Consider the following 144179-nt stretch of genomic DNA (forward strand, 5'->3'; position numbering starts at 1 on the left):
GACCAGCGCTGGCGGAGAAATTGCCGGTGAAGGGCACCGAACGACCCAACAAAACGAAAACGGTGACCTTGGGGACATGGGAGCGTCAGCCTCAACCAAAGCTTTCGACTGACACGCTTGGGGTCACTTGCATACGAAACACTGCACGGCGACTTCATCCGCGTCCATGTTTCCGTCCGTCCTAAGTCCTGTAGTTTTTCGAGTTTTTCGTTCAAGCGTAATTTTCAAGTAGACTTCTACAACGCAAGCCATTTTACCGCACTGCAAAATCAACCAAAAATGTAAATAGTTTTGTGGACTTGCATCTAGAACAGGGTGTTTCGTTGGTATGGTGGTCATCTGTTATCCATTTCCCCTTCTGGTCCTATCCGTTATGGAAGTGACGTCGCTAGAAAAAATTACGCCCACCTCCCCTCGCGGAAACCCTGGTGTGATGCGACGCTGAGGGGGGTTCAAGGGCAAGCGGAGAGCGACCGTCGACCGAAAGGCCGGCGGAGCGCAGCGCGCCCGAAGGAGAGGAGACCGCGGGGAAAGAGAGTACATGCACAGCACCGCCCGCAGCACCACCCACCGGCGGAGTGAGAGCGAGCTGGGCCACATACCCGCAGATGTTGAGAGAGAGTGTTCGCTCTCACCTGGGCACGCGCCGGCGCCAGTGCGTCTGCCGCGGCTATGACACAAAACAATCCAAAACAATCCACTTTAATCCAATATAATCCGAATCCAAGCCAAGCCGAGTCAAGCCAAGCCAAGCCAAGCCAAGCCAATCCAATCCAATCCCATCCAATGCCCCTCGCGAGAGAGTGTTCGCTATCGGAGAGGAGAGGGGGTGAGCGGAGGAGAGTGCGGACGACGACGCCGACGACGACGACGGACGCACGCAGGAAGGGCAGGGCCGCCGACAAGAGATGCTCTCATCTCAGCTTCGCATCTAAAAGTGCCATTGACGCGGCGGCGCCCCGTTTTGAGCCCATGACCTCTCGCCGCAACGGGAGGTACGTGGCGCTCTACCGACCATAGAGTTCTAACGACTGCGCTAGGAGCAGCGACGTGACCAGCTCTACGAACGCGCCTTCTGTCCTTTCCTATGACTCATTCAGATGGTGCTGCCGTCGTACAGGCGAAGCGAAGGAGCTCATCACGAGGCTAATGAGCGCCGACAGTTGGCGTCTCGATGCCAGCGCCTTCGTGTACGGGGGACGCGCGTGAATTGAGGCAAGGCTCCGCTGTGGCGTTCTCTCCATGACCGTTGTGTTTCAAGGTGCTGTTTCTGTGCATGTCATTTTTGGTTTTGGTGTCCTGGAATAAACCGGTTATTTTTTTTTTCTTGCGTGTCGGCGTCACTTCGTCTGGCGGGGTCAGGCCCGGGAACCCTTCGCACTAGGAGGTTTCTTTAACATTCGATTGCTCCTGTGAAGTCACCTTTCACTTTTGTGTTTTACCGATTGCTATGAAAGAGGGATCAACCACAATTATTTCTTTCGTCTTTCTTTTTGCCTTTCCCTTGTCTGTGTTCACACGTCGTATACTTCGGCGTTATGTAATGCCCTAGGGCCTTTTAAGTGGAAGTAAATAAAATTAAATGAAATAAAATTGCCTCAAATGTAACTTAAACACTTGTTCTGTTTGCGTTTGCTTCATATCCTCAAGGCCTAGCGGGTGAGAAGCGAGTTCCAGCTATATTAAGAAAGCTAGTTCAGCATCACCACTGTAGTCTAGCCAAGCACGGTGAGCAGGAGTTCAAAGCCACGTAGGTATTGTGTATCCTGCTGAGAATTTCAGGGGGTTTACCACAACATGTTTTGGTGGCGGTTTAGCACAGCATGTTTTCTTTGGAAGCTCTGGGTCCCAGGTCACATCCATATTAGACGAACGGAAGGGGGCCTACCACGGACCTGTGAAATGCTCAACCTTGTCCGATAACACGACTCCGGCGCACCAAACCTCCGCTACCTCATGCGGAACGCTTTCCTTTAGTTTGATCATGGTCAGGGGTTTTGTGTTGATGAACAAGTGTAGTCAACGGACTTATAAAAGTTACGATCATTCGACAAACATTGGCGAAATCGTGGATTATTGGTGGAAACAGCGATGTCATCACAGTGGCCTCTAGGGTTGGCTTCTCTTTTTCACTCACCTGTTCCGAGATAGCAGCCGCCCACATCTGTGCAGGAGTGTGGCATGCGTTTGGTACCCTCTGTTTTTTATCGAGGGTACGATGTGTGTGTGTGTGTGTGTGTGTGTGTGTGTGTGTGTGTGTGTGTGTGTGTGTGTGTGTGTGTGTGTGTGTGTGTGTGTGTGTGTGTGTGTGTGTGTGTGTGTGTGTGTGTGTGTGTGTGTTTGTCAGGAAAAAAAACAGAGGAGACAATGAACAATGAAACCTCAGTTTTAAGAACATTTCTGAACAAAGATACCACTGTTCGTCGCAGAATAGAAGAAACAGCTAGTAATGCTCTTTGGACTGTAATTTAAAGCCCAAAAATCTTCATCCTTTCGCGTTCCTTTAACTACACTGAATGTTTTTGCCAATTTGGCCCCAGTTAAGTTTGATCCGTAATTTCAGAAGGTACTTAAATGTGTCAAGTGTGTCAATCAGGGTCTAAGATTACCTTTATCAATTTGCCTCGGGCCTTATAAGAACTCGCCTACCACCAGAAGGCATGAAAGGATATCTCTGTATAGTGAGTTGAAGTCACTAAAACTGTGTTGGAGAGAAAGGTTTCATGGGGTCAGTCGTTCCGTTTTCAGTGAAAGCGAAATACGAGCGAACTATCTATAGCCTATACCTGTTTATGAGCAGTTAGAAATCCAGAAGTATATAACGGTCATCCAGATTATTCTTAACTAAATCATTTATATGCATGTATGTATGTATGTATGTATGTATGTATGTATGTATGTATGTATGTATGATTGTATGTATGTATGTACGTACGTACGTACGTACGTACGTACGTATGTATGTATGTATGTATGTATGTATGTATGTATGTATGTATGTATGTATGTATGTATGTATGTATGTATGTATGTGCGTGTGTGTATACACGTTTTTTTTAACGTATGTGTGCGTGTACGTGTTTCCGGCCATTAAAAGAATGACGAGAAAGCAAACGCCCGCCACTGTATTGCTTCTTGCGGCAGATATAGCCATTGTCTTCTGACCGTTGGCACAAAAGATGAAACAGTCTTACGTTTTTTTATCTCACAACTGCCATCATGGGGTGAACTAAATGTGAGTGCTGGAGATGGTCATGTCAGAGGAAAAAAGCGCCGCATTTTCCGCTCGTTCTTAAGGGAGTCTGACAATCCAGAAGCACCATGCAGGCAGGCAGTATTTATGACCCCCGAATGAGTCCTTCAGGCAGACATAATTTGCCACGCGTGCGTGGACACTGTCGTTTCTGTAGGCGGCGCTGTTCTTGGCAGACGACATGGGCAGACGCCACTGTTGCTGATGGAAAATATTGTTTCACGTCACAGTTAACGGTAGACAACACTGTAGGCGCCTTTGGATGTTTACTTGGACAATCACGAACTCCAACAATAGCATTTTCGGCGTGTTTTTCCTCGCTCATTGCAATGTGAACTTGCAGTTCTGCACGGCAGATTCGACTTGCCCCACGTTCCCCAGTAGCCATCATTATCTTGGTTATCTTGGAGGGCATTTACGGTGAACCTGATGCTGCTTTCTTCAGCTCATCTTTCACTGCATGCTCCTTTCGCTTCCTCAGAGCAAGCCTAATTGCCCAAGTGACGGCGAGCACACCGTTCATGACCGCCAACATGTGGAGAAGGCCGTTGTAAGATCCGTGATGATCCCTAAAGTAACCTGAAAAAAAAATAGCGATGAGTGCGCAGAAAACTTGCAGCTGTGCTGAATCACAGCGCGCCTGCTAGAAGCTTGACACGTTAAGAGAACTTGTCATCATTCAAGTCTGCGGGGATAATTAAACGCCCTATAATAGAGCGCAAGTAGCGCGAAATTAGCGTTATAAGACGTTAATGTTCTTAGGTTTGGTTCTCTCCCTTCCGGACTGGAAGGACGTAAGGTTCACCGTGTTTCGCACAATATTTTAATCCGTGGCATTCTTTGCCGAGTACCGCCACAGCCAAGACCGTGTAACGCCCTACATATCCACAAAAATGCAGATATCACGAAATTTTTACCTGTAATCGCTATAACAGCGTAAATATAGAGAATTTGTGGAACTAAATTTTGAAAAACTACAAAAAATTAGAAGAACGTAAAATAATTAAGGAAGATGGCAAAAAGTGTAACGGCCTTCATTTCCCCAATAATGCAGATTTCGCAAATGTTCCAAGTGTAATAATAACGTAAGGGGAGATATCTGTTCAGACGAAATTTTGAAAAACGAGAAAAGTAACAAGAATACTAAAAATTCTGAAAGTGCTATAACGTATATTGCATGGCATTTCCACAATAATGCAAATTTCCCGAAGTTTTACCTGTAATCGTTATAACACCGTAAATGGAGCTAATTGGCAGAATGAAATTTCGAAAAACTATAAAGTAAGAAAAATATAAAATATTTACGATAAATGGCCAACCGTGTGACGCCCTGCATTTCCACAAAAGGGCAGATTTCGGAACAGTTTTACCTGTAGTCCTTATATTATCGTAAAATGCATGGAGAAAATTTGTCGAACGAAATTTGAAAAAATGATACATAACAAAGTATAAAAAAATACGGAAAATAGCAAATCGTATAACCACCTGCCCTTCCACAATAGTCCAGATGTTGCGGAAGTTCCATCTATAAACGTTATATTACCGTAAATGAGAGAATTATTAGAGAGATTTTGAAAAACTAAAAAATAGGAAAAATATAAAAAAGCTACGGAAAATGGCGAACCATGTACGGCCCTGCATTTCCACAATAATGCAGATTTCGGGAAACTTCCTAATGTATTCGTTATAACCGCGTAAACGAAGATCATTGGTCTAAATAAATTTTGAAAAAGTTAAAAAAGGAGAACATTAGGCAATTACAGAAAATGGCAAAGAGTATGACGCCCTGCATTTCCACAATAGCGCAAATTCCGCGAATGTTTCACTTCTAATCGTTATAATAGCGTAAATGCAGATCATTGGTCGGACAGGATTGAGAAAAACCGAAAACTTTGGCTGTAAAAACTTACACTCAAAACTAACAAGACAAGAATGCTACGCATTAATAGATCATACTCTGAATTTCGGAAGCATTTTTGCTATTTTTTGTGTGCTTTAATGATAGCAATCGAAACTGATATGCTGGTTATCGGGTGCCTCCAATGTTGACCATACACCTCATTACATGTGTTGCGATGTGGTGTACCGTTCACAGAGCAAGAAAAATTCATTTATAAATTGCATTGCAACTTTTACCGTGGCTGTATTGCCCTTTCAATTTCGAAAGTTACACTGCGAGAGACATTCGTGGTTAGTACGCTTTAGTAAATACAAATCAAAGTTACCGCAGATAACTTTTGATTATGTCAAGGAGTAGCACCTTGTAAATAAAATATTAAATATTAGACAACATCCCTGCCAATTAGAAACTCCTTCCGAGGAAACTGATCGGCAGGAACGGTTTAAAGTAATGGAGTTAATCGTACAGCAACTGAGTAATTAACTACGCTTGCATGTCACACAATCAAGACTTGTGTATTCATCTATCGAATGTGCAACGTCAATTTGCAATATTATAGACACACCTCCTGTGTAACTCTCTGGGGGTTGTACTGGCGTTATCTCGTTGCTACAAACAGATTGACATGTGAACTTTTTGTAAGTGATGAATCATAACGATCTTCTCAATGTCGTGTCTCAAGCCAGCAGTAGGACTAGAGGCCTAATCAGAATACTGAGGTTGAGGATGTTTTGTAGCAAAGTAACAAAAGCCGCTGCCAGTCGCAATGACCAAAAAAAAAGTTCATTAGTTCTGCTAAAATTTTCTTTGATTAGTGCAAAATAGCACTTATTAACGGGAAATCAAGAAGCACATCACCATGCTACGTTTCGTAGAAAACAGTAGACGACGCGGGGAAAAACAAATATTTGCAAAATGTGTCATGTTCATTACACTCACTACCAAACTCAAGATACAGGAGGTCAAAGGCAGCTTTAGTCGTTAAGTTTTTTTTTAAATGAAACCCCTTAATTGTTCATCGAAATAAAAAATTAAGGAATTCTTTTGATAGTGGTAAGCTATTATTCTTTCTCCATTTCCGGACATCCATATTTCAGGCTCGCTTAACACCGGCGGAATGGTAGTTGACTCTGTCCTCCGGTGTAGGAATCTTTGTAGTCCAACGCACTAGCGATGTGTACTTATGCTCATTTGAGGATGCGGAAAAGGGTTTGAACTCTTTCCTCATAAGAAGAAATACTTGGAATCGTAGTTGCGGAATTATCATTAGGACTTCGGCACTTTTTGCGAAACTGCTTGGGGTAGTAAAAGCGATAACGCCGTGAAGCGAAATCCCTCATTTCATAATCTTTTAGGCTTATATCGCAAGACAGGCACCACTTTTACCCTTAAAGTCTACCTGAAACTACACAGTAGATATCTTTAATGCACAAAATTCTAAATATAACACCTACCCACTAAAAGCGGTCTTGTGAAACCCACGAGGCCAATAAAGAAGGTCGTCCCGCCCATCATGAGAGGCAGCGATTCGATGCCGAAAGCTCGTGCAAGTATCGGCGCCTGAAGGTATATTCTTGATCCGTTGCTGACACCTATAAGCGCCGAGCTGACCAGCATCAAGGAAAGGCTGCTTGACCACACAAAAAGCTCGAATGCAAGTCCTTGTATAAAGTACCCGACAAGCATCACACTTTCCATTGTAAGGATTCCGGAGTCGATGACGAGGCCGCTGAGCGGTCTGAGCACGATGTCACTTGCTGCAAAAGCGTTCAAAAGGAACACCGCACGAGTAGGCGTGACGCCTCGGTCTGTAGCAACGTCGACCGACACCATGAGAAACGTTGTTAATCCTAGTACTATCATTGAAAACGATATCGCATTAACGATGAACTCAACTGTCAAAAGCTGCTTCGCCACGGACGTTGTGTTACGTTGAATCGTTACTTTTTCATTGGTTTGCTTTAAGGGTGAACTCCGCATCCGGGAAGGCAGCATATTTTGTGGACAGCATTTAAAGATGTGTGTGCGGACAGTGCCTTTCTTGCAAGAATTTCGCGAAGGTATTTCGGTTTCTTCAGAAGTTATGTGAGTTTCCGGGCTGTTCATCGGCAGGCCAGGTTTTCGTACAGTCGCCTCGGTATTCGCACAGAGTTCAAGGTTTTCCTTGTCTGAAGAAGTGGGTGGTGGCCGCTGCATCCACACGGGACTCTTGATGATGATGACAGCGGGGCAGGCGTTGAGGATGATCCCCCCGAGCAGGAGGAATGTTCCGCGTACGCCGTATGTTGCCCGAAAGTACTCGGCAAGGGGAGGAATAAACAGGGTTCCCAGTGCAACGATAGTGAAGATCATGCTGCACGCCGTTGTCCGTCGCTTTTCGAAATGCTGCGCCGCCACGACGTTGACAACGACGAACGCTCCCGACACTGCTAGCCCTGCAATGACGGATGAGAAAGCACAAAACAGGTCCGTCATGGCCAATACATCATGTGCAATTTATCATACAATCTCTCTTTCCAATAAACAAATGTGTTCTTGTTCCTATAGGCATTCGTTCGTTCGTTTGTTTGTTTGTTTGTTTGTTTGTTTGTTTCCAAAAATGTACACACGTTACGGCTGAAAACAGAGTAAAAACTGCACTCAGCAACTTGACCAAGGCCTACGTACTCCGCAGAGTCAAAACAACAGCGGGGTGGAAGAAAAAAAAAACGCAATACATAGACACAGCTTGTGGGTGTCAAAGAAAACTCATAGCACGAAAATACAATATATTCAAGAGTACAATAGATAGCGCATCAACCAGTGCCGATAACGACTTGAGGCAATAGTCATTAAAAAGAAAATATATGCAGCAAACCATACAAAAGCAGCAAGGAACTAATCCAAAACATCATATTCTTCCCGAAAAAACAAGTTATGCAACGTAGATGTAGTACACGAGTTAATATCAAAACCAATAAATATATATATGTATCAAAACCAATTTATATATATATATACAGAAAGATAGGTCGGCAGTCTACAATGCCAAAGGAGGCATAGGGGTGTGGTTAGGCTCTTTTCTTTTTCGCTACGGTTAATTAAGTAAACATTCTTTTTAATTTTAAATTATTTAAAAGAAAAAAGTTTACTTAATTAACCGTAGCGAAAAAGAAAAGAGCCTAACCACACCCCTATGCCTCCTTTGGCATTGTAGACTGCCGACCTATCTGTCTGTATTTCCTCAACGAGCCCCTCATTTCCTTACCATATATATATATATATATATATATATAAATATATATATATATATATATATATATATATATATATATATATATATATATATATATATATATATATATATATATATATATATATATGTGTGTGTGTGTGTGTGTGTGTGTGTGTGCGTGTGTGTGTGTATACCTTCTTGAAGGCTTTACGAAATCAAAGTTTGCAAGAACTAAATAAATGTCACACAATGTGTGTATCGAAGACAACATGACCAGTTCATCTTAACTAGGAACTGAGGGATCAGAAACCGCGAAATTCGAGTGCAAGAACACTTCAGCATTGAAATTAGAAATACAGATTGGTTGAGGGGAGGTTGATAGCTCACAACGGAAACAATTCAGTTGTACATGGTGGCGTTCCCTTTTTAAAGCGAAAGCTTTCTTATTGGGACCAATGGCGTCTCGTCAAAAAACTAATTCATTTCCTCATAGAACAGTTGGTCAAGCGAAAAGCTCTGATAACATCTCGACACACGGCGCGTACGTGAAATTAGGCTTTCCTCGTGTCAAAACGATTACTTAACAATCGAGAAAAGGAATGGTTCTAGTTAATTCAATACACGCAGCGATCAGGAAGGAATAAAATAGTACCCCTTTGTCTCATCGGTGTGCATTTAGATCTTTTGTAGGTGCGTTCCCGTAGTGCGCGGAAAATCGTCGCACGGGTTCGTTCTTCGTTTCCGATTTAGGTCCCTGAAGTGTTGTCGATCGATTGGACGCGCTTTTTGCTAAGGTTGGCCGCACTTTTATCTTTCGCAGTCCTAGACTATCTTTAGGAAGCGATGGTAGGTTTTTCCGCCATTTCTGGCGGCACTTTCAATGTAGAGGCGGTGACCCCCCAGGCACTGTCCGAACTTAATCCGCAGTGGCCGAATGTTCCCCATTGCCGGACTTCCTGCGACATTTCTCACAAGAGACGCATATGCTGCGCGCTGGCGCCGTTAACCACCATTTCCAGTCTCGTCCTGACAATCCCGCGCAAATTATATGACGTCACACGATTCCAATTTCTCAGCGTGTTATCTCAGCTGCGTCCCTGAACGGCTCTGACGCGTATCTTACGACATCTGGTGGTGAGTATTAAAACTAACAATTCAGCAGCTTTACCGGTGCACGACAGTGCATTGTAGTGTATTTTCAGCTCCACATTGATTTCTTTGCATGGTAGGCCGCCAGCGTGGTCACCGCTAGCGTGCTCTGTGATTGGTTTTAGTTTTGCCCCGAATGCAATAAGAAAAGATCTCTTGTGTGCCATTTGATTATAGTGGAACCTATGTAAATCTAAGACCTTTATTATTGAGCGTAACGTGCCGGCGGCGTCCGTAAATTTATAAAATCCCCAACTCCCAAAAAAGCCAAAAAGTACCCAAGTCGCCACATTGAAATTTTTGTTGACACAATCTCCTTAAAACAGCCAGTTTGGCGAGATATCACCAAACCTGCAACCTTCCTGGCAATACTTCTCGGGTCTAGAAAAAGCAGAATGCCAATTAGTCGATGGAGGGCTAACATAAGCAATTTAGGAGGCAAAGACTGGACTTGAGCGGCGCAGGACAGGAGCGGTTGGAGGTCGATGGAAGAGGTCTTCGTCCTGCAGCGGACGTGGTAAGCTTTTGATAATGAGGATGATGGTGAAGCCTAGCCACAAGAATTTGAATGCCCTTTGATGGCCTCCCTGCAGTTGATGAAAGTCGTTCCTTTTGTTATCTGTGGAGCTTTACTTGTATCACAAGGATTCCTAAATGTTGAACTTGCGCCCTTCACAAACGTTGATGGGCATGATTCATGAATATTTTGTCAACGTCGCTGTCCCGGACGGTAGGAAGCTTATGGGAAGGGGGGGGGGGGGGGGTGATGTGGGAATTGCGAAACCTTTTTACTTTTACGCGGACGCAAGACGCTGCTCAACCTTGCAGCACCCTCGTGACTCGAATGCTCGTCCTATAGGCCATACCGAGCGCTACACTACAGGACAAATACTTCCTTCTATAACGTTTTGCCACCAGGGTTCATAATTTTGACTTCCGCTGAATGATCTTTGAGTGGTAGCGTAAATGCAGCTTCTGCTCACCGTGGATAACGCCGTACATGATGGTCAGGAAAAGGACACTATTGGCAAACCAACACAGGCTGGCCGAAGTGCCCATTAAAATTGAGGCGGCGATCAACACAGGCTGACAGGAGAATCGCCGACACAAATATCCCATGGCAGGACCTGCAAACGTAGAAAAAAGGCAATATGTATTTAGTTGACGCGATGAGGCTGTGTATTTATTTTCATCCTTAAAGGAGCACCACAAATGAACTCTTTTTTACTGAGAACGAGCTTTTTTTTTTATAAACTGAAAGATCACAATTTTCACTAGCTCACTGTGCTTTGGTCCCCAGAAAAGGAAAATTTTTTTGCATGGAAATAAATGACTGGACCCCGATTTCTATCTCCCTTTTCCCTCTAAATTTTTTTACATAAAAATATTACCCAACTTCTCTGACACAACGTCGCGAACGCTGATGTTAACAGCGTAGCTGCCTGGCGTTCCCTAAACGCAAGGCTAGGCTTCATAAAGTTTTTCGTTGAACGAACTAGACAGATCTCAAGAGATCGCAGACAGAGCAACTGTGTCACAATATCTACTCTTTCGCATTGTGGCGTTCATGTATTTATTTTTCTAGGGTTGGTGTTGTTACTCATTTTTTCCCGCCGTTTACTCTTCATTTTGCTTCAGCGTTTCCATTCACGATTTCCTTTTCAATTGTATTTTTATGTCCGGACTCTGCTGGCAGCATTCTCTTGTTTTTCTTGTCCTTTTTTTTAAAGTTTCCTGTTTGTCTTCTTCCTGCTGTGCATAATGTCTGATATTCACCACTCACCAACGTAGTCACCCCCCATCTGGTGTAGTAAGCCTTGTCCCTAGCAGGGCTGACCTCACCAGTTCACATTAAAGAGCATTCTCTCTCTCTAGGCTTCATAGAACCTCCAGAATACGCGTATTCTGGAGGTCGTGGGTTCCGATCCCACCAGGCGGGTATGTTTTTCTCCACTTCTTTTCGTTCAAAAAAATGTATCTGTTTCAATCGCACTAATTGACCTACTACATTTTCCGTTTTGCTTTCTTTGGCATTCTTGGCTGCCAACCCTTATTTCTCTCTCTCTCTCTCTCTCTCTCTCTCTGTATATATATATATATATATATATATATATATATATATATATATATATATATATATATATATATATATATATAGAAATAAGGGTTGCCAGTCAAGAAAACCTCGGAAATCCTCCTCCCCTTTGCTTTCCGAGGTTTTCTTGACTGCCAACCCTTATTTCTGTCTTATTACAACGAGCCCCTCATTTCCTATTCTGATTCGCTACATCCATAGCGAGGGCCTCTGTTATGGCAGTCTTGGTGCCATACGGAGCTAAAGAGCGTTCAACGCTGGTCGACCACTCGGACATGTCGTAGACACTCTAGTCACGGCCCGGGGGTTAAAAAAGAAGGCCCCCTTCACCTCAAGAAGTCGTAGTGGCGCTGGCTACCACCCCCAAGCACAGGAAAAAATTACATTGACATAAATACCCCACAAAGTGGAGGGGAATATCGCCCCGCCGGTAGCGTAGTGGTTATCGCACCAGACCGGTATTCTGGTAGGCATGGGTTTGGATCCCACCTGGCGGGGATTTTTTTTTTCTCCACGTTCACACTTTCTTTCTTTCCAAATTCTTCATCTGTTTCAATGACCTACCACTTCCTCCCCTTTGCTTTCCGAGGTTTTCTTGACTGCCAACCCTTATTTCTGTCTTATTACATCGAGCCCCTCATTTCCTAGTCTGATTCGCTACACACACACACACACACACACACATATATATATATATATATACATATATATATATATATATATATATATATATATATATATATATATATATATATATATATATATATATATATATATATATATATATATATATATATATATATATATATATATATATATATATATGGAGAGAGAGATGTACAGAACGAGGGACTCCGTTCCGGAAGGACACATATAAAAGTTGCATTCCTCGTGCCTAGAACTATTTGGCATTTTGACAGCGCTTTTGTAGGGCCGAATAAGGTGTGATAGCTATTTTGTGATACAGGTATAAATAAGTGAAAATGCAAGTGTAAAAAAGTTCGCCGTTTTTTACGGAAGCGGGAATCGAATTCACAACCTCCGGCTAACGTGTGCGGTGCGGTACCAATTGTGCCATTCCGCGACGGCTGCCCTCTCGACTTTAGAACGGGGGTTTATATATAGGACTGATCAGAGGCCGGTCATTTTGCGACGCCCCTTGACCACCGCTGGAGACGCAGACCGTGCTTTTCAAGCAGCCGCCACGGAAGACGTGGTCGGTAGTCGTTGTTCCGCTTCCGGAAAAACCGCAGATTTTTTCTCGGCTTGTGAAGAGGACACATAGATTATGCAGTCAAGAGAACACATGAATTACCACTTCAACACGATCATCTGATGGACCTCCCCATATGGAAGCTCCCCTGTCAAAGCAGCTCGCACCGCATGTGCGGCAGCGGCCTATCCTTTCCCGTCCCTGCTGTTTCCTGCAGTTACTGTGCGTATATACAGTAACTCTACTGTTTCCCTTCCGGGGCGCGCGCTCTGTCGCTTGTTGTCAGAACTCTGACCCTGGTGCTTCCCTTCACGGCCGCGCGCTCATTGACTCGCGCTTCTATTTTTTGTACCTCACGATTTTCTGTATCTCACAAGGCACGAGGTTGCAACAGAGAAATATGAAGCTTTAACCTTAAAGGGGTCCTGAAATACCTTCCGCCGATGCATGGATGTACGTGTAACCAAATAAAGCAATGTATTAGCAATCTCCTCCCGCAAGAATTTTGTTAAAGCGATGAGTATTAGCTGAGAAATCGTAAATCAAAAACCGCGCATTATCGTCGCGCCGCGTTTCCTCCTCCTTTTGACTTACTCTCCGCTGTTGACGGCGCGCGAGCCTTGCCTCCCATGATGCTGCGCTCCTCAGCGGTAACGTACTTCCGCTACTACGGTCCTCCGACTGCCGTCTGCTACGGGCAAGCTTTGTTGACACCATGAATCCCGCACTCCGCTCAAGGCTGGAAAAGCGAACGAAAAATCTGGTCGCATGTGTGCGGCGGCCTGGCCTTGCCCTTTCGCGGTGTACGTTGGTGCAGTTGCTATCGGCGGCGAACTCGCAGTCGCACGGGGAGGATCGTGCGCTCGTTCTCTTTGAGGCACCGACACTGTTATTCAAAAAGCGCCGTATCAGATGTGGCCCCGCTGGTGCAAGGTCTTATTTAGCGGCGGTGGTAATTCCTGCCGGCGGCATGTGAAAATGTCATTTTATACCGATACAGAACGCGTGCACAAAACGCTTCAATCATGTGACCAGTTCAGCTTGGGGCGACGCGTGGTGGAGAGGGGCAACGTTGGCAAAACATGCTCTTTCACACCTTTTCCATTCCACCCCTAACCTCCTCCCAAGTCTTTTATCCCCTCTTCCCTCCCCACCGCACTGGGTTGTATGCAGGTGAGCTCACTACTGAGCTCAATAATATCCCCAGTGCACTTTCCTTTCCTTTCTTCCACCAAATCACTTCTCTCTCTCTCTCTCTCTCTCTCTCTCTCTCTCTCTCTCTCTCTCTCTCTCTCTCTCTCTCTCTCTCTCTCTCTCTCTCTCTCACTCTCTCTCTCTCTGCTCCGCCGCGGATCTGAGCTTTCTAGCGCTGGAGCGAGCGCCATTTCTTTGACAATCTCAAACATCGGTTGCCTTAGCAACAAGGCAGAAACCCCTCTAGAAGTCAGTTACGGTTGCGTGATCCCGGTTCAGCTCGGGGCCCCACCTCGCGACATGTGCGCACTGCAGGCGTACCACTCACTCCCATTGGGAAGTGCGAGATGCGTTTGACATTACAGGAGGCGATGGTGTGTGTGTTGTGGACGCCTTTGTTTCGCGATGCAATGCGACGTTGTGCTTCTGCGGGTGGATAGTGCTTCCCATGGTCTGGATTATCTTTCTCGAGCGACGTACGACTCAACCTCGCATGGGGTATGTGCAGTGTGCGTGGCTAAAAGCCATCTCGGCTTGTGTGCCAGAGTTAAGTCACTTGCTGTTCGTCCCCGCAAACCACGCGCGAGGTGAGTGCCGAATTTACGACGGGCAGGAGGAGGCAACCCATCGTCTGTCAATCGCGGTTCAGACTTTCAACTCATGTTGTGACGTTGTGTTCATTCGAAACGCATCTCTGGATTGTTTTGAAGTTTAATAAAATGTATGCGTCAAACCCGGGAATTCGCCTCAGGGCGTTCTCTGCGATTGCACGAAAGAAATGCCACGGGGCTTCAACGCTTTTTTTATGGAACGTACTCAGGTAAGAGAATATCCATGTCGTGTTATGGCCGTGTTGCATTCAATACAAACGGTTAAGCGTTTGTTTACATTTGTTTCGTTTGTCATAAAATGTCGAAGCACACCGGCACTCCACTGGCAGATCAGCCGGCGAGCCGAAGCTGAGCAGACGACTCATCTCTTTGCCGGAAGTGCGTGAAAAGCCGCCCAATAGCAGGATTTCTAGCTCATGACGAACATCTGGGAATCGATGACGTAGACATGTGAAGATGGCGGAGTCGAAAAACACGAAGGGAAGGGTGAGAAAAAAGTGTCAAACTTTGCAACAAAAGTGGGAGCTTTCCGTTGCGCGTAAAAGAGCAATACTTGGCACAGATGACGTTGACGACCCAATCTAACGATTGCGCTAGTTCATTTAGTGTGCTCAAAACGCCTTTCAGGGCCCCTTTAAAGAAGAATCGAGTGAACAGGCCTGAAATCGGCAAGAGAACAAGTAACGGTGCTCAAAATAACAGCAATGCTCACTCGGTGAAACGTAAGTTTCCCAATTCTAGCCCAACAATCCTCCGAGAGATATAATTGTTCGATACAAGCACGTTGCCTCTAGCATGTGATAAGCGGTAAAGTGTACACGTGGTTTAACCAGCGACAGACCGACATTCGGTTCCTCCTGGACCGGGCCTTTTGGCATAAGGTGGAAATATTTATTTCCCTTTTTATTGATATTTTTGAGAATGCGATAATATGATGGAGAAAGCAGGTGATTTTAAATTTGCCTTCATTATGCTAACTTTAAATCGATAAAATTCTCATTTCCAGCAGATCCACAGTATTAAGTGACATGAGTCTCCAAACATTCCATGAAAGCGAAGTTGTGAGTTTTTATTGGGTGCCATGAAAGCTCGTGTTGCCACCATTTTGGAGATTTCATATCGTTAGAGCATCACATTTCCGCCTTGTCATCCGAGGCTTCTGTAAGTACGCCATCACATAGTACATGAAAAGGATAATTTCAAGTCTGTCCTTCTAGAGCAAATTTTCTCGCAATGACAGTAATGTTGCACGCATACCTAGACTCTTGCGGGACGTGAACTGCCCGACCCTCGCGGCTTGTTCTCATGTTCAATTTAAAGCTCGAGTTACCGCACTTTCACGAATATTTTTATATGTGAAGCACAACATAGAGCTCGATATACATTTTGATGCACGCATATGCCTCTCCACGTTCTACTAGGTATGTTCTTCTGTCCCTGCCCTGAACCCACTCCAACTTCTATTTCTCACATCAATTGAGGAGCTAGAGAAGCGAGATCTTTGTTCCTGCTCCACAGTTCATTCCTCACGCTATCTCAGTTGTATGGAAGCTACTTATTGTCATGAAGAGTGCCACTGCAGTTCGATAAACTATTAGGTAGTACCGCTCCTGTTCATCATCCTGCTGTTTACGTGCGTGAGGAGCGACAAAATGTCACAGTCCATTGCGAAGGGTGAATCATTCTTTGTTATGTGCCTCCCCTCAGAGAAAGAGCTGGAAGAAACACCTCCACTTCTGACCCAAAAAGGCATGCTTTTTATTTATCGCTTTTGAATCACGGTTAGCTATGTTGGCCGGAGACCTGCAAAGAGACCTTACAATTTAAAAGAAAATATGATTTCACCGGCCAGGCTGACGACACTTCCGCTGATAACGATCGGCCACGCAGCTTCTTGCCTTGTGACGCCAAAGGTGTCCACAATGCCATAGAAGAGGACGCCCATGGCCTGCTGGCAGATCATAGCCAGTAAGAGCACCCAGCTGAGGAAGGCCGCCGTCACCCAGCTCCAAGTCGAGTCCAGCCCGAATTTCGGATCGGCCCGGAATGAATCCACGCTTCGTGCCATGGCTTCAATGAACAGCCCCACGGGGCTTGAGTGCTCGTGCCTGCAGGCAGCGATCCTTTAGTTACACTCTGCATTGCTTTAACTGTGAATCTCACGACTGTGAAACACTTCCTGCAACGATACAGGTACTACTGGGATACCTGATTCATTTATTTTGGTTACCTGAAGAGCCCCGCTGGGAAGGGTCATCACCTAAGCGGTGGCTGGAGCAGATATCAAGGAAAGTGTTGGTAGAGTGAAGAACTAAGAAAGAATTGCCTGACGATTATGATACTACCTAACGCGAAATTTAAGTGCAGCGCGAACTGCCGTCTTCTCGGCGACGGCGAATAGCTGCTGCTTCGGCGGCGCGCACCTCTCGATTCGGGCGTCGACGACAGAGTCCCTTTACGGGCATATTGTTGAGCTGCAGCGCCCGGCGAACCCCTTTCTTCGTCTCAGGAAGTGATCACGTCAAAGGCGAAGGCACGAAGGCGTGCGCTAATCTGGAGCTATGTGGTAGTGTGTCGCCGACACGGAGGATGTCACATGTGACACTGGTAGTCTACCGTTTCCAACCTCACATTTTCTTCGTTGTTTCCTCCACCGCTTCCCTCCTCGATTTATTTTGTGTCCCCGTCGTTCTGTCGATTGCATAGCGAGACAACGGCAAGGGACGCAGCGAAACCACAGTAGCTGCCGCTTAAAAGCTGAGCTCTAAAATTAGAAGGGTTAAGATTCATCGCACCATAAAACACATACAATTGATAGATAACAAAGCAATTAGAGTAAAATTGACGGTCCATATTGGTGTAAAATAAAGTGAGGCCATGGCATGCCGGGTTGATTTTAAAAGTTCGGGGTCGGTTATCTGCACAACGTGACCAGGAAGGTCAAAGTTTACTAAGGTGATAAAGAGCAGAATAGCGAATGGGATAACTTAAGGGTAAAGGCCGATGTACGGATTTACAAAGCAAGCGTGCGGCACCCGACAAGCTTTCTTTTGAAACGGTAATATTTTTTGATGTTCGCCCGCGGTTGTCACAGTTGGCACGACAAGGAGAAATTTCTCCTGGGTGCCATAGCTCCGTTTATGCAGCCCATTGCACCACAGGCAGTAACCAGCCACATTTCGGAGGAGGGGAGGCGGTACGGTGGCTTTGCTGCCGCGCAGGAGTTCGATGAGGGGCCTTAGATCGGCGTCTTGCAGCTGATTGTCAGCCATGTCAGTGTTGTGAAGGACTCTGAGAAACGGGATGTTCTCTTCCGATTCAGGTGAGCCAGATGGAATCGGCGCCCGCGACAAACGGTCTGCGTCGGTATGTTTTCTTCCGGGCTTGTATAGAAACGTAATGTCGTACTCTTGGAGCCGCAGGCTCCACCGAGCGAGTCGTCCACATGGGTCCTTGAGGTCAACCAGCCAGCATAAAGAGTGATGATAGCTAACCACTCTGAAAGGGTAGCCATATAGGTAGGGGCGGGAATTAATTATGGCCCGAATCACAACTAGGCATTCCTTTTCAGTTTCAGAGTAATTCGTTCCGGATCTTGAAAGTGTGCGACTGGCGTATGCGATAGCTTTTTCTGTCCCCTGCTGCCATTGCACCAGGATAGCGCCACTTCCAATATTAGTGGCATCAGTTCGGATTTCTGTAGCGTAGTGGTTATCGCACCAGACCGGTATTCTGGAGGTCGTGGGTTCGGATCCCACCCGGCGGGCATTTTTTCACCACTTTCTTTCTGACTCAAAAAATTCTTCATCTCTTTCTATGACCTAACGCATTCCCCCCTTTGCTTTTCGATGTTTTCTTGACTGCCAACCCTTATTCTATACATATATATATATATATATATATATATATATATATATATATATATATATATATATATATATATATATATATATATATATATATATATATAAATAAACCTGTTTATACAAAATGCATTTAGTACACGCCCTGGCAATACACAGACCGACAAACCAATGAAACAATTAGGAAAATGGGCCAATGCGAAAAGTCCTAAATTATCCCGTAATTGAAGAATTTAATACTCAAACTGTTATAATAGTGCAAATCGAGATAATTAACTGAACATCAACATGCAATAACTGCGTAAAATAATTTTAAGAACCAGAAATATACAATTTCAAGATTTATACTAAACACCGTCCCCAAACAGCGATGACAAAACTAAAAACCCATCACATAGCCTCAAGACGAAAAATCGTGAACAATATCAACCGTGTAGCACCCTGTATCTGCACAGAAATGATGCCTAATTGACAGGGTAATATATTGAATCGTTATAATAGTGTTAATGGAAATGGAAATAAAGAAGGATAATTTTAAAAACTAAGCAATAATAGTAAGAAACAAAAATATTAAAAACGAACTAGCAAAATCAAAGGTGTCTTTTTTTATAAACCACCATCTTGCAACAAAAACAAAATTTTATACTCCAAAAAATGAATTGAAAGAGCAAAAATGTATCAAAGCAGTAACCGCGTATCGCAGTGAATCTGCGCTAAAATGCACAACTTTCGAATTAACACACCCAATAGCTATAATAATGTCAACAAAAATAACTGTTTAAAACATTTATGTGACAAACGAAAGATGATAGAGATTAAAAAAAATTAAAATCAATGAACCATGCTTATTTTATACCCCACCATCAAAGAGGAACACAAATATACTACAACCATAAAAAGCAAACTAAAAGAATTCTGAAAAAGCGCCAACCGCACTTGAACAAAAAAGTATAATTGGCAAAGCTAATTCATTCATTCAGTATAACAGCGCAAATTGAGATTATCGGCCTGAGAAAAAAGCTCCAAATAGAAATAAGTGGCAAATAAATGCTTACCTATTAGCAGACGAATCCCCTCATTTAAAGTTTTGCCTTCCAACCTTACTGGCTGTTTCGGCGAGGTCACATGCGGCGTTGTACGGGATGCCTTTGAGCTCTGAATTTGCATTGCCTAGTACACTGTTTGACGTGTACAATCCTGCTCCCGCTATCCTTTATCTGTTGCGCGAGAATCACTTTGCTTCTAGTTTAGCGTTGGACCGCTTGAGCATCTCTGGGTAGTCTTTATCTCTTCGGAATCCGTGTTTATAGAAACCAAAAAGAGTTTTAGTTCTCTCTCAATTATTTACAGAAGTCACGACCGAGGGCTTCTTGATTTTCCTAGAATTCAACTCTAATTTCACGCTCAATACCCTGAAAACTGCCTTTTACCTATGTTTTCACAACAAATACGAATAGAAAAGTAGTTGCAGCGTCAAGAAAAGCAACAACAGCATCAACAAGAGCATCAACAACAGCATCAGCAAAAGCAGCATTAAAAATCGAGAAAAACGCCGGAATCCATCACAAACCTGCGTAAAAGGTGCGGAGTTGTTGTTTGTCCAGTAAACCACTCTGCTGCCGCTGTTGCCAAGTAAAGGACGGAGGAGTTGTACATTAAGTTGTGCATTAAATGCGTGATGGGATGAACCAATGCAAGGCGATGGTCGAGGCAACGTCACAGTCCCGCGAGGGCTGACGTATAATGACCTTTGTCGATGCAAACGAAGGATCTTTGACCGATATAAGACCACCAAAACAACCACGGTAAGCCGCATAGGAAAGAAAATTCCAGCAGCCCTGCGTATAAAAATGTGTAGCGTTTGCGATTCATGGGAACTTGACTGTTGCCGCTATGGCGAAGTGGAGGACGGCGACGTTGTTTTTAAAGTTGTATCTTCTGGTCGGGGTGATGGACCGGTGCAAGGTGATGGTCTAGGTAGCGTCGCGATCACACCGGGGCTGTTGTATAATGTACTTTCTGGATGCAAGCGAAGATCCCCTGACGGATAAAAGCTGGAGCAGGAGAAAAAATGTACACCAGTTTTAGAATCGTCTCAGTTCTAAAAGCGTTCTTGAGCCGCTTTTTTTCGGTGTGGATTTTAAATTCACACTGCTTTCTATGTAGACTCAACGAGGAAGCCAGCTCGCCCATTTGTAGTGATTACTGTGTCAAATTTTCGCCAGAAGTCAATGAAATTTCAGTTCGTTATCTCTTTGTCTTCCCTTTCTACAGCATAGTTTACCGGAACGATCTTATCGCTGCCTACGTATATATATACCCACCGACGCGCCCGCCGGGTGAGCGCGGGAACGCTGGGTAATAGCGCCCTCTCGCCGTGCCATCTACACTGTGTTCCGTGAGTGAAAAGCGCCCTCTCCGTCCCCAGCCGCGTTGGGAGTTTTCCGCTCGCCACGAAAGAACCGTTGGCTGGTAGAGGGAGAAAGCTTTGCTTTAAAAAGCGCAAGAGGTACTCATAGTCCTCATTTTCTTTTTTTGCGCAGCATGCTTGGCCGCCTTCAAGATCTTTAATCTGCAGTTTAAGGGCTGAATTCGTATGTTAAAAAAGGTAGCGATTGGTCCACCTACACTAGTCTGTTCTGATGAAGTTACTATGGACGCATTACACTTGAGGGCGTTTGTGACCTGGTTTTTGATAACTGCCTCTCACTGTCTAGGGCAGGGTGCTGATGCTCCAGTTGTTTGAATTCGACGAAAGACGGTGGTGACAGTGACTTGATGTAATACCCAGATGATGATGCCTTAAGCCACCATGATGTATGCATTGGCGCTGCTGCTCCCAAGTTAAGCTTTAGCTCACTAAGCATATAAGTCGCCACTGCCGGGTAAGAGCATCACTCGCTGCCGCGCCATCTGAAGAAGGCTTTGAAATTTATGAGGTGCGAACAAGGAAGCATGGCTTAGGAGCGGCGTATTCCGGAAGTCATGATGATTCTGTAACGTGAACAGTTCATGGGGATTTGGCTTAATCGACGAGCATTTTAAACGAGTCTGCATTATTAGGCTGATTTTTCGATTTCCTCGTGGCTGCTAGACGTCCAGTTTCAGCCGTACTGACGAAGCGTCCACAGAAATATGTGATCGCTTCAACTGGAAGCTAGGACTGAGGCAGTTGAATGCGAGGGCTCTCCTGTATGTGGAAAGCGGCGCACCCGCAACTGAACTTCGGAAATAAGGACAATGATACTACGATGTAGACGTAAGAAAGGACACGCATATGCATGCGCAGTGCCTGAGCAGTGAAGTTCTTTCTACGCCCAGTCAGTGCTAGTGTGCTCAGCAGACAGGGTCACCAGCCCTGCCCGCAACTGGCGCCATCACACCAAACACCATCTCCACTGAAAGATAAAAAAATAAATTTTAGGTAATTCACGTGCCCTGCAGCCAGCTCGAAGAACACGAAGCCCTGACTCTCCGGGCGAAGACTGCAGCCACACCCCGCGGCCTACCGGAATTGGATGGCCACCCAGTGCTCCACTTTTTAACCCAATACCCTTGTCCTCTTTTCTTAATAAACGTTTTCAACAACAACAACAATTCACGTGCCGAAGCCACACATGGGCTATGAGGAGCGCCGTAGTGGAGGGTTCCGGGAAAATTTTGACCACCTTGGGATCATTAACACGCGCCAAAATCTCGACACACGCGCGTTTCTGTTTTCTTTTTCCATGACAAAAACAGCTGCCAGGGCCGGAAATAGTACCCACGTCATTCGAATCGCCAGCGCAATGCCTTACCCACTCAGCCACTGCGGCGTGTTTTACACCGGAATTGGCGCCGGCACCAACGCTGGGTCACCTAATTAAAACAGTAAGCAAAGAATTAACTCCAGTCTCAAAAATCAAGGAAGGCAGGATTTATGAGCAGGAACTACCTAAAGTAAAACCCAGTATACACTGTTTATGCAGTGTATAAGCACTGTATTCTGTGTTTTCAATCTTTACAAACCAGTATACAGTGTTTTAAACTACTGCTCGATACTTCAGCGCTTTCCTCTCCGCTGGAAGCTTTGGAAAACTGCGGATAACCCCACGCCGCCAAGTTATCAATCACCCTAAAAAGAGGCATGGACATTCTGCAAGAGAACATTCCCGTGAGTAATGTAGTCGTGGTACTAGAGTCAACCGGCTCAGCGGGTGTCACAATCGCCAAAAAAGATGAAATCACTAACCAATTAGCGGCATTATAAAACGCCTAAGCAAGAGAAGAGCAGGAAACAAAGAAAAAGAAAAGAAAAAAACTCATTCAGCCACTGATCATCAGCTCGATATGGCCCAGCGTACCGTACCTCAGACTTACGCGCACCGAAGAATTTAAACTAAACACCATCATCAGGACAGCATTAAGGACCGCCATAAAACTCGCAACTTCAACGTGTGTTCGAGCTGACAACCGGTGAATCACCAGGGGAAAACGAAGGACTCCCAGATGTTCGTCTAACAAAGGAAAGGTCATTAACTCGGTGGGGAAGACGAAATACGGAAATTCGGAGGCGAAGGATAGACTCGTGCACCGTCCGGCAGGAGTAGCGGAAGGTCCATCGGAGAGGCGTTCGTCCGGCACTGGACCTAAAGTAGGCTCTTGAGGATGATGATGAGGATGATGGATAGGTGCTTTTTTTAATGAGCGTTTATTTTGCCACAGGGCATATGCCACAGGGCATATATGGAGGTATGATTATGACGAAAGCTGATTAGATGAATATCAGAATGTTGGCTTCGCGGATGAAGTCTACGAGTGAAGGATGACTTCACCCATGTATCCATCCGGCGTACGAGGAAGCGTCGGCTACGCAGAGGCCCGTCGCCTCAAGATGCCGTAGTCTTGTCGGACGCAAGGCGAGACAGGACCTCAGCAAGTGGTGGGAGTCGGTGATCGCGTTGCTGCGGTGGCAAACTGGGCAACCAGGGTTTGTAAAAGAATCTCATAAGTGAGGCAATTGGCGGTCACAACGAGAGTTAAGGCCGCCCCCACCGGCATCATCCGAAGCGCAACCCCCTCGGCACGGGTAAGACCCGGGTGGAGGGTGGCAGCACACAGTGGAATGAGAGCACGTGTGCGGCGCCGAAGGTGTACTTTTTTCGTCACCAGGATAGTGGCACCATCCAGTTCTAACGGGGAAGTCGGAAATGGAACGCAGGCTGCTAGCCGGGCTGATACCTCTGCCTTGCAGTGGTCGGTGGGGAGGTCACGTGGAACTTATTCTATAAGAATCTTGTGAGCAATTCCTGCCTAAAGTTGGTGAATACTCTGAGCCAGCACAGGCCTACGACTAACTAACTGTAGTAAACGGACTTCTTCAAAAGCATCGGTGCGAACTATGATGCGCAACCTGGCTGCAAAATGATTCCGGTTACAGCAGGCAGATCTGCTTGCGGCAACTTGTAACCATTAGATAGGCTCGAGCCTCTCTAATGACTAGAAGTTATAACGCACAGAACAATGATGGAGGTTCCGGGACCTTAAATACGGACACCTTGCTGAGGGCTGGATGGCTAGTGTAATACATGGCAGTGGCAATCACAGTACCTTGAATACTGGCGTCGGTATATGCTATGATGGAGCCTGGTGGAAGGGGGCTACCCATTTCGGCAATGCGTGGTTTGAGGGCAAACGCCGAAAAGTAGGATTCTGGGTGACGAAGGTCAGCTGGCTTGTTGCCACTCAATTGCACTAACTTCCACGGGGGAAGTACTCGCTGCGGTAGGGCTGGTAGTGTATGAGAGACTGCATGAGCTCTTAATGCTCGAGAAGAATCACGCAGTGCAGCCTTCAATTTCGGAGCTTCGCGACGATGATGACCAAGTTCATCCAACATGTTCAGTTGGGCTTGTTCCTTGAAAGCAACTATACGGGTGATGCGTGGGAGCTCAGTGTAATTGCTCTCATAGCCTCTCTGTTAATAACTTCCAGTATATCCCGCTGTGTTGCCGTCAAATGCAGGAACTGGCCAGAGTACACCAAGCGCGTTTGTAAAACTGCTCTCACTATTTGTGGTGCCACGTATGAGCTTGGTCCACCAGCTTTGGAAGCAACACGGCCTACTCGTGATAGCGTTTTAGCAGCTTAGTGTTCAGCCTGAGCTAGCCAAGCTTTCGTCGTTCCTGACTGGAGTCATCAACCGCGGTTCTTTGATTTTTGGGCTCTCTTGCAGTGGTTCCCCAGCCAATTGAAGGTGGATAGGCCAAGTTGCAAGCTTTCGGCTACCCAAGCGGTAGGCAAATATTGCATATGTTGTTTTACTCGCTGAAACCTGGAGGCCTACGAAAGAGGCAAAGCTGGGCTGACATCCAAGGCTGATTGCACGGATTGCAGAGTTTCCAGGTCATGGTGAGTGCTCCACGTGGTGATGTGATCGGCGTAAATAATGATGAATAATTCTTTTATTGGGAAGGAGAGGACCGAAGGTCGCTGGTGGATGATAAATTTAACATTCGGCAGATCATGAAAGCGCCATGACAGTGGAATCAAGGCCATTTTAAACAAGGTGGGAGCCAATACTGACCCTTGGGGCATAACACGTACAATAACGAAGGACCCAACAGCTTCCCCGTGAAGGCGTATGGCAAATGGCCTGTCTTAAAGGAATGACTGGACAAACTGCCGTATTCGCATGGGAAGGTGGACCATTTCGAGTCCAGGATAGCAGTGTGACTGATGTCATACGCTTTTTGGATGTCCATTGCTAGGACAGTCCGAACACCATGAGTGCGTGATGACGACAATGTTAATGTTGCTAAAACGCTAAGCCCGTCCTGCGAGCCAAGTGATGGGCGAAAGCCGATTTACGCGGGATAGTAATACCCATGCTGTTCAAGCCACCACGACAAGCGAGTGGCTTGCATTTTCTCTACAAGCTTGCAAACGTCATCGTAAGTGATATTGGCCGAATGTTTTATAGCACCATCGCTGACTTGCCAGGTTTTGGTATGGGAACGACATGCGCTGCTTCCAGATGCGAGGGACGACTCCACTGAGCCATACCTCGTTGATTGAAAGGAGGAGCTGCCTAAATTCTTGAAGGTTTCGTAAGGAATAGCGTCTAGGCCAGGGGCAGTTTTCCGCTTAGCACAGTCTATTGCCGCAAGCAATTCTGCCATCGTAAAAGCCGTGCCAATACCTTTGATGTCAGAAGGCAATGGAGACTTGTCGGCATGTGCAGGGAGACATCTTGACCAAGGCAAGAGATTTCGGACAGGTACTGAAATTGTGTTAATACGTTTTTGAGGCGATAAGAAAAACCACTTTCCAGCACGAAGGGAGCAGCTGTGAAAACAAAAACCGGGAGGGGGGGCATTGTATGGAAGACAGGCACCCCCTGGTAAAGAAATGACTGCCCCCCAGGATGGACGTATCACCGGTGCAGCGACCCCACGTAAAACTCCCCTCTTCCGAAAATTTCGATCCACACGTACACAAGGACAAGCTAAAGTTTGAAAACCTTGAGAACGTGATTGAAAAATCATGAGAACACTTTAAACTTATTCCGGGATGTGAGAAAGTACGACGCAGCAGTTACCGTAGATAACTGTTCTGGCAATCTTTGTGAATGCGTGACCTTCGTACATACTGAAACAAAGAAGCGGAAGTAGGAGCCATCCTCTCGGTAACCCGATTAGCAGAAGTACCGAATACAGAAGCGAATGTGGATGTCCCCTGCCACTTTTCTTGGAATCTTAGCATACTCGTTCCTCCGCAGCAACAGCGGCTTTTGTGGGGCTTATCCCACGAACATTGCACATTCTGCTACCATAATACGGCCACAGACCATCAGGACAACGTAAGCAGATTGCAGTTACGCTACTTTTGGCAACACTCGCCAAGAGCTGGTGATAATACATAATTGGCCCACTAAAGCGAAGCTTTTTACCTCTACCTCCAAGGGTTCTGTCGCGACCGTTGGTGTCAACAGAAAGTTCCCGCGAACAAATAAAAGAAATTACTGGTTCCGCCAGGAGTCGAACCTGCAATGAACAGAGAAACGGAGCAAAAACCCGTTGTCTTGCCGATTGAGCTAAGAGCCTATGCAGACACGGGGAAGGCAGACGGTACACTCACCAAATACATCTGCGGGTTTAACCCCTGCGTTCTCGCCGAACGCCCCGTGATAGCGTCACGCGACCTCTCTCGCATCTGTGCACTCTGCCTACGGCACGTGTAGCGGCTGTGTACGCACCTTGACCATGCGCTTGGAGTTATAAAAATTAAAGGAAGCTCACACCGATGCCTGGCATCTCACTTCTCCGTCCCTGCCGCCACTCTCGTCGCCTCCGTCGGCGGCGACTACGGGGAGATCGTTTAAAGAAGTCGGCGGCGAGAAGTGAGATCGTCTAAAACCGGGTTTCAGATTCCTTTATTTTATCAAAAAAAGTGTTCCCACTCATGTGCTTCACGAATACAACTAAACCGACCACCGTTCATGAATCATGCATTCATTTCACCTGAGCAAAAATATCTCTTTTAACTGTAAAGGGGGTGGTTAAGTGCATTTCACTTGTCACTGGTTGCGCTCTTTGTACAGCCATGTGTGTGAATTCAAGCGACGTCACATGGGTAATCGTTGTGGGTGTCGTTTACAGCTTCGCTCTCCAACCACTTTCACCGGGCGGATTAGCGCGCATTTCCTTTTGCCACATCCAGATTTAAGGATTTACCGCTAGTCAGCAAAGCCGTTGTGCGTACTGCTCACTCCTGCTTCCTTGCAGCGGAGCTGTTGAAGCGTTCTTCCGTCCATGCGGGTGTGGTCAGGAGGCAAGGAGCCCGCGAGCGGGTGTCAGGAGTGCGCTCTTCAAGAAGAAAGTGGGGTTAGGAAGATTCCGGAAGTCGAACCGCCGACCTTGGCGCCGTCAAATAGACAACAGACTGGGTCACCCCAAAGGCCCGAGAGTCATGTGGTTACCAGCGATAGAGAATATGAACATGGGCAGTCAATTAAAAAGAAAAAATGCTCACCGTGGCCTGAATGGAACACGAGCCCCTCGTGTTATGTGAGCTTCGAGAGCATTCGAGGCACACTTTTTCGTTGGGTTCGCAGCGCAAGGGTTTGCTTTGGAAATTGCTGAGTTCAAGTGGGCTTTGGCTTCAGAGAAACCACAGCTGCAAGTACACGATAAATGCTAGCACTAAATGTTCTCTCTATCTCTCTCTCTCTCTCTCTCTCTCTCTCTCTCTCTCTCTCTCTCTCTCTCTCTCTCTCTCTCTCTCTCTCACTCACTCACTTGGACTTTGGCAGTTTCAATTTGGGACTTTAGGAAGGCAGATTATCGACTTTGATATAACGCAGTGTGCACGAAGAAAGCTTCATTTTTAGCCATTTTTCTGTTAAGAAATAGGCAGACTTAAGAAAAGCCAAGTTAAATCTAATGAAGACCACCAGTTTTGCTGTTTCCTCAGTCTTCGCATCTCAAACGCAAAGTAGGCCAGATTATTAAAATCCCAATCTGATTTTTGGGACGTTTTGCTGTGGGGTGTTTTCTTTACAGGCATGTATGCATGCATGCATGCATGCATGTATGTATGTATGTATGTATGTATGTATGTATGTATGTATGTATGTATGTATGTATGTATGTATGTATGTATGTATGTATGTATGTATGTGTACGTGTTTCGGGGCATTTAAAGAATGACGGAAATCAAACTTCCGCATCTCTATTGCTTCTTGCGGCAGGTATAGCCATGGTGTTCTGCCCATTTGCAGAAAATATGACACAGCCTTAGTTTTTTTATCTTACAACTGCTTCATGGGGTGCATGAAATGTGAGTTCTGGAGATGGTCACATCAGAGGAAACCAGTGTGTGGTTTCTCTCTGTGTGGTTTCGCACAGAAAGGAGTTGGTGGAGTGTGTCACGGGGGTAGTGTATGATATACCCCTCTCATGCGGGAGGTCCTACATTGGACAAACTAGCAGATGTTTGAGCGTGGGGTTGCATGAACACATGTCCGCGGTTAAGAATAGACCGTATTCAAACCTTGGTGAGAGTTTTCGCACGTGTCTACACTGGGGCGCTTCGATTTACAGTCTCGGACTCACCGCGGACTCCCCGAAAAGCAGTCCGGCATTCGATTTTCCCATGCATCCCTATGGCTTCGGGGAATCCTCAGACTACCCGCGGACTATCCGTGGTGAGTCCGAGACTGTAAATCGAAGAGCCCCACTGTTGCCCGAAGTTTACTGTAACACGTATGTTGCGCCCCCCGGCCCTAATCTTTGTTGGCCGCCAAGTTTGGTGGCCCCGCCCGGCTCGGGGGGCAACATTGTGCTGGGCTGGCCAGTAAACACCGACAAGTGCCATTGTCGGACACCTTCGGGTTCTGGGCTTAGAGATATCGGCCTCAGGGTCGGCAGCTCAGTATATACGATCTGCTCGACAGAAAGCCGGACAACTGCTCCACCTTGTTCGACGCATCTCGCAGAAGTCTGGCGGTGATTCATCATCATCATCTTTATTTCAACATCAACAACTACAAGAGTTCTCGATGCTGGGGGCACAATCAAAAAGCCGTGGCTCGGCTTGACTAGGAGAGTGCCCCATATACATGGCAAAACACACAACTAAGTAAAAAACACACAACTAAGTAAAAAGTAGCAAACGCACCAGTCACATAAATGCGTGTAAATTTTGCACAACTTACAAATTACACACAACTAAGTAAATTTCACACAACAGTACAAATAGGCATACTTTGTAGATACAAAGATGTACATCGGCACATTCACTTTTAATTTATACAAAAAATTAAATAAACAGTCAGCAACACTCAATCTGCGCGTAGGTTTGCGCAAACAAAGAAAAAAGACAAAAAAAGAAAAACGATTATGAACCTGGAATCATTTAAAAATGTTATTAAACTTTGTTACTGAACACCTGACGTGTTCAGTAATTGAGGAAGCTGGTAACGCAACATCTGGAAGCCGTAATTGGTGCGGCTGTGGGGGACATTCCAAATACCAGTATTACGCGTAGGGTAGTTTATCTTTTTTAAACTTAAATCGGCTATTGTGTTCAGGTACGTGTTTTTATTTTTCAGACATGTTCTGTACCGGCGGAGTAGTTGCAGCCTATAGAGGTCATTTACAGGCGTTATTGATAAGGACCTGAAAATTGGGGTTGTATGCGCGTCGTAAGGGGCATCTGCTACTATGCGGACTACCTTTTTTTGTAATAGCATCAGTTTTGATGTGTTGGAGTTGGTAGTGGTACCCCACACCAGGTGACCGTACAAAATGTTGGATAGAAATAAACAGTTGTAAATGATCATCTTAACTGATGGTGGTACGAAAAACCGAATCCTAGACAGCATGCCTGTTATCCTAGACAGTGTGCCTCTTACTTTATCAATATGTAAATCCCATAGCATGTTTTCATGAAATATTATGCCTAGGCTCTTTACCGATTGAACAACTTCAATGCTCTCTGCATCAAGCATAAGGGGGGTGGTGAGCACAAGGCTTTATTTTTGGGTCGGAAAAATACAGCCTTTGTTTTATTAATGTTAATTTTTAAGGAAGAGTTGTTGCTCCAGGAATATAATCGCGCAAGAGTTCTGTTGGCTTTTTTTGTTATATCTGGAATATTTGGGCCACAAAAAAGTAGGGTTAAATCGTCAGCATATATAACAAATTTGGCGTTTTCATCATTGCTGGACGATTGCCCGTCTCCTAGTGCGTTGTGTACTACAGCCAAGGTTCGTGTACCAGCCACAGTTCCAGCACATGACGCGAGGGGACTGGGACCGGCAGGAGGCTACTAACAGGGCCGCCATGCGCACTATTACTGGACTCCCCCACTTAACACCAATTTCACAGCTCCAAGCAGAAGCCCAACTAAACACGCTTGATGAACTCATTCATCAGCGTCGTTCGGCACGCCTGCTGAAACGTGGACTGGTTCCAGAGGCAGCAGCTCTCGCCGCGTACATGGGCCAGCCGCCGAATACGATGCCAGCCTTTTCCGCCGCAAGGCCTCCCTGGCTGTTCCATCAGGTTACGGACAACAAGCCTCTGACAAGGCTTCACGTCCGTACCTCGGCCCTTCATCAGACTCCAGATGCCGTCCTTCATGTCCCTGACTGCGCGCCTGAGACGGAACCGCTGGTTGTCCAGGCTTTTGTGGAGGCCGGGGCATACGACTGCTTCGTCACCGCGGCCTTGACGGGACCCTCATACCCTGCCCTAAATCAAAGCTGCGCGTACGAGTCACTCCGTGCATTCCCAAGCCTGCTAGCAGAACTTACTGCCATTAGGGATAGCCTGCAGGCGCTTGCATCGACTTTGACTACTGGGGACAAGCTGGAACGTTACACGGACTCAACGACAGCGATTCAGGATTTGCGTAGCGTTGCACGTTGTACAAGCCTGGCCGCACGCATTCACGAGATTATGGATACTTATGCATGCCATGTCCGCGTTTCATGAATTCGCAGGGACAAGCTTCCTGCCCACACTGTGGCAGATCGCGCCTGCTACCAAAGAGACCTCCCACGGTCACTACACTGCTAGAACAACTGTTGGTGAAAAAAGAGAACCTCCGCCGCGCCACGGGTGCTTTACTTCCACCGCGTGGAACTGACGTCCCCAGTGGGCTCACTCGCTGCGAGGAGGTCCTGCTGCGGAGGCTTCGAGTTGAGGTGGCCTTATCCCCAGCAGTTACTCACGCTTGGCCTACCCGATACCACGCCCCGTTTGCGGACACCTGCCCCTTCTGTGTGACTCCTGCGCCAGAAGCTGACGTTGAACACCTGTTGTGGAGTTGTGCAGGTCTTAGAAACGCCGAACCCGACACCTACGAGGCACAGGGCTCCATCCTGGGAAACCTCCCGATCTTTAGTGTTGGATATGGGAACCCCAGTACCGCTCTCTTCTTGGCTTTCTGCGTGCAACTGGTGCAATGTTGTACCTATAAACCTCCCTGTTATTCCGTAGGACAATCTATCGCATTAAAAAAAGCACAGCAGCTCGTGGTCAGTCAATATCACCACCAGCAGGCTACGGGTGGCCACTGGGTTGCAGGGCACCGCGATTCTGGGCACACTGCTCGGGCGTACCGAGCGCAGACGGCGAACGGGCAGAAGTAGCAGCCTGGGTCGAGCACATGTTCCACGCAATTCCACGGCCGAGGGAGCCGCCGCAAGGGTAGGCGGCGGGGACGTGCGGCAGCAGTTTCGGTCCCTCAACGGCCATGCTTCACGTCGTGGCCGAAGACCCGCAGATTTCTGACATGTGGCACACGGGCATTGTTCAGTCGTCTGTTCTACCGTATACGCTGACCGTGGTAGTCTGCGGGCAACCCATTTCCATGGAGCTGGACACAGAGGCCAGCGTGTCGGTCATGGCCGGGAAACTCAAGTGCACCCTCCCTGGCGTATCCGTCCAGGCTTCGGGCGTCATGCTGAGCAGCTACTCCGGACAGCTCGCCCAGGTTGGGGTCAGGCACAGGTCAGCGTTCGTCTCGGCGACAAGGAGGCAACCCTGCACCTGTATGCTTAACGAAGGGGTCGTCACCGGGACTGCTGGTTTGGAACTGTATCCAGGCATTGGGCGTGCGTTTGCCGGAGTACCAGGAAGCAGTAAATGTGGTGAAAGATCTCCCGAGTCTCTTGACCGAGTTGAAGGCCCTATTCCAGCTCGGGCTTTGCGCCTTCACCGTCACGGCGCCTGGCATCCATGTCTCGGAGGGAGTCCGGCCGCGGTTTTTTTAACCTCGCCCACTGCCATTCGCCCTGAAGGATGGGGTCACCCAAGAGCGGAAACAGTTGTAGCTAGAGAACATCCTGGTGCCCCTCAAGTCATCGGAGTGGGCCGCACAAATTGTGCCAGTTCTCAAGGAAGACGGCAGTGTCAGGATCGGCGGGGACTTCAAGATCACCATTAACCCCACCGCCACCGTGGAGAAGTACCCGGTGGCCCGGATTGAAGATCTCTGGTTGGCGTTGTCTGGGGGACAGAATTTCACCAAGCTCGACCTCAGAGGTGTTTACCAGCAGCTGGTGCATCCATGAGTCGTCCCGCAAGTATGTCATCATATCGACAACACTGCGTCTCTTCCAGTACATGAGCCTGCCATTTGGCATGGCCTCAGGAACTGCCATTTTCCAGAGAGAGATATAGGCAATCTGTTCAGGGGCATGAGGCACGTGGCGGTGTACTTGGACGACATCCTGGTGACCGCTACAGACGACGAGGACTACCTAACCTTCACAACGTCCTGGCACGATTTCAGGATTCCAGGCTGAAGCTCAAACTGGAAAAGTGTATTTTCGTGGCCCCCAGTATCCAGGCATTGGGCGTGCGTTTGCCGGAGTACCAGGAAGCAGTAAATGTGGTGAAAGATCTCCCGAGTCTCTTGACCGAGTTCAAGGCCCTATTCCAGCTCGGGCTTTGCGCCTTCACCGTCACGGCGCCTGGCATCCATGTCTCGGAGGGATTCACAGGCTGGCCTGGCCCCGGCGCCACGCAATGTTCATGCTGCGCTATAAGCGCCCATGCCCCAGAACAACAATGAACTGCAGGGTTACCGCGGCCTAATCAACTTCTACAAGAGTTTCCTGCTGTACCTCTCGTCTCATTTGCAGCCGCTCCATCTTCTGGTTTGAGATGGACAGCAGCGCGCCTGGAAGAAGGAACAGGGCGGGGCCTTGTTATAGAACCTGTCATCGTAATCATAGATGCATCGCCATACGGCGTGGAAGCCGTCCTTGCACACCGGGAGAAGAATGTCCAGGAATGCCTTGTGTCGTTTGGCGTCCCATCGACTTCAACGGTGGTAGAGCCAACTGGACAATGAAGGCCTGGCCCTCGTGTTCGAGATCGAGCGCTTTTACCAGTACCTGTGGGGCCAGAAGTTCGAGGTGGTTACGGACCGCAAGCCGCTGCTGCGACTGCTGTGGCCTGACAAGGTGGTTCCGGTGCAGGCATAACCTCGGGTGGTGCGCTGGGCCTTGATTCTCGCGGAGTACAACTACCAGCGGGTCTAACCTCCTATAAATGACCTTGCACCTGCTGTTGCCCTGAGCCGGCTGCCCTGCCGGAGGCACCTGCTGCTATTCCTGAACCTGCCGATGCGTTCATGATGGAGCACGCTTACCCGGTACTGTCCAGATCAGGGGTGTCGCAGGCGACCAGCCCGGACCCAGTCCTGTCACAGGTGGTCAAGGCAGTGTCCCGTAGGGAGGAGTTGGGGGATCGGACGTACAGCCAACAAAGCGGTTGACCTGAGTCTGCAGCAGGGCTGCCTGCTGTGGGGTTCCAGGGTGGTGATTCCACAGAGCCTGTGGTCCACGGTCCTGCAATTGGTGCACGCAGGTCATGCGGACGTGGAGAAGACCAATATGGTGGCCCGGTCCCTCGTTTGGTGGCCTGGCCTGGATTAGGACATCGCTCGCATGGTGCGGAGCTGCCCAGCCTGCCAGGAGAACCACCGAGCCTCACGTCATGTGGAGATCACCCCCTGTCCGTTCCCGGAGAGGCCCTGGTCCCCCCTGCACATGGATGTCGGGGGCCTCTTCAATGGCCACTACTTCTTGGTGGTGGTGGACACCTTCTCAAAGTGGGTGGAGGTACTTCCGCAATGGGAGCAACCATTGCGGCGCTGCGGAAAATCTTCGCAGCCCAGGGGTTGCCGGACGTCATCATGTCCGACAACGGTTCCGCTTTCGCCAGCGCGGAATACCTGGCCTGGCTGACGAAGACAGGGAATCCAGCGGATGATGGTTCCGCCAGACCAGCCTGTATCAAACGGTGCTGCCGAGCGAGTGGTGTCAATCGTGAAGGACAGCCTCAAAAAGAGCAAGACTGGAGATTTCCGGACGCTGGTTGCCCGGGTCCTGTTCCAGTGCCGGACGACACCCCACGATGTCACAGGCCGTGGCCCCTTGCGAGCTCCTGTTGGGCCGGAGGGTGAGGTCACCTTTGGATGTGTTCCACCCCAAATTCCGGTTCACAGTGCTCCTGAAGCACCTCAACCAGAAGCTGGCTGCTGACCGGAGTCTGGAGCTCAGGTCTTCGCCAGGAACTTCCGACCTGCTCCACCCTGGTCCACTGGGCATGTGGTCTCTCCAGCTAGTGCGTCATCACTGCTCGTCCGCAGGTCCGACGGGACCACGTGGCAGCGGCACGCGGACCGTGTGAGGCCTCGCCTGGCAACCCCAGCCGCCCCTGCCGGAAGTCAACTCGCAGGGGAGCGAACAGCTACATCGGCCGCTGCCAGCGAAGTGCCAGGGGCTGGTGCTACTCGTGCCACTGCGTTGTCATTCGCAAGTTCTGCGCCACCTGCAAGGCCGGCCACTGCAGACCCTTGGGACTGCGCGAGGCTGGCACATGCTGCGCCCAACGCTGGCACACCTACATCGACACCTGTGCTCAGGCGGAGAATGAGACTGCGGAGACCGCCGGACCGTTACCGCCGGGTAACAGGCGTAGTTTTTTTTTTGGACAAAGTTGAGGGGAAGTGGTACAAATATGTGGCGCCCCCGACCCAAATCTTTCCCCGCTATTGTGGGTGGCCTCGCCAAGCTCGATGGGCAACATTGTGCTGGGCTGGCCAATAAACACTGACGAGCACAACAGCTCGTGGTCAATCGCCGTCACCACCAGCAGGCTGCCGGTCGTCACTCGGCTGGACGGTACCGGGACCCTCCCTCGTTCACAAATGCGGGGTAAACGTGGCATTTACTGATACAACACACCTGTACCGTAAAAAAGACGAGCAGAAGCGGAAGATAGTGGAAGCTGTCCATATGCGTGTTCAGGGCGATGACTCCTGCGTGAACCAGCCGTCTGTGGCGCTCACTGAGAGTGAAGGAAGCTATCTTGCTGATTCGTCGTCTGGCATGCAATGATGATCAGGGGAGATGATGTTGAATGTTCATGTTGGTTTGTGGTTTTTTCACCTGTGGGTTGGTGGTTAATGTCGTGTTTTTCCACACTCCGTATAATATTTGGTTCGCTTTCAATAAAACCGTAGTTGATAGTCTGCGCTTGTGTTGTACGTTTTCTTCTTCTAGTGTGTGTGTTTCTGTGCAGTTTTTTACTATAAACCAGTGCCGCATTTTACCGCTGGTTTTCAAAGGAGACCGTTTTACATGGCCCATGCAGGCAGTCAGAATTTATTGCGCCCGAATAAGTTCTCCGGGCAGACATAATTGTCCTGCGTGCGTAGACACTGTACTTAATGCAGACGCCGCTGTACTTGGCAGACGACATGGGCAGATGCCACTGTTGTCGATGGAAAATATTGTTTCACGTCACAGTTATTGGTAGACAACACTGTAGGCGCCTTTTTATGTTCACTTGGGCAAACCCGAAGTCCCACTTGAGCGTTTGCGGGATTTTTTCCTCGCTTGTGGCAGTGTGGACTTGTAGTGCTGCACGGCAGATTCAATTTTGCCCCATGTACCCCACTGGCCATAATTATTTTGGATGGCGTTTACGTTGAACTTGATGTTGCTTTCTTCAGCTTATCTTGTACGGCATGTTCGTTTCGCTTCCTCAGAGCCAACCTAATTGCCCAAATGACGGCGAGCACACCGTTCATTACCGCCAGGATGTGAAGAAGGCCATTGTAGGATCCGTGATGATCCCGGAAGTAACCTGAAAAAAGTAACAGCAATGAGTTCACAAAAAAATTGCAGCTGTGGGTAAACCACAGCCCGCAGCTTCACAGCTTAAGAGAAGTTTTCATGATATACGTCTGCGGGGCTTATTAAAGGCCTTATAATAGAGCGCAAATAGCGCGAAATAGGCGTTCTAAGATATTGATATCGTTAAGTTTGGTTCTCACCCGCCGAATCTGGTAGCGCGTAAGGTTCACCGCGTTTCGAGCAATATTTTTTCTGTGCCTTTATTGATAGCGATCGAAACTGGCATGCCGGTTTTTGTGTGCTTCAAAGGTTAACCATACACATCATTACGTGTATTGCAAAGGGGTATACCCTTCACAGAGCGGGACAAATTCAATTCTAAATTGCATTGTAACTTTGTTAGTGGCTCTATTGCACTTTCCATTTCGGATGTTACACTGCGAGACATTCGGGATTAGTACACTTTAGTAGATATAAATCAAACTTACCACACATAACTTTGATAATGTAAATAAGATATTAAATATTGGACAACATTACTGCCAATTGGGTAAATTCAGTCCGAGGAAAATTATCGGCAAGAACAGTCTAAAGTAATGCACTTAATGCGACAGCAACTCACCCATTTATCGACTGTTCCAGGTCAGGCAAGCAATACTTATGTATTCACCTATGGAAAGCGCAACATGGCTTTGCGATGTTATAGACACACATTTTGTGTAACGCTTTGGGGGCTGCACTGGCATTATCTCATTGCTGCAAAGAGACCGATATGTGAACTTCTTAAAGGGATAAATCCCATCGTTCTTCTCAATGTCGTGTGTTGAATATCCGGTTAAATCAGCAGTAGGATTAGAGCCTTAATCCCAATACCAGGTTGAGGATGTTTCGTAACAAAGTAACAAAAGCCGCTGCCAGTCGCAGTATCTAACAAAAAGTTTGTTAATACTGCTAGAATTTTCCTCGGTTAGTGCAAAATGGCACTTATCAAGGCGCACATCACCATGCTACGTTTTGAATTATACTATTGACGACACCGGCCAAAAAATATTTGTAAAATGTCTTCTTAATTGATTTCACTATCCGACTCAAGATACAGGAGAGCGAGGGCAGTTTTAGCAGTTAAGTTTCTTTTACATGACACCCTTTAATTGTGCATGGACATAAAATGTTAAGGAATTCTTCTGATAGTAGTGAGGCATTATTCTTTCTTTATTTTCAGGCATCCATATTTCCGGCTAGCTTAGCACCGGCGGAATGATAGTTCGAATTGTCCTCCGGTGTAGTAATCTGTGTAGTCGAACACACTGGCGACGTGTACATATGCTCTTTTAAGTGTGCGGAAAAGAGTTTCGGATTCTTTCTTTATAAGAGGAAATCATTGGAATCGTATCGTCACTTTCGCTACAACATAGTTACAAAACTATCATTAGTACTCCGACACTTCTCGTGAAATTGCCTGGGGTAGTGGCCATAAGGCGAAATCACTCGTTTCGTAATCTTTCCGGGCTATTATCGGAAAGCAGGCACCATTTTTACTTTCCCAATGTACCTGAGGAACGCAACACCAGATATCATTTGTGATGTTACTCGAATTGCTGAAACTACGCCCTAGATATTTTAAGTGCAATGCACTTCTTAAGCGACCCTGAACCTGCGTCCACCGGCGATGTCCGCGCACGTGGAGATGGGCGCGCGCAGCCTGGCCGCTGACATAGCACATACCCACGTGGGGGATTGGCCAGGAATCTCCTCGTCTTCCTTGGCAACAGGGGGAGATGGGCGCGCCCTGCCTGGCCGCTGACATGGCACATACCCACGTGGGGGATTGGCCAAGAATCGGGCGTGAGAAGGGCTAATGCACCTGCTTAAAGGAGTACTGACACGAAATTTCAAAGCTGAGATCCGCTCTAGCAATCAAGTACAACGACAACACAAATAGGTGTCTGTGAATAAATGCATCTTTCTTTCTTTGTAGTTGTGTGTGTGTGTGTCATCTCTCTTTCGCGAACATTACCGAACCGCGCAAATTCAACTCGTGCATTCGCACTTTCACATTCTTCCCCTCGGGGAAATGCGGGGAATTTTTTTTAATGCAGAAAATTCTAAATATGACACCTACCAACTAAAAGCGGTCTTGTGAAACCCACGAGGCCAATAAAGAAGGCCATTCCTCCCATCGTGAGAGGCAGCGATTCGATTCCGAAAGCTCGTACAAGTAGTGGCGCCTGCAGGTATATTCTTGATCCGTTGCTGACACCTATAAGCGCCGAGCTGACCAGCATCAAGGAAAGGCTGCTTGACCACACAAAAAGCTCTAATGCAAGTCCTTGAATAAAGTAGCCGAGCAGCATCACAGTTTCCAGTGTAAGGATTCCGGAGTCGATGACGATACCACTCAGGGGCCTGAGCACGACGTCACTTGCTCCAAAAGCGTTCAAGAGAAACACCGCACGAGCAGGCGTGACGCCTCTGTCTGTTGCAACGTCAACAACTACCATAAGATATGTTGTCAGCCCTAGTACTATCCCTGAAAACGATATGGTATCTACGATGAACTCAACTGTCAAAAGCTGCTTTACTACGGACGTGGTGTTCCCTTGACTAGTTACTTTTCCACTGGCTTGTTTTGAGGATGAACTGCGCATCCGGGAAGGCAGCATATTTTGTGGACAGCATTTAAAGATGTATGTGCGGACAGTGCTTTCTTTGCAAGGATTACGCGAAGCTATTTCGGTGTTTGCAGAAGTTATGTCAGTTTCCGGGCCATTCATCGGTGGGTCAGGCTTTGGTAGAGTTGCCTCGGTTTTTGCTGATAGTTCAAGGTTTTCCTTGTCTGAGGATGTGATTGGTGGCCGCTGCATCCACACGGGACTCTTGATGATGATGACAGCGGGGCAGGCGTTGAGTATGATCCCCCCGAGCAGGAGGAATGTACCGCGTACGCCGTATGTTGCCCGAAAGTACTCGGCAAGGGGAGGAATAAATAGGGTTCCCAGTGCAACGATAGTGAAGATCATGCTGCACGCTGTTGTCCGCCGCTTTTCGAAATGCTGTGCCGCCACGACGTTGACAGCGACGAACGCTCCAGACACCGCTAGCCCTGCAATGAAGGACGAGAAAGTACAAAACAAGTCCGACATGGTCAATACGTCATGTGCAATTTATTATACAATCTTACTTGCAGACAAACAGATGTGTTCTCGTTCCCGTTGACATCTGATTTACGATTTTAAACGGGGAAGTGCTCCATACCGATTCTGACAGAACCAGAAGCTGTGCTGTCACTTTGAACACATGCAGCATCAAAAGTGTATAACCACTGGAAACATTCACTCATTTATTACTAGAAGATCCTAGACACGGCCATCTTGTCGTGGATTAGAATGTGGGAGTACTTTTTAAGTGAAAAGCCTTCAAAGCCCGTTGTGTTGAAAACCGCAGTTGCTGTTGTTGCTTTCGTTGTTACCTGGAAGAGAAAATGGGCGGGGCTGCGAAGAGTAAATAAAAACCACCTCCGAATTTGTTTACGAATCGAACCCAGCCTGCAGAGAAACAGTTAGTTGCGATAGTCGTTACTGCCACGCTACCTCAGCCCGTTGCCAGAGGGGCAACAAGAGTTCGCCTAGTAAGTCCGGTGCTGATTACATATCGCGTGGCAGGCCACGTGGCTGTACCGAGGTACATAACTCTGATTCTGGGTAATCTGGCGGAAACTGTTGCCAGTCTGACTGCACAGTTTCCGCTAAAAGATAAAAGAAAACGAAAAAAGGCACGCAAACATGGCGTAGCCGTGAAGAAGTCTTTAATGCATTTGATAAGTATCGCCAAGAGAAGACATAGTGGTTTCGCCTTTTAAATTAGTAAGCAGACTTAGAACCCGTTTTATTTTTCGAGCCATGTTGGAGGAAAGGAATCAAGGTCGCCATAGCTTAGCCTTCTCAGAAAACTGTGAAACTTTCACCCGAACACCCCTCAGCACCCCCCCCCCCCCCCTTCCACTTCTAGAGTTCTTATGTGCGAAGCGTTCAGAGGTGAACTGCCTTCCAGGTGTTTTCTTCTGATGCGGTCATTTCTTGCCGTTTCTGTTTCTTTTTTTCGAATCCTGTCAACGCCGGTATTAACCATGCGGCTGTTTATTTACCTTCGCAAAAGCCAATCTGACGTGAATATTTATTAGAACTACGCTGTAATATTTGCTAATGTGCTTGTATTTCTTCTCGGGATTCCCAAGGCCCCTCATGCGCGAAGGAATGTTGAAGTGCCGTGAACAGTGTCACCACAGGTTGTAGTTTAGAAGGGCGTTTCCTATACACACTTCGTCTTCAGGATACTTCGTCTTCAGGTTCCCTACTGTCGAAGGCGCACAAATGGCGCTACTTGTTTTTAAGAACACGTTAACCATGGTGCACGGACAGTGGGGTGCACACTTGGTCCCAATCCCCGAAACTGCACGCCGAAAGCCAAAAAAAGACATGAATTAAATCGTTCCGTAGATAAATCACGCATTCAAATCTGTCGGCTCCACCACACCATTCCTAGGGCGAGGTCATTCCTCCGCCGTCATTTTTTTTTTTCAGTTAAACTTCGATCGCGTGCCGATTTCAATACGACTGCTGTATTTAAAGCCAACTTAGAGCGCCAGTAATGATTATACTGCCACCTGTTCAAAATTACTCGGCCTTGTTCCTCCTAGTACAACCGTTAACATAGCAGAAGCACCCCGCATCCGCCGCCCAGCGGCCGTGGATGTGGCCGAGGGACTTGAACCACAGCAGCAGCAAGAAATCTTTTCTAGCGTCCGCATATTGTTTACCTTTTTGATTCAACAATAGGGGTGTGCGAATATCAACTTTTTCGAATGCGAATCGAATACGAATACCTGACTTCGAATATTCAAAGACTCAAAGATTCAAAGATTTTATTTCCTCAGAAGTACGAGGAGGCAGGCTGGGACTAAAGGCTACAAAGCCTGACAGAGGCCCCAGCCCCCTTTGGTACACTAAAATGATGAGGCAAAATCAAACAAGCTAGAAATTCTAATGTGAGTTACAAAAATACAAGCAACATGTGCAGCACAAGACATTACAGAAAAATATGGGAAAGGTACAGTAACGTACATTAGAGTACAAAGAAGTAAATTAAAACAAAATACAAGTGGGCAATCAGAGTACAAGTATGATTGAGTTTTAAAGATAGACACGATTACAAAACTTGCGCATTTAACAGGTCTAGAATCGAATATCGAATTATAATGGGGGACGTGGGTTTCGAAATCTACTTTTTTAGTTCTTTGTAGATTTCGATGAAAATTTGCAGAGCAACTGGAAATGCTTTCATGATAACACCATAAAAATGTGAAAGTAATATTTAAAAAACTTTTATATCTATATCTCTAAAATTTTCTTTGTTCACCTTGTACCGAGCTTGAGCAGCCTATAAAACATGGTATAAAACTTGTTCGTTCTTTGCATTTCCAAATGAATGGACGAGGGCGTGACAGTCTCTGATATTTTATTACAACAGAATTTTTTTTAGTTTTCCGTTTTTACAGGTAAATCTACAATAGGCATTTCGACCGTGAACGACTATTTGAATTAAAAAATCCCAAAACGTAAACCTGAAAATCTGAGAGTGTCAAAGCCTGACCTGTTCATGAAGGAATGTAACGCAAAGAATGGAATCAATATAGACCTAGCGGTAAAAAAAATCACTGGAACAAGCGATGTAGGTGGCAAAAAAAACTGTTTTGAGAAAATGGCTTCCCAAGGTGGCACATAGATTTAATTCATCAAACGTCGCTGGGGTTGTAGCCTTTCGTGTCCTTTTGAACACGGGGCTTCTGGAATGCCTTGCCTTGAAATTGGAGTGCACTGCACTTTGCAGCCTTTTTCTTTTTTACAAAACTCCATTTTCAGCTCCTCTGTGAAGAGTTTATAGCCCAGTTTGCGGACCAAAGAGGTGGGAGATGGCTTTCAATGCAAAGTAGGTTAGCTGGTTGCCTGTATTGCACAGAAAAACTTCAATTTGCAGTGTTGTCACTGTGGCAAGAAGTGAAGCACTCTTTTTTTACTTAAATTTGAAAACTGAGTTTCGACTTTATGTTTTATAACGTTGCCTGGAGCAGGAACTTAGTACTCGTACGTGCAGGTGTTCATTGCCAAGAGTTTACATACCACAATGGTACCAATGAGCTACATTAAAGCTCGGCATAATATTGTGTATAACTCCAACTTCAATGCATGCGCAATTTTTTAGTACTCTTGAAGGACATCCAATATTCCTCGAAGCAGAGAGAATATGCACTATAGATGTAGGCATTTCTCTAAAAATGCAATTTTTAAGTGCTACGACAGTAGCGCAGGTTTCTAACGCCGTCAACACCTTTTTATTCCTAACTCAGACCTGTTTGCATGATTACTCGAAATGCACGGGATACGTTGCGCAAGAAAGCTATATGGCTCGCCCTCATCGCGGCGCTCGTATACCGCAACATGTCATACTTTGATTGTTCCTGGCATGGCCACTCAGGTCGCGCTTAAGATTAACTCTAACGTCACAAGCATTAATTACAGCTACTGGCGTTCAATCGTACCCGGTTCCGCATTAAGGCGATGCTCCAACGCGCAGTGGTTACGCCGTGCGCGCCGCAGCTTTTGAGGCGTCGGCCGTTTCTTTCCCAAGGCTAGCCAGCCTACTGTCATGCTTAGCAATAACTAAGCGTGTAAGAGCGAAAGGCGGGGTAGTTGGTAACAATTCATAGCTGTAACTTAAGCGCACAAAAACGAGGACTCAACGTAGACGTGAAGACCAGCGCAGCTATGAATATGCGTGTAACCATCACAAATAAGACGAAAAGTTCACTTCGCAAACCGCTATCACAAGCGCGCACACCACGTTTCATTCTCCGGGATAAAGTCACCCGCACCCCGAAGCGTTCGATGGCCTTCGCCTTTGGAGCCAGGCAACTTCCCGTAATCTAGCTTATGATCTCAGGCATTCCCATCGCGATAATGTCCGTGTTGAATACCACAGCAGATAAAATGTCTAAACAGAAACTTGGCCGAGTGAAGCAGCGCAAATGAACTCAGAAAAGCGAAAAAGGCGGCCGCCAGCTTGCATTGCCGCAGCGACGCCCAATCAGGAGGGCCGGAAGGCCAATTTTTCTGCCGTACGTGCGTTTGGAAATGAACGAAGATAAAAGAGACGGCCGGGACCGGAAAGAAGATGAGTATGAAACATTATCGAATCGTACCAAAATGGCCGAGCACGGTGGCACCGTTGCGGAGATAAAGCGCTCCGAAAATTGCCGTTTTTTCGACCTTTTGCGCTGACATTTTGTCACCGCTGCTGCCAACAGTATTTTTTAGGCCACTTTGCGGCGGTTTCCGGCGAGAAAACTTTGCCAATACAGAGGATAGAAAACATCGAAGCCAAATATGTGGCTTTAAAAAAAACGATGTTTTGGTCATTTTTCCAAAGTTGAAAGCCGCGTCCCCTCCTTCCACTTATTAATCCAAATATTCGATAATAGCCGATTATTCGAACCATTTCGAATATTCGAAATGTTTCGAATACATAGTTTTCGAAGCGAATACGCGAATAAAACATGTAATATTCGAGTAATACTCGAAAGTTTCGAATATTCGCTCACCCCTATTCAACAATAATCGAACTTCGCCATTTCTATTCGCTTTATTCCGAACTTCACAGTTTCCCAGAGCAATCTAGTCGATGCGCCTGTGATACATTGTCGTAATCCGTGCTCTGGTTACTGTTTAATTGGGTCTAACACCAACTATTGGGCTAATATTATAGTACAGTTCGGTTCCTCGGGTGCCTTGTACAGGGACCTTTAAAAAAAGTTGTCGTCCCAACGAGCCTGCAATGTAAAACGATCGAAGTAAGCTTTAAGGATAGAAAACCAGCGTATTGGATTAGAGAGCAAACTCGGGCGAAAGACACATTAGTTTAAATTAAGAGGAAGAATTGGAGTTGGGCTGAGCATGCAGTGCGGAGAAGCGACAGCTGGTCGACAACGAAAGAATTACCAAATGGTTATCAAGAGACGGTACTAGAAGTATCAAAAGACCGATAACTCGATGGAGGGATCAGATGAGGGCGAAAAAGTACATTTGACCACTGGAGGATTGAAGAAATTAGTAGTCTATTGGAGAATCGTCCTGGGTGATGTGGGAATGTGGGAATGGGGTATCTGGGTGATGTGGGAATTGCGAAACCCTTTTTTTTTTGGCGGGTGCGCGACGCTTTGAAACCTTTCAGCGCCCTTCTGACTCGGATCCGCATCCTATAGGCGATACTGAACGCTACACTACAGGACAAATACTTCCTTCTAAAACGTTTTGCCACCATGGTTGATAATTTTGACTTCCGCTGACTGATCTTTCAATGGTAGCGTAAATGCAGCTGCTGCTTACCGTGGATAACGCCGTACATGATGGTCAGGAACAGGATACTATTGGCAAACCAACAGACGCTGGCCGAAGTGCCCATTACAATTGATGAGACGATCAACACAGACTGACAGGAGAAACGCCGGCACAAATATCCCATGGCAGGACCTGCAAACGGAAAAAAACGGTAGCATATATTTAGTTCGAATATCAGGGCTGTCCTTTTTTTCATTTTTCAAGGAGCACAATAAAATGAATTCCTTTTTACTGAAAAACAGCCTTTTCTAAACTGAAAGATCACAATTTTCATTAGCTTGCTCTGCTTTGGTTCCCGGACTAGAAAAATTTCTTTTCATAGAAATAAATAATTGAAGGCGGATTTCTCTCTCTCTCGCTCTTTTGCCTCTAGATTTTTTTTCCAAAAAAATTTTAGCCCAGCTTCAGATAACGTCGCGAAGGCTGATGTTAACAGCGATGCTCCCTAGCGTTCCCTTATCGCAAGGCTAAGCTTCATAAAACTTTTCAGAGCCAGTAGATCGATATCCGTTCGCTCCCATTGATTTTGGCATTGTTGCACTGCTCGAGCCACATACTGGAACCTTTTGTGACTTGTCAGCTTGGAACACTGCCACGAGGGGATGCCGCGAGCGCTTTTTGTTTTTTCATGGTGTATTTTGTATTTGCTACCGCAAAAATCAAGCAGTCATGTGCTTTTAGTTAAAAGAACAACAAATATCGCTTATTTATTGATGCCTTGCCTGAAACGTGCTTAATATTTCTTTTGGTTCAACAGTGTCGACAAGTGTAAACAATGCCAGCATATTTATAGTTGAGAAAATCTTCGTCTATAGAAGCGTGTCGTCCAAGCATCCTTTTAACTTGTTACATGTGTGCTTTGCGCTTGCTCTCCTCCTCGCTAGGCTATGTTCTCTCCACATAGCTGCGGCCGCGTTGCCACATATCGTCCCATGAAAGCATCGACCAGAAACAGCTTCGCTGTTAGAAGTCTGCCAGAGTTGTACCAAATAACTGCCGACCGAACGCCTAACCAGCGGGATCAACTCAGCCGAGCTTGCGGATTGGCGCCACCTATGAGAAAATTTTGCAACAGCAGGCGCCGGTGGCCAGAGCGATGATCACTATCCCTGAAAACTGGTTACGAAACCCTGCCGATAACTTTAGCGCTGAGTGCGGTACTGCAGGTGTGTACACTGGCACTAAGAAGTGGCAATAGCTTTAGCATTCCTCTGCCCAAAGCTTCGGGAGTACTTGTGCCGCAAAGCAAAACATGTGGTCAACTGTTCTCGAAATGACTTTGTCTTGCAACTCATGTCAACTAGGAAATATATGAGTTATTCGTCAGTCAAAAGCTGTGCTTCAAGCTTAGGTATTCTCTTCTGCATAAGGGGTAGGGCTTCCTACCGAGCTTGCGGAATGGCGCTACCTATGAGACAATTTTGCAAACTCAGGTGCCGGTGGCCAGAGTGATGATCCCAAACCCGGAAAACCGGCTACGACACCCTTCCGATTGCTTTAATACTCTCTGGACTTTGGAATTTGGTACTCTACTGCATGAATGTGCATACATGGCACTAAGGGAGGCCAATAGCCTTAGGATTCATTTGCACAAAGCTTCGGGAGTACTTGTGCCGCAAAGCAAAAATATGCGGTCAACTGTTCTCGACAAGATTTTGTATTGTCACCCTTGTCAGTTAGGAAATATATTAGTTATTCGTCAGTGAAAAGCTGTGCTTCAAACTGAGGTATTCTTTTCTGCATATGTGGAAGGGCTCCTGCTGTCGCGTCGGGGCAGCTGACCGTCGAGCCATTAATAGCGGTGGCTTTGTTTGCCCTTCTTCGTAGCAAAGCAAATTAGATTGGAATGATTTCATTTGATTTATGTATGGCGCACTACACACCAGAAACAGTGCTGGTGGATGTTTGAAACTTTCTACGAATGTGAAGGCTAACCCTAGTTGGACCTCTTCTTGATATGCTGTTGAATGTTCTGTTAAACTTTGCGGCCGCACCCGTCGCCATTCCGCCAGCCCCCTACACTCCACCCACCGTAGCTCGTTCCACCCGCTCGACATCGCCAGGAACCTCCTGGTCCCCCCGTCGGTACCTCCGCCCTCCCCCTCCCGGACTAGCTCATCCTCGTCAAGAAGGCAGCCGCGGTTAAGACGTCACACGTATTCTCATGAATGGGGAACCACTTCCACATGACCTTCTGATTGAGGCATACAGTAAAGTTTTTCTATCTCTCCGCCTCTAAAGGCAGCTCGCCGCTACTGCTCTGCGCTTCGCTCCGTCCCTTTTCGGCCCTATTTGTGGTAACATCAGCCCTACAGCCCCGAAGTCTGCTCCACTGGACGACATCCATGCCAGGAAGCTGTGGATATCACGTTTAAGGTGGGCACAGTTACAGTTTTTGTGCCTAACAAGAGATAGACCTTGCACAGCGGTGTTTAGGCTTAGGGACCCCGGCCGAACGCTACAGCTACGGCGGCCGCCCTCACATCCACCGGGTACCTGCGTGGCTCTACGTGGCCCCGGATCTAGAAGACTTTTTACCATCACTACACTGCGAGGCATTTAACTCCGCCAAAACTGTGAAGATGGCCCAACTCTACCATGCCGAGGAAGATGTCTGGGTCACCGTCCTCCGCAAAAAAGCCGCAGCCAAAGAACTAGTACTCCGCCCACAAGACGGTTTCGTCCTAGCCACCCATGGACCCGCGGCGCTCATGATGGCGATTGAAAGCGCAGCGAATCTTCTGCAGTCGGAAGCAAAGGCGATCTACATCGACGTACCTCACCCCCAGAACAATTCTCTGATCAAGTCCCTTCACGACTCTGCCTCCGAAAACATCGTACGAATCACCGGAATCTACATCGGCGGCCAAATTCGCCGGGTTCGTATTTATGCTACCGCAACAGAAGACTCATGCCGAGGCATCGTTCCCGGAATCGAGGCCGTACATCACCCGTATAGCTCATGCAGAACTCATGCCTCTGCGGCCCGGATACGAACGTTCTGAGCGCCCGAATGATAGGGAGGTCGGAAAGAGCACACCTGACGTTCAGGGGCACGTACGCTCCCCGTTTCGTCCTCTACCACCGCGCCAAATACGACTTCAAGCCACACAAACCGAAAGCCCAATTCTGCTTCACCTGCTATGGCATCCGCCAACAAGCGGACATTTGCCCACAAGCCGGCGTCATCAAGTGTAAGGCCTGCGGCAGCCTGCTAGACGCACCAGATCAAGAATACGCGTGCAAGCTGTGTTGCGCCAACTGCCAGGCAGAACATCCAGCGGACGACCCCACATGTCCAGCCCGCGAACACGCTGACTCCGCGGCATCCAAGGTGGCGTATCTCAAGAGAGTCCAGGCTCGAAACAAATAGGAGAAAAAGCCCGAAACGTCCCGACAAGTTGCTGCTGAGGGTGAGCCCTTTAGCAAACACGAAAGTCCAGGAGCCAGGGAGCCGGTGCGTCACTACAGACACAGCACACAAGCAGAATGCCGGTGAAGACAACAGCTGTGGCAAGCCATGACAGGAGTGGCAGCCGCGTCTCCACTAACGGTAACCGGAGAGCACGAAGCCTCAGCCTGTGAAGAAAGCGTTGCTCGGGGACTCGGTCAGCCTTGCCTCCCATCAACCCACGCCACACCAGGACCACCGTCCTCTCAAAAACGCTGCAGCGCCTTGGCCCCGTCAAGCACGTTTACTGCGTTGACGAACATCCTGGATAACATGAGGGAGGCATCACGGCTGTCGTCAGACCCGTAAACTACGAACTTGTCACGATCGAACCAGACGAACATGCTATCGACGACCTATAAACTCGATCTATTGCACGAGCCATATACGCCGCTACTACCCCTATAGTTCGTCCGCAAACACCCATCATCATCGCCACCGATTCGCAAGCCGCCTGCAGACAATTGATCAGAAATGATCTGCACCGCCGCACAGCCCACCTCATCAAAGACGCGCTCGACTACAAACCGTACACGTTCCACATTATTTGGACTCCTGGGCACGAGGGTTCGGCAGGAAGTGAGCGGGCACATACGCTCGCCCGAGCAACTATTTACCGGGCACCTGACCAGCTCTAATTAACCTTAAGCGATGCACAGTCGTCTTTCATCCCGCGCGAATACCTCGAGTGTTTTCGCGGACAGCGCAAGCTTCATCCCTCCCCACATCGAACACTCACAAGGAGGCAGTCCGTCCTCGTCCGACAGATTACGACTAACACATTACCCACAGAACATCTTCCACATCGCTTTCGAAATTTTCCCGGCACCCCGACTCGCTCGTTCTTCGGAGGTTACCCAAACATATCCCACACAATACGGGCCTGTGATCGACACCCAAAGTTGACCCTCATCCCTAATCCAACTCTGGCATCCTGGGAGGCAAGTCTGGCTGACCTTAGCGCTGCGACGCAGCTCCTGCGGACGTCCAGAGCGGATGAATCCATGGCCACAGCTTTCCAAGACGGCGCCCTGGACTGAGGGTGCTTAGGAAAATAAAGTTTGCTTCCTTCCTTCCTTCGCACTGCGCGTGCGGCAGCTGCCTATCCTTTTTCCTCCCTGCTGTTTCCTCTCGTTACGGTGAGCATTTTGAGTAGCTCTAATGTTTCCCTTCCCGAGTCATGCTCTGTCGTCCGTTCTCAAAACATTCCCCTGGCCCAGGTGTTTCCCTTCCCGGGCACGCGCTCCCTGGCTCGCGCTTGTATTTTTTGACCTCACGATTTCCTGTACCTCACAACGCACGGACTTGCAACAGAGAGGTCTGAAGCTTTCCCCTGAAAAAGAATCGAGTGAACAGGCGTGAAAAGGGCAACATAACAAATAATGGTTCCCATTATAACAGCAGTTATAACTCAGTCAAACGCTAGTTGTCCAACTTTAGCTCAATAATCATCCGTGCGAGTTCAATTGTTCGATACAAATACCACGCTCCTAGCAAGCAATATACTGTGAAGCATACAAGTAATTCAACCAGCGACAGACCGACATTCGGTTCATTCTGGACCACTCCTTTTGGCATAAAATCAACGTATTTATTTCCCTTTTTATTTACTTTTTTGAGAATGCAAAATTATGGTAGAGAAAGCGGGTGATTTTAAATTACCTTTATCAGGCCAACTTTACAACGAGAAAATTCCATTTTCCCGAGGATAAAGAGTGTTAAGTGACATGAACTCTCCAATTATTCCAACAAAGCAAGGCTGTGCATTTTTATTGTGGCCCCTTAAAGGGACCATGCGGACAAAAGAAAATTTTGTTTCATTGGAAATATTTCCTGGTTAAAATCCTACTGACACAACTTTTAACGCACACTTCGCTCGAATAAGCTACAAAATTAGGAAAAAAACGGAATGGCCATGTACCCACTAGCTCATTTCCCGCAATAGAACCTATGATGTCATATGAGCCCAGCTGTGCGATCGGCTAAGACAGGCAAACGCAAACGCAAATTAGGCATGGCTTTTAATCTTGCCGAACGATCTATTTGCGCTTAATGTATTGCATGTTTATTTTACAGTAGTTAGAATGGTGCGGTAAACAATGAAATCTACGAAAATAGAGGTAAGCATATAAGTACGGATGCGCATTGCTGTTGGTACTGGACGTACTATGCTGTTTTAGCTGCACAGCAGTCCGCCGCTTTGAAGCTGTCTTACGCTACACTGGCCTGTTTGCGTCAGCGACATTGTCTTACGGGACCCTAATTGTGGAGGATACCCCACGTTTTACGAAGCGAATAATCCTTACAGTAACAAAAATAGGCCAAGTGCAAATATGGTCAAAAACAAAGCAATGGCGGACAATGGTTCGTGGATGAGTATAGTACCGCCATCTGGGAGAGCTGACGGCAAGCATGGCTGCACAGCCGAATAACGCAGCGGAAGTTGGTTTCAATACATGCGCTGATGACTTTGACGTTACGAAAACACACGATTTGATGGGAGAATCAAAATTTTCATCTGAATAGATTAATTTCTCCGTTAATACGGCATCATTTCCTGCAGGACAAGCGCTGGGGGCACTATAAAACACGATATCTCTCGAATAAAACAAACTTGTATGTTGTCTGCATGGCCCCTTTTAATTAAGCTAGCATTACCACAGTTTTGAAAAATCCTTATCATTAGAAAATCACATTTTCACCTTGTTCCCTGAGGCTTCTGTATGTACGCCAGCACATACTAAATGAAAAGGATAATTTCAAGTCCACCCTTCTTTGGCAACTTTTCTCGCCATGGAATTGTTATTTCACACAGACCTAGATTCTTGTGTGACATGAACTGGCCAACCCTTGTGGCTTGTTCTCACGTTCAATCTAAAGCGCGCGTTACCAAATTTTCCTGGATAACTTTATATTTGAAGCACAACGAGCACAACATTGAGCTCGACATATATAGATTTTGACGCATGCATTTGCCTCTCCACGTTCTACTAGGTATGCGATTCTCTCTCTGCCCCGAACCCACTCCAACTTCTATTTCCCACGTCGATGAGAAGCTAGAGAAGCAAGCTAGATCTTGGTTCCTACTTCTAAGTCCGTTGCTCGCGCTAGCTAAGCGGTATGGAAGCTACTTCACGTCATGAATAGCACAACTTCTGTTTCGTAAATTATGATTAAGAAACGCTCCTGTTTATCATCCTACCGTTTACGTCTGTGAGGAGAGAGAACGATCTTTAATGAAACTGGCAATGGCAGGCGAGCTAAGCTGCCTGGCTTGCTACGCCAGATGAATACGATGACGATGACGATTATAACGATGAAGAAGAATACACATGATTTTAACTATTTACAAAGTCTGTCCCTTGTGTCTTTTAGGTACGCCAATAAGGCTTTCGTTGTACGAGCGGCACGCTTGGAAGAATTCCAAGGGCCTAATATGTCTCTCTGTTCTAGTCCTACGAAGAGCGGCCGGCCCAGAGACACTGCGAGAGACACTCTTTGCGTACTAAAGCGCGCACAATCACAAATGAGGTTCCTGTGAGGAGCGACAAAATGCCGCTGTCCATTGCGAAGAGTGAATTCTTTGTTTGTTATGTGCCTCCCTTAGAGAAAGAGCGAGAAGAAACACATCTGCTTCCAATCCCAAAAGGAATGTTTTTCTGATTTAATGCTCTCTCAATCATGTTTAGCTACATTGGCCGGAGACCTGCTGAGTCCTCCCAATTTAAAAGAAAATATTATTTTACCTGCCAGGCTGACGAGGCTTCCGCTGATAACGACTGGCCACGCAGCGGCTTGCCTTGTGGCGCCAAAGGTGTCGACAATGCCGTAGAACAGGACTCCCATTGCCTGGTGGCAGATCATAGCCAGTAAGAGCACCCAGCTGAGGAAGGCCGCCGTCACCCAGCTCCAAGTCGAGTCCAGCCCGAATTTAGGATCGGCCCGCAGCGACTCTATGCTTCGTGCCATGGCTGCAAACTGCAGCCCCACGGGACTTGAGTGCCCGTGCCTGCAAATAGCGAGCCTTTACTTACACTCTGCAACGCTTCACCTGTGAAACTTACGATGGTCAAACACTTCCTGCAACGATACAGGCACTACTGGGTTACTACCTCCTTCATTTATTTTGGCTACCTGAAGGGCCCCGCCGGGAAGGGGCATTACAGGAATGGTGGGTAGAGCAAGTGAATAGAAAATAATTGGCTGATACTCCCTAACGCGAAATTTGAAGGCAGCGTGAACTTCAGAGTCTTCTCAGTGCGGCGCTGAGCTGCTTCTTCGGTGGCGTGCACCTCTGAATTCTGGCGTCGACGGCGCTGGGTCCTTTCTCGGGCATCTTGTTCAGCTGCAGCGGCCGACGAACCCCTGTCTTCGTCTCAGGAAGTGATCGCGTCAAAGGCGGACGCACGAGGGCGCGCGCTACTCTGGCGCGGTGTTGTAAGAGGGACGCCGCCGCGGAGCACGTCGCGCGCTACACGGGTGGTGTACCGTTTTCCACCTCGCATTTTCGTCATACTCTCCTCCGCCGCTTCCCTCTTATGTGTCCCCCTCGTTCTCTCTGTTACATAGAGGGATGATGGCGAGGGACGCCACGAACCCACAGGAAGTGGCCGCTTAAAAGCTGCGCTCTAAAAATAGAATACTCAAGATTCATTGCACCATACAAGGTATACAATTCATAGATAACGTAGCAACCAGAGTAAAATTGATAGCGCATATCTATATAAAATAATGTGAAGCCATGGCATGTCTGGTTGAGTTGAGAAGTTCTAGGTCGGTTATCTGGACAACGTGATCAGGAAGATCAAAGTTTCTTGAGGTTGGGAAAAGCAGTTTCGGGAATGTTGTAGTTTAAAGGTAAAGGCCGATGTACGGTTTTAAGAAGCAAACCTGCGGCGCCCGACAAACGTTCTTTTGAAACGGTAATATTTTTTTTTGAGGTTCACCTTCTGTTGTGTTGTCACAATGTTCGGCAGACTAGGACAACGGTTTGCGGTTCCTTCTTGCAGATTCACACGAGAAACACGGAATTGATGTAGTGGTTATGGAGAGCCTACTCGAGGATAACAATAGCAGGTATTTTATTGGGAGAATTTGTCGTTAATGCGTATTTAACCACTTTAGTACACTGGGGTTTACACGTAAAAGTTCGGTAGTAGTAAATTGGAAAAAAACATTGCGGTGGTGTAGGTTTAATTTCCCCCGCCTTCCGTCCGTACATGCAGAAAACTTCATACCGCTGTATTGCGTTTTAAAGTTTAGAAATAACTGCCACATCGTATTTGTAAAAAAACGAAAAGAAATATGCACAATTCGACGACCAGTTAATCACGCACGACAGATAATTGAAGAAAAATGAATAGTAGTGAAGGGTAAGATAATAATGAACTGTCTATCTGCCGTGGACAAGCAAGGACTGGATGGAGTTTCTCTATATTTGTAGAGCATGTGCGCACAAGTTGAATATATGACTTCCTGAAAGAATACCAGTGTTATTCCCTGAGCTTGAATGTATTTAGCACGTATAAAAGGCAGATTATTATAATTTTTAGGCCATAATTTCGTCGGAGGGGGGGGAGGTCATTGTTCGGCATTGAAGGTGGAACAGAACAGAATTTTTAATGCGTGGCATTCTTTGTCGAGCGCCCGCAGTACCACGACCGTGGAAAGCCGTGAATTTCCACAAACATGCAGATTTTGCGGGAGTAACACCTGCAATCGGTATATTAGTGCAAACAGAGATAATTGGTTCTACAAAATATTGCAATGTAAAAAATGAGCAAACAATTGCGGATGCTTCCTCTATCATAGGAATCGGTAAAACACGAATGTGAAATGTGCAGCCAAATCTGCAGCCAAAGGAGCAGGACTTGCGTGTGAGCGGCTGTCTTGTGGGTGTGCTTGCCGAGTGACACCCTGCTGGCGAATCGCTTCGGCGAAGGTGCGACCACTTCGGTCCTGCTTTGTGGCGCGTACGGCAGACGGTTGCGCTGCGACGAGCTCAGCTTGTGAAACGCGAGAGGCAGAGTTCGTAGCTTGGACCGTGAACGCGAGAACGCCATCCGCTTTCCGGTGGCGTTTCTGTTCGCAGCAAATTAATCCCGTTCGAGACATCCACTCTTCGGCGTCGTTGCATTTTTACGGCCCCATCGGGCTGAGAAACGACGCCGCTTACGCGGCCCGATCGAGACTCCACTGTCGGCGCTCGTTAGCGTCATGATGCACCACTTCGCTTCACCTGTCCTAGACGGCAGTACCATCCGCGTCAATGAACCTTTTTCTGCCGCTTCTCCTGTGTTCGTTGTACTGGCGTCATTTTCGTGACGGATTCGAGTTCACTAAAATCTTGGTGTATCCCGGCGTAAAACACTTGTGTTAAAATAAAAAAAAAATAAAATTGTTGCCAAAAGGATCTCACAAAGTCAAAAATATGCATCTTATACCTCTACAGCAAAAAACCAAAAAGTAAACAAAGAAGTCCCCCAAAAAACATTGGAAATACGAATCAAAAATTGCGTGAATGGACCAACTCTGCAGTACGCTTTGCATGTTCGGGGGAAAAATAATAGTCTGCCAAGTTAAGGCACTTCATCCCTATAATGCGGTAACATCACTCGCGTAAATAAACGAAAGCAACCATAAAAATAACAAAATAATCCAACGTGTTTCGCTGCTCCTACCCGGGATCGGCTTTTAAGAACTGACACTCTAGACAAGCGGCATAAGAATGCTGCGCATTAGTTGACAATTCTCTGAATCTCTGAAATCAGGGCACCGGATACCACCACCCTTGGTGGGGAAGGGGTGGTCACTTGTGCTTCTCCAATACGTAAACCAGGCGTAGAAAACTTGAAGGTGACTGTAGCAGCTCTCGCTAAACCACCCTATTGAATGTTTTTTTTCTCTTTTAATTAATGAACGCGAGTAATGTCTGAAAGGCCGATGATATGCGCGACTTGACGAAGTAGAAGAAGAAAAAAAAAGAAAGGAAAGGCCGGGAGGTCAACCAGGTGTAGAGCCCGGTTTGCTACCCTGCACTGGGGGAATGGGACTCAGGGAATAAAAATGGGGGGAGAAGAGGAAGAGATAGGAGTGGGAAAGCGCGCACTCTAGTCCCGTTTCGGGTACTATAGTCTTTCAAGCAAGTTCCTTTCACTCAGGAAACGTAAAAGGGCTTTCGTCGCCTTCTGCGACGTCGATGGTGAAGACCGATGACTTAAAATAGTTTCCACCGTAAATGGTCGATTGTCCAATTGGCTCAGCGCGGTGGCAAGCACGCTCCTCTCCGACGAGTATTCGGGGCAGCGACACAGCACATGTTCGATAGTCTCTTCCGCCCCGCAGGCGTCACAGTGGGCGCTGCTGGCCATCCCGATGAGGAAAGAGTAGGCTTTCGTGAAGGTCACTCCCAACCAGTCTACAAAGTAAAGTTGACTGGGGTCGAGACAGCCCATACGGAATACGGCGCTGAAGAAGGGGATCCTGAATATACAGTCGGGGATTCGAAAAGTCCGGTGTATTCCATTGCTGCATGGTAATCTTGCGTGCAAGGGAGCGAAGCGTCCTGGCGGCATCGGTTCTTGAAAGCGGAAGTAGAATGGTGCGGTCGCTCTCATGGCCTGTACGGGCAGCTTCATCCGCCAGCACGTTACCAATGACTCCGCAGTGACCTGGAAGCCACTGGAAAATTACGTCATGGCCGGCTGTGATGGCTTGATGGAATTTTTCTCTTATCTCTGTCACCAGTTGGTGTAGGGGGCCGTAGCGCAGGGCTGCGCGTAAGCTCTGTAAGGCAACCTTGGAATCCGAAAAGATCGCCCAATTTTGAGGAGTAGCTCTGATGATATGGTCAAGAGCCTCACGAATGGCTGCAAGTTCTGTAGCTGTCGAGCTCGTGGTATGGCCATTACGGAATCGAGTTGTTGCAAAATCTGCTGGCACAAACACTGCATCTGCCTAACTGGATGACGTTACTGAGCCATCTGTGTACACATGTTTCCGGTCGTTGTACCGTTCATGCAGTAACAGCAGCGTAAGCTGTTGAAGGGCCAATGATGACAAGTCGGCTTTTTTTCGAATTCCCGGAACACTGTGACGAATCTCAGGTTGTGCTAGGCACCACAACGGGGAGGTCGGTGTTGCCGCAGGGGCGTACCTTGAAGGGATTTCAGCCCTGTGCGTTGTGATAATGGCTGAAAACGTAGATCGTGGTCTACTTTGAGGAAGCTGCGCCAGATGGTGAGAAGGCAGCCTCGTGAGTAGCCTGATGTATAGGCGCAGTGTTTCAGTAGCCACGTACGTTGCTATTGGGTGTTCCTGTTCGATGCAAATGGTGCCCACTGTTGATGCACAACGCGGCGAACCAAGACACGTGCGCAGAGCCTGCGCTTGGACGCTCTGTATTACCCGCAGGTTAGTGGTACAAGTGTTGGAAATTGCTGGCAAGCTGTAACGCAAGGCGCCTAAATAAAGTGCGGAGTACAGTTGCAGCATTCCTCTTACCGATGTTCCCCACGTCTTTCCAGCAAGAAATCTGAATATCTGGGCAATGGTGGTACGTTTTTTCTTAAGGAAAGAAACATGTGCGCTCCAGGAAATGTCCCGATGGGTCAACCGAGACCGATGAAGAAGCTATTCCTGGAGACGGGGCGCCGTCGGTACGACCGCGACGCGCGGGAGAGGGATGTAGGGAGCAAGCTTGTTCCTCGAAGGGCAGGCAGGGGCCAACTAACGTCACAAAATGAAGTCTTTGAGAGTATCGGCACTCTTTTCTGTCATTGGTATGTGCCGCCAGGATTTTCATTGGTCGGTGGGCACCACGTGATATTTGTTTACATATGGGCGCAGCCATTTTGTCTCTCTCTCTCTCTCTCTCTCTCTCTCTCTCTCTCTCTCTCTCTCTCTCTCTCTCTCTCTCTCTCTTCTTCTGCGCGGACGCTACAGCGGCCGGTCATACTCTGCCCGTACAACCGGCAGCGGTTTCGTTGGGAGAGATGGGAACACTCCAAACCAGAAACAAAAAGACCCCAGACGTTTCCGGGAGCATGAAGTGACGGCACTCTTAAGCGTAGCTTATTTAGTGACGCTAGGACCAACAATAACGGTCATTGTGTCATCAAAGGCTGTTTGGTGGCTTTTTGCTGCGCATAAGAGAGGTTGTGTGAGCTCGGGTGAATGTAGCTTTTTCTTGCATCAATGCTGGGATGCTTCGGAGACTATGAACTCCGCTAGGCCTGTAAGATTTTCATGGGAAACCGAATATAATATGAGTGAAAAAGAAATCTGGGGTAGATTGAAACTTGAAATTTGAACGGGTAGGGGTGGCTGCTGCGACATTAAATGAGAGAGAGAGAAAAAGTAAAGGAAAAACAGGAATGTTAACCAGGCTACGGCCTAGTATGCTATCCTGCACGGGGGAAAGGGGAACAATGAGGAAAAAGAGGAAAACAGAAAAAGAAGGGGAAAGGTACGGACAGAGCGTGGAGTGGTGTGCCCAGCGATAGGACACTATAGACATTGTCTAAAGTTCAGACAGTTCGTAGAGAGTAGTCTTGCGCTACAGTCTTTTGTGCAATTCCGTCGTTTTGAGGAAACACAGGAGCGCTTTTGTCGCCTTGTCCGCAGACGACGGAGAAGGCCAGTGGCCCAGGATTGTCTCCTCAGAGAACGGGCGCCGAGAGTCTAACTTTCGTAGAGTCGCAGAGAGCTGGCTGCGTTCGGTTGAAAACCGTGGACAATCGCAGAGGACATGTCGTATGGTCTCTGGTGTTTCACAGACTTCGCACGCCTCACTGGCTGCCATTCCAATCAAATAGGAGTAAGCATTTGTGAATGCGACTCCAAGCCAGAGGCGACAAAGAATGGTTGCATCAGATTGTGGGAGGCCTAATGGAAGGGGGCGCTGAAGATGGGGGTCCAGGGCATGGATACGAGCGCTCGTGAACTCTTGGGAGCTCCATTTCGATAGCGTGGTCTCCCGAGCAAGTTTTCGGAGAGTCCTAGCGGCGTCCGTCCTGGATAACGGAATAGATATGGTCTCCGTTTTTTGGTGTGCCAAGCGTGCGGCAGCGTCCGCACTTTCGTTTCCGACAATGCCGCAATGACTGGGAAGCCACTGAAAGGCAATGTCATGACCCGCTTGGGTCGCACGGTCGTACAGTAGTCTTATCTCGGCCAGCAGCTGTTCATGAGGTCCACGGCACAGGGCTGACTGGAGCGATTGAAGCGCAGGTTTTGAGTCGCAGAAGATCGCCCATCTTCGGCATGAAGTTTGTTCAACGGTATGAAGGGCACAACGGATGGCGGTAAGTTCTGCAGCCGTGGAAGTGGTGAGATGGGCTATTTTAAATCCTGTGGACATGGACATTCGTGGTATAACGACGGCGCCGGCAGAACTAGATGTTGTTACGGAGCCATCGGTGTAAATATGGGTGCAGTCACTGTATCTCTCGTGTAAATAAATGAGACTTAGCTGTTGTACTGCCAGCGTTGGAAAATCTTGCTTCTTTGTTAAGCCTGGGATAGTGAGGCATGCTCGAGGCTGCATCGTACACCAAAGTGGGAGTGGCGGCCTCATCGCAGGCGTGTAGTTGGATGGCATGCTGGTCATGTTGGAAGCTACAACCTTTGCGAAAGACGCATGAGGGCGTTTAGATGGTAGACTAGCAAGGTGATAATCCGGTAGCCTGGTTAGGTGCCTAATATGTGCCCTGAGTGTTTCAATTGTCACGTACGTGGGTAAGGGGTGATCACGAGCCACAGCAATGGTTGCAGCTGTTGAGGTGTACCGTGGTAGGCCAAGGCAAGTTCGGAGGGCCTGCGCTTGTATGCCTTGCAGTTGCTGAATATTGGTACGGCACGTACCCGAAAGTACAGGCAGGCTGTACCGTAGGGAGCCCAAGAATAGTGCGTCGTACAGCCGAAACATTGACTTCATAGATGCTCCCCACGTCTTGCCGCCGATGAACTGAAGAATGTGGGCCACTGCAGACAGCCTCTTCTTCAAAAAACGAACATGGGGGCTCCAAGAAAGGTCTCTGTCGACGACCACGCCGAGAAACTTGTGATGCTTCACATTAGATACCCTTTCGCCATTAACTGTCAAAGGGTATGCGTACATAGGCTTCCGTGAGAACGCAAGCACTGCGCATTTGCTGGAAGACACTTCCAACCCTTGCTTGTGCAGATAGGTGTTTGTCAAATCTGCAGCCTTTTGCAGGCGCACGCGCACGTGCCGTCGAGTCACTCCATCTGCCCAGATGCAAATATCATCCGCGTAAATCGACAGATGAACCGTTCTTGGGAGGGAGCTTGCGAGGCCGATGAGAGTCAGGTTGAACAACGTGGGGCTCAAGACGCCTCCCTGGGGGACACCGCGTTGGGTGTAGTGTATTGACGTTGGGCCATCTTGAGTCATAACCAAGAATGACCTCCCCGAGAGGTAACTTCGCACCCACTGGTAGACGCGGCCGCCAAGCCCCACTGCCTGCAGCGCTTTAAGAATGGCATCATGCTCCACGTTGTCATACGCTCCTTTCACGTCCAGAAAGAGTGCACCGCATATGCGCTTGATGCGTCTCTGCTGCTGCACAAAGGTCACCAGGTCGATAACGCAGTCGATAGAAGAACGGCCACGACGGAAACCAGCCATGACTCTAGGGTAGACGTTGTAGTGTTCCAGGAACCACTCCAGGCGTGCAAGGATTAACTCGCTCCATAATCTTGCCAACGCAACTGGCAAGTGCTATGGGTCGGTATGCCGCCGGGTCCAGCAGAGATTTTCCAGGTTTCAGGAGCGGAACAAGACGGCTAGACCTCCATTTTTCAGCGACTATGCCATCACGCCACAGGTCGTTGAAGTAGTTCAAAAGGGCGTGCCGGGCGCCATTGCCAAGGTGACAGAGGGCAGCATAGGTGACTCCATCTGGCCCAGGCGATGACGATCGGGTGCAGAGAGCCAATGCCGCCTCGAGCTCTTCCATTAAAAACGGCACGTCCATCCGAGAATCCCGCGAAGCGGGAATGTCAGTGGCAAGTGATGAACCAGCAGGACCTGTTCCACTGGCGATCCGAACGCAGAAGTCCTCTGCTACTTCGAGCTCCCCGCGTTTCTGGTGAAGAGCCAGAGCCTTGAATGGGGAGTGCTGTTGCACGGGGGTCATTATCCCTCGCACAGTTCTCCATATTCCAGACAAAGACTTCCGAGGGTCGAGTGATTCGCAAAAGGACTTCCAACGCTGCGCTTGCACTTGGATAATGCGGCGTTGGATCTTCTTCTGCGTCCTTCTCGCATCTCTTAAATCTTGGAGAGACTTCGTACGTCTGTATCTTCGTTCGGCGCGCCGGCGGACAGCTCTAAGGCGTTCCAGCTCTATGTCGAACTCTGTGATTTTAGGAGACAGCCGGACGGAACGTTTGCAAGCAACTAGCGTGCTTCCCATGGCAGACTCCAGATCTCCAGGCTCGTCGCCCCTCGTCGCCCCCGCAAAAATCTTCCATCTTGGATTGAAATTGTGACCAATTAGTCACCCGAATAACGTTGGGGTCGAAGCGACTTTGTAGACCATGAATCTTCAAATAAGTCGGAATATGGTCGCTTCCATGGAATCGAGAAGAAAGTAAGCGTGTAAAAATGAAACGAAGGTTGGTTTGTCCAACCCACACGCGCTTTATCAGCATCGAGAAGATATAGAAGCGGCACGTGTTTTCAAAAAGGTCCGCTCTTCCTCTGCGACAATATTCCAGACTTGTCTGGGAAAAAAAGCCAGCGACAACAGTATTTGCAAGTCCATTTAATCGAGACAACGGAGCCTGCATAAAACTTTTTATGAGACTTTCTGCATTTTGTGGACCAACTGGATGTTTGTAAACTTGCTTTCTTTGTTAGGTTTGAGTGCCTTTTATTTTAAGCAAATTTCATTAGAACGCATTAAACCACAGTAAACACCGGCCAATTGTCTTAGCTTATTTCCTTGCCGTAAAAAAGAGCGAATATATATTAACGACTTCTCGTAAATTGAAAAAGACATGTGCAAAAGAAATTAACCAGTTCGCTGCATCACAGGCGTTCCCTGAGCGAAGTATGACCGAAAAATATACAATTTCTCAATTTCTAAAAATAACTGACAAAAATCAAACACGGCATCAATCTAAAAATGCAATCACTTCGCTAGATTGTTGTTCATACCTCACGTTACGCGGAAATAAAAATATAAAAATAAAAATAACAAGCACCCCATTATTTGATCGCCGAAAAACTTTCACCCCTAAATATTTGTGCACCGAAATGTCCGTACACCGATGTGTCTGCACAGCACCGTCCGTGCACCGAAGTTTCCGCGCACCGAACTGTCCGACCGAAAAGTCCTGCACCGAAAAGTCCTGCACCGCAATTTCCTAGACTTGGATCCGGACATTTCGGTGTAGGACATTTTGGTGCAGGATGTTTCTGTGCGGACATTTTGGTTCATGGACATTCCGGTGCACGGACACTTCCCAACTGCGTCTGCCCACGGTGTAGTACAGGCGGATGTGTGTTGCGAGAACACCAACACGGCTAGTGTTTGAGCTGGAGCGCGTGCATTGTCATACCCGTGAATTGAAGTGCTGAAAAAAATCAAATTAAGCGAACGCAGGCCTGAAACGCCCGCGTAATTCGCGCGTCGAGTGGAAGAGGGCAGCAATCGTTGGATGATAGAGGCTAGAGCACTGCACGGCCCGGAAAAGGCACGGCCCGAAAAAATTTCGGTTGAAGCCCGAGCCCGGCCCGGGCCCGAGAAAATGCGTGCTACCGGCCCGAGCCCACTCGCGAGTGCACTATGCCCCACTACCTAGCTAGGCCAACGCATCGAACTGTTTCAATGCTCATGCTCTTGCGGTGTGCTGTTTCGTCGTGTGCTGTTCTGTCGTCATGCTCTTCTGCCGCATGCGCTTTTGCCGCTGTGCTATTCTGTCGGTGTGTTTTTCTGTCATGTGCGCTTTTGACGCTGTGCCCTTCTGACGCTGTGCTCTTCTGTCGTGCGCTGTTTGGACGAGGGCCCTTTTGACGCCGGGCTGTTCTGTCGGAATACCAACCCACTGCACCAAACATGTAATGCCGTGCATCTACACAAAAATGCATAGCTCGTGAAGTTGACACATTGGCATAGTTATACTATACAAGTAGAGATTATAAAAATTCAAATTTTAATACCAAGAAATGTAAATATAAAACCCTAACCAGATAATAAAATTCATAAACCATTACACTCTGGGAAGACGACGACCAGCGACGCTTAGTTTGGACTATACACAGCCTCCTCATTATGACGAAAGCAGAAAACTGAAATTCGAACAGGACAACGGTGCATTGTCTTGACGACGGACGGCTGACACGAGGAGTTGGAGGAAATGAGACGCGCAAATTGGCCTATTTGTGACTAATCTTATCGAAGTGCATATGCAAGTTCCGACATGAATAAGCTTCTGCATAGAATCAAACTATTTTGCATGAAATTCGGGAAACAGGGCATCCTTTTGGGCGAGGTGGTAGTTCATATTAAAATTAAAAACAAAGACACGAGGAAACGACGACACAGCACCCGTTCCTTCATTTCCACGTGTGTTTGTTCCTTTTCATGCTGTAGGTATTCTAAATTTAGGTACTTAGTTTTTGCACACAGTACAAAAACGCATTGAACCCTAGCCATAAACTCCTTGCCTGAAATATGAAGTAGCGAAATAGAAAACGGCTTCTTGTACATCGTTTTCACATGGCAATGCAGAATTTTTTTTTAAAACTCGCAAAAAAAAATCGAAACAAAAATTGGGACAGAGCACCAACCGACTCATGCCCTGTATCTGCTCATCTTCACAAAAACGTGCGTTATTGGCGAATTCATCATGTTTATTCATTATCGTTGTTTACATAAAGGTAAATCTGCCACAAAAACTTTAAACACCAAAACCACAAAAAAGTGAAAAGAAAAAGAAACTCTGATGAATTGGAATAGTGAAATCGACGATATTCATCTTGTGCAACACTCTCATACTTGGGAAAAAATAAAATAAACCAAAAAGTATGCCAAAAAACGAATGAAAATTGTAAAAATGGACAAACTCTGCGACAACCTGCTTTTGCACAAAATTTGGAGAAGTTTAATCATTATAATAACGTAAATTGTAATAATTGGAACATTTAGTATACCGCCCTCGTAATACAAAGACTACCACAAAGAAAGCCCCTCGAGAACAAACCGAAACGGCAATGCAAAAATTATGAAAACGGACCAGTGCGTAAAACATTGAATTTGCACAAAAACCCTTATTTGAAGAATTTAATACTTTAAACTTATACAGTAGTGTAGACCGAGGTGATCGCCTGGAGACGAGATAAATGCAAGAACTGCCAAAAATATTTCTAAGTAGGAACAAAGAAAGTACGTAAAGATTTATCCTAAACTCAGTCCTCAAACAGCGGTGACGAAAATAAAAACCAACCAAAAAACTTCAACACGTAAAATCATGAACAGTACCAGCCATTTAGCACCCTTTATCTGCACAGAAATGCGTGATTGACAGGGAAAACAGATTTGACAGTGTAATTGACCGTGTATTACATGGCAGTGTAAATTGAAATAATTGGCTGAATGGTAATCTTAAAACCTAAGAAATAAAAGTAAGACACTAAAATATTAAAAACGACCTAACTAAGGCAAAAGTATCTTTTCTTATGCACCACCCTCTTGCAACAAAAACAAAATTATATACTCCAAAAAATGAATTTAAAGAGCAAAAATGTTACAAAGCAGTAACCGCGTATCGCAGTGAATCTGCACTAAAATGCATAACTTTCGAATTCAACACACGCAATAGCTATAATAATGTAAACAAAAATAACTGTTTAAAACATATATTTGACAAACGAAAGGTGCCAATGATTGCGAAAAATATAAAAAATAAAAGTGAACGAACAAAATCAAAAATGATTATTTTATACCCCACCATAAAGAGGAACACAAACATACTGAAACCATAAAAAGCAAACGAAAAGAATTGTGAAAAAGCACCAACCGCACCTGAACAGAAATTCGTAACTGGTGAAGTTAACTCATTTATTCGTCATAACAGTGTAAATTGAGATTATGGGTTGGAGAAGAGAACTCAAAATAAAAATAAGCGACTTATGAATGCTTACTTATTCGCAGACAAAGCCTCTGAATTACATTTTTGTCTTCCAATCTTACTGAGTGTTTCAGCGAGGCCACCTGCGGCGTTGTACGGGATGTCTTTGAGCTCTACATTGCCATTGTGGAGTGCATTGTTCGACGTGTACCACCCTGCTCCCGCTATCCTTTATCTGTTGTGCGAGAATCACTTTTCTTCTAGTTTAGCGTCAGACCACTTGAGCTTCTCTGGGTAGTATTTACCTATTCGGAATCTGTGTTTATAGAAACCAAAAATGGTTTCAGTTCTCTCTCAATTATTTACAGAAGTCACGCTCAATGGCTTCTTGAGTGACACAGTATTCGACTCTAATTTCATGCTCTCTGCCCCGAAAAGTTTTTTCACCTATGTTTTCACATAAAATACGAACAGCAATTAACACATCCGCAGTATCAATAAAGGCACAACAAAAAAAGCAGGAATCAGTCACAAACCTGCGTGAAAGATGTGGAGCGATTGTGCGTCCCGAAAACCCCGCTGCTGCTGGTGTTGCCAAGTGAAGGACGGAGGCGTTGTACAGTCAATTGGTATACATCCTGCCGGGTGTGATGAACCAATGCAAGGCGATGGTCGAGGCAACGTCACAGTCCCGTGAGAGCTGACGTAGAATGACCTTTCTCGATGCAAACGAAGAATCCTTGACCGATATCAGTCCCCCGAAACACCTACAATAAAGATGAAAAGTAAAGAAAAGTCCAACAGCACTGCGTGCGAAATGGGTAGGATATTAAGTGCCGTGAACTTGGCTGCTGTCGCTACTGCCAAGTGAAAGACGGCGGCGTTGTTTTTAAAGTTGTAGCTTCTGGTCGGGGTGATGGACCGGTGGAAGGCGATGGTCTAGGTACCGTCGCGATCACACGGGGCCTGTTGTATAATGTACTTTCTCGATGCGAGCGAAGAGCCCCTCGCCGATATCAGGGGATCCAAAGCGCCAATAAAAGCTGTAGCAGGAAAAAAATGCACAACATTTTTAGAATTCTCTGGATTCTGAAAGCGTTCTTGTGCTGCTCCTTTTCAGTGTGAGTTTTAAATTCACACACCCTTTTATGTAGACTCGACAAGGAAGTCAGTTCGACCATTTGTAATGACAAATGTGTCCTATTCTCACCGCGCAGGCAAATCCTATTTTGAAATGCCCTGAGGCCTTCAAACCTTCATAGATATAAAATAAAAGCACGTTTACAGATTCCCAGCAAGCGTGCGCTGGATGTTTACGTTTCACAGTGAATGTTTTTGGCTTTGGTACCCTAGGCAAGTATCTTAGACCTTTTATATTGCCCCTGAAAAAAGACTCCCAGCGTGGCTTTTGGGTATAATGGTGAGGCCGACTTTAAAAGGGGCTGGTGTATAGCGGAATGGCTCACGCATTTTTCTGAGAATTTCTACATGAATGTTTTGCCAACTCTTCTGTAAGCAGACTTAGCTTTGAGTAGCCAATTTGTGTTACTTTTACTCCTCGTAGTTCGCATCGTGCTCCAGTGAGCAACTTTGCGTTTCGTTTGCTTCAATTTTTGTTGTTATTTTAAAGCGAAAGCCTTAGATCTCTATGTATGAAGCACGCGCGTTGGGAAGTGTGGAAAATAGGTATTCCGCAAAAGTTGAAATTCCGTGAGACGGGCAGCAATAGAGCATGGGCTCGCGTGCTACTAAAGGGAAACGACAGTGCGGGAGAGGCTAGGAGAGAAGCACTGAGAAAGGGCGACTCAGCACATGCCAAAAAAGAAAACAGATGCGTAAAAAGAGTTTTGGTGACGGTTACACCTGCAATATGCTGCCAACGAAAAGCCTAGGCTGTGATTAGGGGGAGGAGGGGTGGCGCACAAACTTGACAAAAAATTCGAGAGCAAATCCACAGAAAATTGAAGCTTTCGCCTTCACATTCTTACACAATTCTGTGCATCCGCAGTAATTATTCTTTCTTTGTTTTTACCAATGATATGCATTTAACTATTATAATGATGAGATGTCCAAACTTCGCCAATAGCCGCGGATTTTCGTACACAAAAAAAAACGTTACCCAAACAATTTTTTTTGTTTTTCGTTTCGTAAACTTGTTCCCTTACAATAAACAACTACAAAGCCAACTTAGATCCGCCCAACGTGTTATAGAGCGAATAATGATAGGAATAAGGCTTAAGGACAGGAGACGGGCAACCTATATTAGGGAGCAAACTCGCGTAGAAGATATCTTCATTTCAATTAAGAAAAAGAAATGAACTTGGGCTCGCCATGCAGTACGACGTACTGACAACGGGCAGACCACGAGTGCAACAGAATGGACACCGAAAGACAGGACTAGAAGATGAAGAAGTACATTAACTCGATGGGGAGATTTCATAAGAAAATTTACAAACAAGTAATGAACTCGGGCAGCGCAGCCCAGAAGCGGGTGAAAATCAATGGGAGAGGCCTTCATCCTGCAGTGAATCTAAGCAGGCTATTGATGATGATGATGATGATGATGATGATGATGATGATGATGATGATTTTTCTGAATTTTTTATTTCTGAGTTCATCGCGTGAAAACGGTGTTTGAGATAGAAATGTTATCTTGTTTGTTCGTTTTGAGTTATTTTCTCACTTTTGTTTTTAGTTCTTTTGTCTCATTCAAGCTTCATTCGATAAATATTCTCCCTTTACGCTATAAAAATCCTACATGAGTTAACTTCGGCAATTATGCACTTGGTTACTTTCAAAAGCACCTGAACGGGTTCCTCACCATAGACATATTCACAAGCTACACGACTGAACTTCGGCCCTCCTGTTATCACATAGATAAGGAACTTTCTTTCTAACAGGGTGCAATTTACATTAATTAACAATCTTCACTTATCTCTAGTCCCCGTAATATCTGGTGTCCCTCAGGGAAGTTGACTCGGGCCTTGCTTTTCCTAGTTTATATCAACGATCCGCCCGACTGCGTTAAACCTAACATCAGCCTATTTGCAGATGACTCCATATTATACCGTAAAATTAAATCTAAACATGACCACGACATTATTCCATCTGACCTAAACGCTAAAACCACATGGTGCTCAAACTGTCTAATGCCTCTAAATCTTTCTAAAACAAAATTAGTGCCCTTTACTAATCAGGCCTATCAAAATTCAGCATCTTACATATTAAACGACCGCCTAGTGGAGAGGTCTTTCACCTACATATACCTCGGCGTGCATTTAGCCAGTAACTTGACATGGAATAATCACATTAACCATATCCTGGCGTCTGCTAACCATTCTCCTGGTTTCCTCAAACGTAACCTCAGACATGCTACCGGCATTTACGGAAGTTGGCGCATATTAACCTTATACGCCCTAAGCTAGAGTAAGCATCGATCATTTGGGACCCGCATCAGGCATATCTGATCATTGACTTAGAAACCTTGCAAAATCGTGCTGTCCGCTTCATATTTTCTGATTACTGACATTATACCAGCATAGCTGCATTAAAAAATCCTGCTGAGCTTGAAGGCTTATAGCGTTGTCGCAACATACCTCGCTTAACACTATTTCATAAGCTGTACTACCATGTGTTTCTTCATAACAAATTTATCTGTGAACCCAGAGCCATTTTTCCACGCCGAGACCATTCATACAAAGTTAAACGCATCACATGCCGTACGTACCCTCGCGTTTGCCCAACCATTTGTTCCTCGTACTACAATAGACTCGAATAATCTAGCATCACACATTGTTCCTGACCCGAATGTTATGAAATTTACTAATGCTTGGTGCAAAAATATCATTGAATAATTTAGTGAGTTTCCTTTTACTCAGTTCTTGTGCTGTTTAATGAGGTTCTGATAGCATCCCCTGCGGTAATGCTCTGCGTAGATCGTTTTATTACCAATAGCTGTTGTTATTGTTCTACTGAATTTTTCCTTTTTGTTAACACTGAAGAGGGCCTTTAGGGTTTCTTTGAAATAAAAAAAATGTTTGTTTATCTCCGATTTTATTTTTGTCTTTCTCAAGTGACGGCAGTGTCTAACATGGATGTTTTAGCATTCCGCAGTTCATTTTAGATTTTTTTCAAACTTTCCTTTCTAGCTTCTTTTGATAAATAATCTCCATATAGTCCATTGAAAGATTAAGACTAAATTAAGTCTGCGTGAATTATGTATTTTTCCGCGGATACGACGTGTTACATGGCTCTACCTCTGAAGTACTCCCCAAAGAATGCTTGCGCGTTAAAATTCCAGCAGCCCTGCGTAATAAAAGGGCAGCATTTCTGAGCGCCGTGAACTTCGCTGCAGATCGCTGCTGCAAATGGATCAGAGGAACTTGCTTTGCTTTTTGTTGGTAGGTATTGGGGTAAGAAATACGGCCGTCACAACAGAACTTGCACATCTCTTCTCCCGTGTTTTTGTCGCATCCGTTTTTGCCTGTATTTCTGTTCAAACCGTAGGTATATGATGGATAGCCTGCCATGTAAAACTGCCACGAGATGATGACGACGAGGGCACTGGCGCATAGCGCTGTGCCACCCTCCTCCGACCTAGGCGATGTGTGCGGCGCACAGCCTTGTTTCAGCTCTGTGAAGGCCCACACGTAAATGCATCGCTTCACCTGAACAACCATGGTCCGCGTCGCTTTACCTGTTTCCACGTAGCATTTTGAAATGGAGGTTAAAACGTAATCCCAATCCTGTGTCCCAGCTTCTCACCATCTCGACTTGTACGCAATTGTCGAGGGCACTCTGCCAAAGTACGAGAGCCCCCTGAAAGCAAAACTTCACCAAGTATTCTGCCTCGTGCCCCCATCCCGTGAGCAGTCGACCAAGACCAAATGAAACCAAACATGAGGAAACCAACTGACAATGTCGCGCCTTCAGTCCTCTAGTCCCACATGGCTCTAAGCCGTACGGCGCTTCGTCGTTGCCTTGAAGACACCGCAACACCGGGGCCAATCTGCACCAAGCCCATCATCGTCATCCATATAGGCAAACATTTCTTTCCTCGTTATTCTCACTTCACGTTAATTCGCACCACACTCGCCCGGCAACTTCGGCCAAGCCAGGGACGGTCACCCCGACGGGGTAAGCTATGTAACACGATGACGAAGAGGGTCGCGGCGCATAGCGCTTTGCTATCCTACGACGAAGGCGGCATGCGTGGTGCGTAGCCTCGCTGGAGCTGTCTCGTCAACACATCGCTTCACCTGAAACGTGGTGAGTGTCACTTGTCCTGGCACAATATAACAATATGCTGAGACCTAGGCAACAGTGGCTAGCCCATACCGTACAGTTTAGTTATGTGCTGCCGTAACCTATACCGAGATGCCGTTGAGCAAACTTCTGAAGAAGTGTGAGCTCACAAAACGGCTGCACCTCGAGGTTTAAATGGCTGAAATAAATCAGTTATTGCACTTATATTATGTCACCATAATCACCCCCACCACCAGAAGCATAAGCTTATTTATGTTTACTGCAGGACCCCTTTCGTAGATTTCCAACCACCCCTACCACGCGGTGTCCGAATCCATTCTGTTTTTTTCGCTGCACGTATTTTTTCACTACAAGGAATATAAAAGAAGGTTTAAAGTAGAAAGAAGAGAAGAGAGTAGGAATATATGATACTTGGGGGGGGGGGGGATGAAAACCCCGGTTAATGAGAAAAGTTTGCAGCAACTGATAAACCCGCGAGGATCCTAATATTGCGGGTCTGAAAATATATCGTGACAGTTTCTTGAGCATGTGTAAAAGCAAGGGTGCCCCCTAACTTGCTTTTACCGGTTGATATTGTCCAGGCCTGAGAACGGCTGCGACTGTAAACGGCATTCAGTGATTTAAAAAAAGTGAGCCGAGGTTTCGTGCTGGGTCGTCTATCATTTAATCCAAGTACTTCCCAAGCACTTTTCCATAGCAATCCCATAGCCCCAGCGCACCCTAATTACACTGATGGCGTCCCTTGACGCGCTATGATGCCACGAGTCGTTCGCGCCCGTGGCACCGCAGGGGGTTTCGCCGAAGAGAGCCAGAAAAGGTCAGCGCCTCCTGACGATCACTCAATACCACCAGTACATTTTCCATAATGAACTGAAAAAAAAAACCCCAGATACTTAACCAACCCTTGGGAGAGAGACACAACTATCGACCTAACATTCTGCTCAAAAGGCGTAGATACAGTGGGGATGCACACGCAAGTGTACTCAGTAGCGATCATGCAATCATTAGACTAATGCTCTTTACCCCACAACAACGCATCAAATGAAAAAAAAAACGCACGTGCAGCTACGAAACATGCGACCAAAAACCCATTAAAACCACGATTCTAACAGAAAATACATACATTCATCCAAAAGTATGACGACCACCGAAAACTTTTCCAGACAGTCAAAGAAACTTACACCAGTCCCACGTACAATCCCAATATAAGGATCGTAGTGGTCTATATGATTCCCCCAAGTATACAGAGTTAAACCTGAGCTCAATGCCGCAAATAAAAATCGTACGTGTAGCAAGGCAACGTGACCAAAAAGGATTACCACGCCTTGCATAAATAACTCAGGGACGAGAAACCACCATGCAACCCTACTAGTGATGAACGATGTATGGATCGCGGAAACTCTCGGATTGATACATGAAAAAAGAAAGGGTGATTTTTATTCCTAAACATGGGGAAAACATCACTGCAAGCAATCTATGATCAATCACGCTCACATCAGACATTGGCAGGCTTATGAAGCGTATGGTGCTAAGGCCTTACAAGATCACCTAGAACAAGCAGATTCCATTTTGTACAACATGCCAGGATTCAGAAAATGTATCAGCTCTAGATCTTCTCCTACCACTTCATGAAGACATCACGGGTGAACTAAGATTGGCGAAACTAAAGTCTACAGCCGCAGTTGACCTCAAGAAAGCATTTGATTGCCAACACCACGCCATCCTATTAGGGGAGTTTGCCGCCAGCAGCTATGTGGACCTATCCTCTAAAGCTACATCAGGAATTTTATGCAGAGCCATTCCCTCGTGGGTTCCATAGGTGTGCATAAGACACAACCTTATCCTCCTTCACAATGACGCATACCACAAAGAGAAGTACAACATATCTCCCACACTGTTCAACCTTGCAGACCTTAAGATTCACGGGGCGCTAGATCAGGAGGAGGACATACAGCACCTAATGTGCTCCAACATCTCCACATGGATCGAAACAAGATTCCCGGACTACAACAGGCGCTCAATAAAACTTACCTGGCCTGCCTGTGTTGTTTGGAGGCGAGAGCATAGTGATTGCTAAAGCCTTGTTTACTCCAACATCATGTTTACGTCCCTTCCTTCATTTCATTCGTCTTTTTATGTGAATGAATCGACAAGCAGACTAACAGCCCCTCACTCTGCAGCTTCTCCTGTCATTGAACACTTTCCTGTCAGTATACGTTTACTACGGAAGACTGTGCGGACACGATCAGCGAAGGAAAAAGAAAAATAATAAGATGAGAGAGCACAGTGTTATCTTTTGACAGCTGAGCTGTATGGTCATGGATTTGGCTGCCTCGGAAATAGAGCAAGCCGCTTGGAAGACCGAACATTACGAACGTAAACGCCAGTGCGAACAGCACAGGTGAAGATGGAACCCGAGAGGCTGCCTCTAAGCGGCTGGCTCCATTTTTACCACTTTTCCACGCCAGTAAATTGGCCGAGTCCAACGGTGTGCACGCGAAATCTCACACAGACCTTCTGGACAGAGAATTTGGATTCGGTTGTGCCGTAGACAACAGACTGGGGTACAAGAACACTTTGAGGGTGATTGACAACATTGGAGGTGTCCCGAAGCGTGGACGTGCAATGGGCGTGTTGCTGAGTAGATTTTCTCAACAGACTGACGTGGCAACGTTCAGGGTGTGAAGGACGTGCAATGATCCCTTACTGTCCGGTGCTATGCCGCGGCTCTGTACGACGAACGGATACCAGTATCCCTTTCCCCTTCAGGTGCTATACAGTTGCGCTCTCCGTCCACCCACGCAGAGTGCTATGGCCTTGAATGTTCTTTCCTTGTGTGGTTGTCTCCGCAGAATTTTTCGCAATTAATGGGCTGCGGCCATCGACACCCCGTTCAACGTATAATGTGTTTATCGTTGCTTGGCCCATCGTAGAGCACAACGTTTATGCAGCCACACGTTTAGGCCAAACATAGATCTTACAACATACCCGCTAAGGTGGGCTGGTCGTCATTTTCATTGGCTGGGGCGCGTTCCATAGCAGGTGCAGAGACATAGAATTTGCACCTCATGACAAGTTCACATGTGTCCTTGGGCAAAGCAGATCGTGCCTGCGAAGCAACACCTGCTCCTGTGCATTGGCTGCGACGAATTATTGGAAATCCGCTAAGTGACATTGAGTTTTTTGTTTGCTAGATTTTTTCCTGCATTGTCCCCTGTTGCAACAACCGATTCAATGTGCATTTTTATTAATTAAACACTGCAATACTTAGTTATGGGCTTGTGTTCTGACTTAAATGTGTGGAATGTGACCTGTGCGGTAAACAATATGAACTTGTATGAACGGTGCCCCCAGCAGTAGTAATTAATTAGGAAAGATGTTTCCTATATATTCTTCGCTTAATTCAGCTAATATAGGAATAACATAAATGATGCTAGTCGATTTTTTGCTGTACGAATAAACGCGCACCAAAGTCTGATATCTGTCCCTGATAACCCCAGGTCATTAGAAGAAGGCTACGCGTTAAAACATTCTTCACTGCATTCGGTGTACAGAGGCAGCTTTCATACTAATATTAGCATTGGATTCTGTCAGAAAGCTTTGCTTTTCGAAAGATCCTCATGTTGACTCAGTATTGTGTTTTCTTCCCATTCAATTGCATGGTCTTTTATTGAGGATGACGGCCTATGAAAAAAGGCTGCAACTCGGCTCTGAACGCCACTATCATAAACAGACTTTATCACTTCTTCCCGTATAATCGTGTTTAGCTTGATTGAGTTTAATCATATTGAAGGCGGTCGTGAAGACGAAATGCATTTGCCTTTGCTGAATTTTTTTCTTTTTGAACGACCTTCTCCCAAATATTTTCACAATTCATTGCTTCTGGAATTTAGGAGACGCCTTTGAAATTATCGTTTTGAGGCGCATCGCAAGCGACCATACGCGCATCGTCGCTCGGCAGCGCAACTAGCAATGACGTCACATTAAGAACGTTCGATAGTTAAGCGCTCTTTGTGTATATATTGCTCTGTACAGCTGCAAACCCAATACAGTAAAAGCTCGTTAATTCGGATTTCTATTCCCGGCCGCGGTGGCAGCTTTTCTGATGGAGGCGAAAAGCAAAAACGCCCGTGTGTACGATATTTCGGTGCACGTTAAAGATCCCCAGGTGGCCGAAATTAATCCGGAGCCCTCCACTACGGCGCGCCTCATCGCCTGCGTTGCGTCGGCGCGTTAAACCCTACGACCAACCAACCAACCAATTCGGATTTCTAAGGACCGGAAAAAATGTCCGAATTAACCGAATGTCCGTATTATCGAATGGTCGAAATAAACACAATAAATGCAAGTTTTTTTTCTACATACCTTTATTTTACGAAGTAATCGCGTATGCTCGTCTGCTTTCGAGCAGAAATTCACGCGGACACAATTTTTCTGAGCCCTTCAAGGTGCTCAGCAACGGGAACAAAGCCACAAAATGGCACCGATGGCACCGCCAAACCTACACGCGAAGAAAAGACGTTCAACCAGTCTCAAGTCAAGCCAAGTCGATAATTGATGTCCATGGCGATGCTGCGTTTGAGCTGCACTTTTGTTCCGAATTGTTCTTTTTTTGTTTTTGAGCCTCGCCAGCGGCCTGAAAGTCGCCGAATTATCCTATTTGCGGTCAAATCTGTCCGAAATAACGAGCGCCCTGTCTCATAGAGTGATGCGTATATTTACAGGGACCAGATGACGTGTCCGAATTAACCAATTTTCCGAATTAACGAGAGTCGAATTAACGCGCTTTTACTGTATTTTAAAAATAATGCATCCTTCATTCGTTGCGATAAACGGCTTGCTATCGACGGGACCGGTGTCGCGACCGCTTCAATTGTCTGGCAACCATTGTTGCAGAACTCAGACCTACTGGCTGTTTCTACTGTCTGTAGCCAGTTTCCCTGCTGAAGTTCACGTTGCTCTGCTGAATTGTCTTTAAAATGTTACCTTTTTCGTATCAAATGGAACAAAAGCGCTCAAGCAAACAAATTGGCTGCGTATCTGCTTCCTCCGCTGCCAATGTTCGCTTCTCTGCAAACGTTCTTCAATGTGAACTGACGAGGTCAGCCCTGCTTGCTGCAGGACTTGATACGCAGGATGGGGATGGTGCTACAGTGCCATAGGATGAGTGTAGGACATTGCGGTGAAAGCAGCGAGAGTGAAAACAAAAAATTAAGGTAGCTTACACTAACGCGATAGACTTGAAGGTGGCGAAGCCGTACGCAACCTTCCCGACCATCACAAACGTTTAAGTCCACGATTGCAGCCAATTTGCTTTTTCTTCGCTGCTGCAATGACCTTAACTTCATCATTGTTGCTATACGTGTGAGCGTTCATTTTTTTGGAAATGATAATCATCGGACATCACCTTTGAGGGGCATATGCTATGACGTGTCTTTCTCGTTCTGAGCAAGTGATCCCACGCTTACGGCGAACGCTGCAGTTTTTTTAATTCCGAGATAGTGTTGCCATGATTACGGCGAACGCTAGAGTTTTTTTGCCAATCTTGGAATCTCCTCAAGTGCATATGTTTGGCCTGACAAACATGCGCCGGGGAAGCTGGGCAGTCGCCGCGAGGTACTCACACACGAGCGTTCGGCCTTTTCTGTTTTAAAGACGATAGTCTTTCTTGGGCTACTTAAACCCAGAAATTTTGGTCTGTCTGAATTTCTGTCCGTCTGTCTGTCTGTGACTCGATTCAGCCAACCGGCCAAAGTAAAGCAATTCTTGCGCAATAGTCATATATAATCACAGCTAAATCTGCCCTTCTGAGTACGGTGTAATGTTCATACCTGTCAACATTGTTGAAGAAGAACAATACATTACGCAAATATAAGACAACAAATTAATACAGATGTGATGTTTGCAGTGTTCCTTTATAAAAAATCATACATGCTTGACTTTAACGAAATCAAATACTTCATCAACTCCAGAAAAAAAATTCACTTCGCCGTCGCCTGCTGTCGTCCGCGCCACTATAGCTTCTTGCGGCATTTTAAGGAATCAACCGGCAACAGTTACGAAAGGTTCCACTAGATAGGTTCCATGTTCTGCTTGCAACGCACGTGGAGTAGGGAAACGCGGTTCTATAAACGTTGAAGTAGGGCGCCTCGATTCACGCGCGTCTTCGCCGTACGGCAGCGTTGGCATCGAGACACCCGGTTTGGAGCACTGGAACGCGGGAAATTTAAAATGATTTAAGCAAACCTTTGGCGTCTTTACCTTGGGAGGAGCGCGACGCAAGAGGAACAACATGAGAGGTGAGCGGGAAAGCGAAGGGAGGCATTTACTTGGCAAAAGTCGATAAAGACTATCGTCTTTTGACGACATTTGCAACGAAAGAAGCAGATACGCGGCCAATTTTTTTTTTAACTGAGGTGCTGTCGCCGCAATTTTGGCCAACCTCCGTAAGTGGGTGTGATTGGCTTGACAAACGTGCGGAGGGGGCGATGGGAGGACGTCGCTAAGCACGCACACACCAGCGCTACCCATTTCTTGGTTTTGATAACTGCCGGGCGGTCACCGCTAGGCCAGCGCTCACTTGCGCACGCTTGGCGATCTCTTGGTATTTTTAACCGCGGACAGGAAAAATTACGATTTGCTAAACAGCTTCGCAGTTAAAACATTGCAAATGAGATGCAATGAAATTCCAAAAACAAATGAAATAAAAATAAATTGCAAAATTCACTAGAAAACGCTGCCGAGAAAAGGAGACAGCCAAACCGATAAAGAGAAAAATATAACATCACAACGCTATACATTTAGAGGAAAAATTGCAGCAGTGCTAAAAAAAATGGGGCCGACGATTAGAAACACGTGGGACACAAATGGGCGCTTACTACTAAGCACCCGTTTTTTATGTGTTTCTTATCTCCGTACCGTTTTTTAAGTGCTGTTACAATTTTTATGGACATGAGCCAACTAGGTCGCACCAGAGTCCTGCTGTACATCTAGACTCAGCTGCGCAGTTTAAGAACTGAATCATTTTTTTCCAGTTCAGAGACCCGCAGGAAGCGCAGGAAGCGCGGGAAGTTGTTAGGTCCTAAAGCTGAATCAGCACTGTTGGCCCAGTGTCCAAAAAAAGGGATCAGAGTTTAGGCCTGCCTCCCTGTCTTACCCAAGACAGGGGACCAGATGCAGTTGCTCGAGCAGCGGCGAATCGAGGGCAGGTTTACACCAGGTGCTATCGTAGCATCGCGCACGCCACATGTGGGGCACAATGGCGATTATCCCAACCAATTTTAAGCTTAAATCTTCGGATAAGCGCTATACCTAGCGAAGGAAAGAATCGTAGTATAGCACTTCGCCGCTTTTTTGGTTGTGACCAGGAGTACAGCGCATTTCTTTCTCCTATACGGCGTCAACTAGATAGAGCCCTTGCTCTCAAGTGTTCGTTCACCGAGGACACAACGCTTGCGAAATATTTTAAACTTCGCACGATGGAGGCAATCGACAAAGGTGCAAACGGGGATCACTGCAGGGATACTATTGTTGTATTTCTAGATCTCGCTTTTTCTTTTCCTTAACATTCAAAATGAGCCATCTATGGCATCCGTCTGGCTTAAAATTGACAAAACGAAAAAAATAACACATAAGCGGAGCCTCTCCCGAAACAAAGAAGGATATTTTGCGCAGTAGTGAAGCACTCTTTAACACATAACTGAATTCTTCGTTTGAGTTCAAGTGCCCTCAAGTGTTAATCAACGAAAAGTGGGAAAATATAGCTCTAATAGTAAAATGGCTATATTTTTGGAACGTCCACTTACTATTTGGCAGCGATAGTTGTTTTGGCTGAAGTTGCGTCGCTAAGATCCGTTTCACTGCATCGTCGCTTTCGATAAAAACAACCGCTTATTCTGAACCCTCCGTCCACGATTGCAATCGGTGGCGTGAGAGGGGAAGAAGGACTTCTATGGCGCCTCACGACACGCGTAACAAGGAAAAAACCTTTGCCAGCGTGAATCAGCGCACTCTGACCCCACTCAATCACAACATAACTTTCAAGTTAAAGGGGCGCGCTCCGAGCGGGTGTACCTTACGCTGTTCGACGTCGACGCTCCTTGTGGCCATTAGCCGTGCGGAATCTGACGACACGCCTTCTACACAATTCGCGCGGCTAGGGACCGGTATGCTGACGCGGGCACGCTCCAAGGTTTACACTGGCCTTGGTAATGCCACGTGACGCTTGTAAAACCTCTCAAAAACGTCCCGCTTATCAGAAATGGAAGGTCGCGAGCTACTCAATATATGCGCCTTTGGCCGTGGTGAACGCAAAGCACGGCGTAGTAGCCTCGGCTATTAAAAATGGCGCAGAAAAGCACAAGTGTGAATGCGTACGTCTTGATACCCACGAAAAGGGGGCGCTGCCTGGACGAAATGGAAATAGGCGCCAGGAACAGTGCAGAATTAACGAGCCGGAGCTGTACAAGGGTTACCTCTTCCTCTGAAAATCGAGCTCAAGAATTAAGCATAGGTAGTATTTGGTCCCGTATCTAGGTAAGGTCTTTCCAAGACATGGTGCCTTCACGCGCTCATGTTAGCTACTTGGCTGCTTACATTATGCCTAAAAAAAACTTGAGCATTGCGAAAAATTGAAATAGCCTATCACTATTTATTCGTATCACACATGTAGGCTCCACTTAACAACTCTCTTTATATTTAATTTGAATTAGCTTGCCTTTGGCACCTCACTCAACTCAATTCCATCGCTACAAGATGTTTTTAATTTTTTGACCAAAGAAAGAAAAAAAAACACTGTTAAAAATTAAAGGCATTCATCTGAATGTGAAAGCATTCGGAAGTGCAAAGCAGTGATTTGCCATGATATGCTGCAGCACCGTTATCCGCTCACAGCTGTGACCCAATGAATTTCAAATTTCCCGCCTTCGCAGTGCTCGCGCGCCCCCTGCCTGTTATTTTTTTGCTTGCTTTAATTTCGTATGCTGGAGCTGTTTTGCGCCATTTCTAATGCGCAATTTTTATCTTGCGTGACTGGAGCCTTTCTGCGTTATTTCCAATGCGCCATTTTTTTTTTATTGCGCGACTGGAGCCTTTGTGCGTCATTTCGAACCCGCCGTTTTTTTCTTGCGCGGCCGGAGCCTTTCTGCGGCATTTTGACACGCCATTCTTTTTTTGCGAGGCTGGAGCCTTTCTGCCTCATTTCGAACCCGCATTTCTTTCTAGCGAGGCCACTTTTTTCACTTACAATCGTAAAAACCAACCCAACGAGTGTTCCTAACTGAATGACCACGGGGTCTGCCAGTTATATACGCATATTTTGCCTGAAATGTACCTACAGTTTTCTTTCCGCTAAAAAAGGTGGTATGTATGACAAGCGCCAGCGGTTCAGGAGGTTCGAACGGTTATGACTATTCAAACCCTGTGGTTTTCGAAGCCTTAGCGTGACTCCCTGCGACGGTACGCCAGGCTCTACTTGGGTCCGTTATCTCGCTGCGCCGCCTGATTCCAGCAGTCGCATCGACCTTTAGCGAGCTACGACGACACGGCAAGCCCATGAAGTGCTCTGCACTTAAAAGCTTTCAAATTACTCGCCAAAAGACGTAAGAAGTGACAAGGAGTAGTACGTTAACTGTACGTTGGCGTTTAATTGATACGATCAAGCGTAACTGGGGGCATCAGCATAATTGCACAGTCGCGGTTCTTGGCTGTGGGTCTTGTCGTTTGATCGGCGGCCGCCAACCGCACAAAGGAGGCCCTTGACCTCATAAGAACACGGCGATATAGTGCGGTTTTGCGATCGTCGTTCCTGGAACCACCGTGGACTCCGTGGAGTCTCTTGTAGTGCATAAGGATACAAAACGCACGTGCACAAATTCATCCCAATTTGCTGCTCTGTATCTCCGGCATGCGGACGGGGACTCTGCTATGATAGTGACGGTTTCGTTGTCTGTGGTGGCTGCTATGGCTATGGCGATCTCACCAGCTGTGTTTATGGATGCCGTGGTCGCTGTGATGCGGTGTGAGTACCCGCGCTACGTGGGCTGGACCGTGAGGATCGGGTGTGACGCCGGCGCAAAAAGTGTACCGGGATTATTCTCATGGCCTTTGGTAAGATTTGCCGCTCTCCGCGTTGTGTGCGCGAAGCATAGGTGCGAGGTTTATTGCGAGCTGTGACTGCTACATGGCCGTTTGTTAGGACGACTAGGGGAATACGCTTCATGTGGTCTTTCAGTGCTACGGCCTAATTACGCAGGACCTGCAGCACTGCTCATCTAGGCGGTATCAATTGCAGGTGGTGTCGTTGTGGCCAGTTGTGGGGTTCTTGTAGCTCTTTTCATGTTATTGCGTCTGTCAACAAGTACTTTTTATGGGGATTTTGTAGTTAAAAAGCTGAGGCAGCTATCGAGGTTCGTTGTATCATGACTTTGAGGCGGGCTTCGTGGGAAGATTCAAGCTCCAGGTATGGGGTTCCGTACTTAATGCAGCTAAACCACAGGGCATCTTCCATGCCTATAGCCTTGCTCCTGAGTACCTGCGGAATAGGTGGAAGAGTTAGCATGGGGTCTTTTTGCAAAACGGCAAGGGTGCGGAGTGCCAATTCATTCTTTAATATTGAGTGCTCCTGTAACGCATCCTCAGTCTCACAATACCCGAGAATCCTCGGACTACCTGCGGGCTATCCCCGGAAAGTCCGGAATTTTAAATAGCATTACCACAGTGGAGGATGAGTACCCACTATTTAATCTGTTTTCCTTGCTCTCTAGCTTAGTTGTTAGCCTGCTTTTCACTTGGAATCATTCTGATATTTTCAACCCATTTCTCCGGAACCACAGTTGCATTTTGTCTTAATGGCCCGTTTAGGAAGGCGCAATTTATTTCAATGCGTTTACATTAAATGCGTTTACATTTTAATTCATTTGCATGCGTTTACTTGACTCAGGTGCATGGACTCAAGGAAATTTTGTTCTTCAGACGGCTGCGAGTCCGTCCTGGCAGCCACGGTCGTCTGTGAGAACCCCGTAGCCACAGTTTGCGTTTTGAAGTACAAGGCCACCTTGTGAGGTACAGAAAATCGGAGCGCGCGTTTGGAAAGAGAAACAGCCCCGTCGTAGGAGGAGCGACGGAGAGCGCTCGGGTAGTTATGGGAAGGGCAAAAGCGGAACACTAGAGCTTGCAGAGAAAGAGTGGGAGAGGTGCTGAGGAGGTGGAGGGAAATATCACCAGTAGCGCAGTAGGACTTTGAGGGAAAGCGCAGCTGCAACGCTGGAGATAATGAGGGAAGTGTCAGCTGTAGCGCCCGTAAAGCGTTCCGGATGCACCACCTGTATGTCGGGGCGAGGTTTCAGAGTTTGATTCCCATTTCTTAAGGAGGATGACACTCCAAGCCGTAGTCGCGGGCGGAGAAGACCGAGAAAGTACGCCACGGCGGGGGAGGCTGCAACAGCTTTAAGTGCCAGCCGCCGCAAATGCCCATTTGGAGAAAACAAAGTGGATGAACCTGCGGCTACGGTACGACGAGAACAACCTGAAAGCTCAGCAGCAAATCAACAAAAGGGCCAGCTAGGCTTTACCTACGAATCTCAGACAATTTGTTTGAGTAGCACAACCCTGTCCCCACACGACAATGTTTTGGAGGACTGAAGCCGAGCCAGAGCTGAACCAAAAAAAAAATCACCATCTCCAGGCCGTGAACGATGAAGAGGGTGCGAAGCACTGGGACGGAAGTTGTGTATCGCCTGTGGGACGAGCGTCATCGTCAGTGCGTGCTGATGCACTCTGAGTTTTAAATGATTTTGAGGGGCAGTAAATGCACTGTAAATGACAAGCACCACACGAAAGACAATTCGCGTCCCAGTACTTCGCACCCTCGGCATCGTCCATGGCGTGGAGATGTGTGATTTTATTGACCCGATTGGGGCTGAACTGACACGAATTATGGCGCATTAAATGCATTAATGAACGGACAAACGTGTGTGCACTGTATATAGTATACAGTGTTTTATTGGCGGTATTGGTGGTGCGTTGTGACGAGTTCCGGGTTGCGTTTCCCCTTTAGGTTCACTGCCTTGGGATGGGTGAAGAGCAGAGACCGTGGTTCTTCGAGGGGGGCTAGATTGCAGTTGGAAAAATCAAGGTCTATGCAAGTTCCCCTGATTGTCGTCGGTTGATTCCGGAACGCGCTTATATATACGCATTGCACCGCAGTGCCCTCTAGTGTAGCTCGCTGTAGTCACTGTAGTTTCAACTGTAATTGCAACTGCTCTTTTTCCGCGAATTATCGTTGACAATTTGCAGTTTTTGCTTTGTTTTTGTGTTTTGTACCCTTTGAAATTCGCGCTCTTTGCTACTGCAGTTTGTGGCGCTCTCCCGAAATGGCGCGCGGATGGTACTACAGTGTGCGCCGCTTTCGATTGGTGGCCTACAATGCTGTGCGCACGGACAACTCCAGATAATGGCACGCACATTGCGAGGTCCTAAAGGGCTTCGCCCTTAAAATGGACGCTGTCGCGCCCTGAGAAAGTCGACTGTCCACTGCACAGGCTGTTGGGAGAGGGTATGAAGTGTTCCTGTTTGCCTCGGCGGGGTTGTCGCTTGCACTCGGCTTCTCTGGCGGCAAATGATGGGTGCGGACGCATGCGCTCGGCGTCTTGGGCTAGAACTGCTGGGTCCTGCCAAGCCGGATGCACCCTCTAGCCTTCAAATGATGTAAACTGCCCTCGCCTTTGGGAACAGTTGCAAACCTAATATTTACCAGAACAGATGCGGGGGGAGGGGGGGGTGCCATTTGTTTTGAAAAAAAAAGAATTGCCGGACTCTGCCCTCACACATCAGGTAGATAGAGAGGGACGGTTCATATGTTGCGATTTTGCTATACGGTGTACCGTGACGATTCATCAATGTCTGTAGCGGGCAATGATAGCGGCCAACGAGCTAGCTGTTTCAGAAATCTGTATCAATTTTAGATGCGACGCTCAGAGCATCTCTTGTCAGCGGCCCTGTCCTTCCTGCGTGCGTCCGTTGTTGTCCGCGGCGTGCGTCCGTTGTCCGCAGCAACTCTCCCGCTCTCCTCTCCGATAGCGAACACTCTCTCGCGAGGGGCATTGGATTGGATCCGATTGATTCGATTGGCTTGGCTTGGCTTGGCTTGTCTTGGATTGGATTGGATTGGATTTGGATTGGATTGCGTCATAGCCGCGGCAGACGCACTGGCGCCGGCGCGTGCCCAGGTGAGAGCGCGTGCGGCCCAGCGCGCCCTCACTCCGCCGGTGGGCGGCGCTGCGCGCGGTGCTGCGCATGTGCAGTACTTTCTCTCTCCGCGGTTTCCTCTCCTTCGGGCACGCTGCGAATATATAGTGTCTAGAATATAACCGGTGTGCCGCTCTCCGGCGGCCTTTCGGTCGACGGTTGCTCTCCGCTTGCGCTTGAACCCCCTCAGCGTCGCATCACACCAGGGTTCTCGCGAGGGGAGGTGGGCGTAATTTTTTGAAGTGTGACCGTGCTGTTGTATTCATGGGTGACTAATTGCGTCTGTGAACCATATGATCGCGCCAAACCTCTATCATTTGAAGATAGAAGCGCCGAGGCTTTCTCATCCGTCATTGCGGCTTCTGGGATAGTGGACACCGGGTTACCGGGAAGAACGGCTTGTTTATACACACATTTTCAGGGGATTCCTCAAGCTCAGCTTAACAGTATTTACATTTCCTCTGCGCTCATTTCCTACCATCCTGTATGTGACGTCAATCCCATTTCTTTCTCGGATCACTGTCGTGTCGTTCTGAGCTTTGGCAGAGGTGGTCGCAGTACTTTCAGACACCCAATGGCTCTATGGAAACTTAATTGGTCTCTTTTACGGGATGAGAGCTTTTGTGGTCGTGTGCGAGAAACATAGCAGGCATGCCTTTCCATGCACTTGCCGTTTTCTTGCAGCATGGAAGCTGTTCAAGCAGGAAGTTCGGGGCATACCGATTGAGTGTGGGTCGATTACTACTTTCTACAAGCATTACCAGGAAAACTCACTGCTTAAAAGCCTGTATAACCTCCATGAAATTGAAAGCGAAATGCCTGACATTTGTGTGGAAGAAATCGCTACCGTAAAATCTCAGCTTCACGAGATTGATGCGCACCGACATCGGGGTGCACGTGTTCGGTCCCGGAACGATCGTTCTAGGCACTGTAAGAATCCGGCATGCCAGGCTTTACTTAACAAGCGCCACCTCGCAGCCGCTGAGGTCATCTTGGATATAAATTCAAATGTTGTTCTTTTAACTAGCACGAAAGAGATTATATCTGATTTTAAAAATTATTACAAGGAACTATTCAGCTGTGCTTCTAATCCCATTGATAGCGACCTTTGGGGCAGTTTGTCTCGCTAGTTGAGCCATTGACAGATGACGACAGTTCCATTATAAGTGGCTCTGTTACCCTAGAAGACATTGAGGCCGCAGTGGATGAGCTTCCGGTCTCCGAAACCCCTGACCCCGATGGACTGCCCGGAGAGTTTGACAAGGCTTTAAGTCTATTTTATGTCCAGTTCGTTTCGAATTTTTCAATGCTGTCTGGATGTTAATTCTCTTCAGCCATCAAAGACCGCGAAAAACCAATCACACTGACGAATGCTGACTGCAAAATTTTCGCGAAGATATTATCTAATCGTCTTCAGTCTGCCATGTCCCTACTTATTGGCCAGAATCAAACATATGGACTGCACGCCGATCAATACAGCTCGCATGCGCGCAAACAAATATTTTAAAAGCATTTGATCGTCTATCCCACCCATTTTTGTCTTCTTTGTTAGTGCGGGCCAACGTTCGTTCGGTCGTTTTCAAGGGAGTACGTCTCTGTTATAGTAACTGCTCTACCCGTCTAATTGTTAATGGTCACCTTTCGAATCCCGTGACTATAAATTCCTCAGTAAAGCAAGGTTGCCCGCTATCGCCCTTACATTTGCAATCTCTAGCATTGTTTAAGCCTCGCTCCCAATGTTACCGTCATGGCCTTCGATTAGCCTGTATGCAGTGTATTTGATTTGCACATTGCCATAAATGCTGCCATTGGTGTTTTGCCCTTGTCGCCCTGCCTTTGACTATCTCAGCAAGCAACGGACCCGTCCGCAGCCGGCGCTCGCAAGGCATGTTTGCTGAACGCGATGGCTGCGGGGTGGGGAATAACTAGTGTGTGAAATGTGGAACCCCACAGTATGTATGTATGTATGTATGTATGTATGTATGTATGTATGTATGTATGTATGTATGTATGTATGTATGTATGTATGTATGTATGTATGTATGTATGTATGTATGTATGTATGTATGTATGTATGTATGTATGTATGTATGTATGTATGTATGTATGTATGTATGTATGTATGTATGTATGTATGTATGTATGTATGTATGTATGTATGTATGTATGTATGTATGTATGTATGTATGTATGTATGTATGTATGTATGTATGTATGTATGTATGTATGTATGTATGTATGTATGTATGTATGTATGTATGTATGTATGTATGTATGTATGTATGTATGTATGTATGTATGTATGTATGTATGTATGTATGTATGTATGTATGTATGTATGTATGTATGTATGTATGTATGTGGATTGGATGGATGGGATGGAGGGAAAAAGCAAAAACGCCCGTGTGTACGAAATTTCGGTGCACGTTAAAGATCCCCAGGTGGCCAAAGTATTCCAGAGCCCTCCACTACGGCGCGCCTCATCCCCTGCGTTGCGTCGGCGCGTTAAACACTACAATCAATCAATAAATGGATGGATGGATGGATGGATGGATGGATGGATGGATGGATGGATGGATGGATGGATGGATGGATGGATGGATGGATGGATGGACGTATCTATGACGAAGGAAAGTTCTCTTGCCGAAACGTTGGCGGCAATCGAGGTCGCTACCGTGTTCAACGTTTTCTTTATCTTATGTATGTATGTATGTATGTATGTATGTATGTATGTATGCATGCATGTATGCACGCACATATGCATGCATGCATGCGTATATGTGTGTATGCATGCATGCAGGTATGTGTGTATGTATGCATCTACGTATGTATGTATGGATGGATGGATGGTTAGATGAATGGATGAATGAATGAATGGATGGATGCATGGATGGATGAATGCATGTATGCATGTACGTATGTATGTATTGTGGGCATAATGGGCGTAGCTACGGGATAGCAAACGACCCCGGCTAGCCTCGTTAGAGACGTTGAGCGCCGATGTGAGCTTGTTGGTCCCTTGTGGGCCTAAGTGGGGTTCAGGGTGTTTCCCCACGCCCGGAAATAACCCATCCAAAATGCCCCAGAGGGGTTCGCGGCGTCCACGAGGGAGACGCCGCGACGGGTTCGACTCACCGACAAAGGCGACGACAGGCTCCAAAGGGCCAGGACGAACCAGGGTGTTTATTGGCCGAGTGGTACAAGACAGGGTTAAGAACTACCCTGTACCGACGCGCGCTTCAAGGCCGGGCTCGAGCGGGCCGCGACGGCTGAGGCGACACGGGGCTGCCGGCGAGGTTGGGCTAGCCTACCTCGCGCGTCCGATTGGGGTCAGGGGCCCCGCTCCGGACGGGTGGCGGTGAGGGTGCGGATGAGCCGCGATCCCTCGCGTTCCCTACACTCAATCCTCTATCTCCTTTCCGTGCGCTCGAGCCAAGGGCAAGAGAGCCAAGAGAGCGATCCCCGAGAGAGAGACCCGCGAAACGTGGGCGCCGCGGTTATAAGGCGCGGAGGAGAGGAAGCAGGTTTCCGGGCGAGGATGAGTGACAGCGGCGGCGGGGCAGTCGGTGCCCGCCGGTGCGTCGGCCCGCGAGATGACGTCACGTGCGCGGGAAAGCGCGCTCGTTCGAACATCGCGCTCGCGGGAGGAGGAACGCGGATCAAGCGGATCCCCACAGTATGTATCTATGTAAGTAGGACGAAGTAAAGTTCTTGACGAAACGTTAGCGGCAATCAAGGTCGCTACCGTGTTCAATGTTTTCTTTTTCATATGTATGTATGTATGTGTGTATGTATGTATGTATGTATGTATGTATGTATGTGTATATGTATGTATGTATGCGTATGTGTGTATGTATGTATGCATGTATGTATGTATGTATGTATGCATGTATGTATGCACATTTCCACCACTCAAACAAGGCAGACAAAGGGCTCGTAGACGTTGGTTTATTACTTTCCGCATAGTCAAGGCCGGCCCTTTGGTCAGATCGTCTCTCCGCCACAGAAACTCGAAGGTCTTTTATTTTCTGAGCCACAGCATAATTTTTATGACTACTCCGTTCACCAGACAAAAATTGTGGGGCGACAGGTTGTCTGTGCGTTCGTGTCAAATGGCTAGCGTGATAGGACTTTACCTTTGCCCTTTGGTGAAATCCTTCAGAAGTACGATGCAACGAAGAGTAATTCGCTGCCTGCTGTAAAAATATTAGAGGCACCTCACTTACGAGCTCAGAAACCCCCCTCACAGACTCGGTGTGCTATGTTGCACGGTACACTCGTTCCAGACGAAGTCTGACCACTGGTCGCCATAATGTGGCAGTACATCTGCGTGAAAGCTAACCTTGCTTCTTTAATTAATTCTAAGCGACTGCTGATTTTGCGTCCTTACATTAATTTTAAGAGACTACTGATTTCGCGTCTTTAACATAAGCCTGACTGCCCAAGTTACAACAAGCACACCGTTTATGGCCGCCAGAATGTGAAGGAGGCCGTCGTAGGACCCGTGGTGATCCCGGTAGTAACCTGAAAAACAAATAGCGACGAGTGGGTGAAACGTCGCAACTGACGGAATATTTTCCAAATAACCTATACTCTAATTCCTGATACGCTTAGAAGAAGGTGTTCTGAACATGCATGTCTGTGTGGCCATTTAAAATGCCGGATGGCTGACGTGAACTTCTAAATAAGTAATATAGAAAAATACTTTCCTTCTCAAGCTTGGTTTTCCACGCAGAATGTGATCACAAAATGAATGAATGAATGAATGAATGAATGAATGAATGAATGAATGAATGAATGAATGAATTTATTGATCAGAAAATTGAAATAAAGGTCAATTAGCAGGCGTGATTTGCCCCACCTAGGGGTGGACACTGTGCTGGTGAGGCGAGGGGGAAAGGGGATGCCAAACAAATTGATAGAAGAGGCGAAGGAGAGAGAGGCCAGAAGATAATGATAATAATAATAATAAATACACACCCGCCCTTCCACCCACAAACACAAACACACACACACACACCAGGAGAGTAAAAAAAAGTAGTCTTTGGTTCTTAATCTCTTGGCGCGTAAGTGCACACTAGGTTTTCAGGAACCTTTACGACCTACCTGTGCTGCGAATTATTGAGGAACTTGGGGCCTTATGCTCGGCTGTTTCAAGAAGTGCACAGTTACGTATATCGCCAAGTGGCAGGCAGTGCGCCAAGTGAGGAAACATTGAGCAATTTCAGCGGCCATTCAAATGTGACTCCATTGCAAGTAAGATTGCAAGCAACCTTGCAGGCATTACGATAGTTAATTACGTTACATCTGCATGCTTGGTGTATTGAGGCTGGCGTTCGGCGTAGCGCAGGCTCCTGGATATATTTTGATATGTCCAGTGCGTGCGCGCACCACGCCTGTTGCTGATGGTTAACATGCGTGCTGGCTATAAAAGGCAGTAGCCCATATCTGGGCGTAATAGGCTTTCTGCAGACTAACGACGCAAAAGCCGTATCGTGATCTATGGAAGTAAAAAAACGGCGTGTCACGCAGTTTGGTTGGCTGAGACGTGAAATGACGTGGCTGGGTTCAGACTGTTGCTGCAGCAGTCCGAATACCTTTAAATAAAGAATTACGTAATTTCACGTCTCAGTCAACAGAACTGCGTGACACGCCGTTTTTTTTTTACTTCCATAGATCAGGATATGGCTTTTGCGTCGGTAGTCTGAACAGAGCTTCACGCATCAGTTGTGCCTTGTATTTATTCCACTCGATGCGTCGAATAACGCAGCATGCCACAGCTACCAAGTCGTCCGGCCTCCGCAATTTACGATCCCAACAAAATACATTAAAACATTTATATGTAGGTTAGGAAATAAAATCCTTGAGCATTTTTAATGGTGAGACCTTGGGAAGACGCTATTGAATAACTTTATTATTATAGAGTTTATCGATTCAGCGAAATGCCGGTACGCATTTAAAAAGGCTGTGTGGTTGTACAGTGCATATTACAACGCTCAAACCATTGCAGGGCGGTTTCGTACAGGATTATACGGTTTAACGACCGCCAAGCAGATAGTACTGAGAACTTCGGCAACCATCTAGGCGCTGGCGTTGCGTTTACGTCTTCATGCAAACAGGTTGGCGGGTTTTGCTTAGAATTAGATTTAGAAGTCAGTGCAATGCTTTGAACGTCTCAGACTAAAGAGCACTAAAATCACGAGAGGTTTCATTTTTATTTCAGGAAAACACCCTGTATGAAGTCATTGAAGTCGCTTGTTTGAAGTGGTTTGCCTGTCCTTCAAGTGAAAACAAAACCGCTAGCGTCGCCCTGTGGGAGTTAGAGTAAAACATTTGCGAGCCCTTGGACTTGTTTGTTATTCGGTTTCGGCGTACTGTCCACACCACTCGCGATTGCTATGCGAGTAGCAGAATATACAGGGTAATAGACGTCGGGAAAAAAAGTTCTACGTAGTCGACATAAAGACGAGTCAAAACTGGAGTGTGCTGCTGAAGTTTGGGATTCTATTATAAGAAGGATGTCATGCAACTTGAAAGAGTTCAAAGAAAGATAATGAGGTGCATTTTCGGTAGATATAGAAGGTATGATTCGTCATTCGTATTTATGCAGAAGTACAATGTACCGACGCTCGAGGCTCGCCGGAGAAATAGCCGTCTTGGGTTTCTTTGCAACTGCCTTGTAGTGAAAATTAAATCGATATTTCCTGATTGCATAAAGCCTTTAACTACACGGACAACTAGACATATCTAAGAATACTCTTAATCGCCAGTTTTCGTTTGAACTAACGCACACGTTTTTCCCCCGAACACTGTCCGAATGAAATTCTTTGCCCCGAGAGGTTTTTGAATCCGCTTATATTATGAAAGAACTTCAGTCCCACATTGTAAATTTCTGTGTTTGAACGTTGCTATGGTCTTTATGTTGTCTTGATTGTCGTTGTTATTGATTTTCATTATATTGTATGTATGCTGTGTGGCCCCTCCTGCCAGGGCAGAAATACTGGCGTGCAGTATTGTTAAACAAAAAAAAAATAAAATCAGGTTGAGTGCGTGAAACAACGTTGAACTAGAAAAAACGTTGTGTTGGCTATACGGAGATCGGGAAGATCGCAGAAATACGTAAATACGAGCGATGCCATAGGAGCAATTCTATTGAAACATGGCAAATTCCCGATATCTCAAGACGGATAATGTTCACTCCACTGAACCAGTATATGATTGCCTTTTTTAACCTACAAAGTGATCACTTGTTATTTTAATGCAAATGTATTGGTTTAGTCAGTAAGTAAAAAATGCGGTGTCCTCGAAGACAGAAAACGATAGACAAAACCAGCCGCCAGCTTAAGAACAAGAAAAAGAGTAAGAACGCTGCGATATCGACGCCAATTTCTCATAAAGCTATTCTATAGAAAGATAATTTGTTTAAGTAATCCGTAATGTATCCCATAAGATACGCAATCTTTAGGTGTGTTTTTACTCACACCCAGGCCTTTTGACAGCCGAGAAATGCCTACTGTATCATTCCTGATACCGCCTGAGCGTTTTAAAAAAACTATAGTTCCACAACTGGCCTCATGGAGTCCCACATGCAGTTCCCAAGTTGGCTTCCTCCATCGTAAGGCTGCCCGACAGCTCTACACCTTATTTTTGTGGGTGCAGAATAGAGAGAGAGAGAGAGAGAGAGAGAGAAAACTTTATATCGCAAGGTAACTAGTTGCATGTAACATTTCAACGTGACCCTACGTGCTACCTGGAAGGTTCACGACTGTTTTGCTAAGCCAGCCGCTTAGAAGTGACGCTTTTCATTGATTAAAATTGACGGTATTATATATTATTCAGTGGGCATTGAAAGTATCTTTGTATGTATAATATATGCTACAGTGGGCAGTGCTGTAGTACTTTAGAGCAGCTTTTCGTGACAACAACAAAGCTGTGATTTTTTTATTGATGATGTCACGTACGACCTTCTGAAAACGGGGGAAACTACAGAAGGGGCTCACCGTACCGGCTGCTATGCCTTTTGACACTAACTTGTGGGTAATACAATTCAAGTTTCATTACATTGGCTTCGCTGCGCGGCCGTTAGCGCACGCGGGAGCGAACGCCGTGAGGAAGCATACGGTGCTGTTATGCGTGACCACCTCCAGATAAGCCTGAGTGACGCTAGCGGCCGTTGCTACATAACATACGCTGTTAACCATGCGGGAAAAATCAAATCCGCAGGTAATAATCATAATAATAATCATCAACAGCATACTTAGGCCCACTACAGGGCGAAGGCCTCTCCCATTCACTTCAAACAGCTTCTGTCCGGCGCCGCTCGAGTCCACTGCTGGCCACCGAACTTCCGTATTTCATCACTCCATCGTGTTATTGGCCTTCTTCTTCTAGACCCAACCCTTGCTATTCACTCTGTTACTCTAATTTACCCTAATTTCCCACCGGTTGTCGGTTCATTTCACTACACGGCCAGCCCAAGTCCATTTCTTTTTTTTTACTTGAACTTTGATATCATCCACTCGACTTTGTTCCCTGATCCAGAAAGCTCGTTTCGTGTCCGCACGTGCAAGTGGCCAAACACGAGGTCGGTCGCCTACCTATACTATTTGAAAGTAGGAAAGGATGCAGATTTTCCGGGCCTTTTAAAACAAGTTTTATTCGGGAAAGGCTGCTAATACAACATATTTTTATCTATCAGCGAAGACCGTAATTGCTTTTTTTTTTTCAATTTTCACTGCTAACTTCCCTAATGCCTACTATATCTGATATGATCCATTATGTGGCTTTAAAGGGACCCGGCAGCCCTTTCGATAAACGCTTTCCCTCTTTCCTTCGCGTCTGGAAGCACTGCGAAAGCTACAGTTATCGCCAACACGGAACGGCACTGCGTGATTTGTTCGTCCCTGCAGATACGCATTCCCTATCTGTTTTGCTTTTGTGGCTTTACTTTTAAAGTCGCTATCGAAAAGCTTTCATTGCAGCAACTGACGGAAAACCGGTCAACAGCCGCTACATGACCTCAGTGACGTTATTCGGGCCGTCGAACAACGTCATGACCGGGAAAGAGAGAAAACTCTTTTGAGCGAGTTTACAGGTTATCTGGTGGGTATAGAGCAGTAATTTTTGGCTGAGGTACTTTGCGACCCCCCAATCTAAGTACAGGGTGTGTTGGATGACTACGTTCAGCAAGCATTTAAGGTTTTTAAAAAAGTTGGAAAAAGTGTTGCAGGGTGCCTTTAAGACCAAAGTAGACAAAAATTTTATTCGCGTTTCTTTTTAATTTTTGAACTACAAAAATATATTGTCTTAAAGCATTAGAATTTTCATGTATTGTTTTCTTTGTTTGGGCATTGCAGGGTTAAGAAAGAAATTTGTTAAATTATGGTCTGGTGGGTTGGAATCGAAGCCGGTAACGCCGGAACACCACACCAGCACGAATCGCAACGCACGACGGCTCCATGGCTCCAGATCACTAAAGATGGACCTTGGGAGCGCCTTGTAGTCTAGACGAATAATTTGAACGCGCTATACTTTTAGAACGTGCAACTAGGCGAGCAGCAGAATACATTGCCGCCAAGCGTTATTTTTCCTCGACGGGAACCAGTAGCGCCATCAGGCGGCATCTGCGGCGACCTGCCACCGTACAGCTGTGCCTGACAGGTGGCGAATGGCCTTACTGACGCCGGTGTGTACCGGTCCGACTTCAGGTTTTACGTAACGATTTGAACTCTTCCATCGTAAACCTGTAGCCGCAACTTGGCAAACAATGGGTTTGACGTTGCTGATCCGTCGTAAATATCAACATTATGGTTGCGTAACTCCGAGCTAGGTATCCGCTTTACACGGGCCTTAGACCAAGGCTTTCAATCGAAATTAGGGAAAATAAAAAGTGATTGAAAGAGAAAATGCAGTTAAACCCCGATCTAACGTAGTCAGCGGGCAACATAAATTATTTCTTTAAATCATGAGAACTTCGTAAAATCGGGACTGTAAATTTACAAGCAGGTTATTCTATAAATTGGATGAGTAAAGGGCGACGCATCCCAGCAGCTACTATGTAGTTGCGGCGGTCGCGGCGCTCGTCTACCGATAATTTAGCAATGCGCTGAAAGTTCGTTGTGAAGATAATAAGCCATCCGTGGCTGACCCTGACGTCATCGCACCCCATCAGGCACGCGAAACACAGAAATTAGTACCGCACTTGCCCGCTGAGCGGAATGTTCTTGGATCCCACATTCTTCACCCGCGTAAACTAGGCTTCCTCCAGCTTCTCGTGCGAGGTGTCGTGAGGTTATATTGCTTCGACGCAATTCGAGACAAAGTGTCACAGATGATGGCGTCCTTTTCCTTCAAGATTTTCGAAAGAGTGACAGCTGGGATACCATGGTCAGCGGCCACGGGGCATTCTTAATTCATCTCGTAGAGCTCCGTAAAAACGAAACCTGGCGCCCCGCGTTTTTTTTTAATGTTTTTTTTTTTGTCACGTGGCGCAATAGTCTTGGTGGCGTTCTCACGAAACACATTCGAAATGTATCCCTTTTAAATGTGTCGTTTTCTGAAATACTTCGTTAAATCGGGAATCACTATGAAATCATTTCGTTAGTCGGAGTTCATAAAAGCATTGAGCCCTATTGGCACCTGCGGGGGAATCCCAATTGATTCTTTAAATCGCAAAATTCGTAAGTTCAGGTTTCCTTAGATCACGTTTTGACGGTAATAACGATCATAATGCGAGAACATGTTCGGAAACAAGCAGCTAATGCTTGCCCTTGTGATGTTGTAAATTTCTCAGGCGAAAGAAACAAAGTCATCAATCAAAATCAACAATTTCGTCCTAGTTTCGTCGGTACTGGAAGATGAGCCACAGTTTTTTTATCTACACTGTATTTAGAAGGGAAGCAAGAATGTCATTGATGAGGTCACAAATTGAAGGCGGAAGTGAAAGAGTAAAAACGAAAAAGGATTATAAATACGAACACGTACCGACTAAGATCGGTCTTGTGAAACCCACGAGTCCTACGCAGAAGGACGTCGCACCCATCGTGAGAGGAAGGGAGTCGATTCCGAAGTCTCGAACCAGAAGTGGTGCCTGCAGGTAGACTCTGGCCCCGTTGCTGACCCCTATAAGCGCCGAGCCGAACAGCATCATGGGAAAGCTGCTCGACCAGGCGAAAATCTCGTAGGCGAGCGCCTGGATAAAGTACCCGACGATCATCACAGTTTCCAGCCTCATTAGTCTCGAGTCGATGACCATGCCGCTCACGGGCCTGAGTATAATGTTGCACGCTGCGAAAGCGTTCAAAAGCAACACCGCACTAGAGGGCGCCACACCGCGGTCGGTAGCAATGTCAACGGACACCAGCATAAACACTGTCAGTCCTAGTATTATCACAGAAAACGAAATGGCATTTACTATGAAGGCAATGGTAAAAAAATGTTTTGCCACAGAAGCAATGCTTGGTTGACTAGTTTGTTTTCTTCCTGCATGCGTTGAGGGTGGGCTGTGCGTTCGACAAAAAAATAGCTTTCGTGAACAATCACGAAAGAACGTTTTTGCTGCGGTGGTCCTGTTAGACCTTCGATTGTGGGTTTGGGCTTCCTCGCTAACGATGTCCTCTTCAGCGCCCAGAACAGAGAGGAGTGGCTTCGCTGAAGTGCCCGACGTTCTTGTTGAGAGTTCAATACTTCTGATATACGATATATTTGGTGACCGCTGCATCCAGACGGGACTTCTGATGATGATGACGGCGGGGCAAGCGTTGAGGAGGAGTCCCCCGAGCAGGAGGAATGTTCCGCGAACGCCGTAGGTGACGCGGAAGAACTCGGCTAGCGGGGGAACAAACAGGGCACCTAGTCCAGACATGGTGAAGATGATGCTGCACGCGGTTGTCCTTCGCCTCTCGAAATGCTGCGACGCAAGGACGTTCACCGAGACGAAGGTTCCCGACAAGGCCAGTCCTGCAGCAATACAGCAGAAAGGACCAAGCGAGCTCTTCACTGCTTTCTAACTGGAGAAGCAGCGTATTGACGGCGTATTTTTATCATGTGCAAACATTTCTGCAAGCACTACAATAAGAACCCCCTACGCCTATTCAAACTCGATTGTGATCAGCGTAGTTATTCGATATTAGCGTAATAAAGCCTATATTTCGACAGACGCGAAATGAGGAAACGACGGAAGTGAGTACCCTGAATGAAAAAAACAGTCCCCACTACATTCGGCGCGTGCCAACTAGACAGATTGGCATTAATAGACGGCATTGCCTCGTAATGCGTCGGCGTTCTTTCTGTCCGCTCTGCTACATACCGAGACCCTTTAAAGCAGGTTTCACTGCTATACGCAAACTCTATGTCGGGAAGACATTTTGCCAGGAGCAATGAAGCAGTCGTTATCAATATAGCTTTCGCAACAGCGCAATTTTAGTGATAAATTTATGAACAAATGGCGCCGCGGTTTATTAAGAGGTACTCCTGCAAGTTCAGATAAGATAGGATCGTCGTGTTAACTTTCACAGCCCAAAAATGACTTCCTTCGCTACTCCTTTACGCAGTATAGCGTTATTAGGCGTTGGAACGCTATGTTACATGTTAGTGTGTTGGATCAGCTGTTCCAAACTTTCATTTGTCTCCCTATTGTGCAGAGTCTAGTACTGACTGCCGTTTTTGGGCTACTCCTCCGAGTACGTCACATCACTTATTTCAGGGAAAAACATTTCACAATAAACAGGCAATTCGAAAATCCCCTCGTGAAAATGGACTTAGCGTTTATTAAACTTTGTATTCAGGTTATATCGAATTAATAGAAAGTCCATATAACTCATACTTTATGGACATAAGTTATGAGGAAGTCAAGAAACTTTTCATGGACAAACTCAACCAGCATTGTATTGCCTTCAACACTTTGAGTTTTAATTTTCCCCCAAGAACAAATTTTCGTTACGTTTTTATAGAGTGGACCAAAACTCCCATCTTACAAACTGCAGCCAATAAAAAGTCAATCAAGTTTTTATTACAAAAACAATACGTGTACTTTACTGCCTTAAGTACATTAAGTTTTAACACACTGTGGATTGCGTTTCCATAGGTTCAATCGAACTTGTAATTTGTAGGCTATGGTTATTAGACAGACAATAAACTCTTATTTCCTTCGGTATACATTGAGTTTTAATAGACTGTAACTTGACTCTATCTCCCGTTTCTATAGCTGACCCACGGAAGTCTGGTATTTTATCGGTGCATATATATGGGGTGCTATTGAGCCGCATGCTCCGGCGCATGAGCCGAGATCACGCGATGGACGGCCGCCACTTCGTCTTTCGAGCATTTGGGTGCGGTGGCTCCCGTGGTAACGGACATCACCACCGGGCATTACGAGCCCTTACAAAACTCCGCGGTTAAAAATCACCAGAAACTCTAATGAAACCTGACTTACAGGCAACAGGATGTTCCAAATACATGCAGGAAGAATTTTATAGAAACCTAATGTTAAAACTCGCCAGAAACTCTATTCAAACCTGACTAACAGGCAACAGGATATTACAACTACACTGAGGAAGAATTTTATAGGAACCTAATGTTAAAACTCGCCAGAAACTCTCTTCAAACCTGACTAACAGGCAACAGGATATTACAACTACACTGAGGAAGAATTTTATAGGAACCTAATGTTAAAACTCGCCAGAAACTCTATTCAAACCTGACTAACAGGCAACAGGATATTACAACTACACTGAGGAAGAATTTTATAGGAACCTAATATTGACAGAAACTCATCAGGATTTCTATTCAAACTTTGCTCATACGCAACAGGATGTTGTGACTGGGCACAATATGAATTTTATAGAAATCTAATTGAGAGAAATTTGATAAAACCCCGTCAGAAACTCGATTCACCACTGACTTCCACGCAACACGTTCTTGTAAGAATAGTATAAAAACCTTATTGAATTTTTAAAATAAAAACCCCGAAAGAAGCTCATGAGAAACTTATAAGGAGCTCATAAGGTCTATTGACTTGGCTCATTAGACTTTCAATTACAACTCGGTGGCCAATTTGTAATATAAACTCAATGGAAATATTCTAGAAAATGTTGACAAAATGGTGATAGGTTTGTTTTGAGCAATTTTCAAGAAATCTCGGTAAAACATTTTCATGAGGCTCCACTTCTCTAAGTAATAACTGTTGTAGCAAGGTTTCTCGTCGAGCTAAATTGGAGCGAGGTATGAGTAACCCAAGGTTTCAAGTACAAGGAAGTTGCACAATTTCCTTTAAATTTACATTCTGCGCTATTTCCGCGACAGTGTAAACACAGTTTCATCTTACCATGCATCACTCCGAACATGACGGTGAGAAACAAGATATCGCTGGCGTAAAAACATAGGCACGTCGCTGCCCCCGCGACAAAAGTTGAGACGGCCAACACCGACCGACAGGAGAAACGTCGGCACAGATATCCCATGACAGGGCCTAGGAAACAAACAAAAAAAACAATTAGTTGGTTGGGTACATGGAAATTTGGGCTATGTTTCTTTCGAACCATCGTTGGCGCAGCGTGTCACATAGCCGCGTCAAAACTGAAGCGATTCGCCACTGTGCAAACTCGGGGCTAATAAGAAGATACGGGAACTGGTTAAAGTTTCACACGACCTTTATCCGACCAATATATTGGCCCATATCTGACATTATATCCCGAAATAGATCCATGAACTGTAAAATACAAGGTTTCCAAGATACTTTTCTGTGAGAGACTGGCCGTATGAGTGCTGAATATTTTAAAGAAACTTTTAATCAGCATTTTTTCCGTAGAATGCAAAGCTGTTGCGTACTTCGCTTCGTCGGTGGAATATTTTCTCCGCTGATCTAGAAAGAAAAAAACACAGCAGTGGACTTGCGTCATTGCTTCCTTTCGAGGAGATAATGTGTTAAAAGGGCGTTAAACATAAGCTGGCGTATTGGGTGCATTTCAGGGCCAAGAATACACATAAATCAGTCCGGGTGCAGCAGTTTGATAGCGCGACAAAAAGCGAAAGGAAGGAACATGGTTACCGCTGCCTTGTAAACCTTCCGGTCAATTATTCTTCACGTCAGGGATCGTGAATGACAAAACGGAGTTGGTTGAGCTTGTTAAGACGTTCCTCGGAAGTTTAGGAAGGCCCTGTAGGCCTAAATTAAATGTATCCGGCATCTCTGGTTGAAAGCGTGTTTTTAGAAGACCCCATAATTCCGTTTAGCAGACACTGCGGAACAGGCAGCGCCTCAAAAACCCAGGCGGTAGATTTCGTTCCAGTTTAGGGGAGGTTCTCCGTTAATTAACAAGAAAAGTCGAAGTGCAGAACCACCCCTTTTTCCGATAGGGAGATATACCCCATGTTGGGATCGGAACAGAGTTACTGAATCTGCATTCTGGTCCCCAACAGCGCGAAGACAGGAGTCAATAAGCGATACCGTTCAGAATTCTCAACTCTGTGTATGCGTTCGTCACCTTGCGACTAGCGCGAGCAACTGAACAATCAGGCCCGGAGTAAATCAAAACTGTTCGTCCTTCTGCTCTTTACCTACCGCTAAGGACAAGCTTGACACATTTCTGTCACAAATTGGTACTGAATTATACCGTACGTTATTACGCTAGCGAGGCATGCAATAGAACGCACTGCTTTCCCACACCAAAATAGTTCATTTTTGTGCTCTCTAAACTAATGCATTTATAGCAATTCCCAGCCATGATGCACAGAGGGGCGAAAAGTCTTTTCAATTGTTCAAAAGGGCTTCATCAGTTTTTTGTTTGACCTGCCAGGCTGGTGAGACTTGCGGTGAGGACGAGGGGCCACGACGCTTGCTGCCTGTTGACGCCAAAGGTCTCGATGATGCCATAGAAGAGAACACCTATGGCTTGGTAGCCTATCATGCCAGTGCAGAGTACCCAGCTCAGGAAGGCCACCGTCACCCAGCTCCAAGGGGAGTCTAAGCCGAAGGATGGGTCGGCCCGGAGGGACGCCTCGCTTCGTGCCATGCTGTTCACAGGTCAGCTCAACGGATCTGCGGTTGCCGTAACTGCAAGCGACAAGAATAGAATAATGAAATGCAAAGTATGCCAAGCCAAAGTTCGTCTGTATGAGCACACGAAAGTCCCGATCAATCTTCCTCACTCCGACGGTTTATAAGGATTGCGACAACTACAGAATGGTAGACTCGTCGTAGTCATCATCATCATCGTCGTCGTTGTGGTTGTTCTCACCATGATCATCATTAGCGGTGCAGTTATTTACGTCTGTGTGTGTGTCTGAAGGGGAGACGGGCTGAATAAACCTCCGGGATTGGAGAGAGAGAGAGAGAGAGAGATAGAGAGAGAGAGAGAGAGAGAGAGAGAGAGAGAGAGAGAGAGAGAGAGAGAGAGAGAGAGAGAGAGAGAGAGAGAGAGAGAGAGAGAGAGAGATAGAGAGAGATAAATTTTAATCACATTTGAAGTGAGAATATTTGTGGTCGGGGTGTTCAGTCCAAGACACCGTTGGTACGGCCGGCTGTCTTCGCCCTTTCCGCTAGCAAAAGCTGCGTTTCAGGGCAGGAGCTGGCCAGCGTACTCTCCCACTGCTCGCGGGAGGGGTTGGGGATGGGGGGAAGACCTGGGTTTAGTTGGTATTCCCAGACAATATGGTAAAGTGTGCCTGGGGCTTGGCAATGAGTACATAGAGAATCATACAGAGTAGGACGGATGGCGTGTAGTCTTGTTGGGTGTGGGCACGTATTAGTTTGCAGTAGTCTCAGCGTGACTTCCTGCTCTTACATGGGCTGATCGGTGACATTCGCCGACATCACCCAACATTACCGAATATCGAGACAGCTCTATCCGGGATTGCATCAAAACGTCACCCGCGCAATGATGAAGATCATGTGGCATAGGACTTTTAACAGTGGAGCTGTTTGAGCTGTATCCTCCAGCCGCGCCGGGCGTCGCCCAAAACTCGGCGCAGCAAAGTAGAGAGGAGGAAAACCGCTAAGCCAGGAAGTGTGACGGGAAGTGGTGAGGAGGAAAGAAGCTGACGAGCACGTGTGGGGAGTGCGCGTCGCAGCGCAGATGTTCGGGTGGGGAGGCGTGCGTCCGGAATTCGCTATATATTGTCACGGGGCCAAAGACGACGCAGTTTTCTTCAAAGAAAACAAGTTTATTGGAGCGAACTTGCGCTCCCCTGACAACTCAAAAAATAGACAGGCGGCGAAGCAGCACTCAACAAAGTTACGTGCGTAGGCGAGCGTCGATGAATCGAATACCGCGGCGTCTGCTATGCACGCTTTTATCTTTCTGCGCGAGTGTTTCTCGAACCGACTATTTACATCCAGAAAATTGTAGATCAAAGAAGATTATTCTAGGCTGTTGGCGTTCGTTGGAAACACTCTCCCCATCAAAAGAGAAAGAGATAACACGTGTGGCATAGAAATAAAGAATGGACCATGCGCTTTCCTTGGCACACAGATAGCACAGACCGGCGCAGCCGGGCAGTCAAAGCAAAACATAAATAAACAAACCCAAAGCATGGTTCGCGGCAATATATATACCATAATATAACTGCGCAGTAACGCAAGGACACCGAAAGAGGAACAAATAATACAGGACGTGGCACAGACTAACAACTGATTTTTTATTCAGGAAACATCCAATTTACTGCGGGACTGCGCATGTAGCCCGTTACTCGACCAGGCGACGGTGCTGGTTAGAAACAAAGACTCCTTGTCAAGAGAGATCATGGAGGCATTTTACATGCACAAAAACCACGACAAGTGTGTAAGCCGTCCGTCCATCACCCTTAACGAGAACGAGATCGCACTTCTTGATTTTGGTTAAGCCGGTGAAGGGGGGGGGGGGGGTGAGATAAAAATAAGGGGTTGTTCAAGTGTCGAAGTAGGATAGCTGTGCTGAGTATAGCATTTTAAGGTTTATTTATTTTGTTTTTGAGTGTACGACGCTGCGAGTGCCCGCAGGCGCGAAGATTTGGCTGTTCCTATCAATTGCATGTTTCCTGAATAAAAAATCAGTTGTTTATCTGTGCCGCGTCCTGTATTATTTGTGCCTCTTTTTGTGTCCTCGTGTTTCCACGCAGTTATATTATGGATCAATACCAACTCGCCCAAGTCACTGTAGTTCTATATATATATATATATATATATATATATATATATATATATATATATATATATATATATATATATATATATATATATATATATATATATATATATATATATATACACCATAGCTTGGCGATTATAAGCACCCTCCCCTGCTTTCGGGAAAAAAATCGGAAAAAAACGTTTGCACGCGAATCTAAGCACTTCTTAAGGCAAGCATGGCAAGGTGGATTTCAGATTCGTGAAAGTGGACCCGAGTTGACGTTGTGGCCAAGTAATTCATAATTTTTTCAATTTCAAATTACTTCAACGAAACAGGAGATGTACTGTTGCACAACGGAATCGAATGTTGGTGAGGGTGACCAAGTATGAGACGTAAGCGGGGCATTCACTGTCTGTACGTATTTTTGTGTTGATTGTCTGCCAAGTAAAGCATTATTCTTTGCGTCCGTCTCATGGAGATACGGTCGAGACAAAAAAAAATTTTGCAGGTATGCAGATAATCGTCTACTAATGCGTAGCATTCTTATGCCGCTTGTCTTGAGTGTACGTTTTTTACAACCAACTTTTTCGGTTGTTTCTAAATCCTGTCCGACCAATTATCTTCATTTAAGTTATTATAACGAATAGATTTGGAACTTTCCCGAAATCTGCATTATTGTGGAAATGCAGGGCGTTACACGGTTCGCAAGTTTCCGCTGTAATTATTTTATATTTTTCCTACTTTTTTAGTTTTTTTAATGTTGTTCTACCAATTATCTCCATTTACACTATTGTAACGATTACAGGTGAAACTTTAGCGAAATCTGCATTATTGTGGAAATGCTATCCGTTATACGTTTTGCCGTTTTCCATATTTTTAAATATTTGTGTTTTTTTTTTTTTTGTTCCGACATGTTTGGGGCAGTAGGATCACCCCCTAAGGATAATCCAGAATGGCAGAAGCGGGAGCGAACCTTCTTGTGTTTGCCTTCGAGACAGCCTGCTATTCTTGTACTGCTTTGTCGCTCTTTCAACACTTCTTCTGGCAGTGCAAAAATCTACTTTTTTCTAGTAATCTTCTGGTTTGTGACCGGATTGCGATTTCCCCCTTCGTCGGCTGAGACAAAAAAAAAGAAGTAACAGATAGTTAGCCCAACCAAAAGTATGAACACGTGGCCAGTACGCACCCCTGACCATTTTGTCCTTCCAGCAGGCTTTCAGCTGGCCAAGCGTTCGGCATCCTAGAAAATGTTTCACCAAATAATGCGACAAGAGTGCGACGCAGAGCAAGTCGCAGCGGCAGGTGAACAGTGCCTCAAAACGCTTTGAGAACAGGAGCTCGCTGCCTGAATGTACATGAAAGGACGTGTCCCTTGTTTTGCTGTCAAAGCATAGTTCCCGAAGCCGCACTCCATACGCCAAACTTAAACCTTGTTCAGGAACTTTATAATCCGCGAAATTAAGAGTTTGACTGTATTCATTTATTACATTTTTTTATTTTTTTGTCGAGAAGGAACCGCGACTAAAAGCGGTGCGAATTTTTGACTAAGGTCCCCACTAGCGTGTAGATGTCAATTCAATGACCGTGAAGCATTTGACCAAAAAACGTAGTTCAAGTTCTTTGGTCTTTCAGGTTCGATTTTGTTTGAGAGCGAGCGCTGTACGAGGGCCGTCGTGTAGGGCGGCTCCTGGCGATTTTACACGATTCGACCGTTAGATTATAGACATTAGACGTTAGCTAGAATAATCAAAATCACGATGCCCTCGCATTGACTTCCATGTTGCGGAAATTTGTCCGAAAAAATCGGATTTAAGTCACTCGATAATACCTGCATTTTAAAACAATATACCCAATGTTGGTGTCGCTAAGACAACTCTATAACGGTGGGTAGGGTTGCAAATTTGTGAATAATTTTTACCCCTCGGTGAGTTTGCAATAACGTTCGAAAATTATCCTTCCTTCCGCTGTAAAATCCACGGCCTTTTTTGGGAGAGCGGCCTCGCTCGGGAAAACCACTAGCACTCCCATTCTTGTGTAATTCACTCAACGTCATCATCATCATCATCATCACCAGCCTGTCTACGCCCACTGCAGGGCAAAGGCCTCTCCCATATTTCTCCAATTACCGCGGTCCTGTCCTAACTGTGACCAATTTATCCCTGCAAACCTCTTGATCACATCTGCTCATCTAACTTTCTGTCGCCCCCTGCAACGCCTGCCTTCTCTAGGGATCCACTCTGTTACCCTTAACGACCAACGGTTATCTTGCCTTCGCATTACATGCCCGGCCCACGTCCATTTCTTCTTAATTTCTACTAGTATGTCCTTAACACGCGTTTGTTCCCTGACCCACCCCGCTCTCTTCTCGTCCCTTAATGTTACACCTATCATTTTTCGCTCCATTGCCCGCTGAGTCGTTCTCAATTTAAGTTGAACCCTCTTAGTGAGCCTCCAAGTTTCTGCCCCGTATGTGAGTACCGGTAAGATACAGTTGTCATACACTTTCTTCTTCAAGGACAATGGAAGGCTGCCATTCATTATCTGAGAATGCCTCCCGTATGCACTCCACCCCATTCTGATCCTTCTAATTATCTCTGCCTCATGGTTGGGATCTGGCGTCACCACTTGGCCTAAGTAGATATATTGGCTTACGACTTCCACTGCCTCGCCCCCTATCCCAAACTGCTGTGCTGTCCCTAGGTTATTGATCATTACTTTGGTTTTCTGCATATTAATTTTCAGGCCCACGGTTCTACTCTGTTCGTCCAGTTCGGAAAGCATGCTTTGCAATTCGTCCCCCGAGTTACTTAGCAAGGCAACGTCATCAGCAAATCTGAGGTTACTGAGGTATTCTCCATTAACCCTTACTCCCACCTGTTCCCAATCGAACGTTTTGAATACTTCTTGTAAACATGCTGTGAATAACGTTGGAGAGATTGCGTCTCCTTGTCTGACGCCCTTCCTTATAGGTATTTTACTGATCTCCTTATGGAGGATGATGGTAGCTGTGGACGCATTGTAGATATTTTCTAGTATTTTTACATAATGCTCATCGACCCCAGTACCATATGGGAACGATAACAGTACGCTTTATTTCGCTTTGTTGGTCCGCTCGCCACTTTGGCTCGGAATGGCTTCTTACTTCACGAAGTTTACCGTAAAAATAGTGTAGTTAGGCGCAAGGCAAACTGATTGAAATGAGTTGTGAAACAAACTCTCATCAAACGGTGAGATGACAGACGCTAAAAATGGTCGCTAGCCGTTAAAAATGGCCATTCTAGCGGCGCCCGCAGGCACGGAGTAGCTCGCTAACGCTAGGTGCCGATCACCCTGTTGCAGCGAACCGAATCACATTGTCGGAGGATGTTTGTTTTGCCATGGAGCGGCCGATTAAAGGCGTTACGTTCCCATGCATGACACATACTATCTGATCTTAGCCGTTGACACAATTGTGCCGGTAAGTGGCGCCACATATGGTTAAACGCTAATAGGCTTTTTTTTTTTACATCGGGTACATTGACGGCCAGTATTCTACCTGATGTGAGTGGTAGTTCCAGTTATCAAGTTGTGACTGCCTACAGCGTGACCCAGTTGCGCGCAGGCTTGAGAAACGAAAGGAACGTACCGAAAAAGAAGTTCCGAAGCAGATTCGCCGTTGTCTTGGGTACATCGCAAGCTCCGCGCCGGTCTCCCTAAGCTCACCCAGGGGCGTTTGCCACCAACAAACTCAGAAACTCAAAAGCATCGACCATGCAGGAGTGAATATAAATCTTGCCGTTTCCTGCAAGTGCAGCGACGACCGCGAGCAGAGTGTTACCGAGAGTAACCGGTTCCTCCGCAGCACATAAGAGGGCAACTTGCCAAGTGCTGCACGTATACTTTCAGCGGCATTAACTCCTCGAGGGCATCCCGTTCGGAGCCGTACGTGGGGTGAATGTATTCACCTCTCTCCCCCAAGTTACAAGACGAGCAGTTAGTCATGGAGACAGGCAGTAGTTAGTAAGGCGACACTGTTAGCTGGAAGTGCTTGTGTCTCCGCAGCTTGCCTAAAAGACCAAATGTTTTTTGTGTGATCTCGGTGGGAACAAAGCGGCATTCCATCGCGTTTCATCTATGAATGACCGATTAGTTTTAAACGGTACTTTTCTTATTAATAAAAATCAAGTAATTGCCTCCGGTGAAATTCGTTCGTGCCAAATATTTTCTTCCTGTAATGGTCTTGTTTCATCTTAGAGAGAGAGAGAGAATGCATTTAATGGTAAAAGCGAGGCTAGCCGAGCCATATCGCTTAGCATGCTACGCCATATTAGGGAACGAAAACATGAGAGTCTGTGAACTGAAATAAATAAATAAATAAATAAATAAATAAATAAATAAATAAATAAATAAATAAATAAATAAATAAATAAATAAATAAATAAATAAATAAATAAATAAATAAATAAATAAATAAATAAATAACGATGTAATGCACACAAGTGTTCAAGCACATACACAGAGTTTGGAAGTTAAGTTCATCACAGCACTTGTTCGAGGCCAGTACTGCGCAAGAACACCAGCAGAGCTTTGGTAGCCCGTACGGCCTCGCGTGGGTCCGACCAAGGGCCCATAACTGGCGTGCGTGGTGTGGTATACACAGAGATGTTTGGATAGTCTGCCTTGGCACTGTGAAGTTTCGACAGGTACAGATGACATGTTTGATGTCTTCTGTTACATGGCATGTTGGACAGAGTGGTGAAATGTCCTGTTGAATTTTGCAGAGGAAATGCCGTGTGTACGCCACGTTGAGACGAAGGCGGTGCACTACCGCTTCCTCACGCTTGCTGAGCCCAGGAGGCATCTTGAAGCTGCATTTAGGGTCAATGGTATGCAGAGGCGTGTACTGACGATTCTTGTCGGTCCAATTGCACCGCTGTGATCTCCAGGCAATGGAATGAGCGAGGGTTGCCGCATCATTTCTTCTTATAAAAGGAACGGGCAGCGGTGGAACACAGAGGCTGTGGGCCGAAGAGGCTGCAGTATCAGCTGCAACATTTCCGGCGACTCCGCAGTGAGCAGGAAGCCATTGCAGTTCGACGCTGTGTCGCTGTTGTGTTGCTTGGAGGTGCAGATGATGTATCTCCCATGTCATCTGATCTTTCGGCAGTGATCTTAAGTATACTAGAGCAGACCGGGAATCAGTGAAAAAAGCCCATTTTGTGGGTGGCTGCTTTAGGATGTAGTGAAAAGCAGCCCAGTAATTCGCCATAATGGGCTGTACCACCGTTATCCGCTTACTGCTACCATCCCATGCAATTCAAATTTCCCCTTTCGCAGTGCTCACGCGCCCTCTGCCTGAAACTGCGCCAACGGGAGTTTTCTTCTCTTTGTGCTTTCCTCCCCGAACTTGCCGGCGTCGCACTGCCACATTTTGCGTTTACTCTCGTAGAAACCAACCCAACGGGCGTCATTAACTAAAGGAACGCGGACGCTGCCGGTTAATTACGTATATTTTTCCTAAAATGCACCCATAGTTTCCTTTGCGCTAAACAACGAGAAGATGTATGGCAAACGCCACCGGTTCACGGGTTTCGAACGCTTATGACTATATAAACCGCTCGGCTTTCGAAGCCTCTGGCGTACGCCGCGAATAACAGCGTTACCCCGGGACGTCGCCTTGGTGCTCTATGTACTTGGGTCGGGCGAGCGTGCTAGGACGGCAAGACAAACGCTTAAGGGGGCCAATCCATTACATTGAGGGGGAGAGGGCGGGTGCAGGGTGAAGGGGGCAATTGTGCTTGTGTGGCTTGGGGTGGGAGTGGGAGAAAGTCTCTTGTGCGCTCCACTCCCAACGACCATGCTGGTGTTTCCCCGCATTTCTCCGAGGGGAAGAATGTGAAAGTGCGAATGCACGAGTTGAATTTGCGCGGTTCGGTAATGTTCGCGAAAGAGAGATCACACACACACACAACTACAAAGAAAGAAAGATGCATTTATTCACAGACACCTATTTGTGTTGTCGTTGTACTTGATTGCTAGAGCGGATCTCAGCTTTGAAATTTCGTGTCAGTACTCCTTTAAGCAGGTGCATTAGCCCTTCTCACGCCCGATTCTTGGCCAATCCCCCACGTGGGTATGTGCCATGTCAGCGGCCAGGCAGCGCGCGCCCATCTCCCCCCGTTGCCAAGGAAGACGAGGAGCGCGCGCACCCGCAGCTGTTGCTATGCGGACTACGGCGGCGGACGATTCAGGCTCGCTTAAGAAGTGCATTCGCACTTAAAAGGCTGGCGTTTGCATTTCAGTCGTTTAAATAAAAGGCGTCTATATTTACGCCTACATTTAGTGCATGCGAAGGCACAGATCATCACAGGAGGCCTCTGAAAGCGTGGTTGGTACTGTGGATTGCGCTAAACTCCTCAGGAAGTAGGTCGAGACAAGAAAGGGCCCTTTCTCCGTTTCTTGGGTTTGCAGTGCACAGAAATGAGCAGCGAGGTCACGTGCCCACGAGATGTCGCGATGGCATCGTTCTTGCATACTATTTGCTTGGTAATTTCAAAATCACCGTCGTACGGCTGACCTAAATCCACAAGGCTGCGTGGACATTTTACCGCCGGCCTTGGCCATGCTCTCATTGAGCGCGCTAGACAGGGAATAAGATGCCGTCCTTAGAGTACGTGATGGCGTGCGAGGACGAGAAGTAGCGTTACAGCTTGAATTAATTTCCGCATCCCGTGTCACGATTTCACTCTTAGTTCGGCATCTTTCCAAGTAGATGACGATACGAGAGGAAGCAACCAACCAAAGAAACATAGTTGAATGAGAGAGACGTTTACGCAGACGCAATGACGGGAAGCGGTTCCACCCATGAAGAGAGCATAGCGAAAGCTGTATAATTTCTGGCAGCAACCGCCGCATATATTGTACGAGCGAGCGTTTTTCTAACAGCCTAATTGAGCACTTGTGTGCACGCTACGGTGAAAGTCGTCTGTCTCTGTCTGTAGCGCCTTTTGCCGCACCGAAACATGCTATTAATAAAAGGCACTATGGCCTTCAAACTTTGATCTCAGACACCTTATATCGTTCCCAAACAAAATTTCTTCCAATAAATGCGTTGGCGCGTAGTAGTGAAGCCGACCTAAAACGGCGTGAGTGTATAGCGTTGTATAGAGACATGGAGTCTATATAATGAATGCATACAAACAAATACCCTTGCTCCATAATACCGTGAAGTCTTTCTTCTTAACCTGCTCCTAAAAATAGTCCTCACAAAAATGCGTTTGTGCAGAGCAGTGAAGACGACTTTAAGCGGGCTAGGGATATCTGGGGTCTTGGGGAGGTATTCTGGCCGTTATACATTGATGTCAGACTAGTTACATGGACCCTAGAAAATTTACTTCTAACAAATGCATGTATTTCTAGTAGTGAATCCGACTTAAATTGGGCTTGGCGTATAGCACAGCGGAGTTAGCATTAGAACGGTGGTTTGGGGTAGTTGGTGCATACTAACTGAAATTCAAAACAGCGCTAACAGACGGGACGAGAAGCGACGACAGACGGCGCTGACTAGCAACTGGTTGGTTTATTTCGCGGCTTGCGAAATATACACAACCAAGGAAGACGAGAAGGAATCATGATAAACAGTAAGTACATCAAATAATGTAGACAAAATGCAAGATCTATACACGTGCATTGACCAAAAATTGAACAATGCTGATGCAGCGTGACGTTCTAAGACGCGGACAGAGGTGCTAGGCAAACAAAGGCAATACTGGACAATGCAGTTTGTTTGTTTTTTATCGTTAATCTGGACTCATCCAGACTCATCAAAAAAATCTTCTGGTCTCATAAAAAAAAACAAGCTGCAGTGTCTAGTATTGCCTTTCCTCGCCTCGTGCCTCTGGCCACATGTTAGATTATTACGCTGTATCAGAATTGCTTTCTTTTTGGTCAATGCACCCGTTTAGATCTTGCATTTTGTCTATATTGTTTGATGTACTTAATGTTTATCGTGATTTCTTCTCGTCTTCGTTCCTGCGGTATATTAAGCAAGCCGCGGAATAAACCAACCAGTGGCTAGTCAGCGCCCTGTGAAGTCGTTTCTCGTCCCGTATTTTTCGCTGTTTTGAATTTCATTTAGATGAGTTAGCATCTATACCACAATTCCCGCCTTGTAGTTTCCGATTTTTTTTTATTTTTGAGTCCGCATTCGTCGTCCTATGCGCTTTACTCAGGGTAATACCACCGGCACACGGCAAGCTTAATGACATCTACAGCGAATGACGTCCGGTGTTAACGCCGTTAGGCTGGCCCAACTTGATAATACCGAATGGCGTCTGCCGCCAACAGCATTCGGTCATTGGATGAGTGCGGCGAACACGTTCGCATTAGCTCCCGAACTGAATGAGTAGCCGCGACAGCAGTTGAGCGTCACTAAGCAAGGGTGTTTATTAATAAAGTGAAGAGCACTGTGTCTCAAACCTGCAGTAAATGAATATTTTTGCCTGCGTACTGTTTTTATCCAGGAACGAAAGAAAAGGAAGCAAGACAACTGTTCACCAACGTTTCGCCATGTTCGCTGTTATCCAGTTGCAAATTTGTTGCTTACTTGTGTCCGCTTGTGATTTTTATTTATTTCCCAACTGGATAACAGCTGGTCAACGCTTTGCCACGTGATTCCTCTCAAGACGAGCCCCCCTTTGAAGACGCTAATTTTCTCTCAGCCCTCGGGGTGTTCGGCCTAGAGAGTGGTCTCTCGAGATTAGTGTAAACCGGGGCCTACCCCGGTCGTAAAAGTTGACTTGACTGCACTCACATGATCCGAGTAACCCTAGCCTGGCTCTGCTGACGGCAGTGATCTCTTCTAAGGCGTTCAAGGACCCACCATTTGTGCTACTCCGCTACTCCTCCCTGCCTCTTCCCCCTCTTCCCTTATTATGGCCGCATGGCCTTCCCTTTGAAATAAAGGATTACAATAACAACAACAACAATTTCCCCTAGAGTATAGGTTCTCCTTTATTAACAGCGTATCTATTCTAGTGCTGGCCCTGACGACAGCCTCTGCTGGCGTCGTGTCACACTCTCTTTGGAGCAGCTTTTTTGGACGAGCAAGAACCGGTTCCCAGTGTATAATAAATTCATAAAAAGTAAAAATACGTACTAATGCCTTCATACTTTGATATAAGAAATGATTTGCCCCTAAAATATTTTTTCAGGAATCCATTCGTGTTTATAAGTGCAGCCTACTTTATAGAGATTGGTACAGGCTTGGTCTTCGTAAGCTGGCTTTTAGGGGCGAAACACCTAAGTGGCTGGGGCTGTCGGCGTGTCCTGTCGTCGTCTCATGTGCTCCTCACAGTAAATCAAGTTGTAAGACGATGGTCGAAAAACAAGTCTACAATAGGTAAAACCTGTAAAGGAAAGTTTGACATCCACCTAAATGCAGCCATACGGCTACAAAGGAAAGCTAAACTTTCTAAACTGGATGTCAAGCTGGAAAGCTAAACTGGAAAGGTAAACTCGATGTCAAACTTTCCTTTACAGAAACTTATTCCACCTTGGGGATTTCCCCTAAATATGGTCGATTAATGGGTAAAATCGCTTCAGAATAAATTATTATGTCATAAACTAATTTAAAATACAGGAATATTCAGGATTTATTTGCATTAATACAAATTTGCTAACTTCGGTCTCGAATATGGTTTAAAATGCCAGCTTTCCTCCATTAAAGCATGCTTCTCAGCATGCTGCAGCGTGTAACACGAAGACAACTTACGGCCAGTCTGGCTCTCATTTATTTGCTTAAATCCAGTTGAACGCAAGAGAGGGCGCCACCGTCTCAGCAAGCGCACAATTGCTCCTCCCATGGGCGCTTTCTCTCATCGGCGCGCGGCCTGTGGCAAGAGAGAGAGAGAGACCTAAAATCTTTGAATACACTTATACACTGCATGCTTGGCTCCTCCTCAGTTGTCACGTTAGTGAGGTTTGTCCGGGTTCACATTGTGTGTTGTGCAGTGAAGCATGGCCTTACAGCAAATGGCTCTAACTCTTGTGTTATCAAAAGTATCCCCCCAAAAAATTCATGACCAGTAACCGCTAAGACGATTCTATCATTGCGCCGAGTTTAATTTATTTGTCATAATTACTTAGTTCACAGCGAAGTCAACGCTACAGAATTATCGTCTGCTGTCAAGGCATGGCCATCTACGGAGGGAGCATGGTTATAGAAAATGGCGGTTAATATTGTTTCGCCCGAACTATCCGGAAACAATCTGTATGAAAATTAACATCTGAGACGACTCCACCAATACGCCCCAAAGCTTCGATCACCCATTTTCGCACTGTCGAAAGGCAATGAACTGTTTTAAAGTTGATTTCTTCGTTCTCGTAGGGGTCCAGTTACATTAGTATCTTGAAGTTCTGCGAGCGTAATCCTCACTGATATAGAGATAACAATCTTTAATGAGTCTGGCGATGTCAGCCGAGCTAAGCAGCCGGGCTTGCTGCGCTAGATGGCTGCGGTGAGAATGATGATTATAATGATTAAGAGAAACACGCATTATTTTAACTATTTACAAAGTATGATCAGGGCTTCTGGCTGTTAGATAGGTCAATAGAGCTTTTGTAGCACGACAGGCACGTTTGGAAGAATTCCAGGGACCTCATGCGTCCCTCAGTTCTAGTCCTACGGAGAGCGGCCGGCCCAGAGACATTGCAAGACACCCTCTTTGCGTACTAAATCGCGCAGTCACATATGTGCTTCAGATCTTGCCGCACATCATCGTGGGCATTGTATATGTATCCCCTCGTCCACCTGCGGCGCACTCACCTTTTCGCAAGCCAGTTATAAATTGGAAACTACGGGATGTGTGGCAAACGACGCCTCAATCCATTCACGTGAATTCTGCCGTAGTAGAATAATAACGCGCTTTCTGGCTACGAGAAAAAAATTTCCATCGGGCAGCGCCCAATGCCCCGCGATTGTTCCAGCACTATACGGGAGTAAAAAAAAAAAAAAAAAACACCCGTTAAAAGGGGGAGGGGGGGGGCATACTTCGCCGTTGCGAGAGAAAACGCTGATCCTTGCCAAACCCGGTCAACAGGTGTTAATTGCAAAATCAACGTGGCGCGCCGTTTATCTCCCTTGCCCCCTTCTTCCCCTTGCCATGGAGCTATAATGCGCGTGACTTTCTCTTGGCCGACGGCACGCTCGGATCGACGGAGTCAATTCCGCCTGCCAACGCGCGACGGGCAACAAAATGAGGCGCCAAGCGGGTGCAACATTCGGAAACCTGCGAAAACATCCTCTTGACTCCTTTTGCCGGAAGGATCCCCGTCGACCACTGCTGCCTCACCCCACTATGTAAAATGGCACGCAGACTAGCGGCGTCATGTACCGACGCTTATAGAACCGAGGTCACTTGGCAAACTGGCAAATGTTTGGCGGCCCCGCCGCTCCAGCCCCTGCCGATGGCGTGAATGCGTTTCTTAGTCATCTGAGCTTGCTATGGGGATTATTTCACAGCATAAACGTACCTAAAGCATGCAAAACCACCCGAACAGAAATAAATAACAGCCAAAACGGACTTACAATGGTTAAAAAACGCGGTATAAAAAAATATTCAACAGAAATAGCTGAAACCGACCTAAAAGGAGCAAACCCACAAATACGTACTAGAAGCAGTAGCTGAAACTGACCAAAAGCCAACGGAAATACCCGAAATCCGATTTATAATGCATAAAAATGTCATAAATATATTATATGCGTGATAACAAATGTAAATATTTAAATATGACAAACCCTTGAAAATGAAAAAAAGGGGGTGGAGAAGGAGGGGTAACGGGAGTAGAACCCGGTTTAGGGTGTTTGCTTCGCCGGAGCGGAATTACTTTATTAAACGGGCTCATGCACAGAAACCCTTCCCATTCCACCGTGTACAATGGTTAACAACCATGGTGTCAAAAAATATTCAACAGAAATAGCCAAAACCGACCTAAAAGGGGCAAGCCCACAAAAACGTACAAGAAGCAGTAGCTGAAACCGACCTAAAGGCAACGAAAATACCCGAAATCCATTCATAACGCATAAAGAAGCTATAAACATATTGTATGAGAGAAACAAATGTTAATATTCAAATATGAAAAACCCATGAAAATGAAAAAAAAGGGGGGGGGGGGGGGGGTATCGGGAATTGAACCCGGTTTAGGATGTTTGCTTCGCAGGAGCGGAACTACTTTATTAAACGGGCTCATGCACAGAAACCCTTCCCGTATGGTTAAAAACCATGGTGTAAAAAAATATTCCACAGAAATAGCCCAGCTCGGTAGCTGGGTGGGCTCGGTAGATGTGCGAACGCGCAGCCTAATCCGTTTGCCTTCATCATGCAGGTACTCACCGTGCCTTCAAAGTTGTTCCTGCTGTTTCTCATGCCTGGCTTCATCGGACCGTCAACAATTCCCGCCCCCTTCCACAACGGCATTTCAAACTTGAATCCCGCTACCATCGCGCCGCATCCAGCAACAGCGCCGCCACTGCAAACCTTGACCCTCGACCACACGTGGACTACCCCATCAAGACAGACATCATCTGCAGCCACGACTGCAAAACCACCACCCCTGTCCGCGCCGCATTGTGGGCTCGGTAGCTGTGCGAACGCGCAGCCTAATCCGTTTGCCTTCATCATGCAGGTCAGTAACAGAAGTTCTTTTCTTGTAAAGAAATCGAGTAATTATTTTTTAGTTCAGCTGCCGAGCCCACGGTGCTGCGTTGTGATAATTGTCGAGTGTGCGCAGGTCATACGCTCTTTATTGCTTTTGGCGGGGGATGTCGAAACTAACCCTGGGCCTCCCACTGCTGAAGGCTTGCTTACTGAATTGAAAAAGCTATCTGCCGGGCAGAATAAGCTCATTTACGACATTCAGGATATTAAAAACCAACTAACAACGACGTACGTAACGATAACCGATTTGTGCAAACGCATCACTGACCTTGAAAAACATTGCACTGCCCTTTAATCCATGTGCACAGAGCTAGATGGCCTAAAGACACTCACTATCGAAATGACTGACAAGATCTGTAATCTGGAATCCCGTGTAGACGACAGCGAGAACCACTCGCGACGAAACAATCTTATATTTTATGGCATTTCGGACACTACTAAAACTGAAACGTTTTCGGATTCGGAAGAAATAATCATTCGTCACTGCTCCGACACACTCAAACTAACAATTCCTCCCTCAGAAATTGAGCGGGCGCACCGCCTCGGGCGCTTTTCAGAAGAACGCATTCGACCCATAATTGTAAAGTTTCAGTCATCTAAGACCAAAGAACTTATCCTTTCAAACGGCCGCAAATTCAAGGAGACGGACTTCAGCGTGGGCGAGGACTTCTCCCCTGCCGTACGTCATGCGCGCAAATATCTAATTGCTTTTGCAAGAACTAAGTCAACAGCTTTCACTGCGCGCTTCAAAACCCTTCTTATCGGAACTAAACGCTACATCTTTGACGAGTCATCGCAGTCAGTGAAAGAGTTAAAATAGCAATCATCCCGTCCTCGACCGAAGCCAACTTCCCCCCAAATTGTCCCCAATCAGTTTTTTCGTTTTCCGTAATCTTTACTAACATCAGAAGTATCATTTCGAAGCGTGAACATGTTTCTAATCTGGTTTTGTCATCCAACAGCGACTTTCTTATATTGACCGAAACATGGTTAAGTGACAGCGTCTCTGATCAAGAGGCCTTCGCCGATTTGCCTAATTTTCAACTATTTCGGAAGGATCGGAAAGATAAGAGGGGAGGAGGGGTTCTTATTGCCATAAACCAAAAAATATCCTGCTCGTTAGTTAACCTGTCGTCTGACCTTGAAATAATTTGCATTCTTTGTTCTGCTAAGCCCCAGTCAATATTACTTGGCGTCTGTTACAGGCCCCCGAATAGCTGTCCTGACTTTCCTAATAACCTTAATGACGTATTAAACGAAGTTACAAAAAAGTATCCCAATGCCCCCGTAGTTTTGTTCGGTGATTTTAATTTTCCGGGTATTAATTGGCTTAACCAAACCATGCCGTCACAGGCCCAAGGCGAAGCCGGGGCTTTCCTAGACGTTTGCTTAAATTTTAACCTCTCACAAATGGTAACTGCACCAACCCGCGCAACACAAGAGTGTGAAAATATTTTGGACCTAATACTAACCAGTCATCCTGAGAGCATGGTCTCGATTACTTATCTCCCCGAAATAAGTGACCATAAGGTTATCCATACCGAATTTGCATTTAAACCGTTAATTCGTCAAACCACCCAGAAAACCATTCGGCTGTACGACAAGGGGAATTATGAAGCAATAAATTTGGAGCTTAACGCATTCTTATCCAGTTTGGAAACTACTTTCTATTCCCGGTCCGTCGAAGAAAACTGGACACTGTTTAAGGACAAGGTCAATGAATTGACTGACAGGTTTATTCCGAAATCCCACTTCCGCGCAAACTCCCAAAAGCCATGGTTCTCTAAAACTCTGAAAAGATAAGAAAACAAGAAAAAAACGCCTGTTTAGATTGGCAAAAAGACTAGAAGACCCGCAAAAGTGGCAGAAATATTACGCAGCTGAGAAAGCATATTTATGTGCAGTTCAAGACGCAAAGAATTCTTTTTTCAACGTTGACTTACCGAACATGCTGACTAACAACCAAAAAAAATTTTGGCAGGTTTTGAACCCCCCGCATACAGCCCCAATTACTCTTACCAGTGAATCGGGTCACGTAATCACCGATTATGAATGCGCTAACATCTTCAACACCGCTTTCTCATCCGTGTTTACCAAAGAACGTAACGTGTCATTCACAATACCACCCACTGTTATAGAATGTACTATGCCACCCGTATCGTTCACTACTAATGTAATTTTGTGCTTAATCGAAAAATTAAAACTTTCCTCCTCTTCCGGGATTGACGAAATCAACTCCAAGTTCCTTAAGAATGCAAAATATATTTGTGCATCTTTTCTATGCTTGCTCTTCTCACAGTCACTTTTAACAGAACATCTACCAGAGGACTGGAGTAATGGGAAGGTCGTTCCAATTTTCAAATCAGGTAACAAAAACTCGCCATTAAACTATCGTCCCATATCCCTTACCAGCGTGCCCTGTAAAATCATGGAACACGTCATCTACACGCATATCATAAACTTTCTTGATTCAAACAGCTTTTTTCATCCAGCACAACATGGGTTCCGCAGAGGTTTCTCTTGTGAAACGCAACTGGCCTTATTTGTTCATGATTTGCATACTAACCTGGACTGTAACTCACAAACCGATGCCGTATTCTTAGATTTTTCCAAAGCATTCGACAAAGTACCCCATTATCGACTGTTAATAAAACTTTCCCAGTTAAATCTTCACCCTAACATATTAAATTGGATCAGAGAATCCCTTACAAACCGCGCCCAGTCTGTTAATATCAACAACCGTACCTCTAATCATCTTCCAGTAACGTCCGGAGTACCCCAGGGTTCGGTTCTTGGTCCCCTTTTATTCCTTATATACATAAATGACTTGCCTTCAAACCTAACCTGTAAAACCCGCCGGTGAGCTGATGACTGCGTTATATATGACACTGTTACCGACATTTCAAAACAGTCATCCCTACAAGCCAACCTAAACTGCCTCCAGGAATGGTGCGAGCGCTGGCTCATGGAACTCAACCCCAGTAAATGTAAAGTCGTTTCATTCCACCGCCGCCGCATGCCGCTCGTGTATCCGACAACACGTAAAATTACAAGCATACAAATCCATTGTTCGACCAACGCCGCCTGTATTAACATTGCCTAACGCGTCGCGCGCTTTTCAAAGGGAAGGATAGGGCGTGGCCTCCGCGATCGGCTGCCGGCGGCGCGCCGAGCAACGGCGCGCCGCCGGCAGCCGATCGCGGAGGCCGTGGGTAGGGACGCTTAGTTCAGGCACTGATCCGCTATGTGGCGCGTGCCGGCGGACATGTCGCCTTATGTCACTGCTCGCGAGTCGCGAACGCTGCACCCACTTCTACGACGTGTGTCTGTCAGCTTGCCTGTTGGGCTTCAAGGGCCGTTTCGCTTACATCTTAGCCGCGACGGGGCGCTAGTTCTGTGGCGCACTGGGGATCTCGTTCAACGTGTCGCTCGCTTCATACTTGCTGCATTTTTCCAAAGATAAAGATGGAGGCGGACTGAAATAGTTTAAGAACATACTGATTGTCGGGTAGACATATAGCTAACAGAAAAACGATATTTTCGGATGGGGGCAGCCATTATTTTACTGATATTTTTCTTTCTGGAGTATTTAGAGAAGAAAAAATTGCGTGCACGTTTTAGATGCGACGCTCAGAGCATCTCTTGTCGGCGGCCCTGTCCTTCCTGCGTGCGTCCGTTGTTGTCCGCGTGCGTCCGTTGTCCGCAGCCACTCTCCCCATCTCCTCTCCGATAGCGAACACTCTCTCGCGAGGGGCATTGGATTGGATTGGATTCGATTCGATTCGATTCGATTGGCTTAGATTGGATTTGGATTGGATTGGATTGAATTAAAGTGGATTGTGTTGGATTGTGTTCCGTCATAGCCGCGGCACTCTCTCCGTGGTCTCCTCTCCTTAGAGCGCTGCGCATATAACCGGTGTGCCGCTCTCCGGTGGGCTTTCGGTCGACGGTTGCTCTCCGCTTGCGCTTGAACCCCCCTCAGCGTCGCATCACACCAGGGTTCCCGCGAGGGGAGGTGGGCGTAATTTTTTGTTCAGGCGCTCACTTCTACGATTACTTTCCAATAATATCACGTGCTTGTAAACTTCAGAAAATTATAGGAAACAAAAGGATAAGCAGCTGGGATCCCGCCACGCTATCCGGGCGCTTCTACAGCACAATCCTCAATTTTAGAAGTGCGTACCGATGCGGAGTGCGAACAGCGGGGTCAAAACAACACCTAAATGCGGAGGGGATAAAGGTGGGATGCCCCACTCAGAAAATTTCAGGGCCTGTGATCCGAGTAGATAAGCGCGCAAAGCCGGCATCAGCCTGCGGCAGCGCAAAGGATTTTGCTTCGTGATAAAGGAAGTTCTATCAGTGACAGACCAAGACAGACAGGCATGGTGAAAAACAAGAAGGCGTAGGAGCGCCGCCTCGGGAACGCTAAACAAACTTTCCACTATTTTGCATAGTTCCCGAGAAGCGGCGCTGGCTGGCGGACACGAAAGCACGCTGGAAGGCTACGGAGCGGGAAAGGGTAGGAGAGAGCAACAGGAGAGTGGCTGTTTGGCCATTTTTCGCTCACGCGTTAGGCAATGTTTATACAGGCGGCGTTGGTTCGACCGAAACTAGAATACGCATCGCCCATTTGGGACCCTCGACAATCTTATCTTACACATGCCATCGAATCACTTCAAAACCGGGCCGTTAGATTTATTCACTGTTCGTACTCTTCCACTGTCAGCGTATCTGGATTTTAAGCAGAATCTGGTTTACCGTATCTAGAACTTCGCCGTCGTATTGCCAGCCTGTCTTTGTTCCACAAAATTTTTCATAGTCCCTTGCAAGCCCCACCTTATATCGTTACCGCAACACGCATATCTCACCGTACGAGCCATTTGCTTCAAATTGCTCGGCCACGTTCCCGGACTTCTACTTTTTCTGCCTCGTTTTTTCCGCGTACCGCGCCAGACTGGAACGGCCTTCCCAGTGAAATCGCAACCATTACCTGCCCATCATCCTTCATAGAAAACATCAATAAACATTTTCTTTGTTAAATCTTTGGCTTCTATGTTTTAAGTGCGAATGCACTTTATAAGCGACCCTGAATTCCGGCGACCGCCGTCCGTCCACATAGCAACAGCTGCGGGTGCGCGCGCTCCTCGTCTTCCTTGGCAACGGGGGGAGATGGGCGCGCGCTGCCTGGCCGCTGACTTGGCACATACCCACGTGGGGGATTGGCCAGGAATCTCCTCGTCTTCCTTGGCAACGGGGGGAGATGGGCGCGCGCTGCCTGGCCGCTGACATGGCACATACCCACGTGGGGGATTGGCCAGGAATCGGGCGTGAGAAGGGCTAATGCACCCGCTTAAAGGAGTACTGACACGAAATTTCAAAGCTGAGATCCGCTCTAGCAATCAAGTACAACGACAACACAAATAGGTGTCTGTGAATAAATGCATCTTTCTTTCTTTGTAGTTGTGTGTGTGTGTGTGTGTGTGATCTCTCTTTCGCGAACATTACCGAACCGCGCAAATTCAACTCGTGCATTCGCACTTTCACATTCTTCCCCTCGGGGAAATGCGGGGAACTTTTTTCATTATAATTACCCACCCCTTATGTAATACCCCTTCGCGGGTCTTTAAGGAAATAAAATGAAATGAAATGAAATGAAATGAAACCGACCTAAAAGTGGCAAACCCGCAACATGAGAGCAAGTGCTTCTCAGCGGTTAAATTTAGAGCCACAAGTACGTGTACACAGCTTCAAACATGCCCCTTGATGGCGCCATGCGTCGCTTGGCTGTGCTGACTAGGAAACGCCTATACCACTGGGATTTTACGTTTCGTGTCAGTCCCAGCAGTCCGGAATCATTAAGTATCCTCGTCAAAGCTTTCGAACACATAGTGACTTACCGCCGCTTTATGAATGTCGCGTCTGCTTCCCCACACTTCTTTTGCAATACCCCCAGTATTTTTAGATGCAAGACATCTCTTACACTCGGCTTGTCCCTCCATCCGGCGTCCGTCCGCAACCCTCCTCCTTTCCCCTCGCCCGCCAGCTGGGTTAGCACGTTCTCCTCGCCATGCCAGCTGTGCGTTAGTGTGCATGCGTGTCTCTCTCTCAGTCCGTCCGCAGCCCTCTTCCGTTCCCCTCGCCCGCCAGTTGCGTTAGCACGTTCTCCTCGCCATGGCAGCTGTGCGTTAGTGCGCATGCGTGTCTCTCTCTCATCACTCTCTCTCGCAGAGCAGGTATATAACCGCGGTATCTGCAGCGCGCTCCTCAGTCGCTCCGTCAGTCGCTCTTGCTGCTACTTCTCCGACTGCTGCTCCGATGAGTTGAAATGGACACTAACATGCCTGCTACCGCGTAATTGGAAATGTACGTGTGATTGAGCATCATTTAAGGTTCGCTACACTTCAACCACATTTGAGTAACCAACATAACGGAAACGCGAATTGAACCCGTGAGATGCCTTGCATCACCCCAGGGTTCCCCTCGCGGAAGAAGGTGGCAATTTTTTTCGTTTTGTGCTTGCGCGACAGACTGGAAAGTGAGGGGGGCGGGATGGGGGGGACGTGGGTGTGCGACTGCTTGACGTTAGGCCTAATGGCGTTAGCTTGTATACCAACAGCTGGACGTACAAAAGTTTGATGTTGCCAAGCACGTACCGACAATCTGATAGGCAATGTGTTTGACGTGTCTTGCCTCGTTATAAGGGCGCGAGTATGACATGGCTGGATGTTAGACGTAACGTAAACCTTTTAGTTAGTATAACGGCGTTAATTAACCAGTAACCACACATTGACGTAGCTTGGCACGCTGCATGTCTAAACGCTACGGATACCCAGAATAGAGACTTCCAAGTGCGATGGACGTAGAATCTAAAAAGAGTTTAGGCCTATGCTTTTCGGGGAATTTCTTATTCATTCCGTGGGAGTTCCAAGAATAGCGCAATGTTGGCAACGTAACGCTAGAGTCAGTCTTTTTTTACAAAGTCTGCACGACGCTAACGCTGTCTAACAAACTTTACAGCGTGGCCTGTCCCCGCAATTATTCCTCAGCCTAAAGTGTCCAACATTTCGTAGAAAAGTATTGAGTGAGGTTGAAGGAGAAGAACCTGAGTACTTCCGTCAGAACTAAAAATCTTAGGGAAGGAAATTATGCTTCTGAATTGGAGAATAAAGCGATCTCGAACAGCACGTTTAATTGATGTTTTAGATGCGAAGCAGCTTATTGTCGCAGCTGTTCCCTCCAACGTTGTGTGGGCGCCGTTGTGCGGCGTCCACACCCCAACTGCGCATGCCTGGCCAGGCACCGCTGACGATGATTGTGGCAGGACGCCCCTAGGGATTGGCCAACCAAAGAATCCATCAAGAGATAGCTTCGCGTTCAACCACCATCGTCATCTTCCCGTAAGGGGAACCTCCTCCCGCAACGCCGCGATGAGTGCCACGGACAACGCCGCCGGTAACGCCACCTGCAACGCCAGCGTCAACGCCAGTGTCAGCGCCGCGGACAGCGCCGCGGAGAAGAGGGCTCGAGCCACTGCCACGAAACGGCAGCGGCGATTGGCCGATCCCGAACTTCGGGCTCGCGAAGCCGAAAGGAAACGTCAACGCCGCCAAGAAGCTGCTAGTGATGCAACCAGGGCTCGGGCAGCTGAAGCCGCACGTCAGCGCCAGCAAGCAGATCCTGAACTTCGGGCTCGGGAAGCTGAAGCGGCACGTCAACGTCGCAAAGGCGATCCTGAGCTCGGCGCTCGGAAAGTTGAAGGGCGCCGTAAACACCGTCAAGAAGCTAGCGCTCGCGAAGCCGAAATAAACGTCAACGCCGCCATGAAGCTCATACCACATACAAACGTCTCTCTCTTTTTAATGCTTCTCCACTCTAACACCGCCCCCCCCCCCCCCCTACTATACTTTGAGTAGTATCCGAAGCAACCATGGGTTCAACGTAAGCTCCCATTTTGTAGTTCGGGTAAGTGAGAAGTTTGGTAGTTACCATGGAAACCAAACGGTAAATATAACGGTAGCTACGAACCTCAACTTAACGGAAACGACGAACTGAAAAGTAATGGGAACTTAAGTCGACCCCATGGCTGCTTCGCATACTACTCATGGCTCCCCTACGGGAAGATGGGGAAATTTTTTTTGCTGCAACCAATTTCTTTTTACCCTCAGTACTTATAACTAACCCCTCTTTATTACACAATGGTGACCTACTGTTATTGCAATATTGTCCGTGTCATAGCATAAAATATCATCCGGCTTTGAAGCACAAAATATTGCGGCGCTGGTATTGCAAATCATGCAATCTCCCTCAAGGAAAAGAGAAGGTCGACAGCCCGCTGTCATCTTAAGGCTTAGAGTACCCCGTCTCCAACTCAAAAATATTGAAAACATAGCGCATGTTCCCACCTACAACTTTCGCTTCGGAGGAGTCTAGGCAAAAAAAATGCGGTGGGCTCATATAAGGAACAGACAGAAATCGGACTAACTTTTAATATTCACTCCTGCCACACGGCGGCCTTAGGACGGCGGCAAATGTGGCACTGTGCCTTTAGCATCCTCAAGTCGTATACACATCACACCGATCACAGCGAAGGGTCTTCGTTTAAGGGTCAGGGTGACCGCTAAGCCCGTAGCGCCTTATTCAAGGCCAAGGCAATTAAAAATGGCCGGTGAAAACGCAAATGAGCATTCCCCGATACACGCGGAAGTCATTAGCCGATGACTAAATAAAAATGGGTGCTGTAAAGTTCCATGATTAAATATACGGGTGTCTCTAAGTACCTTCCGGGTGCTGTGAAGTTCTATGATTAAATATGCGGGTGTCTCTAAGTACCTTTCTTGCTTAGAAATGATGTACAAAAATAATCGGTGGATGTTTTAACAATGTGCGGGTACGAGCGACTTGGTATTTCAGGATAGGACTTTCAGGCGCTAAAATATATAAGTGAATGACTTAAGGAACAGAGACATGCGCTAAGAAACATGCACATAAGGAACAGAGAAGCGCATGTCATTATTCCTTACGTCATTCGCATATATATTTTGGCCCTTGAAAGTCTTAGCAAGTCTTATCTTCGGATGGCTTTACGAAATCTCTTTTCCCGAGCTTATGCGTCTCACTTACTCAAGGTACGATTCACAAAGCTTTTGGCATCGCGAAGTGGACTGCAGTGAAGATAGCTCTTGTTTAAGATGCAAAATGGCCACACTTGTCTGTCTTGCATCCTTTGCGTGCTGCGCTAGGCACTCGTAAAGTTTCTAGACTCATTTTACGGTGCACATGTCCGGGATTCCCGCGGTATCGTTGGGACAAGGCAGCAAATAATCGTAACATCGCAGCAATCAATTTTTGTTGTTACACGTATCTGATGAGCATTAGAGCAGGGAACCAACAGCATTAGATTGGCGTTTATTGGCCTAAACTACCCGGATGGCGCCATGCCCTTCGCTGTCCGGACAGGCTCCCTCGAGGATGGTGGTGGTGAAGACATTCATTGACCGATCTATTACAAAGAGGTCGCTTGGAGAGAGCCGTCCTCGTTGAACAGTCCCCCCTCACAATACTAGGTGGAGTCCCTCTTGTGGACTCCGTTGGTCGTGACCGCTGTCCGAGCACGTTTATGCTTGCAGGATATTTCGAGCCGGTAGGTACAGGCATACTCTCACCGAGCCGCGTCCCAGTTCCCTATCTGGGCGTTGTGATTAGGCGGAAATGAAGATTTCTCTGCCATGCCCGTACAATGTGGTAGGTGTCAGCCCCATCCTAACATTACTGACAGGTGCCAGTAAAATCAGGATCGAAATGTTTCATGACGGCTGGGCACAGTAGCGTATTTGTGTAGAGGCTGAGAAGAGTTCGCACGTTCGCCTTGCATAGACCATTGAGGGGGTCGTGTATAGACTATCCTTGGTCCCTGCAGTGGGCGGAGGTGTCTTTAAAACAATAGTGGATGGCTTTAGGTCTTCTTGGATCGCAAATCGTATAGGGTGAATTTAGGCGAATCGTGGAATCTGCGAGAGCGATTCCAACTTCTTCGACATGCATTGCGCTGGGAGCAATGAGAGGTCGGCAGATTATATCACGACGGCCCTGTACCATCCCCCTCGTGAAGGACCCGCGACGTTCACGTCAAACACTCCGTGTTTGTTGCCCTAATGACGATCCAGGGCCTTCGCCCGCACCTTGCATCTGCCGCTATGGTCTTCTTTGTCCATTTTCGCGGGGATGGGTCGAACTCTCATGGCGCCTTTCCATAGTTCGGATAATTTTGCTTTAGCGGCCAGAATACGAATGTATCGCTGCTCTCTTCTCACCGACTCTTCGCTTTGCCACGCGCTGCACAATTCCGAGAATCGCCTCATTTGAAGCCGTGCCTGTTGACCAAGACAACAGCAATTTTTACACGTGGCCGTTCCTAAACGATCATCCTGGCGGGTGCTCGAAAGGCTTCCTTTTATTGGGGAATGCTTTCACTGTTGCGCCGAGAGGAGAGGGCAGCAAAAATTCGCATGTTGGCCCAACGCCGCTCATAACTACAGATTGTAGTGGGCGTAATTCCACAACCCAGCAAAGCCTTTTAATGTCTGAGCTTCCACAATGTTTGGTGTCTGAGAGGGCGATGGTCAAGAAAGAGGAAGGATGAAAGACGTCAAGGGGGAAATATTGCCCCACCGGCCATCACTTACTCATATTGCAGCACACACCACGATGTTTTGGCAGACATTGCTGTGCCGACGGGTTACTTAAGTGGAACTATTCGACCGTACGTATATTGACATCGTCGGCAGGTTTGTATCTAGGCTAGAGGGTTCAGCCGTCGACCCAAACAACCGATCATACGGCTTTAGGACTGCGCTCTATTTCATTTGTGAGTGCCCATACAGCGAAACACCCCAGAGCTCTACTTTTTCTTACGCATAGACAACTAATTGTTCGAGATAGTAATGAAATGCACATTCCACTGTAGAAAACGGGTTTTTGGTGTCCGGAATTTTTGCTCCGAACATGGCATTGCACAAATCGTCACGGCGCGAAAAGTATGCACGTAGTTAAAATATACATATGCCTTTCACCCGAACAAAATGCGAGAAGACCAGCACAAACTCCAAGATAATCCCAAAATTCATCAAGTGGTAGCTGAAACTAAGTATTTAAAAGATAGCTGAGTATCGTCAATCACCTTACAGATAAACACACGCATACACACACAAAAACACCCATACACTCACACGCACACACACACACACACACACACGCACCCGCACACGTACACACGCACGCGGACAAACGCACACACGCATGCACGCACGCACATGCACGCACGCACGCACACGCACACCGGCACCCGCCTGCGCATACGCACACGAACGCACGCACACACGCGCACTCGCACACACACAGGCACGCGAACCACACACACATGCACACTCGCACACACACACACATGCACGCGCACGTGAGTGCACACACACACACACGCACGCGCACGCACACACACACGCATTCGCACAAGCGCACACACACACGCACGCACGCGCACACGCGCACAAACGCGCACTCGCACGCACACAGACACACACGCACGCGCACGCGAACGAGTGCACACACGCGCCACACGTGCACACACACACGCACGCATGCACGCGCACGCCCACGCACACACGCGCACCACGCATACACACATACACACACACGTACACCCACACGTGCACTCGCATACACACACAGACACACACACATACACACACGCATGTGCACTCGAGCTCGCACGCGCAAGCGAGTGCGCACGCACACACGCACACACACAGACACAAACGCGCACGCACAAGCACACGCACACGCCCACTCGCACTCGCACGCAAACACGCACACGCACACGCGCGCGCACTCACACATGGCACGAACACGCACACACACACGCACACATACAGACACAGACACAAACGCACGCGCACGCACAAGCACACGCGCACTCGCACGCGCACACGCACGCACGCAAACACACGCACTCGTACTCGCACGCACGCACACATACACACACGCACGCGCACGCAGACGCACACGCACACTCGCACACACACACACTCGCACACGCACGCATGCACACGAACACACGCGCGCACACACGCACATACACACACGCACGCGCAAACGCACACGTACACTCGCACTCGCACACCCACGCGCACGCGAACGCACGCATACACACTCACACACACACATGCACGCACACGCGCGTACACGCACACGCACACAGACGCGCGCGCACACACCCACACGCGCACGCAAATACAAACACGCACGCACGCACACACACACACACACTCGCGTATGCGCATACGTGTACACACGCACACACACACACGCACGCACACACGCACGGGCACACACACGCGCACGTACACATGCACTCGCACTCGCACACCCACGCGCACGCGAACGCACGCATACACACTCACACACACATGCACGCACACGCACGTACACGCACACGCACACACACGCGCGCACGCAAATACAAACACGCACGCACGCACACACACACACACTCGCGTATGCGCATACGTGTACACATGCACACACACACACGCACGCACACACACGCACGGGCACACACACGCGCACGTACACATGCACTCGCACTCGCACACCCACGCGCACGCGAACGCACGCATACACACTCACACACACACATGCACGCACACGCACGTACACGCACACGCACACACACGCGCGCACACACCCACACGCGCACGCAAATACAAACACGCACGCACGCACACACACACACACTCACGTATGCGCATACGTGTACACACGCACACACACACACGCACGCACACACACGCGCGCGGACACCTACACGCACGCACACACACGCACGGGCACACACACGCGCACACGCGCGCGCGCACACGCACGCTCGCACGCTCACACACGCACGCACGCGCACGCGCACGCGCATGTAGACGCACAAGCAGACGCGTACTCGCAACCGCACGCACACACGCACACGCGCACGCGCGGGCACGCATGCACACGCGCTCAAGCACACATGCACAGACGTGCATACACGCCCCTATCGCATGTGTTCATTCTTCGTTTGAAAATTGCGTCTTTAAGGGTTCGACGATAGATTGGGCGTTCTTTCAGCGAACGTTGGACGCACTTTTGACGCCGCTTTCATCTGAGAAAGCTTTTTTCGCTTCCCTCGGCTTTCTATAGGAAGGGATGGTAAAGTTGTTCCTTATGGTGCTCATGGTCATCGCCGTCTCCCGCCCCATCACCCGTGTTGATAGTGTTCTGAAGGAACACAGTGGACAAATTCCACACTCCCAGGAAATCGGTGAGGTATTGGTTACCTTGGGTGACCCGTGAAACACCGATTGTCTGGTGCTGGTTGACACGCTGAGTCTCTGGTTACCTTTGGTAATCCGAAACAAACAATGGTTCATGGTTACCCCGCAGGCAAGTTTCGGTTTGGTTATTGATTGGTCACTACGGATGTTAGCTACTGACTCCCACCCCGTGCCTTTGAGTCAGTCACGTATTGGTGGTGTTTTGGAAGAAGACGGCGTGCTTTATTTTCTCTTAAAACATTCACATCCATCTTCGCGCACGGAACACACACTACACAACCATGCCCGACCTGTATGCCCATGCATTGCTTGGTTCCTAGTTTTTAATTGCGGAGCTGTTTAGCGCCCGCGTAAGTTGTCCAAAGCTAACAGAAAACCTCCGCTAGGAAAGGAAAAAACAAAACGCTTCCCGTGATGGGCACCGACCCTGGGCCCCTCGGGTTACGAAACTGGCGTCTGTCCGACTGCGCTATTTTCATTTGATAGAGCTGTCATTGCATTCAGGCGCACAAAGTTGTTTCTTTTTGGGTTATTCGTCGCGCTGTCTTTTGACTTTGCTGCGGATTATAGCACGTGGTACCACGGTCCACTTAGGGAGGGGTGTGGAAGCCTGCGGGCTAAACGATCCTGGCCTGCCAGTGAATGAGAAGTTTTAGCGGCAAGTTCGTAAATCCATGCGAGGTGCAGCAGCCGGGTCTCCGACGAAGGGAGAGGGTCCGCCAGCTCTGCAGTTTCTCCAGCCTTGCATCACTTAGTGCAAGCAGCGCCAACTTTTTTTAACGTACTCAAAAATTAAAGTTTAGAATTTAAATGAAATATTGTGTGCGAGAATAATTAATTCTGCCTTTTTGCTGCCTAATACCAAAAATTCATGGTAATTCTTGGCTTGCAGCTCTGTCAAGCTGTCGATTCCTGACAGCGCTTACTACTCGCTCCCCGCGTCATGTACGTTGTGCAAGATGGGAATAAAGACAAACAAACAAACAATTTAGAGGGCACGGTAAAGCCTCATTATCGCTATTAATAAGAACGGTTGCCTACACAGGTCCACTACAGGGCGAATGCCTCTCCTATCGACCGCCAACCGTTCCCGTCGCGCGCTGCTGGAGTCCGTTTTTTGCCGCCGGTCTTATTCGCGTGCCTTCCGGGGATTTTTAAGGCGTAGCATTCTTTGCCGAGTACCCTTAAAGCCTGGACTGTGTGACAACGTGCTTGAATTAATTAAAAATAAAAAGATCTTATGGAAACTGGCAAACCATATAACGCCCTGCATGTTCACAGTAATGCAGATTTCGCGATAGTTTTACGAGTATTCGTTATAATAGCGTAAATGTGGGTAATTGGTCGAGCAAAATTTTGAAAAACTAGAAAAATAGAAAAAATATAGCGAAATTAGGGGTAATTGCGAACCGTGTAACGCCCTCCATTTCCACAATAATGCACATGACGTGAAAGTTCCACCTGTAGTTCTTATAATAGCCTAAATGGGGATAATTGGTCGAACGACATTATGAAAACATAATAAATAACAAAAATATCAAAAATACGGAAAATGCCAAACCGTATAACTCCCTGTATTTACACAATAATGCAGATTTTGCGGAAGCTCTACCTGTAATCGTTATATTGGCGTAACTGGAGATAATCGGCTGAACGAAATTTGAAATTTTTAAAGGATAAAAATATAAAAAAAGCTACGGAAATTGGCGAACCGTATAACGAACGCCCGACATTTCCACAATAATGCAGGTGACGCAAAATTTCCACCTGTAATCTTTATAATAGCGTAAATGCAGATAATTTGCCGAACTAAAATATGAGAAGTAATAAATACCAAAAATATTAAAAAAGAACAGAAAATGGCAAACCGTATAACGCCCTGCATTTCCACAATAATGCAGATTATGTAGAAGTTCCACCTGTAATCGTTATATTACAGAAACTGAGGCAATTTGTCGCAATAAACATTGAAACGCTAGAAGAATAAGAAAATAGTATAATTACGGAAAATGGAGAACCGGATAATGCCATGTAGGTTCACAGTAGTGCAGATTTCGCGAAAGTTCCACCGGTAATCGTAATAATAGCGTAAATGGAGATGATCGGTTGAACAGAATTTGAAAAAAAATAAAGATAAGCAAACTGCAAAAAATTACCGAAAATGGTGAACCGTGTAACGCCCTGCATTTCCACAATAATCCAGATTTCGCGAAAGTTCCAAATGTAATCGTAGCAATATCGTAACTGAAGATAATTGCTCGAACAGAATATCGAAAAACCGAAAATAAAAATATATAAAAAATTACGCAAAACAGCAAACGCTACAACGCTCAACATTTCCGCAATAATGCAGATTTTTCGAAAGTGGCAACCGTAATCGTTATAATAGCGTAAATAGAGAGAATTGGTCGAACAAATTTCTAAAACTACAAAATAGGAGAAATATTTAAAAACATATAACCGAAAACCGAAACAATGCACTGCATTTCCACAATAATGCCGATTTCGGGGGAGTTCCATCTGCAATCACTACACTAGCGTAAATTGAGATAATTGATCGAACGATATTTAAGAAAATAAGAAAATAAAAATAAGAAAATACGAAAAACTACGTAAAATGGCAAACCTTGTAACGCCCTGCATTTCCACAATAATGCAGATGTTAGCAAAGTTCCATCTGCAATGGTTATAATAACGTAAATGGAGATAATTTGTCGTACAGGATTTAGAGAAACCCAAAAATTTGGCTGTAAGGGACTCACACTCAATATAGCGGCATAGGAATGCCACGCATAGAAGACAATTGTCCGAATTTCTGCAAAAATATTTTCTTTACCTTTCGGTGTATGTATAGTTATGCTGGTGATCTTTATAAAAAATCCAAAACATGTAACAAACCTCACGACGTAGCGAATGCGAGAGCATTAGCGTCTAGTTATATAACGGATTCGCCTGAATTCAAGTCATGATTTTGTCTGCCGTTATTTTCACTGATATATGTACGTGTAATATATGTGTGTGTATGTATGTATGGACGTATGGATATAGGTATGATGTACACATGCATATGTGTATGCATGTACTTGTATTACCTGTAAAAGACGAGCCTGGTTCTCATTTGTTTCTTTTTATTACAATAGATGGCGCAGTCATGGTCCAGCTTGCCCAGTTCAGCCCCACGTCCTAAACGTCGCCACTTTTTGTGTCACAGCTCAGTCCATGAGACACAAAAAAAAAATGCGACATGAGACACAAGCAGTGGTTACAACATATGGGAAGCCAACTCGGACATCACCTCCGCCTTTCACAACAGTCTGTGTAGAAATAACACCTTGTTGGTAGGCAGAGTTCTGGCTGTTTGTAGACACCACAGTTGTATCTGCATAGCAGTACAGGAACTCGAAACACCACTGTTCGCAATACGTTTTGCTCATTCCTGCGGTCTCGCGTTCACCACAGCAGTCCTCGTAACTTTGAAGAAACTCGACTAGAAAAGTGTATTCACTCCTCCGGCTTAACATTGAACGATTTTTGCTTCCGCTTCTGCAGGAAAACCCTGACTGCCCAAATGGCGGCGAGGACAGCGTTCACGATCGCCAGAATATGGAGAAGGCCGTCGTAGGATCCATGATGATCCCGAAAGTAACCTGAAAAAGAATATGTAATTAGCGCACCAAATATTGCTTATGTGTCGAGCCTAACTGTGCTGATGCGAGAATTACAGAAAAGATTACGAGAAGACGTTATAGACATACTGTCCGTTGGGTCAAAGAAGTACTGGGTAACTGATCGAAACTTGTGCATAATTAGATATTCAGCGCGTTTTGCTTCTGAGTTGTGTTCACGTCCGTGCGGATTGCAACAATATCAGTGCACGCTTCGCTTTTAGCTTTTGTAGAAGTTTACAATTTCCGGTATGTTTTGAGGAAACGTGAACAATTAAGTTACCCGAACACGGTGCTTAAGTTTCAAGGACATATAAAAAATGGGGGAAGGCTTATATTAGTGTGAAGCCACCCCCTTTCTGTAGTCCCCAGACATCATAGATTAAGCCTCACTCCTTAGATGACCCTATATTTTGGGAATGCGTACCTCCAGCGCACAAGTAATCGCGGGCGTACGATTCTTGTTAAACAATTAAGACACCGATACTCTTGCCTTTCAGATGCGCTGAAAGACATCCTTCAATGTATTGCGAAAGAGGATTTGGCGATCAGATGTCCAGGCTTGAAAATGCAGACCTACCAAGCTCAATTTCTACTGCTGTGACAGATAAACTGTTAAAGAAAGCCAAACTTGACGCTCTGCACCATACCACAGAGAATTCCCAAAAAGGAATCGCGACCCAAGGTGGCACCCAATTCCCACCTGTCTGCTCAAAAACTTAAAATGGTTGACTGACGGTGCATTCTGACGGCTGTGTTTTCCGTTCCATTGAAACTTGTCTCGCTTCGTGCGTGGGTTGCTTCATAAAATAACCTGCCTAAGCAATGCAACAAGGAGAATTACAAGCTCCTTGTACGGTCAAGGTTCGGTCAACAAGTGGAAAAATGTACATCGGCTGAATACGCGGATGCATTAATAACCGCCTGCGGGAACACGCCCTGCCGGTAGCAGGCGGAATGGGGTCACACTGGCCTCGTTACTGCAAAGACTGCGACTTTACACGCGAGCCTGGAAAAAATGGGATCAGAAAGAAGCAGAAACGTCGCTGCACGTGAGCTTTGAAGAGATTTCGGTATAAAACGCAAGGCAACAATGTATGTGAGCCCAACGGTACTCTGCAGGAAAGTTTAGACACGAATAAATTCTGCGATGAGCTGTCAACTAGTCGCCAGCATCAACCGATAGCCGAATTTTCCTTTTTTTTATTTGGACTCTTGTATCGTTGATTTCAACTTGTTATTTTCGGTGCGGCTCTGCAAATAACACATTGGAGAGTTTTAGCATACCGTTACCGTGTTTGTGTTACCGTCTACCGTGTTAGCGGGTGTCGACTGCGCATGCGCGACAAGTTCCCGTGAACTGTAACTTACCGGCATAGCCTTTACCGTCACCATCGCGCTTCCCGAGTAAACGAAGGGGTAATCCGTCGTCTTGATTACAGCAAACGCATTGCGCTGGCCGCTGGATGCTTGCTACAGCCGATAAAAGTAATTTTAATTGATGTTGTTTATTACATTTTTTTCGAAAATGGCCGCCCTAACTCGTGTTAAGCCTTGCCCGACTCAAATAGTTCAGATATGTTTCAGAGCTCGCAAAGCACTTTTGCGCCTCCAAAATTGTGCTGGGCAAGGTAGTGTAGCTTATTGAGTAATTATTTCAAGATATTTTACTCATTATGCTCAAATATTTAGCGCAGGCATAAATTCTAGTTCACCTTAATTCCAACTGTACTCAGTAGATGGCGCCACCGATATCACGTTTTCATTGTTAAAGCTCTACAGCTGATGGTTACAATATACTCAAAACAAATATTGTTATTGTGAACGCTTCACCCGAAAAGTGAAACATTCAAGCTACTTTAAATGAAAGCAAATAGCTTTGAGCAACAAAATAATGTGTGCTTTGTTTCAATACTAATGAATCAGATGTCTCTACGTGCACCGAGGCGGCCGGTAAGCCAGAAAAAAATCACCCAGCTCCACGAAGCGAATCATGACGAGTGGACGAAGTACTGGGGATCGTTCGTACCGTAAATCACCCGTGAGAGTTCTTACTGCTGCTAAAACGATTTCCAATCCAATCCTATCCAATACAATTCAAATTAACCCAATCCAGTTCAGTTCAGTTCAATCCAATCCACTTCCAATTTAATCCAATGCAATGCAATCCTGTCCAATGCTCCTCGCGCATCCGCAGCACGGCTCTCTCTCTCTCTCTCTCTCACTCTGTCTCTTTCTAACCTTTTGTAAACCTTTTCTTTTGTTCTAGTTAACCTTTTGTGAACCTTTTGTTCACAGATGTTTCGATTTACACGGTGCTGTGTCGTGAGCACGGACGCTGGATGCCGGAGAAGCCTCCGCCTTATGGTGCTTCGCCCCTAACACGCAAACCGCAAACGGTTTGCTAAAACGTGTCGTACCGTTTTCAGCGGTAAATAGAAACTCCGGCTTCAGGTAACGCTGTAAACGGTAACGCAAACACGGTAACGATATGCTAAAACTGTATATTATTATTTAAAACAAATCTGCCGCTGTAGGCTCGGCTCCATACACACCAATGCAGAAATATACGTTCCCCCAATGGAGACCCATACAACGTCTTCGCCAATAAGCCCACTGATTGTCATTATACGAACTCGGCAAAAAGGTTCATTTACACGACATTTTTTAACGCAAAAAAGGCGTGTGGAATATTCAAGGCAGTGCTTTGTGTACAATGCCGTTCGAAGCTGTTATTCGTTACTCAGAAATGTGACTTTCAATAGCTTAAAAGAAAATCACGGTCAATTCACACAAACCACTGCTGCCTGCTGCTCCTTTGATGGTTTGAAACGGGGCCCCGCCAGATGTCAATTAGGCTAGTCACGTGATCATCACATGATGTTGGGCACAGTTCGTCGGCGCCACTTTTGATGAAACTGCAATGACCGCCGTAATTGGGTTGATAGACTTCAAAAAAACCTAGGGGACGAAGCGGTCTGCTAAAATCCGTGAAAGCCGGTACGATTGCTGTGTAAGATAGCCAGCCGCTAAGGGATTGCGCCACGGTAATCGCAGCCTTGGATTTGTGTAAATGTTGGTGGTGCACACGGTCGGGGAGGCAAGTCCTTGCAATGCGGATGTACTAAATCACGTGCAGTGATGGCGCGCCGCCAAGAGCACTGCGTAACCACGCAGAATTTCACTAATATTGCTTCTCTCTCTCTCTCTCTCTCTCTCTCTCTCTCCTCTCTCTCTCTCTCTCTCTCTCTCTCTCTCTCTCTCTCTCTCTCTCTCTCTCTCTCTCTCTCTCTCTCTCTCTCTCTCTCTCTCTACCTCGAAACCACGATTCCTTTAGTAGTGAACAACGCCATCCCCAGGAACAAGCTGATACCGAGAACTATAACTCGCGAGGCCAGGGGAAATAAACAAGTGCTTATCGCAAGTTCCGAATATATAACAGTGATTCTGCACAATACCGAACCGCTGTATCTGAAATAACGCCATAAAATGATAGACTGGTAGCCCTTCCACGATTAAAGCGAGACATTCACTGCACCCACACAGTAACCTAGTGGGTAAAAACTACTGAGTGGGAAAGAATTAAGGATTACCAAGAACAAATCGCAATGTCAGGAATTTTCCTAGAAATGAATTGGAGGGCTAGTGAAGGTCTTATCTTTCCAGTGTACGTGTAAGTAAACCTTTTGTTTTATTCTAACGTTTGTGCGGTGGCATAACGATACACAAGTTCACAGCATTGCTCTTTGTAACGTCGCTGTCGATGCTACTAAGAACTAAGACACAAAAATAGCGCCGTTTCATATAGGGCATCCGAGATTATGGCCAGTGCATGGTGATGCTCCTTTGTGGTTCTTAGTCATTCCTGGTTTAACAGGGTTACAGTTGTGTTAAACGTGGTTATGCACATAAGAAGTAGCAAAGACATTCCCACAGGACAGTTGTTGTCAGGCAAAAGTATACGTGGGCGAATTCTCTAAAACGACAGTACTCATTTTGGAGCGACGGGTATTTGCGTGCAAATGCATGCATTCCATCATCCATGGGTCGGGAGTCCCGTGGAGTGGCGGTACACAATGGAAATAAGGAATCACGCGCCCCTAAACTGTGTCTAGCCTCTTCAGTCCCAAGAATGCGCAAATTAAAAATCTTTTGGGACACTGTTTTATTCGGCTTCTTGCCTATCAAAACAAACACCGAAAAATTACAAACGCGGGTAATTAAATAAAAGTACCAAAATTTGATGGTACCTATTTGGGTACTATGGGTCTGGGCCTATAGAAACAAAAGAAGTTACAAAATACAAAATACAAAAGTACAAAAGTACAAAAGTACAAAGTACAAAAGTTACAAAAGTACAAAAATACAAAAGAAGTTACAAAAAAACAATAGCATCAAAATTCCATGGTGCCCGTTTGGGTACTCTTGCTCTCAATTTGTGTGAAACGCAAGGAAGCAGTTGCGGTTCTGCAAGCATACAAAAACAGCACACTTCAGGCATCTGACTCTTGCCTTCCCGCCACATAATTGGAAGCGGCACTTTATTTGAGATGTTAGGTTTCTGTTTAGTATCTCTTCGAAGATGACTGAAAGTGTGGCGCAATCTGTCAGGATTTAGTGAAAGCAGGTCTGCCCCTGGCGGCTCGACGAATTTGAACGCGTGAACTTTAAACCATGGCGAACTGCAGCCTTTGAAACAGTGATACCCAAATGGGTACTCGGTGACTGAGGAGGCTAGGCCTCTACGGGAAAAGGGAAAGGGAAGGGTCCCCATTTCTTCGTCGGAAAGTTACGAGGACCGGATAAATGCATCGCTCACGGCACATCTGCTTTCGCACTAAAATAAATAACAATTGCAAATAAGAACACCTACCAACTAAGACCGGTCTGGCGAAACCCACGATGCCCATGAAGAAGGAAGTTCCGCCCATTGTCAGAGCCACGGAGTCGATTCCGAAGTCTTGTACTAGCAGTGGCGCCTGCAGGAAGATTCTAGCTCCACTCGTGGCACCGATGAGCGCCGAGCATAGCAGCATCATCTCGAAACTATCCGACCAGACGTAAAGCTCGAAGGCCACCGCTTGAACAACATAACCGCCAAGCATCACCGTTTCAAGTGTCACAAGCCCGGAGTCGATCACAACGCCGCTCACAGCCCTGAGGGCGATGTTGGTCACAGCGAAGGCATTCAAAAGGAACACTGCGAGGGAAGGGGACACACCGTTGTCTGTAGCGATGTCAACGCATAGCATCATGAATAGTGTCAATGCTAGTATTATCACCGCAAATGATATGGCATCTACGGCGAAAGCAATCGTAAAGAACTGCTTGACCACGGCTGTGGTGCCTGTTTGACTAGGTCCTTCTTTTTCGCTTTCCGTTGAGGGTGAACTGGGCTTCTGGCAAAACGGTAAATTTTGTCTCAAGTTTGCAACTAAAGTTTTCGCGGTTCTCATTTTGTTCGAATTTCTTCCTATGCCTCTTTCAGTTTCTTCTGATGGTACATTCCCATCGATGCATAGCACAGGCACGGGAGGCTCAGTTGGTGTGGCTGCAGTTTTTGGTGAAAGTTCGGGGTTCTTTGTAGAAGATGCATTTGTCCGCCGCCGCATCCAATGTGGACTTTTGAGGACGATGACCGCAGGACAGCCGTTGAGGATGAGGCCCCCGAGTAGAAGGAATGTGCCGCGTACGCCATAGGTGACGCGGAAGAACTCGCCCAGCGGAGGCACAAATATGGCGCCCAGTGCGTTCATGGTGAAGATGACGCTGCACGAAGTGGTACGTCGCTTCTCAAAGTGCTGGGATGCCAGGACGTTTACAGCGACGAATATGCCCGATGTGGCCAGTCCTGCGGCATGAAGTGTAAAAAAAAAAGATCCATCCCGTGAAATGGTTCGCAACGTTACCAATAAGCAGAAGATTCAGCCATTGTTGCGCTTTTGGGCTAGTCATGAATGCCCCACTGTAAAAAACGATCGAACGTTAGTTCACAGAGATTAAGGAGAACTCATATGAAACATGAGTGGTTGCGGCATAGGCTACATACCACTGGGATAATATTTGAAACGAGGTTACTGAATAGCTGGAAATAAATCATAGCAGCCACTAGATCCAGCAAACATTTGACGCCGGTCACTTATTGAAAAAAGATTCCCGACTTTCAGAAATCAACTGGAAATTGTTAACCGCGGTTCTAAGCATGTCATTTTGAAAGCAGAGCGTACCGACCATGCCCAGAAGATTAAACCAATATTTTCGCGCACTAAAACAACCAGTTTGCACCTCTTTCTTTGTGTATAAGTGAATGCAACGCTCTACCCGCGAACATCGTCACCCTCACCGATTCATCACGTTTCAAATCTGCTTTGTTATCTATTTAGAAGCCGGTGATGATTTGTTGCCACTCTTTTCATGTCAAGTGTATTATGCGCGTTGACAATGTGTGCTTGCTTCTCTTCAAGTGCGTTGTTGCTGACTGCCCGCTTTGTGCTGTCGTTGCTCACTGACCACATTGTTATTAGTATTGTACCCTCACCAAATGTATTGTTGACACTGTTGTGCCAGGTTTATGTATCCCCCCCCTTATGTAATGCCACCTGGGCTCTTAATGTATATAAACAAACCAAGGAATAAATAAATAAATAAACATTTACTAATCTCATCGAGCAGTTTCGCCGTCGTGATCAATTTGACCTTCATTTGACCGCAGCTGCGCCTACCCTTGACAACGCACCACGTGACTCGCCGGGCCGACTTCTGCGACGGCCGCGTTCGCTAGCCGCTGCCGCCGCCGCTGCTGGCTTGGCGCATGCGCCCTCCGCCGCTGGTTCGCGCGCGACCACGTTAACCCACCACGTGCATGTGAGCTAGGCCATGAATGAGAGCGAGGCAGGGCTGTCTTTTCCGAGCGTTGCTCAGGAGCTGGAGGCTTTTAGCTGCCTCCGGAATGTGGCGTCTGACCACACCGCGGATATCGGCTCTCCAGCAATTCGGTTCGGAAACAGCCGGAAGCGGAACCACAACCGTAGACAAAAGCAGGCTTTGGACGAATAATGTAATAATTACAGCTGAATCAAAAGTTAACAAAGTGAAACCAAGATATATCCAGGCTAAATAAAGCTTTCGCTTTGCACATACACTGTTAACTGAGGTAAGGCGCAGCCATTTTTTGGGTATTAATCGTAGGAACGTAACTGGCCAAAATGAAATAGGCAATTCTCGGTGAGTGAAGGGAGCTGATTGTTGTTTTACTGGGAAGCTCCATTTGTTTTACTAGGATGATGCCCAAAAGCAAGCTGTTGATTGAAGTTACATCACGCGAAATATGTTTTCGAGTCTTGAAACAACGCTCCAAGTTTGAACTACAGGAGCGACCGCCTCATTCAACTAGTCTGCCTCAACGACGGCTTTTAAAAACGATAGTCTTTCTTGGGCTACTTAAACCCAGAAATTTTGGTCTGTATGTCTGTATGTCTTTCTGCCTTTCTGTGACTGGATTCAGCCACCGGACCAAAGTGAAACAAAATCTGCGCAATAGTCTTATATACGCATAGGAAAATCTAAACGTCTAAGTGCGGTGTCGGTGTTCACACTTGTCAACATTGTTGAACAAGAACAAGACATTACGCAAACATAAGGTAGCAAATCAATCCATACATGATATTTGCAGTGTTCTATTAAAAATTCATGGCCAGAAAAGGCCAGAAAACCATCGCCTGCTGTTGCCAGCGCTACCTCCTGGCGGCATTTAAGAAATCAAACGGCAATAGCAAAGAAAGGTTCCACTAGGTGGGATCACGTTCTGCTTAGAACGCTCGTGGAGTAGGGCAACGAAGTATGGTGCCCTCTCCGCCGTACGGCAGCGCTGGAATAGAGACACCCGACCTGGAGCAGTGGAAAGCGGTAAATTTAAATTTACTTGAGCAAACCTTTAGGGAGGCATTTACTTAGCAAAGGAAGGCATTTACTTAGCAAATTCCGACAAAGATTATCGTTTGTTGTCGACATTTGCAACGGAAGAAGCAGATACGCGGCTAATTTTTTCCCCAGCCATTGGCGTTATACGTAAACCTCGTGTACTGGCATATGTTTCTCGACGATGGCACGTTGCGTGGTCTCGATCCTCTCCTCTGCTTCCACCCATCATTCCCCCTTATAAAAACAAAATTGTTTCAGGGGACAGAAAAGTGGCTAATCTTATTTTATTTATTTTTTTGTTGCTTGGAAAAAACGTTTGGAATGTTCGAACGAAAGTAGTTTTTTTTGTTAATTTAGGAGAATCGATAGTCCTCTCACGTGTTTTTGCTCATTATTGCTCAGTATTGAGGTGCAACTCAAGATTGGTTTGTACCCACAGTCCCTGCAATGTATGCCAAGGTGGCCGCTGACACACTTTTCCACACTGTAACTATGTTGTTTTAACTTAAACTGTCACTTACGCATTTCCCAGTTTCTCTATAATGTCTTCTCGGCCGCACGATAGACAGATGCTATAAGCAACGTAGGCAACACATTGAAAAAACCGTCGCTTTTGTTCCAGGAGAAATTTCAGTATTTGTTGGCCTACAAACATTTAGAATATTATCAGGAGCCGAAAATTCAAGATTAGTAACAGCCAGTTCAGCAATCCTTGTAACGTTACGTGAAACTTTGCCTCTATGGTAGCTGTGTATTATTTTCTCTTTTAGCGTTTTGGCGGTAGTTTTTTTACTAGTCTTCATTTTCTCCAGCAGCGTAACCAGAAAGGAATTGCTAAACGTGCAAGCCACTATTGATGTTGTTATTTCGAGCCCTGATAAACTTCGAAAGCTTCGTAGGAAGGTTGATAGGGAAACCACTTTTGCCCCTGTTTGTGCAAAGAAACACCAACTACTGATCGTTGCACGCTCTGTCAACGTTGCTTATAGCGTCCGTGTGGCAGAGAATACGTATAGGCAAACTGGGGGACGCGCAAGTGATAGGTTGATAGAACCTATTAATTACAACGTGGAAAAGTGAATCTAAAGCCATCGCGGCAAACTTTGCAAAGACTGCTGGCGTAAACCGATTGAAAATTGCACCTCAATACTGAATGACATTAATAAAAATGTGGTTGATGCTTCTTTCATAAGAATCGGTAAAACACGAAAGTAAAATGTACCTTCACAGGAGCATTTGAATGTTTATTGTGCATGGATATGAACTTGCACATCCCCATTTATATTTAGTCGGTATGGCACCGTTAGGCGCACCAACATAAGCCGCTGGATCCCACGCACCGGAGCATTGCGTAAATCCGATTGGTACCCTAGGCACTCGCCTAACCGTGCGAACGAAACCGAACGGGTTTTCAGCGAATCATTTGGTGAATTCAGTACGCTACAGCGAAAGGAGCATGATTTGCGGGTCGGCAGCAGTCTTGTGGGTGTGCTTGGCGAGCGACGTCCTGCTTGCGGGTCGCTTAGGCAAAGTTGCGACCACATTGGTCCTGCTCCGTGGAGTGTACGCCAGACGCTTGCGTTGCGACGAGCTCAGCTTGTGGAACACTGCGACGACGTTCCACAACCTGAGCGGCATTCCGCATACGTGGCGTACGGGTAAACACAGCAGCCTGCGCTGCTACACGCTGGGCTATCGAGGCGCCAACTATCGGCGCTCATTAGCGTCATGACGCACTACTTCGCTTCGCCTCTCCTAGACGGAAGCACCATTCGAATGGACAAGTTATAGGGAAGGACATAAGGCGCCTTGGTATGGCTTTCCGGGCATGACTTCATGGCTCAGTCGGTAGAGCGTTTCACACCTCCCGTTGCGCCAGAGTGATCGTGGGCTCGAAACCTATCGATACCGCGCCGATGGAACTTTCTCTGGAGATGTCATTTCCGTGACGGATATGACGCCGGTGAGGTTTGTGTACCCCGGCATAAAACACTTTCGTGTTAAAAAATACATTAGCGAGATTATCGCCGCTCCAAGAATATCAATGAACAAAACAAAATGTCGAAGCTTCTCTTCTTTTGCATTAAAAAAGCAAAGAAGAAAGAACAAATTTGGAAGCTTGCAAAAATGTTCATGCTTGAAAGAACATAATTAAATGGGGAAAAGGGTAATAGCGGCTATCTCGGCCTCCACTGAAGTGAGTGCGGGCGTGAACCAATCTTAAACTCCGCCTCGCCCTAATGCTGAATAAAAATAAGCAACAACACGCCAAAACGTTACGGAGGCTCCTAAACCAATTAAGAAAAAAATCAGTGTACATGCTTCCCTCCTGTCGCACTAAATATGTTAAAGAAAAAAAATTGTTAGCTTCTGTCGCGCTGTCGGCTGAAGAAATCCCCTATCTCGACAGTCTGTAAGCCTGGTGGCAGTGTTGTCATGAAGGATCGCTTTGTTGTTGCTGTTGTTGTTCTTGTTGTTATGGTCGCTTTTTATGCTTCCGTTTTCTCATTTTGTAGCCTCAATATCTGATGTGTTTATATGCGAGATGTCAAAGCAGTAAACTTCGTTTGGGCGTCATCGCCTGTGCGTCTCATCCTCTGTCCCGTCGTTGTTTATTGCGTCGTGAATGCAACCATATGAAAAACCAAGCCAGCACGAAATCCGAACAAGAAAAAAAAAAGCTCGCACGAAAGCTGAGAATGACAAAACTTTTCGGGGCATCTCGAATTGCCAAGTACTTTGTTTTAGTGATATGCGCTATCGTTTCCACTGTCGCATCATTGTTTATGTCTTCATCAGATCTCTTACTTCATCCTTACACCATTCGCACGTTCCCCAGTCTTCCCAGGTGGCTACCCTCGTTTACATTCGGTTGTCTTAACAGGGCAGGCAAAATTTGATTCCCTCAGCTGCGCGTGAAAAGAGCTACAAAACCGTTAAGTGTTACAGTAGGCACGACGATTGTACCTGAATACGAATTCTCCCTGTAATAATTTCAGAGATCTATCGTCAAAAGGAAGTTGCCATAAACAATGACGTAGCGCAAACGTAGCCCACGGAAGGATATTGTGTTTGGCATCATATAATGTCACTCCTTTTTTTTACTTTACTGAAAATTGCGGGCTGGCGCCGCTGTTCAGGTTCAAGTTCCCTTGACCAAATTGGCCAGGTATCTCTGATCAATTGAGACTGAGCAGCGTTTCATTCTTATTTCGTTTCATTTTCAATAAATGAAAAGGAAATGACCCCTGGTTTTGAAGTCGCGAGCTGAGTAGCCTGGTGTATCCCTGCTCTAGGGAAGGGGTAGGTAGACACGGTGTGTGAGGCACGGGTTTGCAGTCGTCGCCATATGCGTGCGTCTCGAAGGCTGGGTGGTGGGTGGAATGATAAGACGCCACTTACTTTTCCTTCATGTTTTTCTAGTTAGGCTCCGATAAACGTTTGTCACCATCCCCACTTAGAATTGCGGCTGATTACTAAGTTTATCGCAAATAATAATGGCTTCATCGGTGTGGCCGCTGTGGTCACATGGGTGTTAGTGCTGTGCTACCTAATATAACGTGTGGTAAAAATCATCGATTCCCTTCATTGAATGTTTTCACAGCACAAAACACCCTTTCTCTACTTTCATTGAAACTTTCGCCTGCGGCAGTCTAAACACACTTCATCTTACCGTGGATCACGCCGTACGAGACGGTGAGAAACATGATACTGTTCGCTAAGTAGCAGATGCAGGTCGATGCTCCCGCGATAACACTTGACACGATTAACACCGACTGGCAGGAGAAACGCCGGCACAAATATCCCATGGCAGGACCTGTAAAAGAAAAAAAAAATGTTGAAGAGACCTTCCTGAGTGTCGCTCCCCCTCCTACCGTGTGTACCTACCGCCTTCCCACTTTATGATAAATGACATCATTACGGATTTAAAGGCGCACTTGCACTTCAACAATCATATCAAGAATGTGGAAAACAAACGGTTAACATTTAACTCATGCACTCACCATACCGGGGTCAATATTATTCAATAACTATGTAAATTATATCATCAGCGCTACTGCGCGAACTTATTTTATGACAAGTGCAGAACGCATAAGTATTTTTTTTTTCTGCAATCTGATCTCGTCCACCTTGCCAGCTGAACAACTATCGTCCTGAATACACTCTCGGATGGATTAGAACTAATTCTTCGAAACTACGGACCACCAGGGCCACCGTTATTTGATTCGATTAGGCGTAAACTTATATTCGTCAAATAATGTTTTATCTAATGGCAAACGAACTCCCCCGCCGCATTTATTTTATTACATGCGCGACGATGAAACGAAACTAGACCACTTTACCCGCAAAAAGGTGTCATTATTTTCTAACCAAACGTCCGCATTCATTTCGAAGCCCTAGCCTTGGCGCTGAAAACGGCGCGCATTCACAGATCTTTCTCTCTTTCCGGCCGCTTTCTGTAAGATTGTAGTTGAGCGACGTGTTGGGCCCCTGATTGGGCCATGAACAAGCTTACCGGGCTACCGAAGCTCGGCTGCTTGTCTTCCCAAGTTTAGGACTGGACCAGTTTATATAAATAGCTCCACACAATCATCTGGATCATCGTCATCATCTCCATCTTATCTTTCATTATCATCAGGCGCATCTTTCACCCATCTGGCATTGCAAGGCAGACTTCCTTGCCAGGCTAACCTCGTCAGTATCGTTATAGACCATTGTCTCTCTCTATATATCTCTCTCTGGAAGGCAGATTGTTATCAGAGGAACAGATGCAATGGCCGGCCACTTGAGTTTTGTAGCGAAGGCTACTGTGCATTACCTCGGCCATTTTTCGCGGGGTGACCAGTTTTGACCTTGAGAGCTAGAGGTCAAACCACACACCCTTCCGCAAGCGCCCGGATTGGAGCAGCGCCCGATGGCGGGGAGAGGTAGGCGAGGAGGCAACGGAGAAGCGCGCGGGACCCGTGCCGCCACCTGGCGGACGAAGGCGAGGACGCCGCCGCATAAAGAGTGCGCGCGACGAAGGAAGGCGACGTGCGCGCAGAGCCGTGTGCGATGGAGTATGACGGACATCCATATGTGGTCGCTAGTACAGCGGCGGCGCTTAAATAACGCCGCGAGGCGAAAAAGAGGAAACACGCTACTGTTGCGTCCAACTCCGCTACCTTCAAGTCTTACCCGTTAGTTTGAGCTTCCTCCATTTTTTCTTACCCGCCAGAGTGGTGAGGCTTCCGCTTACGACCAGCGGCCACGAGGCCAGTTGCCTGTTGACGCCGTAGGTGTCGACGATGCCGTAGAACAGGACACCCAGGGCCTGATGGCCGACCATGGCCATGCAAAGTAGCCAGCTGAGGAAGCCCACCGTCACCCAGCTCCAGTAAGAGTCCACTCCGAAGGAGGGGTCGTCCCGGAGGGACGCCTCTCTTCGGCCCATGGTGGTCACAGCGATAGGTCAGCCCAACAGAGCTGCAGTGCTCGTGCCTGGAAACGCAAAGCATGATATTATAGCAGAATTGGGTCACGCGGTCAGAGAGGTGGACAGGTTTCCGTATTAAATCAAATTACCGCTCGGCTTTCACTCCGAAAATAAGGTTGCCGTGCGCGCGGAGTACTGGCAACAAAACATAATCAAACCGTTAGAGGTGCATGCTTTGCGACAGGTGCCGTTATAAGTAATTGGAGCACGGGAGCAGTTGCCGAACCGCATAGGAGCGCCGTGTAGCTGCACCGGCGGCAAACTAAAGGACGCGAACACGCATGCGCGCCTGGTGATTGCGATAGCCCACCTATACCTG

At 46.7% G+C, this 144179-nt stretch overlaps 4 protein-coding genes and 1 pseudogene across 9 annotated transcripts in view; 1 reads left to right on the top strand and 4 right to left on the bottom strand.

Annotated features, from left to right (window-relative positions):
* Positions 1-3668: 3668 nt before the first annotated feature.
* On the bottom strand, positions 3669-16697 carry LOC144146272 (monocarboxylate transporter 4-like). The gene is made up of 5 exons (XM_077678232.1): positions 16475-16697; positions 10500-10643; positions 7281-7588; positions 6608-7058; positions 3669-3832 (listed from the first exon to the last, which is right to left on the bottom strand). Exons 1-5 carry the CDS (start codon positions 16695-16697, stop codon positions 3669-3671), a joined length of 1290 nt encoding a protein of 429 aa, XP_077534358.1.
* Positions 16698-35560: 18863 nt separating this feature from the next.
* LOC144145373 (monocarboxylate transporter 14-like) lies at positions 35561-77488 on the bottom strand. 4 transcript variants are annotated; one of them, XM_077676958.1, is made up of 6 exons: positions 77206-77483; positions 64672-64902; positions 51781-52043; positions 44572-44715; positions 39079-39236; positions 35573-36143 (listed from the first exon to the last, which is right to left on the bottom strand). In XM_077676958.1, the coding sequence occupies exons 3-6, from the start codon at positions 52001-52003 to the stop codon at positions 36087-36089; spliced, it is 582 nt and encodes a 193-aa protein (XP_077533084.1). In that variant the 5' UTR covers positions 52004-52043; positions 64672-64902; positions 77206-77483; the 3' UTR covers positions 35573-36086. The 4 variants fall into 4 exon arrangements, with proteins under 4 accessions (XP_077533085.1, XP_077533084.1, XP_077533082.1 ...); XM_077676956.1 differs by having other exon boundaries at positions 35623-36143; positions 38256-39236; positions 77206-77480; XM_077676959.1 differs by lacking the exon at positions 39079-39236 and having other exon boundaries at positions 35561-36143; positions 77206-77488.
* Positions 77489-86579: 9091 nt separating this feature from the next.
* LOC144145375 (monocarboxylate transporter 3-like) lies at positions 86580-113279 on the bottom strand. 3 transcript variants are annotated; one of them, XM_077676960.1, is made up of 5 exons: positions 113121-113278; positions 98433-98696; positions 96969-97112; positions 93629-94603; positions 86580-87169 (listed from the first exon to the last, which is right to left on the bottom strand). In XM_077676960.1, the coding sequence occupies exons 2-5, from the start codon at positions 98653-98655 to the stop codon at positions 87051-87053; spliced, it is 1461 nt and encodes a 486-aa protein (XP_077533086.1). In that variant the 5' UTR covers positions 98656-98696; positions 113121-113278; the 3' UTR covers positions 86580-87050. The 3 variants fall into 3 exon arrangements, with proteins under 3 accessions (XP_077533086.1, XP_077533087.1, XP_077533088.1); XM_077676961.1 differs by lacking the exon at positions 113121-113278 and adding an exon at positions 104375-104558; XM_077676962.1 differs by lacking the exon at positions 96969-97112 and having other exon boundaries at positions 113121-113279.
* LOC144145376 (uncharacterized) lies at positions 113016-114381 on the top strand (annotated as a pseudogene).
* A 15543-nt stretch (positions 114382-129924) lies between these two features.
* Positions 129925-144179, bottom strand: part of LOC144145377 (monocarboxylate transporter 7-like) — a 21503-nt gene continuing 7248 nt past the window's right edge. The window contains exons 2-5 of the mRNA XM_077676964.1: positions 143596-143865; positions 142058-142201; positions 135338-136315; positions 129925-130446 (exon numbers count right to left, since the gene is read on the bottom strand). Coding sequence (XP_077533090.1) covers positions 130301-130446; positions 135338-136315; positions 142058-142201; positions 143596-143818 — 1491 coding nt within the window. The 5' untranslated portion in view covers positions 143819-143865 and the 3' untranslated portion in view covers positions 129925-130300. The remainder of the gene's footprint in view (positions 130447-135337; positions 136316-142057; positions 142202-143595; positions 143866-144179) is intronic.

The sequence above is a fragment of the Haemaphysalis longicornis genome, unplaced genomic scaffold (assembly GCF_048455015.1).
Source record: "Haemaphysalis longicornis isolate Haplotype H1 unplaced genomic scaffold, Haemaphysalis longicornis Haplotype H1 scaffold_7, whole genome shotgun sequence".
Lineage (NCBI taxonomy): Eukaryota > Metazoa > Arthropoda > Arachnida > Ixodida > Ixodidae > Haemaphysalis > Haemaphysalis longicornis.

Bases quoted from the DNA above. Each gene is read 5' to 3' on its own strand.
- LOC144146272 (XM_077678232.1), bottom strand. From the start codon at position 16,697: ATGGCACGAAGCGTGGATTCATTCCGGGCCGATCCGAAATTCGGGCTG. The intron at 10,644-16,474 runs GTGAAATCATAT...CTACGTTTGCAG, and splicing joins AAGTGTCGTCAGCCTGGCCG to GTCCTGCCATGGGATATTTG. The intron at 7,059-7,280 runs GTACGAAAACCT...GTGGCGAAGCAG, and splicing joins GTGCGAATACCGAGGCGACT to CTTTTGACAGTTGAGTTCAT.
- LOC144145373 (XM_077676957.1), bottom strand. From the start codon at position 52,003: ATGGCACGAAGCATAGAGTCGCTGCGGGCCGATCCTAAATTCGGGCTG. The intron at 39,237-44,571 runs GTAAGCAGCAGC...CCTTCATTGCAG, and splicing joins CATGTACGGCGTTATCCACG to GGCTAGCGGTGTCTGGAGCG. The intron at 36,144-38,255 runs GTAGGTGTCATA...TACTTTTTTCAG, and splicing joins CACAAGACCGCTTTTAGTTG to GTTACTTCCGGGATCATCAC.
- LOC144145375 (XM_077676960.1), bottom strand. From the start codon at position 98,655: ATGGCACGAAGCGAGGCGTCCCTCCGGGCCGACCCATCCTTCGGCTTA. The intron at 97,113-98,432 runs GTCAAACAAAAA...TTTGTTTCCTAG, and splicing joins AAGTCTCACCAGCCTGGCAG to GCCCTGTCATGGGATATCTG. The intron at 87,170-93,628 runs GTACGTGTTCGT...TTTGTTTTTCAG, and splicing joins CACAAGACCGATCTTAGTCG to GTTACTACCGGGATCACCAC.